Consider the following 123,780-nt stretch of genomic DNA (forward strand, 5'->3'; position numbering starts at 1 on the left):
CCTGTGCATCTATTGGAGTATTATACAATACACGGGTAAAGTGATCAAATCTGATTGGCAGGTTCACACACATTTCCTATTACAGGCATTGACTTATACGAATTGTTTCTGCCCACAATTTTTTACTAACCTGTGCATCTATTGGAGTATTATACAATACACGGGTAAAGTGATCAAATCTGATTGGCAGGTTCACACACATTTCCTATTACAGGCATTGACTTATACGAATTGTTTCTGCCCACAATTTTTTACTAACCTGTGCATCTATTGGAGTATTATACAATACACGGGTAAAGTGATCAAATCTGATTGGCAGGTTCACACACATTTCCTATTACAGGCATTGACTTATACGAATTGTTTCTGCCCACAATTTTTTACTAACCTGTGCATCTATTGGAGTATTATACAATACACGGGTAAAGTGATCAAATCTGATTGGCAGGTTCACACACATTTCCTATTACAGGCATTGACTTATACGAATTGTTTCTGCCCACAATTTTTTACTAACCTGTGCATCTATTGGAGTATTATACAATACACGGGTAAAGCGATCAAATCTGATTGGCAGTTTCACACACACTTCCTATTACAGGCATTGAGTTATATGAATTGTTTCTGCCCACAATTTTTTACTAACCTGTGCATCTATTGGAGTATTATACAATACACGGGTAAAGTGATCAAATCTGATTGGCAGGTTCACACACATTTCCTATTACAGGCATTGACTTATACGAATTGTTTCTGCCCACAATTTTTTACTAACCTGTGCATCTATTGGAGTATTATACAATACACGGGTAAAGTGATCAAATCTGATTGGCAGGTTCACACACATTTCCTATTACAGGCATTGACTTATACGAATTGTTTCTGCCCACAATTTTTTACTAACCTGTGCATCTATTGGAGTATTATACAATACACGGGTAAAGTGATCAAATCTGATTGGCAGGTTCACACACATTTCCTATTACAGGCATTGACTTATACGAATTGTTTCTGCCCACAATTTTTTACTAACCTGTGCATCTATTGGAGTATTATACAATACAGGGGTAAAGTGATCAAATCTGATTGGCAGGTTCACACACATTTCCTATTACAGGCATTGACTTACACGAATTGTTTCTGCCCACAATTTTTTACTAAACTCTCCATCAATTGGAGTATTATACAATACAGGGGTAAAATGATCAAATCTGATTGGCAGGATCACACACACTTCTTATTACAGGCATTGACTTATACGAATTGTTTCTGCCCACAATTTTTTACTAACCTGTGCATCTATTAAAGTATTATACAATACACGGGTAAAGTGATCAAATCTGATTGGCAGGTTCACACACATTTCCTATTACAGGCATTGACTTATACGAATTGTTTCTGCCCACAATTTTTTACTAACCTGTGCATCTATTGGAGTATTATACAATACACGTGTAAAGTGATCAAATCTGATTGGCAGGTTCACACACATTTCCTATTACAGGCATTGACTTATACGAATTGTTTCTGCCCACAATTTTTTACTAACCTGTGCATCTATTGGAGTATTATACAATACACGGGTAAAGTGATCAAATCTGATTGGCAGGTTCACACACATTTCCTATTACAGGCATTGACTTATACGAATTGTTTCTGCCCACAATTTTTTACTAACCTGTGCATCTATTGGAGTATTATACAATACACGGGTAAAGTGATCAAATCTGATTGGCAGGTTCACACACATTTCCTATTACAGGCATTGACTTATACGAATTGTTTCTGCCCACAATTTTTTACTAACCTGTGCATCTATTGGAGTATTATACAATACACGGGTAAAGTGATCAAATCTGATTGGCAGGTTCACACACATTTCCTATTACAGGCATTGACTTATACGAATTGTTTCTGCCCACAATTTTTTACTAACCTGTGCATCTATTGGAGTATTATACAATACAGGGGTAAAGTGATCAAATCTGATTGGCAGGTTCACACACATTTCCTATTACAGGCATTGACTTATACGAATTGTTTCTGCCCACAATTTTTTACTAACCTGTGCATCTATTGGAGTATTATACAATACACGGGTAAAGCGATCAAATCTGATTGGCAGTTTCACACACACTTCCTATTACAGGCATTGAGTTATATGAATTGTTTCTGCCCACAATTTTTTACTAACCTGTGCATCTATTGGAGTATTATACAATACACGGGTAAAGTGATCAAATCTGATTGGCAGGTTCACACACATTTCCTATTACAGGCATTGACTTATACGAATTGTTTCTGCCCACAATTTTTTACTAACCTGTGCATCTATTGGAGTATTATACAATACACGGGTAAAGTGATCAAATCTGATTGGCAGGTTCACACACATTTCCTATTACAGGCATTGACTTATACGAATTGTTTCTGCCCACAATTTTTTACTAACCTGTGCATCTATTGGAGTATTATACAATACACGGGTAAAGTGATCAAATCTGATTGGCAGGTTCACACACATTTCCTATTACAGGCATTGACTTATACGAATTGTTTCTGCCCACAATTTTTTACTAACCTGTGCATCTATTGGAGTATTATACAATACACGGGTAAAGTGATCAAATCTGATTGGCAGGTTCACACACATTTCCTATTACAGGCATTGACTTATACGAATTGTTTCTGCCCACAATTTTTTACTAACCTGTGCATCTATTGGAGTATTATACAATACACGGGTAAAGTGATCAAATCTGAGTGGCAGGTTCACACACATTTCCTATTACAGGCATTGACTTATACGAATTGTTTCTGGCCACAATTTTTTACTAACCTGTGCATCTATTGGAGTATTATACAATACACGGGTAAAGTGATCAAATCTGATTGGCAGGTTCACACACATTTCCTATTACAGGCATTGACTTATACGAATTGTGTCTGCCCACAATTTTTTACTAACCTGTGCATCTATTGGAGTATTATACAATACACGGGTAAAGTGATCAAATCTGATTGGCAGGTTCACACACACTTCCTATTACAGGCATTGACTTATACGAATTGTTTCTGCCCACAATTTTTTACTAACCTGTGCATCTATTGGAGTATTATACAATACACGGGTAAAGTGATCAAATCTGATTGGCAGGTTCACACACATTTCCTATTACAGGTATTGACTTATACGAATTGTTTCTGCCCACAATTTTTTACTAACCTGTGCATCTATTGGAGTATTATACAATACACGGGTAAAGTGATCAAATCTGATTGGCAGGTTCACACACATTTCCTATTACAGGCATTGACTTATACGAATTGTTTCTGCCCACAATTTTTTACTAACCTGTGCATCTATTGGAGTATTATACAATACAGGGGTAAAGTGATCAAATCTGATTGGCAGGTTCACACACATTTCCTATTACAGGCATTGACTTATACGAATTGTTTCTGCCCACAATTTTTTACTAACCTGTGCATCTATTGGAGTATTATACAATACACGGGTAAAGTGATCAAATCTGATTGGCAGGTTCACACACATTTCCTATTACAGGCATTGACTTATACGAATTGTTTCTGCCCACAATTTTTTACTAACCTGTGCATCTATTGGAGTATTATACAATACACGGGTAAAGTGATCAAATCTGATTGGCAGGTTCACACACATTTCCTATTACAGGCATTGACTTATGTGAAGTGTTTCCGCCCACAATTTTTTACTAACCTGTGCATCTATTGGAGTATTATACAATACACGGGTAAAGTGATCAAATCTGATTGGCAGGTTCACACACATTTCCTATTACAGGCATTGACTTATACGAATTGTTTCTGCCCACAATTTTTTACTAACCTGTGCATCTATTGGAGTATTATACAATACACGGGTAAAGTGATCAAATCTGATTGGCAGGTTCACACACATTTCCTATTACAGGCATTGACTTATACGAATTGTTTCTGCCCACAATTTTTTACTAACCTGTGCATCTATTGGAGTATTATACAATACACGGGTAAAGTGATCAAATCTGATTGGCAGGTTCACACACATTTCCTATTACAGGCATTGACTTATACGAATTGTTTCTGCCCACAATTTTTTACTAACCTGTGCATCTATTGGAGTATTATACAATACACGGGTAAAGTGATCAAATCTGATTGGCAGGTTCACACACATTTCCTATTACAGGCATTGACTTATACGAATTGTTTCTGCCCACAATTTTTTACTAACCTGTGCATCTATTGGAGTATTATACAATACACGGGTAAAGTGATCAAATCTGATTGGCAGGTTCACACACATTTCCTATTACAGGCATTGACTTATACGAATTGTTTCTGCCCACAATTTTTTACTAACCTGTGCATCTATTGGAGTATTATACAATACACGGGTAAAGTGATCAAATCTGATTGGCAGGTTCACACACATTTCCTATTACAGGCATTGACTTATACGAATTGTTTCTGCCCACAATTTTTTACTAACTTGTGCATCTATTGGAGTATTATACAATACAGGGGTAAAGTGATCAAATCTGATTGGCAGGTTCACACACACTTCCTATTCCAGGCATTGACTTATGTGCATTGTTTCCGCCCACAATTTTTTATTAAACTGTCCATCTATTGGAGTGTTATACAATACAGGGCACAATATCCTTTTTTTTTACCAGCACTTACAGTCTTCTACTAGTTCCACACCGAATTTAGTCGATGACATAAAAATGGACGTATTGTCAAACTACTTTAGTACAGCTAGTTTGTCGTCATTTCTCACCACTTGCTCGTAACTACCTCTATCTTTATTCTTGATATCAGTGTCACCTTTTAGTGAAGCGTATTATATTGTAAGTCCCGCGCCGTGGCGTCGCGGTCTAAGGCATCCCGCCTAGGACTCGCGTTACGGAATGCGCGCTGGTTCGAGTCCTCATGGGGGAAGAAATTTTCTCATGAAATTTTGGGCCAGTGTATGGGACCGGTGCTCACCCAGCATCGTGATGCACTTGGGGAGCTACGATAGGTAGCGAAATCCGGTTGCGAATACCAGCTATAACGGCTGGGGGGATCATCGTGCTAACCACACGATACCTCCATTCTGGTTGGATGATCGTCCACCTCTGCTTCGGCATGTGGGCGTGAGGCCAGCAGGCGGCTGGTCGGTCTAGGCCCTTCACGGGCTGTAGCGCCACGGATTATTATTATTATTATTATTATTATTATTATTATTATTATTATCATTATTATTATATTGTAAAGAATATTTTGAATTTATGAAAATGATGGGAGCATGAAATAACAGCTATCACGTTTATACAACATTATATATTCTACTTATTACAGAAAACTATAGTAATGTGATTTATGGAAAGTCATGCTAGTCACCAAAGTTATCGCCAATGATACCTCTTAAAAAGCAGTGTTGTACGCCTGTATGAGAATCCAAACAATGGTTCTATTATTATTACGTGAATAGGTAACGTGTAAGAATGTATCAACAGTTAATATTATTTCATTTAACATATAACAAATCGGCATATTTGCTTTTCTCATTCATGTTGCTGAATGGACGGAATGGTAAATTCAATCAACTGGAGCCATCTAGTGACAAGAAAATAGAAGAAACTGACTTCAACCTTTTTTTTCTTTAGTTAGTGATGAAAAGGTAACGAAATAAATCCTTAGGGTGAGAATTAACTTTGCTAACACTTTCACAGTTAATTCTAGAGAGCAACAACTTTCTCTATTAAGCTTTGTTAAAGAATCGTCAACACCTACTGTACACAAAATGCATAGAAAACCAAACAACGGAAGATAAGTTCTTACTGTTGTTGAGACCATACAGTTCACTTCAAACTATGAAGCATTGGGACGGTTGACTGCCTAATTTGGCATGTAAATATGTGTAGTTACGTCTGGGTTGAATTCGTCTTCTTGAAGCAGAGAAATCACTTAGGCCTAAGTTCTCTGTATTTCGTGTAATGGAAAAGAAAAGGCATTTATTATGATACTGTGGTATGTAGAGTTGGTGTTGACTTATCTTTACATTTTAATCGTCTCTGATATCGAAAATATTAGATTCCGACATATCGTCGTGTCTGTTACGAATAATAATCCTAAAACTCTCTTCTTATCCTATTTAATAACCAGAAGTCAATTCATTGGGTAAATACATGCATGAAATGTAACACATTTTAATTAATACATATGGTTTTCTCCGTAACGAAATCTTGGGCGATCTCAAGACGGAAACCACTGTCGAAGTTGTCACAATGAGACTGAATCTATTGCGCACGTCTTGGGGTTTTGCCCTTTAGTAAGACATTGACGAATACCCACCATCACAATATAATAAATCAATTGCTGACGCCTTAAGAGACAAACAATACCTTATACAGGGACATCACTTTATTTTTACCAACATTTTTAACATTAACCTGGCTATACTCGGAAACACTGTTGCCCCCTTCCATTACAGGAGTTTGATGTTACTACTGCAATATGTAAACAAATCATTTTACTAGGTATTGGAGGAGAGAAAAGTAGTGTATCCATTTATGTTGTAGGGAAATACGATATTACGATTTTCAGTTTGATCATCACTTTTACGAAATTTATCAAAATACAGTAGAGTAGTAACATTTTTTTTTCAAAAACTCAACTTTTCAGGCGGCTATGTTCGTTATGTAATGTCTACTTTATTTAGCATATTAATTATTGATGTTAACATACAATATAGAGAGTGCATTTAAATTGAGGGGCTCATAAGTAAAGGGCTGTAAGTGCACTTAAGTTACTTTTGAGAAAATGGGGTTTAAATATTTAAGCTTTCGTAAAACCGGTGAAATTTTTATTTAAATTTTAACGTGTGATGCGATTAAAATATCCCTTTGCCACTAAAATTTTAGATACTTTAGCTTACACTGGATGCACTTAACTCATGTTATTACAAATGTCACTAGCATTCCTTTGCTTCTAGCCACCTCAATTCAAAATAAGCTAATCTGAATTTTTAAACAAGTTGCTGAAAATGATTGTCGTTCATTACAATGCAGGCTTCAATTCTTTACGCATGTTATTAAAAACATTTTGAAGCATATTCTCTGAAATTTAATTTATCGTTTCTTCAATATAATTTTTTAGTACGATATTATTAATATAGGTTCTTTCTTCTATAGAAAACGCAACCATATTTCTGAAACACACTATACACTGCAGTGTTTACTTCACTGCTTGAAGACTTCGAATGCAACAGCTGCCGTAAGTCTGTGTGTCTGACGGGAGCAAGGACATTAGTGAAGGGGTGAGAGTGAAGTACATTCAGAAATGCAGGTACAATAAAAATGTAAGTAAAAATAAAATGATATCCCTGTATATGAAGAGGTACTATACATGGGATTGCACAAGATGGATCTTGTTAGATATGATCGCTATTTCACCTGACAAATCATCTACAGGATAAATAAATGATCCCACAATAAGAACAGAGACTACTGCCAATCAACCACTTCAAGTTCATAATGAGAAATGCGCTACCTATGAGCCATCAGTATGCACCTCAAGGAGAAATAGCATCTGTCGTCCTTTGAAGTTATAGGTATAATAATTCATGCGAAGCGAACAATACCTAGTACCTTTGTTATATTCTGCAGGAAATTTGACCTCTCAACAAACTTCATTAACTCTATAGCTATTTCAACCCTGAAATGTTCTCTAACCATCTTGAAGAATCACTTAAATTCGAAGTAAATCTTTGTTAACCTTATTCCACTTAATCATTACTATTCAATTTCTTTGGTAATTCATGTTCTTGCCTTCCGATTATAATATTTTATATTTACCATGTCTTGTTCATACATTTTTTTCCTTATATTGCACATTTTGTCTTTTGGCTGCCATTAGTTAGTGGAAGTCGAATAAAGGTTATTCTTAATAAAACAAAATGTGTCTCAAGTCGGGAGTAAATTGTTTTCTGAGGAGTCAGTGAACCAATAAGAACAGAGCTAAAGAAGAGAGTCATATGTTTTTTATTATGTCATATTCTAATAGTCGCCCTCTGTGATCTTCCAGCTAGTATGATTGTTCTGTGTTGGTAGTTTTCTTAAATAAGTTATTATAAAACATCCTGTTTCTGAATGAGAAGTTTTCAGGAACAAATTGTCTTCATATCTTGTTGTCGTCAAAATTAAGTTTTGCTAACCATCTAAGGCTTAAAAATATTCAAATTTAAAAGGCATGTTGTGACTGATAAGTTGATGTATTAATAATAACAATCAAGGTTTTATTTCATACTAGCCGTACCCGTGCGCTCCGCTGCACCCGTTAGAAATAAATATGAAGTAATTACATAATTAAAATAGGGCATTTGATCCAGGGAACATTCGTGTTTGATAGAAAGATAAATCGTTTAATATGTTACTTAATTTAAATTGTATTTAAAATATTAAAATGCGATCATTTTGATCCAGAGACACTCATTTGGTGCAATGACAATTCCTTTAACATGTTTCTTAATTGTTATTACCAATTATTTTTGGAAAAGAGAAAATTAACAGAAAAATTTTGGCTACAGATTTATTATTATGTTTATATTATATTATATTATGTAAAAAGTGTGTTGATAACGAATGTACTCGAATTAGAAAGTTTTTAATTTGTTGTGGGAGCTCTTGAATCTCAGGAGGAACAACATTTACAACAGCGCAACATAATCTGCTTGGCTCATTACCCAATTTTTTTGCATTGCATTTATTGCATATATATTTCATGTATTTTAACACGATTCAATTGTGCATAGTTAAAATTTAAATTATAAAATAATGGATTGCTAAGCTAACGTACTATTACTGCATACTAAATCAATACACTCTCGTTGTTCGTTAATTCTCGGAGATAAAAATGAATATGTTCATAAACATTATTTTAAGAAATACAGGAAATGAATATACAGAATAACCTATAAAGTTTTCTGTGCATAAGAAGCTATTTTAATCTTACCTGTCCTCAATTCACTCACAAGTTACTGTAATAACATTATAGCATTATGTCCATACAGAGAAACTACATTTTCCAATGATGAAATAATAATTAATTATACAAATCGGTTAATTTAGCTTCCTATATTACTTCATACAAACACAGAAACATTCTCTGTAGGCTATCTTTCATAGCTTTCGATTGTTGTGTCCAAGGCCCCTTATAGACGAAGTCATTTGTTTTTTATTTCAATACACCGCCTTAGATGGCAGTTATTTTAATTGTAAAACTCATTTATCTCATTAAATATCAGTCCTATCAAAATTTTTCAAAGAATAAAACTTATCAGAAATAATTTAAAGGAAACGTTTGTTATGTAACATTTTTCACAAAATCATTAATAAGCGAGATATTTCGATTTATTTAATTCAGACTCCCTTATAACCCCCCTTTAAAATAACGTATTTTGAATGCCATATAGCCTAAAATCTAAGTTACAACGAACTTAATTTATATTCTAATTTTCATCGAAATCCGTTCAACCATTATCACGTGAAAAGGTAACAAACATCCAGACAGACAGACAGATAGACAGACAGACAGACAGACATACAAACAAAAATAAAAAAAATGGATTTTCGGTTTCAGGAAGGTTAATTATACATGTTAACACCAATTAGTTTTGGAAAATCGAAAATTACCAGAAAAATTTTGGCTACAGATTTATTATTAGTATAGATACCGTCTACGCTTATCCTTTTAACAAATTTATTAGCATAAAATCATTGCAAATCATGCATATGGGCATAAATGGTTCTGATGATGGCTCAATAGAGCCGAAAACGTTCAATTCAAAATATATGTACCAAAGTATTGAAAAACCAATAAATTTGTTAAAAGGATAAGCATAGACGGTATATGAAATAAAACCTTGATTATTATTAATTAAAACTATTCGCTTTTTTATAGCTTTGAATGATATTAATTAGAAATTAATTCGTAGACTTTTTTATTAAATAAAAGTATTGAAATTTACTGTACATAAAATTCATTCTTGAAAGCCATTAATTACATTTTAAAATGAATAATTTATGTTCATTTTTGTTTAATTTATCACGTTTATCGTTTGCGGTGCCCGTTTTAGGGTAATGAATTTTGGGTTAAAGTTACTACCGCAGAGATATAGTTTTATTTACAAGGGCAGAAAGTTCTTCTTTGATCTATTTAAGAAGTATGAAGGATAAACCTAATTTCATTTACTTTAGAAGGAATTCTTACGGAAAGAATTTTTATAGCAGCTAATGAAATATGGACAGTACACAGGTCTTTTTGATGACGGATTATTTGAGGCATTCAGAAGTCAACATGATTAACTCCTTCTCCAAAGATTATGAGATATTCAAGTTTAAAGTTGAATACACATAATTAATTCTGTGATGTAGTCGAGAACAATACTGCTGTCTGTGGGTTTTTTACAGAACTATGGAGTAAATCACACTGACCACTGAAAATATGGTAAATTTAATATCACAGTCTACTATATACAGTTGCGAAGCTTGAGGTGTTTTTTTTTGCAAATCTCGTAATAAAGGGCTCCAATCGGTTAGCAACTAGAAACAATAGAATGTCCATGGTCGACTTTGGACTGTGTCGTATTTCTATCGAGTGCTAGCTCGTTGCGTATTTCACATTGATGCTTGTGAAATGTTCGTTATTGGTTATAATGAAAATGTTAATGGCTAAAATATAATAATTGGAATAATAATATGGGACAAGGAGGAGACGTTTTTAGTGCTATAAATTGTAGCAACAGTAAGAGAAAGAGGCCAGAGTTATCCTTTTTCCGGTTTCCGAAAGATTCAGAAAGGTTCCTGGGTTACCACAGGAATGCTGTGCAGAAACAAAACTGTTAATTTGAAGTTTCTTGTGACTGTTAGAATACATTATATCCTTAAATTTCACAATGAAATGTTTCAATCTAACCGAAAGGACATTAGATACCCGTTAAAGTTCTGTCACTTAGGCTGCTAAATTTCCAGAGAAATAAAAGTTAGGTCTACTTTTTTTTTCAGAGGATATATTTTTAATTGTAGCTATTAATTTTGTTATTATTTTTATGTGTTATTTTACTAAAGACGTAGAAAAATTAAGTTTGTTTTAATGAAATTTATTGATCACGTTTTATTTTCAATTCTGGTGGGATTATTATTGCTTAGGCCTACTTTTTTTTCAAAGGATATGTTTTTAATTATAGCTGTTAATTTTGTTGTTATTTTTATTTGTTGCTTTACTAGAGACGTAGAAAAAGTCTGTTACAATAAAATTTATTGATGACGTTTTATTTCCAATTCTGGTGTGATTATTATTGCTTAACCTCATCCCACTTTGTTAACTACGTAAGCCTACACTACAAGTACCGGTACACGTAAGTTACTCCATTAATTCAGATTTCCATTATTATTGTTGTAAAGGGAAATGCAAATTGATATTTATTGGTTTCATAGTTAATTATCGCTAATCTTGAATGAGTGAAGCTATTATAGTAAATTTCAGTTCGTTTTACACAAACAAAAATTATATTAACGGATTTCTTGCAGGTATCTTCCAGTTTATGGTGGAATTTAATATACTTCATTAAAATAATAAATTAACTTTATGCATTTAATATTTCAATAATGGAAGGAAGGTGTTAATGTTTCCAAAAGAACACGACAACGAAAGTGTAACATATTTTGTCGTCTGCTAGGAGAGAGATCTGCGATGATGAGGCGATAGTAGCGATCCTAGTGGTGGGCAACTACCCATGTTTGCATTTTTACTACATATTGAGCTTCTCGACTGTATATAGTAGACTGTGTTAATATATTGCCAACTTATAAACTCTGAAATAACCAAAAGTGGAGTTAATCATGTTGACTTCTGAACGCGTCATTTGTCAATGTGAAATTTACAATTCTACGTGTATTTCCCCGAATAATTTAAGCATTATGAATTTCGATGTAATGAAAGCAGACCGACAAAGTCTTGCTTGGTGTTCAGAGCACTCTATAGCATTGCAGACAAACTACTTTCATGTGGTGTAAATGGAAATCATTTGTCAGAAAGTGTCTCACGATCTGGACCACTATCTACCGACCCTGGCGGAGGCTTTCTTAACTAAGTGTGTTCTTGCTGCGCTTAGTGTCTAGATATGTTATGTGTGCATATTAGGCCTATGTCTGTGTCTATGTATCTTAGATACATCAATTTGGCTGTAGAAAAGAACATGAAAATCAGGTTTAGTCATTGGCTCTGATGTGGAATTGATATAACACATCGTAAATAAAATACAAATGTTGCTACATATACAATATTATTTAAACAAAATGATTAATACTCGTAAATATGCATTATTTCACTTACTTCGTATTCGAAATATATAAATAGTAATGCGATGCTATAGAAATCGATAAAAATAATGATTTCATCGCCTCCAATATCGAAAAGGTAGACACTGTAAGACGTTTTGGTTCTCTTGCATTCATTTCATAAAATTTATTGAACGAATTTCAGTTATACATAAATGAGTCAATTTGCCACGTAACCATGCACATAAAATACAACTTCTAGTGTCTTAAATGAACCTGTTAAAAATAAAATAGTGCAATACGAAAATTTCCTTAGATATTATTAAAGTTTTTCTTTACGATTTACTTATAAGAGAAGTTGCTTCAAGTCAAAAAATGTTGGCCAAATGTTCTCAAAATGTTTTGTGTAGAAAAACGACTTTGAAGGTCTGGGATAACCTAATTACCGCAATGATGAACCGAGGATCACTTACTCTATTACCACTAGATCCAGTGGCAGCCAAATATACAGAGTAGGTAATTCTTCAGGTCGTTCTAATTTACTCTGAAGATGGAACGTGTATATACGAGTAGTTTAGAAAGTTTGGAGATATTATACAGTTCAACACACGATGAATACCTAAAAGTCTGTTTTTAATACAACCACACTTCTCATAATTCTAGGATTGTGGTAAGAAAATACATCTTACATCCGAAGTTCAGTATGGCTTCTTCACTTCAAAATATCAGCAAACAAAAAATGTGTTACTAGATGATAGTTCCATACCACTTATAGGCTACACATAATATGGCAATTGAAATAATTATATTCGACACATGGTTATGAATAGCTTGTGGGTTGGTCGAAGAACTAACAACCCATCACCGTAAAAATAGCTTGTTACGAATCCCTACAATAAGAAATGGGAAATGCGTGTTATTATTCTTTTGAGAAGCTTTTGTCATCTACTGTCAAAAAATCTGAAAGTTAGAATTTATAAAACAGTTATATTACCGGTTGTTCTGTATGGTTGTGAAACTTGGACTCTCACTTTAAGAGAGGAACAGAGATTAAGGGTGTTTGAGAATAGCACGTATGGGCGAATCCAGAAATGCATATAGAGTGTTAATTGGGAGGCCGGAGGGAAAAATACCTTTGGGGAGGACGAGACGTAGATGGGAGAATAATAACAAAATGGATTTGAGGGAGATGGAATATGATAGAGACTGGATTAATCTTGCACAGGATAGGGACCGATGGCGGGCTTATGTGAGGGCGGCAATGAACCTTCGGGTTCCTTAAAAGCCAGTAAGTAAGTAAGTAACATGATTATGAATAAACTTCAAACTTATTTTTAACAGAGTCTATTGTGTTGTAAAATGCAATTTTCCTATTATCAAAAATCTTTTTAAGTTCTTTATTAAATTCCATGAACTTATAATACGAAAAGAGTGTTATTATCAACAGATAAGATGCTTTTGTGGCGTATCGTGCAGACGGGAGTTTCCCACGGTTCCGTTTTAGGACCGCTTATATATACGGCATATATACAGTATATATATATATATACATATACACACATACACATACATTACATGCATGCATAGGCTACATACATACATAAACGATATGTCTTAGAGACAATACCAACATGTATATATACGCTAGTTCAGATTCTGTGAATAACTGTATCACTAAATTAAAATCAGATTTAAAATTCCTGACTTCCTAGTTAAATAACTAGTAAAATGTAAAATATTGCCCTTTTTTCTCTTAGTAAAAAAGTAAAAATATGTTTCAATGTTTTGTCACATAAAATTACACGTTTAAACATGACACACCCATAGAAGTGCAACTTGTTAACTTCCTGCAAATGTATGTAGGGGTAATTAGTATCATTGTCAATTTTATTGATACGCTTATTGAATATGGTCTTTCACTTTTCTGTACCGAATAATTAAATGAAAGTTTCTTAGAACTGAAATTTAGATGATTAGTATCATGAAAGGGTACTAGGCTATAGCCTACTATCCCTTCCCGTTGCGTCACACAGCTACTGAAGTAAAAAGAGAGATATTCTGCTCTCTATGATTTTATTATTTACTTCTTTAATCTGTTAGTATTAAGGTCTAAGGACATAGGGTGTCCACCCTGAACATGGTATCTTTGTAAATTTTAAATTTCAAATATGTGCATACAACATGACCTAAAACTGGTTAGGTAACATTTATAGACTCAACTAAAGTGATTATTATATTATAAGATTAACTTTTAATTTTTAACATAGGCCACTACAAGTTTATTGTGGCGGCCAGGTAGCTCAATTGGTAGAGCAGCTGGCTACGAACTGGAAGGTCTAGAGTTCGATTCCGGGTGGTGATGGAATTTTTCTCGTTGCCAAACTTCCAGAACGGCCTTGAGGTTCACTCAGCCTCCTATAAAATTGAGTACCGGGTCTTTGCCGGAGGTAAAAGACGGTCAGAGCGTGGTGCCGACGACACCACATCATTCTAGTGCCGAGGTCACGGAAAGCATGGGGCTCTACTTCCATGCCCCCCCAGTGCCTTCATGGCATGTGAAGGGGATATCTTTACCATTTTTTACAAGGTTATTGTAGGTTAAAATGACTCAGAACTACTCTAGTATTTACATATAATTTTTATAATGTTTTATACATGTTCAATTTTATAATATGCACAAATGTTCTCTCACTGTACATCACCTGTGTTCAATGTGTCATTTATTGTGTTCTCCACCTGAAGATGTGTTTTTAAATAAGTCGAAAATATTTGTGGAAATATAACTTTATAATGTAATAAGACAGAAAGTTAATTCTGTATTAATATAGAATGATAAGTTGTAGATTGAAACCACATAACTATAATTTAATATAATTTTTCAACCTATCTAAAATCAACTCTCAAAATGACTTTCCTATTTCTGTTTGATTTGTGATTTCCAAAACTGAGGAAATTGGAATTTATATTTGTCTTACTGCAGAAAATAGACTCAGCCCTATGTTTTATTTATTTGTTATTCTGAAGTTGCCAGTTTCTTTTACTTTTTATCCTTCGATGTGTCTTGTAAAATCACGAACTAAATCGCATTGTAATACAGAATATTTTGTTGTGATAATCACTCAGAATAAATATTGCAGGTTTTGTTTCAGAACTGTCGTGAAAAGCGTTTATAAACAGTCATGTTGGTAGCACTGTTGCTCCATATTCTAGAGCTGTCTGTCTTGCTCTTGGGAGTGAAAGTGGAACTTGCTGGACCGCTCCCAGTCTATCAGATCAGCCGTAATAACAGACAATGAGAACAACGGTTCACGACCGACACGCCATCTTGGAGCCACACTCCACTACCGGCGTCTCGCACATTTATCCTTTACTTTATTATTAAGCTGTCTGTTTCATAGTTCCACGTAGACATTCTATGACCTAGTCCTGAAGCTATAAATGGTAGAGAATTCAATGTTAACCAGTAGAAAACTTACACAGTTCTTAACACAGTTAAGACGCTGAAAATCTACAGAATCACAATAAAATAACTTAAAAATGTTTATGGCATTCTATGTGACGCTACATATAACTACGGTCCTAGATCACAGTAGATATTTCTTGTCATATCAGTGCTCAGTATTACAACTCAAATAACTTTAACCTTTATGATGCGAGAGCCTAAAATTTAAGAAAATCGTAATCCCCCTTTTAAGCCCCTAAATACTACGACTTTGAAGGTCTATTACGTCCCAATTTGTTTCGTGCTTTGTCCGTCAGAGGCCTTCGCAGTCTCAATTTATACTCATTGTTTCCGCTAGTCTCAGTCGAGATCTTGGCCCGTAGACGCATATGGTCGCAACATGATGAACTAGGTGTGGCTACGAACAGCTGAGCGACAATTTTGCTGGTTCAAGGTTCTGTAAATGTCGTGAATCTCTAGTCTTGGTTCTCTTGCCAAGAATTTTACCGCCACTTAAAATTAAAATATACAAGAATTAATGTGTAATCGACCTCAGAAGGTGAAATAAATGGCATTTCATAAACTCAATGCTAGTTGCATAAAAAAGACAGAAATTTAGAATCTGAATCTATTCGGAAATATAACCTATTTTCCATGTTTAATGAACTTTTCAAACCAATTTTGTTCTAAGGGCCGAATTCATAGTCAACACTTATCGTAAGGAAACCCTTAAGTAGTTGCTTATAATAATTTCCAATTCATAAATCCCACTGAAGTGAACACTTATTCAAATAAGACAGCTTGTCAGCTTACTCAAGTGTTCTCTTATATGCATTGTAATCATCTGATTCGGTATACAATGGATGATGTTTATGATTTTACTGAATTTATTGAGTTCTGTAATTAAAATGAAAATGTGTTTCGGCAAAACAAAAGATATATCAAAGATATGGAAAACCCTTTAGAGGTGTATAATGATCAACAATTTAAGAGGAGATACCGTTTCGACAAGAACATTGTTGTGAATATTCTGGTGTCTCTCATTTCAATTCACAATACAACCATGAGGCTTACCGATTTCACCACTGCTGAAAGTACTGGCTGCTTTGAGATTTTATGTTACAGCATCATTTCAGGTAGGTTTAAGTGGTATTTCTTCGAAAAGTATTCACGTCTCAACAAAGTGTTATTTGCATTTTCGTTTGCATTCTACCCAAGGAATAAACTCTTAAAATTTGCGTAATTATACCACTTCCATTCTTATTATTATTATCTTTAATTTCTCTAAATAGATTTACAAAACCTCTAATGACAATTACATTAATATTCTCATTATAGAAATAGAAATATATATATTCTCCCTGTAACATAGTCCTAGTAAGCTTATATTAAATTAATTTTCATCATTTTACTAGCTATCTCAAATATTAAATTATAATTCATTGAATTAAATTAGCTAATAAATTAAGTTACTACTTTATCTTATAGATTTATCTAAATTTAAATAAATGTGTAGTGAAGATTATTGCTGGAGAACCTTTTAAGTGTAGTGAAAATATTTGTAATTTAAATTTATGTATTGTATTGATTAAGGCTGGTTGAGTGGAAGAGAAGGCCTTTTGGCCTTAACTCTGCCAGCGAAAATAAAACATTATTATTATTATTATTATTATTATTATTATTATTATTATTTCCACTTTGTTTACCACTAAAGTAACTGAAAAATGAATTAAAATGATTTACTTACAGGAATATTTCAAAAGTTTGCATTAAACTCAACTGAAATTTTGTTCCATGTCAATTTCTTCTTTTGCACAGAACAATTGCCAGATTTTTTTACTTTCAACATTATCTCTATATTTCATAAGTAGTTCTCTTAGCTCACTTCTTTCTTCTTCTGTAAAATGCTTTCTTGACATTTTGTATAATTTTGAGCTCTGTGTATTTACTTCTGTATTTATGTACGATAATAATGTCGATGTAACAATTTGAAGGCCCTGAAAAAGAATTACGTCTAGCCATGTTGTCATATTTCTTTCGATGTCAAGGGAATGCTCAGGGCATATGAATGAGTAGCGTCTCTGCAATACGATCTGAAATAAGTGTTAAGGAAACGTTCATTACTTAAGTGTTTCCTCATTTTATAAGTGACGACTATGAATTCGACCCTAAATCTCTCCTAAAATAACTCTCACTTCGTGATAGGTTTATATGCTACAGGTATGTACGAGAGTCTCGTATTTACACTAAAATATATACATTTACTATTCGAATGTAAGTTTGGCTTGTATTTCTGAATACAGTAGAGCATCGATTATCCGAAACAATGGGGGACGGGGGTGTTCGGATAACTGATTTTTCGGATAAATGATCATTTACGAAAGCAAAGAAGCAGTATGAAACAAAGAAACACTGATATTAAACACAAACTTGTACATATATATTTTGTATCACACGTCTTACAAATAACACAGAGAATTGACTAGCCTAGATAGCAAGTTCAAAATGGCCTACAGTTTAGAAAAACAAGTCCATTATTTATTTATTTTTTTTTGCTTCAGAGCTGAGACTCTTTTTTTTCGCTATATCTCGCAAACAGCGCTAGCGAACTTCTACATGGCGCGCGCACAAATTTGAATTTGCCGACTGAACGCTTTCGGTTAACCGATGTTTCGGTTGATCGATATTCGGATAATCGATGCTCTACTGTAATACAAAATAAATAATAAAATTAGAATAAAACAGCGTACATTTAAAAGAGAGAACTCCAATTAATATCAACCCATGGATATAGTACCAATTTCATAGCCTACTACTTCAGTTATTGCTAAAATTTCAATCAAATTCGATTAAAACGACAATAAAAACTACCTTCGCCCAGCGTGGGGCTCGAACCCACGAGCCTGAGATTAAGAGTCTCATGCTCTACCGACTGAGCTAGCCGGGCAATACGAAAGAACTTCCTAAACTTCTTCAATACTAAATTGTAATGAAGGTTGCATTGTGGTTCAATATTTGAAGCTCAATAAGGATTTGCTATACCAATCAATCAATCAATCAATCAATCAATCAATCAATCAATCAATCAATCAATCAATCAATCAATCAATCAATCAATCAATCAATCAATCAATCAATCAATCAATCAATCAATCAATCAATCAATCAATCAATCAATCGAACAAACAATCAGATTTATTGTCATAAGTACATAGTACTACAAACATGGTCAATAAAATATATTAAAACCTTTACTATACTATTATTAGAATTAAGAAATTCATTTTAATTATAAAATGGATTATCTATTAACCATTTTTTCACTCTAGTGGAAAATAAACTAAAACTAACAAAACGGGCCTCAGAAGGCAATAGATTAATTAAACACGTGAAATGCGAAAATCGAGTACCAATTTTTACATTTGGAAAATTTTGTATTGTGAACAAGAAGATGGTAATTAAATCTAATAGAATGATTATGAATATTGTTCTTAACATCGAAATATTCTAAGTTGCTTTTTACTTTCAATAACCATTGATATAAATACAAATTGTAAACAGTCAATGTGCCCTCAGAAATAAACAATCAAATGTAGCAGAAGTAAGAATGCGAATATCTTTTTTTTGGAGAATGAGTACCCTAGATACATACGAACTATTTCCCCAAAGATGTATGCCATAAGCAATAATATCACAAAAATGCATAATAAGCATTTATTAAGCAACATTGGTTTTAATTTCCTTAATAAAAAAATTACTCTCTATAATCTATTACAAATACTATAAATATGTACTTCCCAGGTAAGACTTGGTCCAAGTGAATACCAAGAAGTTTAACTTGTGACTTATCAATAAGAGTACTGTTTAAGAAAAGCAATATTCCTTGTGTTTTACTCAAATTCAAATTTAAACCATTTGATTGAAACCAACTGGTAGTCATTTCCAATGAGGTATTCATTGATGATTTAAGAGTTTCGAGATTATTACTAGAGTAAAGAAGTGTAGTATCATCTGCAAATAAGATACTAGTATCATTAATATTTGAAGGTAAATCATAACTAGAAACAATAAAGGACCCAATACTAAACCCTCAGGAACTCCACTTTAAAATGTTTCCCATTTATCAAAACCTGTTGTGAACGATGAGATAAATAGCTTGAAAATAAATTTAATTGAAGATTTGTAATAACATCATTGTATAGAGCACATCTAGGTTAGAAAGCATGGGTAGACATAACGGCTCGGTTAGAAAAGCCAACGTACTATGGTAGGAACGATCATGATTTTAAAATCAAATGTAGGAAACAGAAAACGGATGTAGGTAAATTCTCATTTTTAAATAGAACTATAAATGATTGGAATGACCTACCTGCAGCGGTCTTTGAGGGCTGCCCTTCCTTAAGGAGTTTCAAGATAATTAAAAAAGTTGTGTATCAAGTGCAAATTAAAATTAAGGTGATATTTAACATTTAATTTTTTAAGGTGACATGTATTTATTTAGCCTGACGAGTTACTTCCTTGGTTTGAATTGTAAATTATTTAAAAATAGCGTGTAAGAGGGCCTTAGACTAGAAATGTTTAGTTTAAATGTAGTTCTGCTTATAAGTACAGTATGCATAAGGGTGTAATTATTTGTCTTATTTGAACTGTTCTATCAGTGAAGCGAGGTGAGTCAGTGGAGTTATGGTTTTACAGTGCAGTGAATAGTTCCGATCAGTGACAATTTATAGCGTCAATGAAATGTGTCCTAAAGTGTCAGTGAAATGCGTCATAGTGCCACTACAGTGAGTGAGATGAGAATAAAGTGAAAGACTATTGAAACTTATGTAGGGCCTATACATAATTATGTAGGTTGTAATGTAAAATTAGGTATTTTATTTATGTTTTATTATTATTGTGTTAAATTATATTGTGTATTCTTATTGTATTGTGTATAAAATTGTATTGTGTATTGTATAATTGTATTGTGTATTGTAAATTTATTGTGCATTGCTTATCATTTTTTTTCTGTATTGTTTATATTGTGTATACCACTGCCACCGGGTGCTTGTCCACTTGCAGTGTAAATAAATACATACATACATACATTCATGTCACTTATCTATCCCTTCATTTAACCCATCTTGTCCATAACAAAACACAAATCTGAAGTCAACCCCGTGTGTGGTGTGGAGAGATATCGAAGACTGGTCATACTTTATATTTTGTATAGACCTACTGCGGTTCGTATTCTTATAATATAGAATTATGAATTATAGCCGATTTATCTTCCCCTCATCCTCCGCTTCTAAAGAAGAGAACCAATTGCGTCTACATTTCGTGGGTCTTTCCTTCAGTTTTATTTAATACAAAGTGTCCATACCTTGCTACCTCAACCTGCCCATCTTACTATGTGATTATGCTACATTGTAAAATCCCTTTGGAGAACGATAAAAGTTACATTTGTTCTGATCAAATTTCTGCACATTTTAAAGAAAAAAACTAAAATATTTCAATAATTTATTATCATAATAAACTGCTCTCTTAAATTGACTGAGTATATTGGGAATTCAATCAATTTTTTTTATTTTAGTAGGTTATTTTACGACGCTTTATCAACAGCTTAGGTTATTTAGCGTCTGAATGGGATGAAGGTGATAATTCCGGTGAAATGAGCCCGGGGACCAGCACCGAAAGTTACCCAGCATTTGCTCATGTTGGGTTGAGGGATAATCCCGGAAAAAACCTCAACCAGGTAACTTGCCCCGACCGAGAATCGAACCCGGACCACCTGGTTTCGCGGCCAGACGTGCTAACCGTTAATCCACAGGAGTGGACAATTCAATTAATGGCTTTCCCAAAATATGCTATGAAATGTTTCATATAAAACAATTTTTATCTGGAATAGGAAGCAAAAACGAGCAAATTTGTACGGAACTTTTTGTTTGAAATATCTCAAAGAATAACTCCCTGAAATTAATGACAGTACTTACTATTCACCCTGTACAGAATAAATAGAACAGAAAAAGAACTGAGGTAATTATTTTCATCCCCATATGGTTGCATGGAAGTCGTTCGTAAGAAGCACTACAGTACTCATAAAATAAATCTTTAAACTACAGAAGCCTCTACCTAGGTATATAGATCACTGAACCGATATACGGTAATGTAATGCCCTTCGTCCCACCGTTCATAATAAGACACACTTCTCAGTAATTAAAAAAATCGGTAGTACTGGTTTCACACGCTATGCTAAAAAACAAAAAGAAAAGAAATGATCTCGGCTGGACCGAGCATTGAAACCTCCACGCCCAGTCCGCAACCAAATGTCAGAGTACCGTTACCTACGAGACGACCTTCAGCTATCCCAATGGCTAGGCCGGTCATATAGCTGGTCCCAGTAGTCCTGAACATTACCTAGCTCACAGAGTTTGTCCAATATTCATGGCCGTCACAGGAGTTACATTTGATTTCAATATTAAGAAGTGACTGCTGTAGGGTAAAGAATGTCGATATTTCACTGCTTGTTAAAGTTGCTGTGAAGTTCGCGCGGTCATTGAAGTTAACTGTAGAGCTTACAATATGCATGAGCATCGATTTTCCAAGCTGGAGACTGGTTTAAATCCTGACAGACTCAGGGAGATGATGTTTGAGAACAGATTTATTAAAGATGAATTATTTCTGATTTACCTGCAATAATTCTATTGTTGTTTCATTGTATATATAATAATTATAGCTCCCCGAAAACACCAATTCTTGAACGCAGTTATAATGATGATGATGATGATGATGATGATAATGACAATGATAATGATGATAGGATTGGAGGGACAGATTAAATAAGAAAGGGTAGATTAAAGTAAGATGAGATAGGAGAACGATACGGAATATGGGCAACGAGTACAAATATGTATCGATGCAGGTGGAAGACATTTTCAGAATTTACTCAGAGGAAACTCCCATAGTTACTTTGTAAAAAAGAACAAATTCCACACATCTGTTATTACTGGTTCAGAAGTTGTAGTATAGTTCGAAGTTGAGAAACATTTACTCTGAAGTTAAGTACACACAGAATAATACAGTGTTTACAAAGCAGCTGGCAAGATAGTTCCTCCCCTCATACACACATCACGTCAGCTGGATGGAGCAATATAGGCCGAGTAAGAAAGAAATAAATGTTCTTCTGAGGGAAGAACGTAAATACGTTGGTCAAAATACGTTGTATTATCGTCAGTCAGATGTTATTAGAATATCGGAACATATAAAATGTTCGTCTGAGGAACGAACGTAAATACGTTGGTCAAAACACGTTGTATTATCGTCAGTCAGATGTTATTAGAATATCAGAATACATAAAATGTTCGTCTGAGGGACGAACGTAAATATGTTGGTCAAAATACGTTGTATTATCGTCAGTCAGATGTCATTAGAATATCAGAATATATAAAATGTTCGTCTGAGAGATGAACGTAAATACATTGGTCAAAACACGTTGTATTATCGTTAATCAGGTGTCATTAGAATATCGGAATATATAAAATGTTCGTCTGAGGGACGAACGTAAATACGTTGGTCAAAATACGTTATATTATCGTCAGTCAGATGTTATTAGAATATCAGAATACATAAAATGTTCGTCTGAGGGACGAACGTAAATATGTTGTACGATGAAAGAGTAATGGAACGGAGAAAAATTCTCTCCGGCGCCGGGAATTGAACCCGGGTTTTCAGCTCTACGTGCTGATGCTTTATCCACTAAGCCACACCGGATACAACTCCGACGCCGGTTAGAATCGTCTCAGATTAAGCTCCAACTCTTGGGTTCCCTCTAGTGGCCGCCCTCTGCACTACGTCATAGATGTCTATGAACGCAAGACCGAAGTCCACACATGTGCTGAGGTGCACTCGATATGAGTGACTAGTTGGCCGGGATCCGACGGAATAAGCGCCGTCTTAAATCACGAAGTGATTTACGCATATCATATATATTATTTTAATGTACCGAAGTACATATGATATTTCCATGCAGATATTCTGCGTTATCATACGATGAAAGAGTAACGGAACGGAGAAAAATTCTCTCCGGCGCCGGAGAGAATTTTTCTCCGTTCCATTACTCTTTCATCGTATGATGACGCAGAATATCTGCATGGAAATATCATGTGTACTTCGGTACATTAAAATAATATATATGTAAATATGTTGGCCAAAACACGTTGTATTATCGTCAGTCAGATGTCATTAGAATATCAGAATATATAAAATGTTCGTCTGAGGGACGAACGTAAATACGTTGGTCAAAACACGTTGTATTATCGTCAGTCAGATGTTATTAGAATATCAGAATACATAAAATGTTCGCCTGAGGGACGAACGTAAATATGTTGGTCAAAATACGTTGTATTATCGTCAGTCAGATGACATTAGAATATCAGAATATATAAAATGTTCGTCTGAGGGACAAACGTAAATACGTTGGTCAAAACACGTTGTATTATCGTTAATCAGGTGTCATTAGAATATCGGAATATATAAAATGTTCGTCTGAGGGACGAACGTAAATACGTTGGTCAAAATACGTTGCATTATCGTCTGTCAGGTGTCATTAGAATATCAGAATATATAAAATTTGTAACTATAGGGCTACATATGTAACAAAATAAGGAAAAGAAACAACATAAATACAGTCATTATAAAAAAATAAATCACAGAAATGGACTTGTATAGAAATAATAAGATTGTTATAAAAGAAACAATATTCAGATAAAACATTTAGAAAACAACATATTCTATTTAATATAAAACTAACCCCGATATGAGTGAAACTCATTACCAAGAAACGAAGAAAATATTGTACTTAAAATGAAAATAACGAAAGTATTTTATTTAGTATGAATTTAATGTTCGCAAGAAGTCAAAATGAAAGTTTTGTATGTTAACTTGATAAGAAAATAGAGTAATCTGGGTATCAAAACAATTAAAATGAATTACATGTAACTAGACCCATCTACATTTTGCTCTTACTATTATTATTATTATTATTATTATTATTATTATTATTATTATTATTATTATTATTATTATTATTATTGTTTTCTGAATTGATGTTATTTATATTTGATATGTATTTTTATGCTCGACCATGCCGAAATGTAGTAATTATACACCTGGTAGCAGACCTTTAATGCATGTCATTAAAGTACACCTACTCATTAAAGGTCAGGTCTTTCAGCCAATGACGACTCAGGTTACAACTGTTCAGCCAATGACAGGTCAGCTTTCTACCGTTATAAAACCGCAAGTATCGATTATTCTCGGATATGCAATCGAAAGAGAATTAGCGAAAAGTCACGGAGGCTGGAAATCCAATACTGTCGCAGAAGGTTATGTTCTGTTACTATAATAATTAGCGTTAATTATAAATAATATTCAAATAAATTCAATTTGTCATCTCGTTTTTCAATGTCTAATTTAATTTCAATGTTATCTCTGTAGGTTCTTATGGCCTAGCAAGGTCAATGTGAACATCTGTTCCTCGGAAAAAATCAATACTTTTGCGTCTGCGTACATCTCACAACATACGGGACATTGCTAAAAAATTAATAATATCAAGTTAGAAATGTGGTCGAGCATAAAAAGTCGTATGAAACTCGCCTATAATGGTAATTAAGAAGCTCGTATGAAAATTATGAAACGAGCGCAAGCGAGTTTCATAAATATCCATACTCACTTCGTAATTACCTTCATTATAGGCTCGTTGCATAATATACTATTATACTGGTTGAGTGGACGAGAAGGCCTTATGGCCTTAACTCTGCCAGTACTAGTAAGGATAAATCAAATAAATAAATGACCAAATAATTTAAATTGTAGAAAAGGTCCTTGTAGTATCAGTCTTTATTACTAGAATACATTTTCAACAAGTCTCCGAGGTCAAGTTTTGAAACATTAACAGAACGTCAACTGTAGGACAAACAATATTTAAGTGTTCCCTCTTAGTACCTGTGTCACGCGCCAACATGACGTCACGCCAATGTAGTCCACGAACAAGTAACGTTAACTCCGTTTCCCCTGGGACAGAATAAGGTCCCTAATTTTATTAGTATTAGTAGCAAAAGAGAATGATTTTCGATCCTACATCATGGAACATTTTCGCGAAGTTTTCGAAAACTTAAGCCTCAGTTTAAACATAAGTTACACATTAAACATTTATTATTACAATTATTACAACCAGGAAACTACAAAAATACACATTAAATACAGTGTGATTTATATAGAACAGACACATTTCTTTCTTTAATTATTCCGTTGGAAATTCATTCAATGACCCAATTTTAGCACCAAATTAAGCAGAATGTTCTGGAATTTCGATTCCTTGTCACTAGATGCGCAGATGTTTATGTTTTATTCCTATTGTTGGCAGCTGTTTTCGACATTTTGTGTCAACGTGAAAATGCAGTACACATTAAATCAACGGCTCTTCCTTGTGAAGCAATACTGGATTACGAATTCAATTACAGCTACTCAAAGGGCATACCAGAGAGAATTTGATGTTCGCAATCTTCCCAAAAGAAACACAATACTGGGACTGGTAAACAAATTGGAAACAACTGGATCTCTGGTGAGTGAAAAGGGCAAGCATCGTTCATCTAGGCTTCCCACGGTTGTTGTTGACGTAAGAGCAGGACTGGAGCAGTCACCCAAAAAATCATTAAGACGTTTGTCTTTGAGTTTGTTGAGCAACTGGACGACGTAGAGCTGAGTCAAGGATATTTTCAGCAAGATGGCGCTACATGCCATACATTAAATGAATCCATGGAACTAATTGCAAGTTTCTTTGACGACCGAATAATTTCCAGGAACCTGTGGCCACCGAGATCTCCGGATTTGACAACGCCGGACTTCTTTCTATGGGGTTACTTAAAAGACAGAGTTTACGCCACACGTCCCCAGACATTGGACGATCTGAAGCACAACATCACACAGGAGATTCAAGCTAACAACAGAGTCCTCCAACGAGTGGCCAGTAACATGGAACGACGTGTTGAGTTGTGCCTTATGCAGGATGGAGGACATTTTCAACATTTGCTATAGAGGTAAATAATCTCCCAAAATTCCTTTACATTTTAGGTGTAATAAGTTGTCGCTAGCACAATTCGTTTTGAAACAATTAATGAAAGAAATGTGGCAGTTCAATATAAATCACTCTGTATAATAGAAACAAAAGTGCATTAAAAACTATTGTAGGCCTATACATAAAACAAGAATGAATATGTCAAAATACTTACACAAAACAAATATAAATTAAAGAATTTACTCCTGTATGTGCGCACGCTCGTGGTCGGGAGTTCAAAACCGCACTCTAGATAAGAAGAAGAAGAAGAAGAAATTCGACGGCTCGCTGCCTAGCAGTGGTCTATGACTCTCCTAAGTTCGACAAAACAGAATTGAAAGTTCAGTCCAATAAGGGTAGTGAGTGTGGCAGGTGAAATGAATACAAATTCTTATTGGTTGTCCATCAACGAATATAGTACTGTACTTGCATTTCCTGTCCCTCACGAGACTTGTATATGCGCTACTAGTACCACAGTGGGTTTCGACAGTTCCGTCTCACAAACGGCACAATTCTCAAATAGAAAAAGAAGAGTTCACTAATTTAAAATCAGTGATCAATATGGATGTTCTAATCCAGTCATGTCAATTGATGCCCATAGGAGCAAGCGCGCCCGCTTTTGCTTATGATGTAACAGAAATTGCTTTGTTAATTCATTTTCTTACAAACAATTTCCATGCGAATATTTTCAAAATTTTCAATACACTATCTTCAGTAATACGTATTTACGGTATATTAGATTTATGAAAACATTCTGTAAGGCTACTAAATAAATAGGCATATATCTGAAAATTTCACTTTTCTCTAAAGGAAGTTGAGAAAGTATTTCTTTTTAACAAAAAAATCAAACTTGTAAAAAATGAACATTAAAATTAAAACTTACATTCTTATAATGCACTTATACTTCTCAAACAAATCTAAAAATTAACATGGATACAGTTTTAATAAGTTCTCTTCCCTTTATCTATTGAATCAGTGCTGGCCATCCCTGAACATAGCGGCATATACTACCTCTTTCGTCTGTCTCTTTCCTTTCCGCTGTAAAGCGTTCAGGCTCTCCTGGGCTCTAAAGAGCGCGCTTGCTCCTGTGGGCATCAATTTATATGCCTGGTCTAGGCCTACACCTGATTACTTTTATCCCAACTGCCTCAGAAACTGAAAGGCAGAAGCACTTTACTCGCTTTAAACATTCCTGATTTAACTAGGTGATATATTTCTCGGCTATAAGTTATGAAATAGTAATATGCGTTACAAGAGCGGTGTATTGACGTTTTCATGGTCGAGGAAAAGATTGAAAAAGCGAAACGTAGTTGAGCTTTTTTAATTTCCGAGAACATGAAAACAAACATACCGCTCGTGTATCGTACATTATTTTGTGCGAAGATCGTTTATTACATACCTGAAAGACGAATTTCTAATTAGTTGCAATGAAATCTCCATGTTGGTTTCTGTTTAATGACGCCAACTTCGGAACACCAAAATATCTTTCTTCAACATTGTTGCTGTAAAATGTTTTCTGTGTTTATTATACTCCAGCAGGCCGTGATATACGTCTGTCTTTCCCCCCCCCCTCCCCCAGTCTATAAATGCGAACTTAAAACAAACGGTAAGGTTATGTACTGATTTATTTTTCATTTTAATATTTTAACAATATTATTTATATAACATATTGCAGTAATAACATCGGCATCTGGAATCTCGTTGATTTTTTCACGGCTTCCTTAATGTTACTTGTATCAGGAATGCAATAAGTTTCGTGGAGTAGTAGACTTTACTTAATTGTTGCAAATATTTAAAAACAATAATTAACATTGCAATTTAGGTGAAATTGCAGTGGTAAGTTTCCAATTTATAATTATTACTATGTTAAACTTCTCTAAAAATAATATGTTAAAATCCTAAAGCAGTAAAATGAATGTCGCGCTTAAGCGGTAAGAAGAGGGAAATTGTTATGTGTGTTACGTTGGGAATACTGAATGTGGTATTTCACACTTACCGCGTATTGGTTCTGTACGGAAAACAAGCAAATACGCACGATCTCGCACAAATGTTATTAATTATACTAATATGCAATTAAAATTTACATATTTTATGTGTAATGTGGCTTACATTTTTAGGGATAAGAGACAAAAGTATTCCTACCTATAGCTATGCTTTGATAAAATCATATTACTTTACATTACTGGTATGTAACTTACAGTCATTATAGTAATAGAAGCGGTACGGGAAGGAGAAGAGAAAGGAGGTGTGACTCCTGGTGACTAGTACCGAGATACGAAGAGATCGGTAATAACGGCTTGAATGCGTTTGAGACAGTAGCAAGGAAGCACGAACAAAAATCATGTGTTCTTACGTCACAATGCATGTTATGGGCTTCCTTGTTGTGTAGAACACACCAGTTATTATGTTTCAAATATGAGTGAGCTTTCCCCACAATCACTTCCCTCTAAACATGTTCGAATGCTATTGTCCTATTAATAATATCATAATCAGACACTATGGACAAAAACAATACTGGACTCATTTGACAAGTCTAGACTGCGTTGCATTATATTTTACTTCCTAATATGTAAATTGAATATTATCAGTTAATTACTCCACTGCGAAATGTCCACTGCAAAAATGTGCATTAATACCAGATTTGTATGGCAGTTGTGAGCAAAGACCATGTTTTGTTCTTTATGGTCAAAGTTTCTTGCTGTATGTCCTTTTGCAACTTTAAGACACCGTGACAAAATATAAATATCAAAGTATTACCGAGAACTTAAAAAACACGTTTACACTAATTGTGACCTGCAGAACTGTAGCTCCTCAGAGCGACTGCCTTACTACCCCTTCTACTCCACCCAAATAAGTAAATAAATAAATAAATAAATAAATAAATAAATAAATAAATAAATAAATAAATAAATAAGTAAATAAGTAAGTAAGTAACTAAGTAAATAAGTAAATAAATAAATAAACAAACAAATAAAAAACAAACAAACAAACAAACAAACAAATAAATAAACAAATAAACAAACAAACAAATAAATAAACAAACAAACAAACAAACAAACAAACAAACAAATAAATAAATAAATAAATAAATAAATAAATAAATAAATAAATAAATAAATAAATAAATAAATAAATAAATAAATAAATAAATAAACAAATAAATAAACAAACAAAGAAATAAATAAACAAATAAATAAATAAACAAACAAATATATAAATAAATAAATAAACAAACAAATAAACAAATAAACAAATAAATAAATAAATAAACAAACAAATGAATAAATAATAAACAAACAAACAAACAAACAAACAAATAAATAAATAAATAAATAAACGAATAAATAAATAAATAAATAAATAAATAAATAAATAAATAAATAAATAAATAAGTGAGTGAGTAAATAAATAAATAAGTAAATAAATAAATAAGTAAATAAGTAAGTAAATAAATAAGTAAGTAAATAAATAACTAAGTAAATAAATAAGTAAATAAATAAATAAGTAAATAAATAACTAAGTAAATAAATAACTAAGTAAATAAATAAATAAATAAATAAGTGAGTAAGTGAGCAAGTGAGTAAGTAAATAAATAAATAAATAAGTAAATAAATAAATAAGTTAATAAGTAAGTAAATAAATAAGTAAATAAATAACTAAGTAAATAAATAAGTAAATAAATAACTAAGTAAATAAATAAATAAGTAAATAAATAAATAAGTAAATAAATAAGTAAATAAATAAATAAGTAAATAAATAACTAAGTAAATAAATAAATAAGTAAATAAATAACTAAGTAAATAAATAAAGAAATAAATACGCGTACTACTGTTTAAAGAGAACTGGAACATGGCAAAATCTAAACCCGTGAAGAAATACTACTTCCAAAGGAAATGGGAATATGATTATTTTGTTGTTGAAGACGAAAGAATTGCTTGTTTACTGTGTCCCATTCAATTTATTTCTACTCGTCATTTCAATATTAAACCACATTTCAACAAAGCCCATATTATTAAGAATTATGGACTGCATAAACTTTCGGGTAAGTTCATTATTACGAACTGTATATTGATTATTTATTTATATACTGTTAAATTAGGGACGTCACTCGTTCTGTTCATTACTTAAATGGTACAAATTTATGTTTCCGTAGGTGATGTTAGGAGGAAAGTTTTCGAAAATCCAAAGCAGGCTAAGTGCAAAGAAATCTCAAAGAAACTACCGACAGGAAATCAAGTATAAATGTAAACCTTGAAATGCGATAATGCATTATAAATATAATTAATTTATTACAATTCTTTTTGAAAATTATAGTGCCGCCACTGATGGACCTTGCACGGGCAAAGAATGTAAACAACTCTACGCAGAACTCGATCATCCGCAATAGAAGTGGAGTGAGGCTGACGTCATATTTCCCGTACTTACAGGTTCTGCAGTCCTGCACTAATTTATGTTCAAGAAATATTAATCATTTTCTCAGGTGCGGAGGATTCTCCGTCCTTCCCCTAATCAATCACATCCTTGAATTTCTGGTGTGCAACATTAGGTTGCAACCAAATTTTGCCATTGGGATAGATGCTGGGCTATAATTTGTAACTGTCCCTATCATTGACCAAGCTGGAGGTCCTCTTCTTCCACTTCTTTTTACGTCATCAGGATCTCCCTCTCCTCCTCAGTCCTTGCGGGTGTTTAAATTACAATAAGACCACATTATTTCAAAATTTTATAAAACCGATGTGTCATACAAAATCAGATGTAACAATTCTCTTCTTCAAACACTTTATCACATAATGAACAAAACTCGGAACTTGGGGACTTGTGTGTCGTGTGCATGAGTAAGGTCACAGGTACAACGTACACAAAGCTCACGGTGCAAGAGCTCAGGGACAGTCGTGTGTACTAAGAAAGTGGTCACATCGAATGACAAGAAGATGAACGAGGAAACTGTGTCATGTCGAATCCAATGACATTGAGAGAATTACAGGTAAACGGTCTGTTTGAGGAATTAGAAAAATACATATTATTCGAATGGGTATTATAGAAGTTTGAAAATACATTTTTTAAGTTTTAGGTACAGAATTTCGTGGAGGAATTCGGAGGAGATACGTTATTTTCTTCGAACAGAAAGTTTATATTTTGTAAGTTGTGCCACACACAAACTAGAGGCATTCATTGAAAGATAGTGCAGTCCCTTGAGTTTGTGGAAAATTTGTCCATAGGCATTGGATCAAGTAGTAGTGACACACAAATTGAAAACTATTTTCGAGAAAAATTGAGGATACACTTATTTTTCTCAGACACGAGATCAGCTAGCAACTGCTCAAAATCGAACGGAAAACAGTGACAGTGAAAATATTCAGTATGTTAAGTTTGCACTCAGTGGAATTAAAATTTTCTCGTTTGAAATTAGGTTTAACTAACAGGCGAAGAAGTTATGGGTTCGAAAATCTTCGAATGTACGTAGTCATACACTGTAATAAAATGTACAGAGGAGAACAGTAAAGTTAATATAATTCTCATGTTTATTTTTATTATATATTATATGCTAAAAATTACGTGTTTCAACCTACCATAATACTATCAATACGTTGCTCCATCAGACCTGACAGTACCTCCGTGCTGGAAGCGGAAGATTGTTGATATTGGAGTCCGGTCGCTTAACCACGTGCAAAGACACAAGTCCCCAAGTTCCGAGCTTTGTTAATGAATATTGAGTGCAAAAGAAAACGATATAGATCTCTTTCGATGAATATATTTGCTTCAGAGTAGTTCTACGTTGATTTATTAGCAACATTTCACACCGACTAATATAGATTTTTTATCTCTTAATTTGCCGACCTTAGACTGCCAGAAAGTTTAGTGTAGAGCATCGTTTCTCAAACTTTGGTCCGCGAACCACCTGTAGTCCTCGAAGTCTGCCCTTGTGGTCCTCCAAAAAAAGACAGAAGAAAAAATAAAATTCAAACGAATTGCGCATTACATTACAGCTGAAAATTTCAGAGATTGGAAATTATACATGACAATCGATTTCAATTTTTCTCCCAGTAGGCCTACTGACATTTTATGAAATTTGTTACCCTACCAGTCTGACTTCCCACTATGCTCTCAGCAACAAAAGAAGGATTTAAAGCACTATGGACGTGGTGTTTCTCGCCATTTTTTCCCTGTACTTCTGGTGCTGCACCTGTAACCCAGCCAGGGACCACCCGAATTCATTACAGAGGACCAAAGTACCGCACCTTTTCATGTATTTATGACTTTAAATCTTTTTTTTATGTGGTAGATGCTAGTAGTTGTCTTTGTCTCTGTTAAATAGTGCCCATTTTACATACTGAAAAACTGGCTTCGATCCGGATCTTTGAAAAGAAAGGAACGTGATGATACGCTTCATTTAGGCTCTGCTAATAGTTCAGAAGCTGTGTGTGAAGATATTAATATCAATGATTCTAGTGCCGTTAAAGAAATATCTAGTCATTCAAATATAGACCTAGAACAACTCTGTAAGAATCGACAGGCTCATTGATCTCATTGTGAGTACCAATATTTATTTTTATTTTTAGTTAATAAGTTAAAGATTATCCAAACTCTAATAGCCTTGAATTATTAAAAAAAAAAAAAAAGAAAATGTATTTTCTTCTATTAACATTAACTTAATTAGCTAATGAATGAATGAATGAATGAATGTTAGCCATGATGTCCCATGTTGGGCACAGGCCTCCTGTGATGGGGTTAGAACCCCCTCGACAGGGATGGCTCAAGTGTACTCGCTTGGTAAGCCAATGCAGGCGAGCTAATTAGCTAATACTAATATAAAATTAAACGAATTAAATTAATTTTAATTAATTAATTCTAATTAAAAATATAAGCATACTGGTATTAAAATATGGTACAAAAATTATAAATTTACTTTCGAAGGGAACAAGAGTAAGGTGGTCCGCGGAACTGTTCTGACTTAAAAAAGTGGTCCCCACGTCAAAAAAGTTTGAGAAACGCTGCTGTAGAGGATTAGTGAGAGAATCAGAAATGCGTGAACTGCTATTGGTATTATTTTTGTTATTGCTACATGATGTTCACGGGTACAGAAGTACAGAAGGCAGAGAAATCCGGTAGCGGAAATGTGACTTGGCGAGAAAAAGGGTTTTGCATAACTGCGATATTATATAGTTTTTTAATATCTGTTTTAAAACATTATGTACTTTAATTAATGTGTAATGTACATATATAATGGCAAAAATGATTAATTTAACCGACACCCATTTTTAACTATCAGGCTGTAGCTAATGGAGTAAAATCATTTCGAAATGACTTGAATATCTATAGCAATGAGAACGTACTTCAGTGTTTTGACGAATACAGTTCGTAAAACACATACCTTTCAGAATACCTTTCACCTGTTAGCGTATGACTTCCCACAATGCATTGAGCGTTCTAAGAACTTTTTTTTTCTTGGAAGCAATTTTAACTAACATTCCATTAACCACATCCTTGAGTTATAATTACCACACGAAGAAAAGCAATTTTACTACAATTCTTGACATAGTTTCCCCATCTTACATCAACATATCTTGTACTAGTGTAGTGAAATATTGTGTATTTTTACATTAACGTATTCGTGTTTTTCTTAAACGGACTACTTAGGAGGCTGTATCAATTGCACTATTACCTAGAGTCTGAACTTCGCATTCAATGATTGAGTAGTAAAAAAAATGTTCCATTGTAAATACTTGGTTAAAAGTAAAGGATATTTAAGAAAGATAAATATTTCACAACACCCAATTTGAGATGATTACAGTATAAAGTTGGAAAGTATGCCTACGTGCTATAGTAAAATAATTCCATTCTTGCATTAGACGCAGGTGGGAAAAATTTAGAGGGCTAATTCTTGTCCATGTCATAATTACTCTGTACAACAGTGATGTCAAAGCAAGCGCATTTTTCTGACCTTGACGTCGTGCGCGGGCATCAAGCGCCAAGTATGAAAAGAGGAAGGGTTGTGTATATGAATAAGCAGCCTGTTTGATTAAGAAAACAGTGGTGCACAAACTTCAAACGGAACGTGAAATTTGATGTCGTTATTTTTATATGGTTTCTTTCTGTTTGATATTATCTATATTGTCTGTAAAACAAAAGTACTAACGCTGATTTCTTAATATTGCACTTGTTTTTTTAAACTTTAATAACATAATAGAGAGTTAAGATGGAATATTCACTTAAATTCCATAGTAGTATAATTATACTGTATTAAGTGAATGAAAAACATCATTCATAAAGAAAAAAAAAAAGAGATTGAGTATGACATGATAAGTTGGAATTGATATTGATGGTACCTTTAGCCTTATAAAAGTAATCAATAAACTAATCAAAACAAAGTTACCTAGACGCTGTATATATTTTAAGTGTAGCTAATATTGCATAACAAAACTCTTATCGCATTACGCTTTTAAGGTTATATTGGTGAGCAACTTTCTATCCTCAGAATATTAAATTATTTTCTCGAAATCTGCTGAAGCTATAGAGCTGATATTTTTACAACACATGGGCACGTATCTTTTGCTTATGATGTAACAGTAGTTGCTTTGTTAATTCATTTTCTTACAAACAAATTCCATGCGAATATTTTAAAAATTTTCAATACGTTATCTTCAGTAATACGTATTTATTAGATTTACAAAAACATTCTGTAAGGCTACTAAATAAACAGGCCTATATCTGACAATTTTACTGTTCTATAAAAAAAATATTGAGAAAATATTTCTTTTGAACAAAAAAATCAAACTTGTAAAAAATGAGCATAAAAATTAAAACTTACATTCTTATAATGCACTTATACTTCTCAGCTAAATCTAAAAATTAACATGGATACAGTTTTAATAAGTTCTCTTCCCTTTATCTATTGAATCAGTGCTGGCCATCCCTGAATATAGCTCGACCAAGCGGTATATACTACCTCACTCGTCTGTCTTTTTCCTTTCCACTGTAAAGCGCTCAGGCTCTCCTGAGCTCTAAAGCGCGCGCTTGCTCCTATGGTCATCAATTGACATGACTGCTGTACATCATCATCTTCGACTATTAGGCCTTACTTTACATTATATCATCGAGTTTCAAGTAATTCCACTGGGACAGTGACCACGGAGTGAGACAAGTGGTCAACTGGTTTGGAGCTCGCACAATTTTTACACTCAACTTCAAGACCCTTGAGTAGGAGCATGTACTCGTGCACCTTTTAATTTAAAATTCCTCTCTCGTCCGTATATATTCTGATTCCGGCGAATGACCTCTGCTGTCGAAACCGTTCAAGAATTAAATGATCATAACAACATTTAAATAAGCGCCATCTAGTGAGTCAATGATAATGAACGCACACCTAGCACACTCGCTTCTTAGCCGCATTCTTACTGTAGGTAACAGCTGTTCGCCACCTTAACTATTCAGCAACTTTCCCTTCTTGACAGTATTGCACCGCCCGCGCCTTGTATCCACTTTGCTTAAGAAAAAGTACCTCAATATCAATTAACATATATGTCCTCTGCGAAACTGGATCGGAGCGCTTAGTGCTAGAATGATATATGAGGATCTTCAAGAAAAGAAGTGTCTTGTTTGCCAAGAATAATAAATTACAAGAACTAAGAAGATTCTTTTGTCGATCAGCCCAGAATTGCTCTTTTATTTTTTTTACTTGGTTATTTAACGAAGCTGTATCAACTACAAGGATATTTAACGTCGATGGGATTGGTGACAGTGAGATGATATTTGGCGAGATCAGGCCGAGGATTCGCCACAGATTACCTGACATTTGCCTTACGGTTGGGGAAAACCTAGGAAAAAACCCAACCAGGTAATCAGCCCAAGCGGGAATCGAACCCGCGCCCGAGAGCAACTCCGGATCGGCAGGCAAGCGCCTTAACCGACCGAGGTATGCCGGTGGCCAAGCCAGTATTGTAACTCAGATTGATCATGTTTTATATTTTTCATGCCCTTATAAATGAAATCTTATAGCCTAAGGCTAATAAAGTTTGTGTTTTTAAAGTATCTATAATCTTAAAACAATGAGGAAAAGAAACGAATTTCTTATATGTAAAAATCTAAAAATTGGAACCGAAAGGCAGTCTCTAATTTAAATATAATTTTGTAATCTAATTTACAAGAACTTTACGGGGAAATATTTTGGTTTAAATCGATGTTTTTACTTATGTTAAAAATTATGAATCAGAAAAATATCACCATTTAAATGTCTAGTAATTCAACTACATGAACTTTTGTATATAATTAATGGCTGACATTATCTTGCGGAATAGTGTAATGTTAATACAACTCTTTAAGATAAATCTTTTATCGCCTTCAAAATTCAACCAATAAACAATCTTTTTGTTGATTATTACACTTTTATTACGTCATACTACTTTTGACCAATAAAACGGTACGGAACGTCGTGTTTAAACCAATCATGGCTGGTTATCCTACAATTTTTATCACTTCCCATTTGCATTTGTTTCTTTGTTTTCCAACATCGTACTTTCAATAACTGGTATATTTTAAAAGATTCATGTTCATTTCATCATCCTTAGGCCCTAATTAAAACTTTTCTATCATTTATATTGTTTATATTAGTTAGGTTATGTTATAGCTTCTGCTGTATGAGATTATGGATAGTCACGTATCAGAGATTGTTTAATATATATTGATAACTGAAGTGGAATGCAACTGTTTTAATAAAAATGAAACTGAATCAACAAAGCCTTCTTGACTAGTAATCGTCCATAGAGTTCAATGAAGATTGTATAGTTGGCATAAGCAGTAACAAGAGAACAGCTGGACAGATTAGTATTTGGGTAAGCCAATTAATATTTTATTGTATCAGAGTACCTTATTTCTTGTAATCTTAATAGGGTAAACATTGGTAATTTCGTGATAATTTCATGAAAACTAATTTAAAATGCAAATGTGTAAATATATCCTTATTCCGATTTTTTCATCTAAAAAACGATAACTTGCTGTACAAATCTGGAGACATAAAAGATTGGATACGTTCTTGAATATGTGCCAAAAACCACTTTTACAAATTAAGCTGAAAGGTTGGTTATTTCGTGATAACCTTGGCAATTTCGCGATATTACATTGATAATTTCGTGAGAGGTAGAAGAATTGTGGAAAAAATCATTAAAGTCAAATGAAATTCTCATTTATTGTTACAAGACTTCAAACATAGTAATTCCGTCTAATATTCATAGCAAGAAAACATAGAAATATATATCAACACATAATAGGAATGAAATCAAGTAAAAATTGAAATTGAAAAGGGACCTTCTTTGCCCTGAAAGGGTGAACACTTTTATTACGGACTTTACTATAGCCTATATTACTAGGGTAACTCCGAAAGTAATGCATAACGTTTGTTTATAAATCATATTTTTATCCTACAGCTTTGCTATTTTCACAGAATGTAGATGCATCCTTAAGGAACAAAATGTCACTTTTCCACATAATCTCCGTCCCTTTCAACTGCCTTACGTAACCTAGGAACGAGGGCCTGTAGACCAGCGCGGTAAAAGTCTGGACCAACACGTCTGAGCCACTCTTTAGCAGCGTGCACAAGGGAGTCATCTTCTAACCTCGTTCCGCGAAGGGATCCTTCAGTTTACCAAAGAGATGGTAATCGCACGGTGCCAGTTCAGGACTATAAGGCGGATGTTTCAGTGTTGTCTATCCGAATTTTCTGATCTGGTCTGTGGTCTTGAGACTGACATATGGCTGTGCGTTGTCGTGCAATAGCAGAACATCCTGCTTCTCCCGATGTCGTCGAACACGACTCAGTCGAACTAGAAGTTTCTTGAGATTTCCAACATACCCGTCAGAATTAATGATGGTTCCGTGTGGCATGATGTCCACAAACAAGAGTCCTTCTGAATCGAAAACACAGTAGCCATAACGTTTCCTGCCGAAGGTGTACTTCTGAATTTCTATTTCTTTGGTGAATTTGCATGATGCCACTCCTTCAGATTTCTAAAATTCCTATTGTAATATATTTTATACTATTTTAAAAATTGTAACACTTAATGCTCAATAAAATTTCGCCTCAAAGAGCTAAGATTTCTATCAATAAAGCTAAGCATATATGGGGACACTACAGATGTATTTAAAATTCCAAAAACATCTCCTAAAATTTCATGAAGATACAATAAATCTTTGTACCAAATATCATATGCTTACCTTTAGTAATAAGCCTGTAATGTAATTACAAACATCCACAAAATTTGTATGCCTGAGAAGTCGACGCAAACTTGCTCTCTCCAAACATAAAAGCTCACTGAAGCAACTACAATAGTCACACAAAGCTTAGCTGTATGTTTCTGGAAACCGGATACCATTGGCAATCCCTTGGCGGAAATTTGGATCTCGTAACACCATTGGTTAGTTCACAAAAGAGCAAAGAAAAAGTATCACGAAATAACCACTGCCACGAAATTACCCATGTTTCTTCTATTCGTGTAATAGTAAATTAAATCCCATTGCAGTTTTGATTTTCTGTAGATAAATCAAAACCTCACTGAGATTACTATAGATTATAGATAAAAGAACTCCAACGTCAAGTAGTTTTAAGCTTATTTTTTCATTTAATGACAACTGAAATTATAGATGAACTTAATACTTCAAAGCCAAGAAAATATTACTGATAAAATCTTTAGGTGCAGCAATCAGAATATAGTTAAAAAAATATATATATAATTAAAGGGCAGATTAAAAATAAAATCGAACTGGAAAATATAAAATAACGTCGAAATAAACGCTATGAATATATGACAAAACACACCTAAGACGTCTGCCAAAACAAGCATACTCTGACCTACATGGAAAGATTTTTAACATCGGAACGAGTATCCAATTAACAGTCCTTGAAAGGCAGAGCAAAGCATGATAGACATACTACATAATCTAAAGATTGGAGTTTCATAATTTCTGTCATACCTTGTGGTACTCCAGTCGTGTACATAAGGGACGTATGCATTACCAAAAGTTGTCATGGAATAGTCGGAACAGAAGGAAAAAAACTTTTAAAGACATTATACAGTATATATTATAGAAAAGAGGAAAAATATTCGTGAAAAAGTAAACATTTTAAGACTGATAAGTAAAGTAACAACATTTATACGCACATGAAAGACGTGAATGATAACCGTACTTTAAAATTAAAAGGCTATACAAATCATAGACTTGTTGGAAGTAGATATATCGACAGTAAAAGGAAAATATGCTTTCAACTTTTTAACTCTCGGAATTTCATGAGGTCGAAACAGAATACCCAATTCTTTTATAGAATGAGTATAATGCTAATGATGACCATAATGATCATAGCGATGATGTTAAATTATGATGAATGTTTTTATCAATTAATGTTTTATATTTATTAAAGTATTTAAAATGAAAACTTGACATTTTTAAAAGGATTAATTTTCAAATTTTTAATTCAAAGTAAAAACTAAAATTTATTATGTTATTCGTTATTTACACTTACGAATTCAGTAAATTTGTTACTGACATAATTACAAGAAAACCCCTCTCACAATCAGAGGAGAAAGTAGGGTCAATTTTTTCATAAATCCTCAATTACCATACATAATCATTGATAATCATCTTCGTCATCTATTATTAACATACTTCTATGTGATTTGTTTCAGATCACACGGGAAAGAGAACTGAAATTTCATACAATATGTTATTTGTGCTAAATGTATCAGGACTACTCATTCATTCATTTATTTATTCATTCATGCATGGTTTTCTGCCCAAGAGCAGGTCTTTCACTGCAAACTCGCTATTCTCCAGTCTTTACTATTTTCCGCCTTCCTTTTAGTCTCCACATACGACCTATGTATCTTACTATTGTTTATCATCTTTATTTTCTTCTGCCCTAAACTGTTTTCCTCTTTATCATTAATTCCAGTACACTTTTCGGTAGGCAGTTATGTCATAAGTAGCTAGGTAGATAGACAGATAGACAAATAGACAGACAGGCAGATATATACAAATATGAATGGATGGATGGATAGATGGGTAGATAGATAGATGGACAGGCAGACAGACAGACAGAGAGACAGACAGACAGGTAGGTAGGTAGACAGATTAGGTAGATTAGGTAAATTAGATTAGATAGATTAGATTAGATTAGATAAGACAGATAAGAAAAATTAGATTAGATAAGATAGATTAGATTAGGATAGATTACATTAGGATAGATTAAATTATTTTAGGATGGATTAAATTAGATTAGAATAGATTAGATTAGGATAGATTAGGTTAGACAGACAGACAGAGAGACACAGATAGATAGATAGATAGATAGATAGATAGATAGATAGATAGATAGATAGATAGATAGATAGATAGATAGATAGATAGATAGATAGATAGATATAGATATAGATAGATAGATAGATAGATAGATAGATAGATAGATAGATAGATAGATAGATAGATAGATAGATAGATAGATAGATAGATAGATAGATAGATAGATAGATAGATAGATAGATAGATAGATAGAGATAGATATAGATAGATAGATAGATAGATAGATAGATAGATAGATAGATAGATAGATAGATAGATAGACAGACAGACAGACAGACAGACAGACAGACAGACAGACAGACAGACAGACAGACAGACAGACAGACAGACAGACAGACAGACAGACAGACAGACAGACAGACAGATAGATAGATAGATAGATAGATAGATAGATAGATAGATAGATAGATAGATAGATAGATAGATAGATAGATAGATAGATAGATAGATAGATAGATAGATAGATAGATAGATAGACAGACAGATAGATAGATAGATGTTATGGTTTCATTTAGAGAGCATACGGCACAAATTGTTATTAATAAGGCTTCGGAAGTCCTTGGTTGGAGTACGATACCACTGTTCGTGAGTTAACTTATATGGACTCCGTATCAGTTCAAGAAATTTTAATTTCCAGAAGAAACATTTCAAGCACACGTTCCCATTGTTACGTGGAACAGGAATTGGTCCTAATTAGTGCGTGTACGTAGGCTATATCTTGTAAGTCTATACGCTTTGCTCACGTCCATCAAGATAGTTCACTTCCCAGCCATCGTAACAGAATCGCTATGGTTATGTTTTTATCTCATTTTCACGCTGTTTCGAAGAGAATTTGACATCGAAGTGAAAGCGTGTTGATGAAATACGGCGGATTAGATTCGAACTCACGATATCAGACATGAACAGCGAGTACGTGTAGCTGTATCGCTTAATTATACAACCGGTTTCCACATACGATTTCTCAAGTTTTATACTTCACGACTGTTACAATTTGTTGAATTAATGAAGTGGCCGATTATGGCGATACGAAATTACATTTGCATCACAGAAGTCCGATATTTTTCATAAATAAAGCTCAGTGCAATATTTAATAATAATAATAATAATAATAATAATAATAATAATAATAATAATAATAATAATACGTTCTCATTGAATTCATTGACTCCTTTGGCATGTCTTCAGCGTGGGGCAGAATCATTGCGCAACAAAGTAGAAAATCTTATGAGAATATTCACACATGACTCCCTGCAAATAAGAAACATAATTTATTTTCTCACAGGAAATGAATCCTGGTTCTCTCTTTTTAATGCTGTTACAAGAAAGGATTTCCTTTCAATCAACAGGGTTATTTCACTTCCACCCTGTATATCCAAATATACACACCGACTTATCGGTAGAACTTTAGGCTCATGGATATGTTTGCTTTTAGGAAATTTGTGTTCTTTTCGGAAAACTGGATTGTGTGTACTTCACGTGACTGGTCTATGATGTATGAAGTAATGACCTATTAGTACATTATGCAACGAGCCTATAATGAAGGTAATTAAAAAGCGAGTATGGATATTTATGAAACGAGCGCAAGCGAGTTTCATAATTTTAATACGAGCTTCTTAATTACCATTATAGGCGAGTTTCATACGACTTTTTATGCTCGACCATATTTCTAACTTGATATTATTAATTTTCTTTGTATCTGACCTTGACCAATGTCCCGTTTGTTGTGAGATGTGTGCAGACGCGAAAGTATTGATTTTTTCCGAGGAACAGATGTGCACATTGACCTTGCTAGGCCATAAGAACCTACAGAGATAACATTCAAATTAAATTAGACATTGAAAAACGAGATGACAAATTGAATTTATTTGAATATTAATTATAATTAACGCTAATTATTATAGTGACAGAACATAACCTTCTGCGACAGTATTGGATTTCCAGCCTCCGTGACTTTTCGCTAATTCTCTTTCGATTGCATATCCGAGAATAATCGATACTTGCGGTTTTATAACGGTAAAAAGCTGACCTGTCATTGGCTGAACAGTTGTAACCTGAGTCGTCATTGGCTGAAAGATCTGACCTTTAATGAGTAGGTGTACTTTAATGACATGCATTAAAGGTCTGCTACATTTCGGCATGGTCGAGCATAAAATATAATCAAGTAGCTCAGCTAAATGCAAATTAAGAGAGATAAACGAATCAAAGGGTCCGATTCATGTATGATAGTTATTATGGTAATAATAATGATGTCTACAATACTACTTGTGTTTAGATTTATCCTCATTTTTTCCACAGTACCAGAACTCAAAATTTCAGTACATAATAATTGTACACACGTAAGACATCGTAAAATAAAGGAACACGATAATAATAAAAGTATCGAATTCTAATTTAAAAATCAGAATTTGAGGTAAATAGCCTATTATGGCAGAACATGTTGCTGGATTTGTTTAGTTTTTTTACCTATAGCTAGCTAGATTAAAAACGACTCGGAATTCTTAGTTAAGGGATTAGGCAGATATAGTAGGAAGCAGTTGTGAAGGTCATCCATATCAGAGCACTTAGACTGTTGTGACACCTCGAGTCTGAGAAGTGGGTTGGTTCAAGGATACGTTTCACCTTTTCTTGCGGCGGAACTGGCTCAAAAGACTGTGGCAATGCGTCTCTAGCCAAATGAGATTTAATCTGAAAGTTCACTTGATATTTACCTATACCTATGTGATATTGTACAGTCAAGACTATTTCTGGTTAAAGATTAAAGTCGCGAATGAAACGGTAGAAACCTATTATAATATTCAGAAATCTGGCGAGTTAGATTAGATGTGGATGTAGATAATATTGCAAGGATTAGCTTTGGGAGGACAGAAATATTTAAAATTACTGAAGGTGTAAGATAAGAATGTAATTATTTATTAAATCTTACAGGATTAAGGCCATAGGGCCTTCTCTTTCACCCTGTCGAATAGCAGAGACCCAGAAAAAGGGGGCGCCTAATTTTGCATTGCATATGTGCAGTAAACAAGAGCGCCTATATAATAATAATAATAATAATAATAATAATAATGATTTATTTAACCTGGCAGAGTTAAGGCCATATGGCCTTCTCTAACACTCAACCAGGAGTAAAAACTGCGTTATAGAAACACTACAAATTTACAAAGTACACACAAAACTGAATAAGATAATAATAATAAAATGTAAACAACAAGTAAGAAGAAATCAGACATAATATATAACATACAGAAAGAAAGAAAAAAGCATAATAAAATGTGAACAGCAGGTCAAAAATAAATGAGGCCTACAAAGTATAAAAAAATAAGACAATTATTGATAATAATAATAATAAGAATAATAATAATAATAACAATAAATAAGAAAAGTAATGATAATAATAATGATAATAATAATAAATAAAATAATAATAACAAGCCTAATAGTAATAATGATACTAATAGTAGTAATACAATAGTGCAGTACAAAGCATACAATGAATACAATATTTTTAACTATACACAGTAAGGAAAATTATGTTTATATATATAGCTCAACTTATCACATTAGAGATATACCATTATCGGAAAATATGAAAACAAAAATATAAAATAAGTTAAATATTACTAGAACATAAAAAAAAAATGTGAATACGTGGAAACATGCAATACAACACTTGTCATAATAGTAAGTTAATTTGGCAACTCGTCATAAGATAATTTTCTAACTTGGATTTGAAAGATTTCAATGTTCGGCAGCCCTTGACTTCAGGCGGCAGAGAGTTCCAGTGACGAGAGGTAGCAACAGTGAAAGATGAGGAATACAGAGATGATGTGTATGCTACTTGTGAATAGCTTTGCGAAGGTTGTTGCCTACATTCAGGAGGACTGCTACCAAGATTGGGCCCTCATTTTATTTTCGCATTTGTATGTAAAAATACAAAAAATACAAATAAACTTAATGACAAAAATAATACAAATTAAATCAAAGTCCTATAGAGAATCAACAGGGTTAAAGAACACTATAGAGCTCTTATTACGCTAATACAAGGAAAAAAAAGATAGTTGAAATAGCAGTAATAGCAATGATGATGATAATGATAATGATAATAATAATAACAATAACAGTAATAATAATACCAATAATAAATACATTATATTTTATGGTTAAATATGACAACAGTTACAATACACCGTGTCCCGCTTAGAGGGCTCGATAAATAAATGCTCACCACTTAAAAACAGATGAAGATATCGTTGAGATTTACGTCTGACAAAATAGAGAAACGTCCAAATTACGCAACAAAGTCTGAAAACAGCTGCACACGTAAATTATCATATATTCATACTCAAACATTGAGTTGAAGAAGAGTGAAGGAGAGGGAAAACGCATACAATAAATCAACTTATTTCAACAGAAAAAAGGGAAAAAATATCTATGAGATCAACTTATTTCAACAGAAAAGAGAGAAAAAATATTCACGAGATCAACTTAATTCTACAGAAAAGAGGAAAAAAAACACCCAAGCGATAAACTTATTTCAACAGAAAAGAGGGGAAAAAAAATCCAAGAGATCAACTTATTTCAAAAGAAAAGAGGGGAAAAACATCCAACAGAAAAGAGGGAAAAGATATCTAAGAGATCAACTTATTTCAACAGAAAAGAGGGAGAAAACATCCATGAGATTAACTTATTTCAACAGAAAAGAGGGAAAAGATATCCAAGAGATCAACTTATTTCAACAGAAAAGAGGGGAAAAACATCCAAGCGATTAACTTATTTCAACAGAAAAGAGGGAAAAGATATGCAAGAGATCAACTTATTTCAACAGAAAAGAGGGGAAATACATCCAAGCGATTAACTTATTTCAACAGAAAAGAGGAGAAAAACATCCAAGCGATTAACTTATTTCAACAGAAAAGAGGGAAAAGATATCCAAGAGATCAACTTATTTCAACAGAAAAGAGGGGAAAAACATCCAAGCGATTAACTTATTTCAACAGAAAAGAGGGAAAAGATATCCAAGAGATCAACTTATTTCAACAGAAAAGAGGGAAGAAACATCCAAGAGAAGAATTTATTTCAACAGAGAAGAGGGAAAAAATATCCAAGAATCAACTTCTTTCAACAGAAAAGAGGGGAAAAACATCCAAGCGATCAACTTAATTCAACAGAAAAGAGGAAAAAAACATCCAAGCGATTAACTTATTTCAACAGAAAAGAGGGAAAAGATATCCAAGATATCAACTTATTTCAACAGAAAAGAGGGGAAAAACATCCAAGCGATTAACTTATTTCAACAGAAAAGAGGGAAAAGATATCCAAGAGATCAATTTATTTCAACAGAAAAGAGGGAAAAAACATCCAAAAAATCAACTTATTTCAACAGAAAAGAAGGAAAAACCATCAAATAGAACAATTTATATCAACAGCAGCTAAATTGTCGTGAATTTCCGAATAGAAGGAAATAGAAAAGAATACGATAACAATTGTATAAATGTTATTTAACGACGTTGTCTCAACTGCGAGGATACTTTTAGCGTCGATGAAATTCGTAATAAAGAGATCGAACTTTGGCGAGATGAGTCCGAGAATTCACCATGTGATTGCCTGATTTTAGCCTTACAGTTGGTAACACGGGATTAGAATTCACGGCTAAGCGCGGTCTCGGAGAATGCCGGCGACCTTCATGTTACCTGAGTGGACTTGGAAACGTTTCTATAAGATCTACATGTAGAGAACTCCTTGAAGAAGCTGGGACACTCTTCCGCGACTTCAGCCGCTCTTGCATCGCGGCCGTGCACGCTAATGTCTTAGCCGTGTAGTAATAATCTTATTGAAAGTGCAACTGGTCCGCTATGAATATGCAGCGCAGACCCAGTTGAGTGGAATGCAGCAGCGAACTCTATGGAGCGCGGTGGACAATGATCGTACACTTTCACCATCAGCTGAGAAGTGGATTGCTCCGTTACTTGCGGTCGGATCTGATCCAATGACACGGCTAGTTAGGCGCCGTTTTAATTACGGGCAAAATCCTGATACGCAGTCGCCATGGAGAATTCCAGAGTGGAAAATAACAAAGCACACACGACACTATGGCCTTCTCATAAAATACTGATGTGAAATGTAGTGTAAATATTTAACATTCCTTTCGTCCACCGCTTGAACCTGGAGTAACGGTTAGTATGCCTGACCGTGGAAGGAGCGGACCCGGGTTGAAATCCTGATTGGAAGAAGTTACCTGGTTGAGGTTTTTTCCGGGGTTTTCCCTCAACCCATTAAGAGCAAATGCTGGGTAACTTTCGGTGCTGGACCCTGGACTCACTTCGCCGGTATTATCACCTTCATATCATTCAGACGCTAGATAATCACAGCAGTTGATACAGCCTCGTAAAATAACCCACTAAAAACATACAAGGAATAAATGAATGAAATAGAACATTGCTGCGACAATGAACTTAGGTTACAGGCCCAGAGTGGAAGAAATCGACAATTGAACGATCGATGTCAATTATGATATTTTTATTCTGGAGCCAGAATGCATGTTTGTGAGGTTTAATCTTTGCATTTGATATGGTTTTTACTTTGATCTACAGAAGTAATAATAATAATAATAATAATAATAATAATAATAATAATAATAATAATCCGTGGCGCTACAGCCCGAGAAGGGCCTAGACCGAACAGCCGGCTGCTGGCTTCACGTCCACATGCCGAAGCAGAGGTGGACGATCATCCAACCAGAATGGAGTTATCGTGTGGTTAGCGTGATGATCCCTCCAGACGTTATAGCTGGCATTCGCAACCGGATTTCGCTACCTATCATAGCTCTCCAAGTGCATCACGATGCTGGGTGGGCACCGGTCCCATACTGTACTCCAACCACGAGAAAGTCTCCAGGGAATGAGAGGGAGCGGGGTGGTGCTGTGAATGAATGTTGATATCCTAAGATGTCATAAGGTCACACACGTAGGTTCTGGTATCTCTATTGGCTAGCTATCAGAGCACAAACAATAACATTGATATACACATTTTTATACTACCCTAGTTACAAAATTAGATCACGGTTAATCTCCTAGTCTTTTAATCTCTACATATAGGAAATAACATATGCAGGAGAGCGCATGATTTTTAAACTGACGTTATAACTCTAATATTATCTATCTACTTCGCTCCAATAGATGACGCAATAGTAAGCACATTCCTTTCACGGTTTATCTCCTGGTTGGAGAACAGTACACTAGCCGAAATTTCATGAGAAAATTTCTTCCCCCATGAGGACTCGAACCAGCGCGCATTCCGTAACGCGAGTCCGAGGCAGGATGCCTTAGACCACGACGCCACGGCGCGGGACTGATCTACAGAAGTACATATGATATTTTCGTGGAGGAATTCTGCATTACCATATTACGGTGAAGAATAGGTAGAACGGAGAAAAAAATCTCTCCGGCACCGGGGTTCGTACCCGGGCTTTCAACTCTACGTGCTGCCGCTTTATCCACTAAGCCACACCGGAATCGAGTTCCGACGTAGGATTGAATCTTTCTCAATTTAGTGGATAAAACGTCAGCACGTAGAACTGAAAACCCGGGTTCGAATCCCGGTGCCGGAGAGAATTTTTCTCTGTTCTACCCATTCTTCACCATATCGCTCATTTGCGATAAGAGAGGCACAACTCGAAATTTTTCATTTTTGAGATTCTTACAAAAATGAACTCCAAAAGTAGTATATTTTTATCAGGAATAACGACAAATACATGATTACATTATTTTTCCTCCAGATGTCAGATGTGTCTTTATTAAATTGTTTTAATCTAACAAAATCATTACAACAAGAAAGACTTAATTTTAGTTGTTACGAAGCATTCAAACTGAAACGTTTAAATCTTTTCATGAAGAGTGACAGAATTTGTGTTGCGTCTTTTCATTGAATAATTTTTCTTCAGCGGCAAGGAATTATTCTGCGTTGTGTCATTATTTTAGATAAGTAACAAGTAACCGAGACTCCATAATTTCCACAAGTTTATAATGAAAAAATAGGTATAAGTGAGAGGTAAAAGGCAGATTTACTAGATCTGATTAAACCGAATCACATTCCAAGCTTCTATAAAGAATTGTATGAATCTCTGAAAGTGTAGAGAGGTGTTGTGAACTGTATTGAAAGTGTTGTGCTGGGCAATTTATTTCTAAAATAATTTTGTGTAAAGAATTTCAGATTTTGTATAATGCTTTCTCAATCTAGATTGTTGCTATTATATTATTTTTTCTAGCATACATCATAGTCATGTATTTAAAAATAGTCTCTAAATTATACGATTAATTATAAAGTATAATTTCCATAAAAAGTTATTACATTCGTTTGTCAATACAACATATTTGTTAAAATTTAAATTTATTAATGAATGTCACAGGGCATCCTTACAATATTATTATGTAATGACATGCCAATATATTATTCCATTGCATTAGTTTATTGAAAAATTACTTTTCTACAAACACAATAATTGTGCAGTTATTTTACAATTGCAATAATTGTACAATTATTGTACGTCAGGTAAATATTCTCACTGTCATAACTAAAAACAGACATATATTTATTTAAAAAAAGAACGACACAACTTAAAATAATTGTTGAAATTATTGAAAATGATTAATAATTATGGTACTATACGCTACAACACTAGAAATATAATACATGTGCAAAATTGCATTCCGTTTGGAAAAAGCATGTGCCTACAATTTGATTTTTAAGAATACGAAAATTTTAAAATCCTTCTCCTGTAAAATTAACACTTTTTAAGTTGTGTCACTCTTATCGCAAATAAGCGATATGGTAATGTAGAATTCATACACGGAAATATCATATATTCTTCGGTACATCATAGTAATATGATAAATGTAAGTAATCATTTCGTGATTCAAGATGGTGCCTTGTTCCGTCGGACCCGGGCCACTTAGTCACTCGTAATGAGTGCACCTCTGTACATAGTGTGTTGGACATTGTGCCAATGTCACATATTCTGTGACACAGTACATGGGGGTAGGCCACCAAATGGGAACAGAGAGGTGGAACTTAAAAATGCGGGAAAACTAAATAAGGGGCAAACGGACTTCCTGAAACGAATACTTGGAATTGGCAGAAGCACAGCTGACTGCGGGGTGCTAAAGGAGTTTGGGCTTCAAAACGAAGCAATTCATATGAAAGTCAGGGTGATAAAATACTGGTTAAAAATTATATTTGGGGATCAGTCGCTTCTACGGTCGATTTGCTACAAAGTTCAACAAAGAGAGGGTTGGGAAAAGGGGTGGGTTTATAAACTACAGAGAGGGCTGCATCATATAGGAATAGGAGGGTGTGGGAGAAAGGAGAGAATAACAGGAGGAATGTATGGCGTAATGTGAAGATGCGATTAATTGATATCGAGAGGCAAGAGATTGAGCTCCAATGTTCGGAAAAGTCCTGACTACATTTACAATCAGATCTCATGCTTAACTGGGGGAGGTGTGACTACATAAATTCTTGTAACAAAGGCAGTAGAGCAGGTTTAGCGTGGCTAAGATTGGGGGCATGGAAGGGTAATAAAATTGTCAACGAAGATGGAGAGCGTCTTTGTCCACTGTGCAGAAAAAAGGACTCGTATAGACATATTTTATTACAATGTGTCGAATTGGAACATGTACGGAGAAAATATCTACCACCCTCGATGCTGAGTCAGAATGGGAGTTCGCTTGCATGTCTTGACCTCATGGGGAATAGAGAATGGGAACAAAAGACTGGATTGTTCCTCTTGAAGGCGAGAAAGATTAGAACTTCAGCTGTTGAAGTTTGTGACACGAACTGAGGAAGGGATAATGGTAACTACCCAATTATACACTTTTATGTCTGGTTTAGGTTAGGATATTTATTATGTATTGTGTTTTGTTGTGCCATTTTCATTTTAATATGTGTATTCTTTTAGAGAGTGGTTGGATGTAATCATAGGTGAGTAGGACTTGTTATAGGAATAAAGCACGTACGGTCAGAAGACCCGTGCATTGGATTTTAGAGAAAATTATGATAATATAAAATCTGTATGTATAATATTATTCAATAAATCTATCTGTCTGTCTGTCTGTCTGTCTCTCTGTCTGTCTACCTACCTACCTACCTACCTACCTACCTACCTACCTATCTATACTATCTATCTATCTATCTATCTATCTATCTATCTATCTATCTATCTATCTATCTATCTATCTATCTATCTATCTATCTATCTATCTATCTATCTATCTATCTATCTATCTATCTATCTATCTATCTATCTATCTATCTATCTATCTATCTATCTATCTATCTATCTATCTATCTATCTATCTATCTATCTATCTATCTATCTATCTATCTATCTATCTATCTATCTATCTATCTATCTATCTATCTATCTATCTATCTATCTATCTATCTATCTATCTATCTATCTATCTATCTATCTATCTATCTATCTATCTATCTATCTATCTATCTATCTATCTATCTATCTATCTATCTATCTATCTATCTATCTATCTATCTATCTATCTATCTATCTATCTATCTATCTATCTATCTATCTATCTATCTATCTATCTATCTATCTATCTATCTATCTATCTATCTATCTATCTATCTATCTATCTATCTATCTATCTATCTATCTATCTATCTATCTATCTATCTATCTATCTATCTATCTATCTATCTATCTATCTATCTATCTATCTATCTATCTATCTATCTATCTATCTATCTATCTATCTATCTATCTATCTATCTATCTATCTATCTATCTATCTATCTATCTATCTATCTATCTATCTATCTATCTATCTATCTATCTATCTATCTATCTATCTATCTATCTATCTATCTATCTATCTATCTATCTATCTATCTATCTATCTATCTATCTATCTATCTATCTATCTATCTATCTATCTATCTATCTATCTATCTATCTATCTATCTATCTATCTATCTATCTATCTATCTATCTATCTATCTATCTATCTATCTATCTATCTATCTATCTATCTATCTATCTATCTATCTATCTATCTATCTATCTATCTATCTATCTATCTATCTATCTATCTATCTATCTATCTATCTATCTATCTATCTATCTATCTATCTATCTATCTATCTATCTATCTATCTATCTATCTATCTATCTATCTATCTATCTATCTATCTATCTATCTATCTATCTATCTATCTATCTATCTATCTATCTATCTATCTATCTATCTATCTATCTATCTAAAAAAAACTTAAACTGAGAAGAATTCAATCCGACATCGGAACTCGAATTCGGTGAGGCTTAGTTGATAAAGCGTAAGTACGTAGAGCTGAAAAACCGGGTTCAAATCCCAGTGCTGGAGAGAATTTTTTTCCGTACTACTCATTCTTCACCATAAGATATGGTGATTACGATGAGAAAAGAAGCAGAAACAAATGACACGAGAACTTAGAATAAGAAAATAATAGTACGATTACTACAATAAATAAGTTAATTATTGTACCATCCTCGAGAAAGAAGGACTCTCGGTTGACAGAAAAAGTGTAAAGAGTTCCGTAGACCATTGGAATCGCAACGGTTAAAAGGATATGCTTCAGATAGAACCCCGGTCCTTTGCTGATAACGTGCCACCGAACTTGACCACATCTGTTGTTCTATTGTGTCTGCCATATGATAATAATTATCACTTCATAAAAATAAGCAACCACATCGATAGAAAAGTAGAAAGAGTAGACCATTAAAACCGCAACTGTGGGAAGGATATGTTCGAGATCGATCCCCGGTCATTTGCTGAAAACATGCCACCGGTCTTCGCTACATCTGTGCCTCTCTTATCTCTGCCGTATGAATAAAGAATCACATCGATGCTTTAGTAAAGAAAATGTACAGGGACATCATTTTATTTCTACTAACATTTTTAATATTAACTTGCCTATACCTCTTGGTCAACGCCGTTTGCTAGCCCCTTCCACGACTGGAGTTCGATGATACTGGCGTAATATACAAACAAATCACTTTACTAGGTATAGGGGGGAAGAAAAGTAGTTCATCCATTTACGTAAACTAGGAAATATTGCGCTTTTGAGTTTGATCATTTTCATTAGGGTTTTGTTTAATCAAAATACAGTACAGTATTAACACTGAGTGTTTTTACTCACGAACTGAGCTGTCCATGTGGACGTATTCTTTATGCTGTGCATATCATACTGTCTACAGCACATTAGCGTACAATATAGAGAATGAAGTTAAATTGAAAAATAATCATAATATAGATATTTAAACACATTTTTTTTTAATGGTGGCCGTTCATTTTGATACAGGCTTCAGTTCTAATGTGCATATTATCGCACTATAGACTATTGCACCTAATACCAATTACCGGTACCAGTTTCGTTCTTCGTACTAGTAACTCTTGTTGAAATAATTCTGTACCTACTCTATAAAAGAGTACCTTACGTACTGTAAATTCAATCTTCACTTCTGCCCGATCCGAAAAGATAAAATTACTCAGACATACTATCTACTGTCCGTCCAAGTGGTTATGTCGTAGGGTCGTAGAAAGGGAGGAAATCACATGACAGTTAATTACTAACAAGGCCCTTTTACTTAAGTTATTTTAAACAGTTGTATAATATTACGTAGACGTCAAATTCCTAACAGAAATTAATGTTCTCAGAAAAGAGTTAGGACAGCCCAGCCACTAGCTGGCGAATAAAAGCAGGTGGGGAAAATCGGGATGCGACGTAGGCAAATGGACGACAGTACCTGTGCGAAAATGATTCAATATTGAAAGCTCTTTCGTCACTGGAAAACGCGAACATATTTTTGGAACGTACTGTTTACTATGACCGTAAGGCTACTGTGACTGTATATGCGGTCTTGGATCTGTGTGGAAGACGGTTGAACTTCATTAGTAGAAGGGGTGGGAGTGAAGTACATTCAAAAACTGAGGTACAATAAAAATTGAAGTAAAAATAAAATGATGTCCCTGTATAAGAGTTGATTTCAAATTGCTTTATTACCTAACAGGTATGACTCAGATATTGCAGCACGCCCCGTTCCGCCTACCGTGATTGTCCAACACGTGCAGCCCCCACTATCAAGTGCAGTCTGGCCAAATGCTCTTGAAATAAGATTTATAGTAAACAAATTACAATGTACAATTCTTACAATAAATTATGATTTGTTAAGTGATCAATAAATTGTAAGAAAATTTAAATAGGCCTACATTAAGTGCTGCATTGTAATACTGTACAACTGCAATAATTGTGTTTAAAATCCTTCACGGATAGAGCCCACCTCTTTTGGTTCACAAGGAAGTAGTGATGCAGACGCACTCGGAAAATACCCATAATGACGGTAGTACCACAAACAAGCACGTAGTGTTATATTATGTAACATTTCGATAGTGTTGAACAGCAACCTTAGTATGTCAAAAAAAATGAACACAATAAGGTGACACTTGATTCCCTTAAAAGAAATTTTCCCGAACCTTCTGAAAAGACATCTTAAGTCAAGGCATGGATACAAACTTCACAAGAAGAGATTTAAATTCCCTCTTATGTCGGTCATTTGTTCGTTATCAAGATATTAAAATGTTTCTTCGCTCTCCTAATAAATAAATAAGTAAATAACTAAATAATTAAATAAGTAAATAAGTAAGTAAATAAATAAATAAGTACTTAAATAAACAAACACATAAAAATAAGTAAGTAAATAAATAAATAAAAAATAAATACATAAATAAATACATAGATAGACAGATAGATAGATAGATAGATAGATAGATAGATAGATAGATAGATAGATAGATAGATAGATAGATAGATAGATAGATAGATAGATAGATAGATAGATAGATAGATAGATAGATAGATAGATAGATAGATAGATAGATAGATAGATAGATAGATAGATAGATAGATAGATAAACAAATAAATAAATGGTTGAATGAATAAATAAATGAATGAATAAATGAATAAATAAATAAATGAATAAATAAATAAAAATCACATCACATCACATCACATACCATACCATATAGGCTATCATATCATATCATATCATATCATATCATATCATATCATATCATATCATATCATATCATATCATATCATATCATACCATATATCATATCATACCATACCATATATCATATCATATATCATATCATATATCATATCATACCATACCGTATATCATATCATATCGTATCGTATCATATCATATCATATCATATCATATCATATCATATCATATCATATCATATCATATCATATCATATCATATCATATCATATCATATCATATCATATCATATCATATCATATCATATCATATCATATATCATATCATATCATATCATATCATATCATATCATATCATATCATATCATATCATATCATATCATATCATATCATATCATATCATTTCTATTAATATTCTGTACAGATACATTCTGTAGGACCAAAATAATAATCTTTAGTAAAAAAAAAATATCATTTCTAGTTTTAATGGTACTGGTCTAGTGATCTAAATAATTAGTTAATTCTGAACATATCATCGATATTAGAATTGAATTATTTACTGAGAAATAAATTAAATCTCTTCAAGAGAAAAATCGATGGCAGTAGTTTCTTTAAACACAACGGATGATAATGGCGGTGATGTTGATGATAGAAGCAATTTGCCCACTATAATTAATTGGACGCCTCGTGACTCAAATTGGAGTGGAGTACTATTTTAAACTAAAAATAAAACGATTCTGAGAGGACCTTGTTATGACTCTGGCCCCGCGGCTAGGTTGGACAACTAGGAAAGAGATGACAGGAATTCAGCGGTCCAACACATCAGCTTTTTTCATCGCACCTCTTCCTACAAGTGAATGAAATCTTCCACGAGCTCATCACCACTCACACGTAAATAAACGCTTGGCTGAACATATGTTCCTGCCATAAGCAGCTATATATAAGCTTGTAACATAGACACACATTCAGTTGTTTTTTGTCGGACTGTCTTTTGGTGTGAATAGCGTAAGGTAACGGTGAAAGGTAGTAAGCATAGTTATAGCCAACACCGCTTGAGTGCAGCAGTGTCGAATTCGAACTCCTTCCAGAATTTGAAATGCATGAGCGGGTTTAGTACGTGCAAGTGTTGAATCAGTTTGTCTCACAGTTATCAAACATGAAGCCGACGCTGGTAGCTCTGTTCGTCCTCTGCGCCATTGCTGCAGGTAAGAAAGTAGCCGACATTGTTGCGATTATTAATACACGCAGACAGGGCTTGTACGATTGCAATCTTTTCTTTATGTTCGACTGTGTTAATCCTGAGATGTTAAATTTATGATAATATTAATAAAATATAATGTAATAATATTAATGGTAAAATGAAACAGAATTTACACGGACAAGTTTGCCAGTTAAATTATACTATGCAGATTTATTCAGTGTGAAATTTTTTTGTGTGGTTTTAATTAATAAGTCGTTATCATGTTTTTGTCTAAAAATTGATACGGGATAATAAAATTGCATTAAAAGTGATATTAGTGTTTTATGAAGTAATCTAAAAAGAATTGATAGCGAATTGTAAAATTTTACGGAATCTAATTTATAATACAGACATTATTTTGTTTCACCAACTTAAATTTGGATGGAATCTATACTAATAATAAATCTGTAGCCAAAATTTTTCTGGTAATTTTCAATTTTCCAAAAATAATTGGTGTTAACATGTGTAATTAACCATCCTGAAACCGAAAAACATTTTTTTGAAATTTTTGCTTGTATGTCTGACTGTCTGTCTGGATGTTTGTTACCTTTTCACGCGATAATGGCTGAACCGATTTATATGAAAACTGAAATATAAATTAAGTTCGTTGTAACTTAGATTTTAGGCTATATGGCATTCAAAATACTTTATTTAAAAGGGAGGTTATAAGGGGGCTCGAATTAAATAAATCGAAATATCTCCCTTATTACTAAATTTCATGAAAAATGTTGCATAACAAAAGTTTCTTTAAAAATGATTTCCGATACGTTTCATTCCAAGCAAAATTTTGATGGGACTAAATTGCACCAAAACCGGATATTCTCTGAATCAAATGATCATATTTTAATTATTTACGTGTAATAATAATTAAGAAATATGTTAAAAGAATTATCATTGCACTAAATGAGTGGTGTCTGGACCAAAATGACCACATTTTAATTATTTAAATACATTTTAAATTAAGTGACATATTAAACGATTTATCCTTCTATCAAACACGAATGTTCCCTGGACCAGATGTCCTATTTTAATTATGTAATTACTTTATATTTATTTCTAATAAGTGCAGCGGAGCGCACGGGTACAGCTAGTAAATAATAAATTGCTAACGTAACTATGTACAGTGCGTGTGACGTAACAGTTAAGGCAGATTAATTATGGCTTACTTACTTACTTACTTACAAATGGCTTTTTAGGAACCCAGAGGTTCATTGCCGCCCTCACATAAACCCACCATCGATCTCTATCCTGTGCAAGATTAATTCAAGTTAATTATGGCTACAAGTATTAATTTATTCCTAAATAATACAAATTTTATTAGGTAATATTACAAGCATTTTTAATTTATTCTAATTGTTAAACATTTATATTTCAGCCATATCTTTACGATTCATTCCTCTTGACATATTTAATTGACATATGGATGATGTTGACAGCAACCTCGTAGGCTTATGTAAAAAAATGAACAAAATGAGATTTCACTTCCTCCCTCTCATAAAAGTTTTTCCGAATTTTATGAAAACACATCTTATGTCAATGCAAGGATAGAAACTTTACAATACGATATTTAAATATCCTTTGGTGTCAGGTATTTGTTCGTTATCGATATATTAATTGTTTTTCCCTCTACTGTAAAACTGAATATTTTGACATGTGAGTTTGCTGTTCAACACCATCGATATAATAGTTACAATTTATCTAAGATAAGAAATGTGTTTTCCTTTAAACAATAGTATAATGAAATTGTATGTAATTAAATTTATTGAAATTGCTTACATTTATTATAAGGATGGTGCTTAGGTAAATGGGCTTAACCCTCATTTTTTTAAATGTGATTTTTTTGCTTTAATTAATGTATTTATTTAAAATTTAATTACAAAATGTGAATATATGTTTCTTGACAATGTTTACATTTCTTCACATGAAGTAACTACTAATAATGTGTTAAAAATTAATTATAGTGTTTGTGAAAAATTTTTCTTTTGCGGGATAAACCCTTTTACCTGAACACCATCGATATGTAAGCAAATTTGAGCACAAATATTGTAAAATGACGACGAAATGTAGAATCAGTCTTACACAAAGAAACTTGCATAATCAATGCTACCGTTCTGGACATTCGAAAGTTACTGGAGTACTATATGTTACACAACGAGTTTTTTTAGGTTCTCATGTGTCAGCATAAAGTAAGAGCAAGTCGTGGCTAGCCGATAGCCGAACTGTTAAACTAGAAGAATCGGGTTCAAATCCCGGCAGGACTGAGTGGAATGTATATTCGACATAAAAGGAGTTGGGGCATCTCCTCGACTCTTATTTCTACTACCAATTCAAAAAATAAAATTATGTTTTATTTAACGACGCTCGCAACTGCCGAGTTTATATCAGCGTCGCCGGTGTGCCGAAATTTTGTCCCGCAGGTGTTTTTTTACATACCAGTAAATCTACTGACATGCGCCTGTCGCATTTAAGCACAATTAAATGCCATCGACCTGGGCCGGGATCGAACCCGCAGAGGTCAGCACTATACCGACTGCGTCATCCAGGCCGACATATTACTTTATCATGTGCCGTGACTCTATTACCAAACGGTATAGAGTGTGAAGATGGGTTTTAGTTTGAGATAAACTTCCATGTTGGTAGATTCGTATAATATTAACCATCATGGAACAAACTCCCTTTCTGATAGCTTATTCTTTCCCCTCTCACACAGTTTACATGCCAGGTCTCGCCTTCTCATCTGTAACATCATCTGTGTAAAACGCAGGGTTACATGGAGAATGTTTGAACCTTAATGTCAGACACAATTATAGTGGTGATTCTAGATTATAATTTTTGTAAACCTAACATATTCTGTTGAAATTAATGTGGAGGGGAGAGTTGGGTAGTATCGGACATCGGGTAATATCGGACAGTGCGTTTCTTTCATCTACCAGAGATGTTAGTACCTGAATGACGTGGTTACGTAACTGTATGCGACATCGCAGAAACGTAACCATGCCATTCAGGTACTATCATCTGGTTGTAGATGAAAGAAAGTCACTGTCCGATATTACCCGATGTCCGATACTACCCAACTCTCCCCTAAGTATGAACGTTACACTCTTACTGTTACTATTTTTTTTAATTTTAAAGTCTAATGCTTACTAGGCAGGTTAAAAATAAGCACAATAAGTAAAATTTGTGTAAAACAATTAGTACGAAAAATAAATATAAATAATTTTTAACGTAAAGACTAGTTCAAATGTGTCAGAAAAATTAAGGATTTCTAAATTTGTTATTTGTACATGGTTAATGATAAAATTGAGATTAACGTATCATTATACATCTTGAATACACAACTTTTAACACTATGTCACTTTGGAAAACGTATTATGTGTCTTTCACGTGTTAAATTTTATGTTACTTTGGTAACATGCTTCGGCCTGCTGTTGGCCATCTAACGTACCATTTTCTAACGTATCATATTCGTTGTTAATGCTATGGATCTATGAAATTTCTAACTTATACATTTTGAGACAGATTGATCTGAAACTTTTATCACAAATTTCTTACAATATGGACATGTAATACACAAATTGTCACTTCGATATTTTAATTAGTTTACTTATAATTAATTTTTAATGCTGAATTACAACTGTCCCAATTTTAAAAGTTACATGCTTTTCATATCTTTGCAATTATTTTTTTAGAAATAAATTACCAATTGTTAATTTTTCAATTTTTTAAACTTATCACGTCCTCAACACACGATGATTTGAATACTTTCAATAGCAGAAGAAAACACATGTCAGTTTACTTCACATGCTTTTATAGACTTCTGTGCAAAATTTCACTGAAGTTTGGAGAAAAACTGGATTCATTAGAGCATTTTGAATGTTACAAAAAAAAAAAAAAGCATATCAAAGTACAGCATGTATATGATAAATATATCGACATTCTTCTCTCCTATACAGGTTTACCACACACATTTTTCTCCTACATAACCGCGCGAAATATGAACTGAAGGAAATGTAAAATTAGTTAGAATAAAGAACAGTCTTCAGGAAGACAGCTGAGTGTCAGTTTAAAGGGCTGCAACTGCACGCACGCACTGGTACCTTTAAATTCGTCATGAGGGGCATTTATTATTTATTTATTTATTTTATTGCTAGTAAGTTTGAAATGAATACAAGTTAATAAATACAATGAAAGATAAACTAGCCCACTCCTGAATGAGTAAGACTCGTGCTCAGGAGGGGATTCCAATACAGACAAAAATAAAATTAAAATTGAGACTGAATACAGATTAAATAGTGTTTAATATGTTTAAACCCAAACTATAAATCCAATATAACTTTTTTTTTTACTTTTTTATTAATTTGGAGAGAACTCGTGGTTAAAATAATATTGGAATAAAATTTGTTTAATAATTTGGGACCTTGACTCATGCTATGATAAAAAGCTACATTGGTTATTTAGAAAACTGAAACATTATTTTATTTTTTGGAGTTAAAAACAAAATTTCCATTTTCTAATGGTTTTTTCGTTATTTTCACAAATCCATAGCCTTGAGATGTTTTACAAGCCTGCAGAACATTTCAATATTCTACACAGATTCCTGCTGAACGCAGGAAGAAGCGAAATGTTTACACCTTGATAATGATGATTAGGGCTAGGATTTTGATGACCTATAAATCATGAAAAAATGTCCTGAAAACAATGCATTTATGACCTAAAAATTTTTCAAAAATGCCCTAAAAATTGATCTTACATAATTGGCTTAGTACGAAAAGAATTTTTGTACTAAATATTTAGACTAGTAATTAAATTAAATCTTACATAATTTTTTCTAAGTAGTACACTTTAATTAATTATGTTACCTGATGTAGTTTCCATGTATGATCATTCACCTCTGAGTCGGTATATGGACGTGAGGTCAGTAGTCAGCTGGTCTGTCTTGGCCCTTCATGGGCTATAGCACCATGGATTTACTTTACTTTTAGTTTCCATGTAGTCTACCACAAGGCCACTCTTATCCGGAATTAGCCGGTATAGAGGAGTCTATATTGAAAGGGTAGTTGGACTGATCCATTATGTGGGGTGTAGTACATTAAAATGGCAATATTTTTTTGTAGGAAAACGATTAAAACATTATACAAAATAATGGATATTAATGGACAAAATATGTAAAGAAAATATCGAAGGAAATAAATATTATTTTACATTAATAATGGGGATTTATGGCCAAAATTAAATGAAAATGCCTAAAAAATGACCGAATAAAATAAAAGGTGCTCTTAAGAGTTGAAACATGCAAAAAATGCAAAAAAAAGTCCTGACAAATATGTAGACTATTAAAACACTCAGTTTATCATATAACATATAAATACTAAAACAGCTATGTTTCTGGCTGACTAGAAAAAAGATACAATTTCATCAAAATCCTACCTCTAATGATGATGATTATGCTTATAATTTTATGACAGAGAATGACGAAGAATAAAATATTTAAAGGACAAGAAGAGTCCGAGATAATGTAGCTCTTTCATATGTTGAACATACATCCTACATATGAGAAAGTATGCGCCCATTTTTACTGCAACGATCATGTAAATAAGGTTAAATTTGTAAAGAGGACGGGTAGCAGAAATGAAAACTAACTTGCAGTAAACTAACGTGATTTATGTTAATTCGATTCGTAGAAATACGTTAACCTACATCGCTGTAGTCAGAAGACGTGCATTGTCATATGGCCGACTTTCCTAAATAACCATTACATCACCGGTAGGTTTCCTTTTCTCTAGATGGAACAATGGCTCTCCTTAACAAGCTTTCTTGACTTCCTTCACTCTGCAGACAACAGTACGCGTGTCTGATATTGAATACATTGAGAAGTTCGCGATATCAGAGTATTACCGACAGGCTAGAATGAAGTGAAGGCACTTATTTCGAATTTTCCTATGAAAGTGTGTTATTCGAAAGGAAGAGGATCCGGATGCCGCCATAAAAGAGATATCTTCTATCGTGAGCAGTGAGAATCTTTCATTGCAAAGGTCGTTTCACTCATTCCTGTTTTAACTATATACGGAATATAGGGTACTTTTTGTTTAACGTAGCACAGTGGCATACAAACCCATGTAATGTTGGTTCAACCTGTTCTGGTTTTTAAGAATTCGCATCAAGTTATACACACACATGCACGCACACGTGGCAAAACAATCGAACGGTTATAATGTTGATTTTCCACTCGCAGAGTCCTTCGTTTAAATCTCTGTGGGAGTAAGTGGAAATCTTCATTTTCTTTCAGAAATCCGGGCACTCCAATAAACATTGTCGGTTCAGGAAAAAGAACTGAAAGAGTGCTTCAGCATTCTTTCTTAGTGGGTGGAATAAAATACAGTAGAACTTGGTTATAACGACATCCAATGGATCTTAAAAATTATGTTGTTATAAACGAGTGTCGTAGTAACCGAGATTCACATTATCAATCTCGTGAGGTAGAAAATGAAAAATAACAAAATTAATTACACTTATTTTAGAATTATGTATTGACTTTATGAACATAATAAAATACACGTAGGCCTACAACTATAATTACAGTATTCTGCATTAAAACATTTTGTTCAGTACTCACCAAACTACTTTACTTAGAAGTGAAGTAATCAGTCATTTTACTCTGTTGTCTTCTACTTGCCCAATACACACTTTCTAGGGCTAAATTACGTTCTATGTTCATAATTTCAGTTGCAATTTCACTGCTCCCTTCCCTAGCTTCATAGAACATGTTCATAACTCTAATGACTTCTAAAGCGTCATTCACTTCTTTTAGTGGCCATACTGCGTTAAAATGCGTGCACTTAGTGAAAACTTCCTGTCGAAACTGATCTAATACCGCATGAATTCGGGCAGGTTACAATGGGGTGGGGAATCCGCCTGCATTCCAGAGGTCTACGACAGAAGGAGACTGTAAAGAATTTGTCAGAGTCAGATTTCAACAAAATATTTCTCAAAATACTTTGGTTCTTAGAAAATCTTATTCCAAACCGAGGTTGAAAATGACGTTATATGCGAGGTAGACGCATATGCGTTTGTCGTATTAAGCAAGGTAGGAAAGCATATGTCTTATGGGGAATTAGTTGGGACCACAGAATATTTGACGTTATAGAGGAGGTGTCACACAAAACGAGGTCGCTATAACCAAGTTCTACTGTACAAGCAACGATAAAGCAGTCTTCATCAGAAAAGCATTTTGTAACAGTTGATATTCCCCTGGGTAGATTTTCCTGGATGGGTTACGTCAGAGGTTTTCACCAACCGTAATCTATAGATTCATCTCGTCAAATACCATCTCGCTATCACCAATTCCATCGACACTAAATAACTCAGTAATTGACACAGTAAGAAAAAAAACAGTGGATATTAACTGATCGAAATCAAAAAACCTCATTTTTGACGCAACAGGAATAGCAGGAACTTTTATAACAACATTTAGAATTTTTGGCCACGAAAAGGTTCATACGAAATGGTCAAGACTTCGCTACAACGCACCAAAGGCAATTTTTCTGTCGTTCGAATTACGAACACAAGCAACGTTGTACAGTATGACTATTTTTTCGTGGTCTCTTCCCGACTGGCGTAGTGTAAGGCTACGTACTGTATCGAAAGTATTATTTGTTCCTTCGCGGACACTATGGCTCTGACCTTGGTCGTAACAGCGCTAGCTTTTCCGAGATCGCAGATCAAGAAGAACGATTGCTCGCTGCGATGTAACGAAGCTCTATTCACCCTGAATTTTAATTTTATATGAATTTAGAATAATCACGGCTATAAATTTCCATTATAAAAAGATTTGGACACTGTTTACAAGATTTTAAAAATCAATGAGACGCAAATACAATTCAAACTAGGGAAAAATCTGTCAACTCCTTCGTTATAGACATATTTTAGTTTCGGAAAATATTGTTGTCTTAATCCTTAAATTCGCAAAGAATCCTATAGGATACGACATGTTAATAAAGATTTGGACACTTTTTACAAGATTTTAAAAATCAATGAGACGCAAATACAATTCAAACTAGGGAAAAATCTGTCAACTCCTTCGTTATAGACATATTTTAGTTTCGGAAAATATTGTTGTCTTAATCCTTAAATTCGCAAAGAATCCTATAGGATACAACAGGTTAATAAAGATTTGGACACTATTTACAAGATTTTAAAAATCAATGAGACGCAAATACAATTCAAACTAGGGAAAAATCTGTCAACTCCTTCGTTATAGACATATTTTAGTTTCGGAAAATATTGTTGTCTTAATCCTTAAATTCGCAAAGAATCCTATAGGATACAACTGGTTAATAAAGATTTGGACACTTTTTACAAGATTTAAAAAATCAATGAGACGCAAATACAATTCAAACTAGGGAAAATTCTGTCAACTCCTTCGTTATAGACATATTTTAGTTTCGGAAAATATTGTTGTCTTAATCCTTAAATTCGCAAAGAATCCTATAGGATACAACAGATTAATAAAGATTTGGACACTGTTTACAAGATTTTAAAAATAAATGAGACGCAAATACAATTCAAACTAGGGAAAAATCTGTCAACTCCTTCGTTATAGACATATTTTAGTTTCGGAAAATATTGTTGTCTTAATCCTTAAATTCGCAAAGAATCCTATAGGATACAACATGTTAATAAAGATTTGGACACTTTTTACAAGATTTTAAAAATCAATGAGACGCAAATACAATTCAAACTAGGGAAAAATCTGTCAACTCCTTCGTTATAGACATATTTTAGTTTCGGAAAATATTGTTGTCTTAATCCTTAAATTCGCAAAGAATCCTATAGGATACAACATGTTAATAAAGATTTGGACACTTTTTACAAGATTTTAAAAATCAATGAGACGCAAATACAATTCAAACTAGGGAAAAATCTGTCAACTCCTTCGTTATAGACATATTTTAGTTTCGGAAAATATTGTTGTCTTAATCCTTAAATTCGCAAAGAATCCTATAGGATACAACAGATTAATAAAGATTTGGACACTTTTTACAAGATTTAAAAAATCAATGAGACGCAAATACAATTCAAACTAGGGAAAAATCTGTCAACTCCTTCGTTATAGACATATTTTAGTTTCGGAAAATATTGTTGTCTTAATCCTTAAATTCGCAAAGAATCCTATAGGATACAACAGATTAATAAAGATTTGGACACTTTTTACAAGATTTTAAAAATCAATGAGACGCAAATACAATTCAAACTAGGGAAAAATCTGTCAACTCCTTCGTTATAGACATATTTTAGTTTCGGAAAATATTGTTGTCTTAATCCTTAAATTCGCAAATAATCCTATAGGATACAACAGGTTAATAAAGATTTGGACACTTTTTACAAGATTTTGAAAATCAATGAGACGCAAATACAATTCAAACTAGGGAAAAATCTGTCAACTCCTTCGTTATAGACATATTTTAGTTTCGGAAAATATTGTTGTCTTAATCCTTAAATTCGCAAAGAATCCTATAGGATACAACTGGTTAATAAAGATTTGGACACTTTTTACAAGATTTAAAAAATCAATGAGACGCAAATACAATTCAAACTAGGGAAAATTCTGTCAACTCCTTCGTTATAGACATATTTTAGTTTCGGAAAATATTGTTGTCTTAATCCTTAAATTCGCAAAGAATCCTATAGGATACAACAGGTTAATAAAGATTTGGACACTTTTTACAAGATTTTAAAAATCTATGAGACGCAAATACAATTCAAACTAGGGAAAAATCTGTCAACTCCTTCGTTATAGACATATTTTAGTTTCGGAAAATATTGTTGTCTTAATCCTTAAATTCGCAAAGAATCCTATAGGATACAACAGATTAATAAAGATTTGGACACTTTTTACAAGATTTTAAAAATCAACGAGACGCAAATACAATTTAAACTAGGGAAAAATCTGTCAACTCCTTCGTTATAGACATATTTTAGTTTCGGAAAATATTGTTGTCTTAATCCTTAAATTCGCAAAGAATCCTATAGGATACAAAAGGTTAATAAAGATTTGGACACTTTTTACAAGATTTTAAAAATCAATGAGACGCAAATACAATTCAAACTAGGGAAAAATATGTCAACTCCTTCGTTATAGACATATTTTAGTTTCGGAAAATATTGTTGTTTTAATCCTTAAATTCGCAAAGTATCCTATAGGATACAACAGGTTAATAAGCTATATGCTATAATTTTAGTAGTACAATAGAAAAACAATTCGTAGGAAAATTAAAATTTCACAATACTTTTAAAAAAAGCCGCCCTAAATAAGGGTTCGATAGATCGGCCTATTAATCAATTCACAATGAACAATCATTAAAACAATTGTGTGACAATTTGAAAGAAAGAAAAAACATTAAGATAAATGATACGAAAACATAGGAAATCATTTACAATAAAAGTTTCTTGGGCAGAAATGATTATTAATTATAGCTAAGGATGATTTTAACACATGAGATCCTATGGCATCAATCATTGCAATAGAAATTTTAAATTGTTTAAGTTGATTTAAAGTTTCACGTGGGATCGTGCCACGGGCACCGAACATGAGCCCAAAAACTGTCCAATGTGTGATGTGGTATTGTGCTCCGAGATGCTGACAACAAGGCTCATAGATGACTTGTTTTTCACGACACACCTCTTGTGGCTGTTGCTCATGCATCTCGAAACGGATTGTGGGATCAAGAATGACACCCTTATCCTTCTGCCGATCAATTTGCTGTCGTCTGCGATACAATTAACTTTTCTGTTGATTTTCGAGTTTGGCATTTTTTCCGGTTATTAGGCTATATGCTTATTTAAGTTGTGTTAACTCTCGCTAGTGGTTTTATATTTTATTTTATCCGTCTTAGTATTTATTTTATTATTGTAAATAGTTTTGTTTTATCATTATTATTATTACTATTAATGAATTATTTTGTATTACAATCTTTGTATCATTTCTGTCACGATTATTCTATTATTATTATTATTATTATTATTATTATTATTATTATTATTATTAATGAATTATTTTGTATTACAATCTTTGTATCATCTCTGTCATGACTATTCTATTATTATTATTATTATTATTATTATTATTATTATTATTATTATTATTATTATTATTATTATTGTTATTATTATTATTATTATTATTATTGTTACTATTATTTTATATCATCAGCACTATTATTTGAACCCTGTAAAATTTATGTAGACTACTGGACTGTACCCGAGCACGAGCATATGTTCATTTCGGGTATCTATCCAAATGTAAATTCAAATGTAAATTGTAAATAAATTTGAATTTGAATTTGAATTTTGAAATTATGATGATATCAGCACGTCTAGTAGAGCCATCAGAAGAGACGCAACCAACCTCCTCATAAACCTCATAGGAAGCATTCTGACGGATTGAAGCTGCGATGAGAGAACGAACCGTATTATGTCTGTTGATTCGGAGCAATTCTCCATGATGGCAGAAACCCAAGACAACAACATATAAAATACGGACATTGCGATAGTTGTTTTCTTTACAGTCCGACACGGTTTAATAAACTAGTGTAAGAAATGAAGTTTTGCCAATTTAAGGGTTAATGTAATACATAAATGAACCAGCATTTACTGTGAATATTGAAAATTAAAGTCTCTTTACTTTCACCTGAAAATAACAAGATGCATCAGCGTAACATTCTATGACGTAAACCACAGCTTTATTCTATACGTCGTGATCGTGATTCATTAGTTATAATGCAGATTCGAATGATCTAAAGATTCGTGCGTTAGATTATTTCTTCCGAAGGGAGAGATCCGTGTTAACTTTCCCTGACAGAATATTTCAGGTGAAATTTTTGGACTAAAACTAAACTTTACTAATCATCATTTTCGCCTATCAATACTTCCTCTGGGGTAATAAATTGCAATTTCACATGTACCTTCACATCAGAAACGAAGTTCCTCACAGTTCCAAACAGCGGAGTTCAGAAAGACCTAATTAGGCCATATCTGGATTATTTTGAAGCAATTAACTAACTTCTATTTGCGCAAAACGCAATAGCAGTAACATCAACTAAAGAAAAGTAAAATGCAACCTCTGCCACATGTCTAACAAGCCAGTCTGCCGTGTACACGCAATGATGTCAAGGCTAGAGATTTACTATGGCTACAATTTCCACCATTCAAGAAACACACAAGCCTGTATAATATACAGGAATTAGATGAGAAATAATGCGTGTAACCTTATATTTGTATGACCTCTAGTTATGCAAATAAGTAGATGCTAGTTAGCAGAGTAGAAACTGTAACGACAGTTAAGTTAAACTTCCTTTCTCTATCACCTTGTTTCACGACTTCTCACCTTAATTACTTGAAATATATACTGCAATAGTATATTACTATGCAAGTTTGGGAAATTCTCTTTACAAAATCGAGGAAAAGTTTGAAAAACGAGCAGGGCGAGTTTTTCAATTTTCAAGATTTAATAATGCACTTCACAAACGTGTACTTTACAACATTTTTTTGCAGGATCAAATTTTTATAATTGCAAATACAATATATTTTTCATTGAAAATTTAGAGCAATATTATTCCAAAGCCTTCGCAAAACTGATCTGTAATGGTAACTAAGCAACAATAAGTGCGCTGTAATGGGTCTATTTCAGTATATTTTTATGTTATGAAGAATTGCTTCCCTAGCAACAAGTTTCTGTGTGGGAATTCTAACTTTCAAGGCCTAACAATCTATGACAAAATATTTCAATATTCAGTAATTTCATCACTATACAATTTTGTTATTCTAGATTTAATTTGTAATTCAGTAAATATAAAATATTCTTTGTTTCTCTATGATAAATTATCTAGCTTTAATTATTCAGGTAATCTTTTCGTACTTTGATTTTATTGTAATTGTAAATTTAATACTAACTGTAATATTATTTGTAATTGTAATTGTAAATTTAATACTAATTGTAATTTTATTGTTGATATTGTAGTTGGAATCTCCTGGTAGAGGGGCAGAGAAGGCCTGACGGCCTTATCTCTACCAGGCTAAATAAATAAATACTAATACTAATACTAATACTAATACTAACAACAATAGCTGTGAATACAAGAAAAACCACGATCGCGCAAAAAATGTTATTTTCAGTTATTTTAATTTTATCTCATGATTTTATAAATATACTGTGAGTATAAGGTTATGTTTAATCATGCAAGTTACTTACTTACAAATGGCTTTTAAGGAACCCGGAGGTTCATTGCCGCCCTCACATAAGCCCGCCATTGTGCAAGATTAATCCAGTCTCTATCATTATAGCCCATGTCCCTCAAATCCGTTTTAATATTATCCTCCCATCTACGTCTCAGCCTCCAAAAGGTCTTTTTCCCTCAGATCTTCCAACTCTAAATGCATTTCTGGATTTGCCCATACGTGCTACATGCCCTGCCCATCTCAAACGTCGGGAAACATGTAAGTTAGTAAACAACAACAACAATAATAATAATAATAATAATAATAATAATAATAATAATAATAATAATAATAATAATCCATCAAGGATTGATCCGATTCCTGTTTCGGGTTAAAATTTACTGTACACAGACACAGAATCCAGAACATTGCACGAAATGGAAATATAAAAATAGGAAATTTAGCCTTTGAAAATGTGGAACAATTTAAATACCTTGGCGCAACAGTACTTACTTACTTACTTACTGGCTTTTAAGGAACCCGAAGGTTCATTGCCGCCCTCACATAAGCCCGCCGTTGATCCCTATCCTAAGCAAGATTAATCCAGTCTGTACCATCATATCCCACCTCCCTCAAATCCATTTGAAGGATTCGTAACAAGCTGTTTTTTTTACGGTGATGGGTTGTTAGCACTTTGCCTAACCCCCAAGCTGGAGGACCACCCCTTATCGGCTGTCCACGACTGCTTATTCAATATATTCACAACAGTAACAAATATAAATGACACTCGAGAGCGGATTAAACACAGAATAAATATGGGAAATGCCTGTTATTATTCGCTTGAGGACGTTTTGTCATCCAATCTGTTCTCTCAAAAAATCTGAAAGTTAGAATTTATAAAACAGTTATATTACCGGTTGTTCTTTATGGTTGTGAAACTTGGACTCTCAATTTGATAGAGGAACAGAGGTGTTCGAGAATAAGATTCTTAGGAAAATATTTGGGGCTAAGAGGGATGAAATAACAGGAGTATTCTTCACCTGACATAATTAGGAACATTAAATGCAGATGTTTAAGATAGGCAGGTCATGTAGCACGTATGGGTGAATCCAGAAATGCATATAGAGTTGGAAGACCTGAGAGAAAAAGACCTTTTGGAGGCCGAGATATATATGGGAAGATAATATTAAAATGGATTTGATGGAGTGGGATATGATGGTAGGGACTGGATTAATTTTGCTCAGAATAGGGACCGATAGCGGGCTTATGTGAGGGCGGCAATGAATCTCCGGGTTTCTTAAAGACCATATGTAAGTAAGTAAGTACATATACAAAATAATAATTATTGTGTCTATAGTTTAAGGCTTTATATAATGTTATAGGACTTACAAATATCTGTATCAATAATTATGAATAATTACAGAAAACATAGTCTTAGGGATGCAGACTAAAGGTTGTACAATCTATTCTCCTGTGCTGTATTTTATTGTGAGCGAAATTTTGTGACTTCGGAAAATAAAATGGTCCTTAAGAATGCGATCGTAGAAAAACTGATAAACGGTGACTCAATAGGCTATAGGCCTAGTTATTTAATTGATACGTTATAATATGAAAAATTATGTTTCATAGGCTATGTTGTTGTTTAGTCAAGTGTCCGAAGACAGGTCTGAAACCCACTTATGAGGCAACTAGGCCAGGAGATAACGGGGTGGCCACCGGCATGGCTCAGTCGGTTAAGGCGCTTGCCTACCAGTCTGAAGTTGCGTTCGGGCGCGGGTTCGATCCCCGCTTGGGCTAATTACCTAGTTGGGTTTTTTCCGAGGTTTTCCTCAACCGTAATGTGAATGCCAGGTAATCTATGACGAATCCTCGGCCTCATCTCGCTATCACCAATCTCATCGACGCTAAATACCCTAGTAGTTGATACAGCGTCATTAAATAACCAACTAAAATAAAAAAAACGGGGTAGAGTGGCCAGTTCATTTTCGCCTCCATTGCAGACATAGCCGATTAACTACATACTACACTAATCAGACATCAGAAGCATAGAATCAATTGAGAGGTTCAGACCCATAATGGGCCAAGCGCCATTTGCTAAAACCGTAGAAAACAAGGGTTAAAATTATTACCATAATTCAATGGAAACATATAACAAGTAATATAAAGTATACACTTACTTACTTACTGGCTTTTAAGAAACCCAGAGGTTCATTGCCGCCCTCACATAAGTCCGCCATTGGTCCCTATCCTGAGCAAGATTAATCCATTTGCTAAAACCGTAGAAAACAAGGGTTAAAATTATTACCATAATTCAATGGAAACATATAACAAGTAATATAAAGTATACACTTACTTACTTACTTACTGGCTTTTAAGAAACCCAGAGGTTCATTGCCGCCCTCACATAAGCCCGCCATTGGTCCCTATCCTGAGCAAGATTAATCCAGTCTCTACCATCATATCCCACCTCCCTCAAATCCATTGTAATATTATCCTCCCATCTACGTCTCAGCCTCCCCAAAGGTCTTTTCCCCTCTGGCCTCCCAACTAACACTCTATATGCATTTCTGGATTCGCCCATACGTGCTACATGCCCTGCCCATCTCAAACGTTTGGATTTTATGTTCCTAATTATGTCAGGTGAAGGATGCAATGCGTGCAGCTCTGCATTGTGTAACTTAATTCATTCTCCTGTAATTTCATCCCTCTTAGCCCCAAATATTTTGCTAAGAACCTTATTCTCAAAAACCCTCAATCTCTGTTCCTCTCTCAAAGTGAGAGTCCAAGTTTCACAACCATACAGAACAACCGGTAATATAACTGTTTTATAAATTCTAACTTTCAGATTTTTTGACAGCAGACTAGATGACAATAGCTTCTCAACCGAATAATAACAGGCATTTCCCATATTCATTCTGCGTTTAATTTCCTCCCGAGTGTCATTTATATTTGTTACTGTTGCTCCAAGATATTTGAATTTTTCCACCTCTTCGAAGGATAAATCTCCAACTTTTATAGTTCCATTTCGTACAATATTCTGGTCACGCGACATAATCATATAGGCCTACTTAGTCTTTTCGGGATTTACTTCCAACCCTATCTCTTTACTTGCTTCAAGCAGAATTTCCGCGTTTTCCCTAATTGTTTGTGGATTTTGTCCTAACATATTCACGTCATCCGCATAGACAAGAAGCTGATGTATCCCGTTCAATTTCAAAGCATCAGTGTTATCCTGAACTTTCTTACATTAATACATTAATACACATTAAAACTAAATGATATGTCAATATTCATTAAAGTATGGTATTCATTTAACTTTAACTCTTGCTTTCTCCGTTTTTAATAAATGGCGCTTAGCCCATTATTGTTCTTCCTCTGGCACATATCAAGTGAGATGTACTGCCTGGTAGTAGATGTACATATCAGCCAGAACCTCAATCAGAAGCAATGTTTCATATAATATTGCAAATTTTAGTTCAACAGAAGCCAGGATCAGAAGGCTCTGATTTCTGTGCTTTGATCTCTGTGACAGGAAGCAACGTAATTTTCAGAATCGAAGCCTACCTCACGTCCGTCTCTTGTATAATTAATTACAGTGACTCACTGGACATGAGAAGAAAGGCGATCTGATCGAATTACCGGAGTTCAACGTGGGAGTGAGCGCAAACGCTGTGAGATGAATAGCAAACCTACATAATGAATGTTTGCTCCTGGCGCTCTTTGAACGTATAATTGAACAGGCTTCGTTGAAGGCGCTCATTAAAGCCGCTTTAACTGCCGTTTATGTAATATCGCTCAGCTCATTAAAACCTTCACGAGTTTCATTTAATTTATATGGAGAAGCGGCGTCCTTCCTCATTTAAAAATTCAACCTCTTCTCGGGGGATACTGAATGTTTACTTACATCAGTCTTTTAGAGTTTATCCAGTTATGCAAATATATTCAGTCAGATGCTTGTCCAAATAGACATCATGTTAGAAGTGACTTGGAATGGCTTTCTTAAACCACAAAAATACGAAGCTGACAACTGTAGCTAAAAAAAAAGAGAGGCGGTTGTTCACAAATGCAGAATAGCGTTATGACAAGGGGGCGGAGTCATATGCAGTAAAAAACGACAAAATAGCCTATGTATGCTCGTATGCACTTAAAAACCAGAATATATGTACTAAAAACGGCAAAATATGCATACACATATGCACTTAAAAACCAGAATATATGCACTGAAGAACGGCAAAATATGCATACACATATGCACTAAAAAAAACAGAATATATGCACTGAAGAACGGCAAAATATGCATACACGTATGCACTTAAAAACCAGAATATATGCACTGAAGAACGGCAAAATATGCATACACATATGCACTTAAAAACCAGAATATATGCACTGAAGAACGGCAAAATATGCATGCACGTATGCACTTAAAAACCAGAATATATGGACTAAAAAACGGCAAAATGTGCATGCACATATGCACTTAAAAACCAGAATATATGCACTGAAAAACGGCAAAATATGCATGCACGTATGCACTTAAAAACCAGAATATATGGACTAAAAAACGGCAAAATATGCATGCACGTATGCACTTAAAAACCAGAATATATAGACTAAAAAACGGCAAAATGTGCATGCACATATGCACTTAAAAACCAGAATATATGCACTAAAAACGGCAAAATATGCATGCACGTATGCACTTAAAAACCAGAATATATGCACTAAAAACGGCCAAATATGCATGCACGTATGCACTTAAAAACCAGAATATATGCACTAAAAACGACAAAATATGCATGCACGTATGCACTTAAAAACCAGAATATATGCACTAAAAACGGCAAAATATGCATGCACGTATTCACTTAAAAACCAGAATATATGCACTAAAAACGGTAAAATATGCATGCACTTAAAAACCAGAATATATGAACTAAAAACGGCAAAATATGCATGCACGTATGCACTTAAAAACCAGAATATATGTACTAAAAACGGCAAAATATGCATGCACGTATGCACTTAAAAACCAGAATATATGCACTAAAAACGACAAAATATGCATGCACGTATGCACTTAAAAACCAGAATATATGCACTAAAACGGCCAAATATGCATGCACGTATGCACTTAAAAACCAGAATATATGCACTACAAAAAGGCAAAATATGCATATACGTGTACGTGCACTTTAAAATCTTGACCTTTCTTTACAAATAACTTGAAATGCATTTATGCAATGGTACCATATAACTTGTAACTAAGGAATAAAATATGCAGATATGCTGAAACCCACAGAATATATTGTTCAAATCATAATCAGTACTCGGACATTAGAAGGTGAGATGAAGCGCCAGATTTAGTATGTTTATCCTATTGATACGAAATAAAATTCTTTAAGTTATGTTGAATTTATAACACCTAACGTTTTGTAACAAAAGAACGGGGCTTTGACTCACGGAGTGACAAAATGCATTTCGATTTCATTTCATGTTCAGATTCTGCTATTCTTTATGATCATGCTATTACCATCACTTCAGTATCTGAAAAATCTGTTTCTTAAAAGAACTGCCAAAACAGGAAGCTTTGTATAAAGGATTTTAATATCAGAAGTGCAGTTTAATCTGGACGTATATTTTGTCTTAGATACAATTTTTGGTCTTCTGTGTCTTGTGGGTGAACACGACGCTGAGATCTCCCTAAAATAATATGGGACAAAGATTCACATCCTAGGCGGTATTTGAACCTACGACAATGCCTTTCATGCATCGTTGAAATAAAAGACAAGTGATATTTTATTTCAGGTCACATTTATGTTTATTCGTGATCGGATATGCAAACTTCAAGTTTCGATTTAACGGGTAGTATCCTTTCGCTGATCTGCAGAGCCTGTGTATTTGTTCTAAGTAGATCTGCCGACACAAGCAGATGTTTTTGGAAGAGACTGTAGTTACAGCACGCCACTGATGTAGGCCTTTCACTGTTAGCTAACACGTGAATAGGTCAGTCGGCGTGTTGCACTTCGAACGCTAGCGGAGCTGAACCTGATTCCAGCAAGAGGCTAACTACCAGGTTTCACTCTTCATGTTCGCAATGCAATGGTGACAATAATGACTTCACTTTTCCTTTTAACACGTTTACGCCAAAATTATGGTAATCACGATGGCGGTGATCATGTATCGTCATAATCACAATCTACTTTCAAGAATTTTGCTAGTGGCTTCTCATCAATGACACCGGAGTTCCTTGTGATTGTTACAGATACAAAGCGCCAATGAGACAGGTTTTCTTTGGATAATTATACTTCTACTGATATTCACATTCCAACATTGCTCCGTTGCTATGACTTAATGCTATTGTTTCTGGAAACATACTCCGTAGTTTGGTGCCATGCATAGACATTTCGCTAGCCCGCGCTACGAGCGTGCTAAACTAGCCCCGGCTATCGACTGATTACTTGTACAGGATTCATATCATAGCATATCGCTAACACTGGTTTATGAATACGAAAAACGTTAGTTCGCTGATCATCCACCGGAAGCCCGCGCTAAGAATGTCTATGAATATGGCCCCGAATAAAACCTGTCTAACATTTCAAGTTTTGGACTATCTTCGCTCTTATGTGTATCGGACATAAATTATTTTTTTTATTTAATAAATTTTATTTGACAGGCGAATTTTACATTACACTGTATAAAACCAGGATATATATATATATATATATATATATATATATATATATATATATATATATATATATATATATATATATATATATATATATGGAGATTACCTTACCAAATATAATTATGTGTAATAACTTATTTAGACATTGCCTCATATAAGCACATTAACCACACAAATTGACATATTACAGTGTGTACATTACAGTAGAGCAACATTTATATAATTCACAATACGTATAGTGGAATTAAAAGTTGGAAACATAATCTTCTTTGTTACATTTCTACTATTATTTCAGTTGACAAATTGACGCTTCAATCTTTTACTACATGAAACTAATAATTAAAATTGTATTGCTTAGAAACACACGGAGCTACGATATGATGTAAAAAAAAATAAGGAAATATTATCACTGTACTGTTCTGTATATAAATTAGAGCATATTGTCTTTTCATGATCTCATGTAAATTTTCCTCATACGGTAAACTAGGGTCTGTTGGACAGTCGGGCATGTTGGACACTTTGTACTTTAACGTGTTACCTCGCCACTTGTGGGCACCACATTCTGCTAGAAGTCAATGACGGAAGTAGCCACGAGTGGGGCTATTTCCGTCATTGACTTCTAGCAGAATGTGGTGCCCACAAGTGGCGAGGTAACACGTTAAAGTACAAAGTGTCCAACATGCCCGACTGTCCAACAGACCCTCTTTTACCCTATTTCAGAAATTGAAATGTTGTACGTTTAGCTATACAAGATTTGAAATTGCATGTTGTTTTTAATGTTACATTCTACAGTACAGATTATTATTATTATTATTATTATTATTATTATTATTATTATTATTATTATTATTATTATTATTATTCGACTAGGTAATTCTCTCTCGGTTCCATTTAATAGTTTATGCGGTGTTCCTCAAGGGTCTACATTGGGACCTCTCTTATTTTTATTATTTATAAATGATATAAGAAAAAGAATAAGTTCTAGCTGCCTTTTATTTGCGGATGATCTCAAAATCTTTCGCAAAATTAATAGTTTGGTTGATTGTCAAATTCTTCAAAATGACATTAATTCAATTTCACAATGGTCTGTTGAAAATGGAATGAAAATTAATCAATCCAAAACTTCTGTTATTTCCTTTTCACGGAAAACTATCTCCCTAAAATTTAACTATTCTCTCAGTAATGTCGTAATTACTAGGACAGATTGTATTAGAGATCTTGGTGTCCTACTTGATTCAAAATTATATTTCCATGATCATGTGCAATATATTTATACCCATTCGTTAAGAATGCTTGGTCTAATTAGGTCTATAACTTATTCTTTTTCCACTCCTATGTGTTTATTAATTTTATACTATACGTTGGTTAGATCCAAGCTTGAATATGAATCTGTTGTATGGAACTCCATTACTTCCACTGACTCGGCTAAATTGGAGAATATTAAAAAAAAATTTATTTCCTTGTGTTCTTATAGATTTTTACCAAATTCCGATTATAACTATGAAATTAAATGCAATTATTTCAATTGCGGTTGTCTGTTCACCAGACGTCAGGATCTTGATTATTTATTTTTTTGCAAAGTCATTAAGGGTGATATTGATTGTGAATCTTTCATAAGCAATATCAGTCTTCGTATTCCTGCTAATGGTTTAAGATTTCATAAATTGTTTTATAATAAGAATTCTAAATCTCTCTCTCCGGTCTGCAGATGCATTAAATATGCTAATTTGCATGGATTCAACTTGGATCCATTTAATGTGTAGTATATCTTTGAGTTTTTAACTCACTGATCTTATTTTAATAATTATTTGTCCATTTTATTTCTTGCATTTGGTCAATTGATTAATGTAGACTAATCCATTATTTCAATTATCTCATTGTACTAATTTTGTAATTTTATAATTATTATTTGATCATTGATATTTAGATCATTATATTGTTTGTATTTCATCTCATTGCCATTTTCTATCATTCATTCTCATCATCATTTGTTGTTTTGTTCTGTTTTGTATCGTGCAAAACTGTAATTGGCCTTGTGCTGTTGTTTTTGCACGTTAATATTCTAAATAAATAAATAAATAATTATTATTATTATTAATTCATTCTCAAATTTATTGCACATACAAACAATGTATATAATAATGTATTTTGTTTGATGTTCATGAACAAAAATTGTGCACCTCTGCAGCACTGGAATCCAGAATTATATAAAATAATGGTTGAAAAACAAGAAGTGCTGCAAATACACACTCCAAGATTCATCGAGACAAGTGTGCATCTACGGTGGGGCTACTTGGTGTATTCTTTAAATAAAACTTGTTGTACAATTAAAATGTAAAGCAAAACAATTTCTTTACTTCTTCAATATTTAAAAAAAAAAATCATTAAATGACAGTCGGAGAGATAGAGAGAGGAGAGTAAAATATATTTCAAAGGAGTAAACAAGGAGTGGGGCGTATGGTGAAGAGAAAAATTACCATTACAGTACCGCCAGGAATTAAACGCGAGACCTTATAGCTCGCAGCCAATTGCTCTAGCAACTGAGCTACCCTGCTGCCCTTACTGTTATAAAATAAAATAAAATTAATAATTAAAATTAATTGTGACCATTACATAATTCGCTATCGGCCATAATTCAATCTATTAGAACTGTACCGAAAATTACATCCATATCTTTACAGCATTAAATTATTATTCTGTCTAGTATACTTAAACTTTTTTTTTTTCATTTTCTTACCTTGAAACGGAAGAACATAACTTCAAGCGTAATGTAACGCTCCTTGTGGTTAAGGACTTTTTTTCGTCTGTAATATTAGTAAGTAGATGTAATGATAGATTTGAGTTAGATGAAACAAGTTTTCACAGTTGGTAAAAGTAAGACATGAAAAAGCATGACTGGTACTGTGCGAACTGCTCGCTTTCTAAGGATTTTAACTGCATCGCCGCGATTTGTACGGTGACAGTGTAAGAAGTGATCGTACTGCGTTTTTGTGGTACGCCTTAATTCAAACACAAATTTCATCGTGCAGAGCTAGGTCAGTCAGTGGTGAAGAATTTAAACTATCAAGGCGGAAATTCTACAGCCGTACTCCAATGCAAAGTTCTCAGTTCAGCTCTAGGCTACTCATAATATAAATTCATCCGGGTTCACGTCACTTTCTGACACTAGCTTTTAGAGCAAATTGAATATCACACTTTGCACTTTACTTCTTGACATAGCCTGTTAAAGCTGAGCACTGGAATATGTAAGGAGATTCTCACCTATTTCTAAGAAAATTGAAGCACTTCCTCAATTCAGTTAGATTATTATTGAAAACTTACTTTTACTTACTGGCTTTTAAGGAACCCGGAGGTTCATTGCCGCCCTCACATAAGCCCGCCATTCGTCCCTATTCTGAGCAAGATTAATCCAGTCTCTATCATCATATCGCACCTCCCTCAAATCCATTTTAATATTATCCTCCTATCTACGTCTTGTCCTCCCTAAAGGTCTCTTTCCCTCCGGCCTCCCAACTAACACTCTATATGCATTTCTGGATTCGCCCATACCTGCTACATGCCCTGCCAATCTCAAACGTCTGGATTTAATGTTCCTAATTATGTCAGGTGAAGAATACAATGCGTGCAGTTCTGTGTTGTGTAACTTTCTCCATTCTCCTGTAACTTCATCCCTCTTAGCCCCAAATATTTTCCTAAGCACTTTATTCTCAAACACCCTTAACCTATGTTACTCTCTCGAAGTGAGAGTCCAAGTTTCACAACCATAAACAACAACCGGTAATGTAACTGTTTTATAAATTCTAAATTTCAGATTTTTTTACAGCAGACTGGATGATAAAAGCTTCTCAACCGAATAATAACAGGCATTTCCCATATTTATTCTGTTTTTAATTTCCTCCCCAGTATCATTTATATTTGTTACTGTTGCTCCCAGGTATTTGAATTTTTCCACCTTATCAAAAGATAAATTTCAAATTTTTATATTTCCATTTCGTACAATATTCACGTCACGAGACATAATCATATACTTTGTCTTTTCGGGATTTAATTCCAAACCTATCTCTTTACTTGCTTCAAGTAAAATTCCCGTGTTTTTCCTAATCGTGTGTGGAATTACTGAAAACATCGGACCAAAAATGTTGGTAGACCTCAAAATCCTGAATTTTGAAGAACAGAATATTCTGAATAAGAAATATAATACAATATTATAATAGAAAGAATAAAATGGAAGATCAGCATTTTAAATCACCATAATAAAATATTTAGTAAATATCTAAAAATCTGGAGAGATATTTTTAATAATGTACACGTATATAAAACAAGACGAATATAAAATTGACTTTAAAACAAGAGTTACAATTATTTTAGTTACATATTACATAATTTTATCATTACTTCTTCAGAATATATTGGCATATCGTTTATTATACTCTCAAATATTATACAGTCCTTTGCACGATGAATTAATATACTTGTACGTCTCATATTACTAACATGGTACAGTACATCAAATAGAAGTCATGAGAGAAAGGAAAATATACGTAAATTGGAACACATTTTTGTATGCAAGTTGAAATAATTATTAAAATAGACAAAAATGGTAATAAGAGCTTAAAATTTCTGTCACGTTGTTCAGCACCTACTTTCATACTTCAAGGATAGAACAATATACGCTCACTTTTTGTGAAAGGAAATACAATAGCTTCCTGCACTCTATAAAGCATGGGAAAAGATTAGATTTAAAGAATAGGAATTCCATTAAAATTACGATAATTACCACAAGTCGGTCTGAAACACACTAAATATAATTTATTATTTCTTTACTCAATTGTACAGTATTCAGAAAAAAATGTTATCTAATGTCCTCTAACGTTTCTTAATACGAGTACGCGTAAACTTTAACGCGTAGAGAATAAGTAATTTTTATGGTATTGATTGAGACATACCAAAGAATTCACCGTTACCAAATATAACACCACATGTTACTCAGACTTATCAAGTCCTCATTCTCGTGAGGAATACATAGGCCTACCATTGCCTTAAGGTCCAAGCTTGAGACACTACAGAACAAACGTAAAAAAAGGGACACAAATTCAGTTAAAATTGTCGGGAATGAAATATTTGGGTCCACTAGACTTGTGGCTAGAGATGATATAAAGTTATACGGGAGCTCATCACTTATGAATGAGTGACAAATAAAGTACAAAGAAGAAATGAATATATGTAAATATAAATAACATATTAACCAATATAGAGCCATGGCAATTGATTTCTAAATTTATATTTATCAACACACTTGGAGTTCAATAATTATGTGGAAAAATGCTCGAGAAAATGAGGAATATATTAAAAGTTGGAGACCTCAACGCTGGTAAAAGAAAGTAACACAGACTGATAGTTCGCATGTGTGTCAAGTCGTTAAAGAAATAAATAGAAGATGTAATCAAATATCATGGTATTTTCGATACGGAACGAAGGTACATTGCCGAGAATTAAATATTTGGCCCCACTAAACTTGTGGCTAGAGACAACATAGCTTAACTTACAGGTGAGCTCATCATTTATGAATGAATTACAAATGATATACAAATTATAAAAATGATAAATGAATACATATATAAAGAAATAAAATGTTAAACACTCGAGAAAATGAGAAACATTACACCTGTATGTCTTAGTAACAGTTGGAGATCTCAACGCTGGTGAAAGAAAGTAACACCGACTGGTAGTATGCATGTCTATGAAGTCGTTAAAGAAATAAATGAGATGTAGTCATGTATCATGTTATTGTGGTGATGGAACGACAGATGGTAAATTGACAAACTTCAATTCACGTTGCTCCAATATGCAGCTCATAAAACGTCAAAATTATTAAAATCAGTAGTTTCTTTTGAATGAGTTCATATCTACTCGTACATAAAAATAAAAAAAAATGAAGCAGTTTAAAATGAAATACGATAGACAGGAAATAACCAACGTATCTAAAATATTTCACGTTTATAAAACTTGCGTTAAACAAGAATTCAGACAATTTTTCAATATTATGTACTATGAAGTAATAACACTAACACAACGGGTTTAATTCCTTAAATTAGAAAGTGAATTACCGCGTACGTAAGGAACCTTCATAAAAATGAAGTAGCATATAAAGAGAATGTCAAGCTTGATTAATAGTCACTTGCTTTTATTTTCCGTTCACTTGCAAACCAAGATAAAGATCTAGGATAACTGTTTAATAGGCAAAATGTTCGACTCTAAACCGCGTATTAGAAAGGATATGATTATTCTATAATTATTAGCTACAGCCCGGATGTTTAGACATTTATTTGAGTTAAAATAGACGGGAAAATAGGCACTAAACAGTAAAAATAGGCAGTGAAATAGGCATTTATTATTCATGGAAACAGACAAAAATAGACAAATACTTAATAAACTATCCCATACGGTACTCACTTTCCTTGGTTACATGTCACAACAAGATGCTTTTTTAAGTTGTCAACTGTCATAGTGAGCCGTCTGTCAGAGAGAACGTTTTTCATGGTGGAAAAAGATCTTTCTACTTCTACTGAAGTGATTGGAGCAAACTTAAAACAACTTATTTCAGAAGGACTGTCTCTACTTTCTTTCAGAGATCGGGAAAAACCGACTGTGTATTGTCTCAAAAAGAGGGGTGTGAGAAGGGATTAGAGACTTCAAAGTACGCGTGACTTGTGCGTGTAAGCGACAACTGTAATGGGACCTGGAGACTTGCTTCTAATACTTCCCTCATCCCCTTTCTTGCGCTGGTAAACCCCAAAAATCTTTGTTAAGTGACATAAAAGATGAAATCGATAGGGGAGAAAAGTTTACGACTTCTTAGAAACATATATATTGCTGTAGAATAAGATGCTCAGGAAATATTTGTGTGAAGTGAATTTATATTTTTAATTTGTATAACCGTTCTTTTTTGTTTTTTTTTTATATAATTTATGTGCGATTTATTTTAAATGCATTAAAATATAGGAAATGTACAATAAGTACGTAAAAAGGCTAAAAAAAGTAAAAAGCTAAAATAGGCAAAAAAGGCAAAATAAAAATTGGGCCTGTAGTCCCCAAATGTGTGGAAACGTGTTTATCTCTAATAGGTCTTTCAAACAAACACTCAGTTTAAAAAAGGCATTTTGCCTAACATTCCGGCTCTAATTATTACCAATTCCTCCGAAAATTAGCCTAAGTTACTCATTATTTACTGTTGCGTTATTTCATACATTTACTATGATTTTATGAAAAGTAATTTTAGCTGCATTTCTTTCTTATAAATATTTCTCGTATATCTTATTTCCAACACTTACAAAACTAAAAGTTCCAAATGCTTGGGATTACATTATGTGGTATTACATATGTCATTTATGGTATAAGCAACGATTATTTGCTTATGTTAATATTGCATAAAGCCATGGTCGTCGGTGCAATTTCCGTCACGTGTGTGGATGTTTGTCGTTTGTCATTATGACGTCCGGTGTTGAGGATCGGCATCGTGCTGATCAAACGTTGTCTGTTAGTCTAGTACTAATGTGTGGTGCTGAATTTTCTAATGAGAGAGAGTCAGATCCTAACAAGAGTACAATATCTAGAACTAATTATTGTTAATAGCAGCCGAGTATAAAAAATTAGGAGGTTGGAATATATTGTATTAATGGTTTGGATTAATGTTGTTCAGTTTTAAACTATTCAGATTACATAACTATATAGGGTAGTAGTGATATTAATGTGCAGATTGAAGGGGGCAATACATTAAAGAAATGAAAAAAAAAAACATTATGCGTTTTGTAATTAAGTGCATGGTAAACTAGAAAATTAAGCTTAGTTTGGCAACAGCGCATCAATGGCTGAATAGCAGCGTTCCGTCCCTTAAACTGCAGTAGCGTTGCCAGACTTTCCAATGGTAGGACATAACGACACGTGTTAATCTTTTTATTTAATTTGCAAGAAAGCTGCCTATTTTGTTTAAAACTGTAAAGCGATAAATAATTATTTACTAGCTTCTCTAATAAAAAAGGTAAAATTCAGATCCGTACTGATAGCACTTATCGAGTAAAATAATTTTAATATTTATGGGAGAATTATTTATTCCTGGGAAAACTATTCAATTTGAACTAATACCACAGTCTATAGTCCCGTCGCTCTAATTTCCGGCAGCCAATCGCGTTGCAGGTCGGCTACATTTAAACGTGTGCGTCTTGTGATTCGCTTATGAAGACGTTATTCATTTCTTAAGTCTCGATAAATACTTAATATAATCTCCCACCATTTTGGCTCTTTCGTTGGCGTTCGCAGAAAGCACACGAGGGCGTTATTTGCCGCTCAATTATTTGCTGAATTACATTGCGTTTGATTTATTGTCATAGGAGCTACGACATGATAATGTTTAACGGTGTGGCAAATAGATTCCTCGTATGGTAGCTCGGGAACGAAAGAACAAAAATGGCGAACGATACTACCTACCTACACTTTATAGAGCCTTCACTTCTTAAGACGTAAGCAAAGAGGCGGAGTCACGCCGGAAATAACAGCGTCGCGACTATAGTACATACAGTCACGAAGCTCAATATGTAGGGAATATGCATTCAAAGACAGTTGAACTTTAGTTGCTAGCCATTAGGATCGCTACTATCGCCTCATCACAGACAATGCGGAATAATACCGGCACAGTCTATTGTTCCTAGTACTCTCAGTTGCTAACCGCTTGGAACGCTGTATCACCAGAACTGCAAAAATCACCTCAAGCGTCGTAACTGTATGATATTAGACTGTGCTAATACGGTATTAGAATTTCTGTTGTACTCTATCCAAAGAATAAGCTGTTACAGTTGTACTACTTGCAACCTGTAAACTAATATTTCAGTAAACCTGAATAATGTGTAGTTAGACTCACTCCTTTCAGTCAGTGATAATGAAAGTGGCAAAATAAATTGTGGAAGAAGGGGAAAAGTTTAAAGATGTGCGCGATCTAGTGTGTATTCAAGAAATATTGGGACTAATGGCATATGTGAACTATTAAATCTTATCGGCCATTTCTCACATCCCAGAATTCCCCATACCACTGAGAAAATGGAGTTTTGAAGGCTAACTTGTTCAAGTTTATGCTTTTAATTTTATATACAATCATGTATCTACTTATCTTGTTTCCATATAAATAAATTTGTTTTTTTTTTTTATTTTCTTGTATTTGTCCTTACGGCATGTCGCAACAAGTAGAGGGCTGTTAGTTATTAATGTAAATTTTTGGTTAAAATATCGAAGGAAAAAGGAAGAAACGTGACAAAATAGAAATACTCAATTCTTAAGTGTGAATTTGTAAAATAAAACTTCTCTAATAGGCTACATCTAATTTCATCCAAGCAAAAATATTGTTCCTTCTAAATAAGATTTTGTATGGCAAGTTTATAAGGAAACTGCAAAAGAACAGTCATCGTTCTTCATTAAGATGAACGCTGAAGGTGACCTCTTAATGGAACCATTGCGTCGTGTCGGTCAGTATGAAAGAGAACGCATTATCCCTGCGGCAACCATGAGCATAGCCATGTCTCATCCTTCCAAGGCCATATTCATAAACAGTTCCTGTGTTGATTTTCATTACACATCTTCGCAGTATTCAACAAATTTCGAATCAAGCATTTTTACTCCGTTTTAGAATCCTTAAAAATTCATGTGAATTTAAAAGGGTCTTATTGACAGGGCAAGAATACTTTATTCAGACTAATGCGGTAGAATTTTCATTATTATTTCAAGCTATAAATTTGGTTTCATTTTGGTGAAAAAATTAAACTATATACACATACATCTTCTGTGTATAGAGGAGAGAGAGAGAGAGGGGTAGGAGTGTGAGAGACTTGGTTTTTGTTAGTAAGTTATTTTAGAACGCTGTATTAATATCTCAGGTTATTTAGCGTCTGAATGAAATGAAGGTGATAATGCCGGTGAAATGAGTCCGGGGTCCAACACCGAAAGTTACCCAGAATTTACTCATATTGGGTTGAGGGAAAACCCCGGAAAAAACTCAACCAGGTAACTTGCGGTAACTTGCCCCGACCGGGAATCGAATCCGGACCACCTGGTTTCGCGACCAGACGCACTAGCCGTTACTCCACAGGTGTGGACTAGAAAGACTTGATACAATTATTGGAATGTACTTACCAAAGTTTAATTTTTTTCACAAAAGTGAAAGCAACTTCATAGCAGAATTATGTGGTTCTAAGCCAAAGGTGATATGTCAATTTTTGGGGAAAATGAGACTTTGCGATAAGTTCTGCATCCAGATAGTCTTTACTGTGGCAAAAGATGACATGCATATCTCTATTATTTTTCTCTCTAACCCGTTGCTATGAAACATTGATTGCTATGATTTTTATACTGGTCGTTCAAATTTTAAATGATCGCTCCTGAAAAATAGCAAGAAATGACGTCACATTTTGCCTCTTTTATATTTTATTGGTTATTTTACGACTCTTCATGAACTACTATAGTTATCTAGCGTCTGAATGATATGAAGGTGATAGTGCCAGAGAAATGAATGCAGGGTCCAGAGCCGAAAAATACCCAGCAATTGCTCTTAATCGGTTGAAGGAAAACGCTCTTCGACAAGTACTTCCGGTTGGACACAAAAACATCTTCCTGCAATGAGACAAACTCAAGTAATAACGTGTCTCACATACGTACATTAGCCAGTGTCGCCGAGCTTTTCTTAGATAAGTACGTACAAATCGTATAACGTACATTATGTTCTTAAAACTTCTCAAGACTTTTGTAATTTTGTATAATAATTTGTCCAACTTTGAAAATAAATTCGGTACCATGTGATTTCCGCTTTGAACAACAACTCTTCTACAGGATGTTTGCGGGCTAGTGTTAAAACTTTCGGGGATGATAGGGAAGGGCACATATGTCAATTTGAGATAAGGGACCCTGGTCCGGAAATGAGTGAGTCGAAAGTTACAAGCCAAAATAGTTGTGTAGAAATGAAATAATTTTATTCCCCTGTACACCTTATTTATGTGTATTTATCTGTACATCTCACACATACTGTATTCATCTGACGTTGTTTACGTTGTCTACTTACAGTATTCCATTCAGTGCGCTGTCTGAGGGGTGGGGACAGGAAACTACACTAAAGCAATGCAGATAGCGTAATGTGTAACGGACATGGTCGGTCCTGATATGCATATCTGTAGACAGCAGTGTATGTGTACAAGTTGCAGTGTCCAGTCGATCAGTCATAGTGAAATGGAGGAGTACACGAGAGCGGAATAAGCAGATCTGATTTTCGAATACGGATGAGCCAATGGGAACAGTAGACAAGCTCACAGATTGTATCGGGCCAGTACCCACGTAGGAGACATCCGGCCCATACCATCTTTCCACGACTGTTCCAAAGGTTAAGGGAAGCAGGGCACGTGGTGCGAAATTACAATTCCATTTCCACACAACTATTTTTGCTTATAACTTTCGACTCAGTCATTTCCGGACCAGGGTTCCTTATCTCATATTGATACATGTGCATTTCCCCATCATCCCTGAAAGTTTGTAACACCAGCCCGGAAACACCCTGTATATGGAAGTGAGTACTCGGTAACAAATCAAGAAGATGGGAATAATACACTCTTTCCAGATATGAAATTCATGTGTGCTATGAAGATATGTTCACGATAAAATAACATTAAACATGAAATAATTAGGAGTAAAAGCTTAATTTCACGAGCGAATACATAGGACTCTAAACTGGCTACGGCTTAACGAAAGTAGAAATTTTCATTCTCTTGTTCTCCTTTTCCAAGTCCTTCACACTTCTACATCTACCTACCCTGCCTCCCGTTTCAGTTACCTGTCTTAATCTCTTGACACGCACGCAAAATAGCCGCATACTAGCCATACCAACACATAAGACATCATCGTATTCATCATCATACACAATCTCGCTCTCGCGCTTGTGGAATACCCTACCCAGTGACATCAGAGACTGTCGGAATTTAGTAGCGTTCAAAAGCAAACTTATTAAGTATTTTCTTACTGCGTACAGTAGGTTTAATTTTTACTTAATCAATGAAAGAAATGCTTCTCTCTTCTTAACTTTTACAATAAACTGTCTAGCTTTTATTAATCAGTTAATCTTTCAGTACTTTTATTTTTATTGTATGTGTAAATTTAATATTAATTGTAATTGTATTCTTAATATTGTAGTTGTAATCCCCTGGTAGAGGGGAAGAGAAGGCCTGATGGCCTTATCTCTATCAGGTTAAATAAATAAATAAATAAATAGATAAATAAATAAATAGGAAGGAAAAAATAAATCGAACATCTTTTAATAACAAAGGAAAATTGATTTTTCATGCGGCTTGTAGTTGGCAATCAGTGAAAAAGAAAATCGCAATTCGGCCAAGAAAACAATGAAATATGAAACCGAAACGGATAAGAGAGCCTAATTCATGAAGATATAAAGCAGATGATCATTACAAAGATGAATTATCACGATGAATATTATGTAATTCGCAAATGCTCGAAATTTCCTGGGTCATTCCTTTCAAAGCTATTTTATCCTTTTATGACATAAGCACTCGCCATTGTAGCGGAGGTGCTGGTTAGCTGGAATGAAAGCAAGAGTATAAAGCAGCGGCAGACAATGGACTCAACCTTGTGGCTGAATAGGAAAACGTCACGGATATTAACTTCACTTCTTTTGCTTTCGTTCGCGGGTAACACAAGACACTGACATAATTAAAGCTTACTGCTTCATACAACAGTTATCAGAGTGGCACGTATGGAAAACACATAATAATGACCAGCAACCAGTAATTCTAGCAACGTAGAACCACGCCCTGCAATGTAAGGCGAGGCGGTATCCAGAGACACGCTCATTGCCTTGAAAAGCATAAACGGTGGCTTATTGGCTGCTGCATGTTTAAGGAAAGGAACCTTCGCCGTTCGGTGGCTAAGTGATCTTTACATTATCAGATTTATGTATGTGCAAGATTTCGGACAGAGATATTTGGAATTAACTTTGCCTTCAAGTAGCAAAACAACTAAGATATATAGCTTTTAAAGTAACCGGAGTCTAGCTGTTTTTTTAAAGAAACATTGTTAAAATTACAGAATTATACAGGGTGATTCAGACCACCCGTAACAATAATTTATTTCGGAAACTAGTGCATGAAAATTTAGATAATTACACTGCACCTATATTACTATTAAATCTGAGCCTAATCTTTTCAAGTGTAAAGCTAAGTAAACTGAAAAGCTATTATCACAGTATAGTATATACAGTCACGAAGCTCAATACGTAGTAAATATGCATCCATAAATAGTTGCTAACCACTAGGATCGCTGCTATCGCCTCATTACAGACAATGCGAAATAGTGTCTGCACAGTCTATTGTTCCTAGTTCCCTCACAACTCAAGCTTAGTGACTGTACTAGACTGTGCTATTACCTTATCCAAGAAGAAGAAAAAGAAGAAGAAGAGTTTAATTACATGATAAAGATAGAAAATGCTGCTGATTTCTTTGTTATATAAAACTTAAAGACTTGGACACTCCATTAAGGACATCCTGCAATTATGGTTTCTCAGCGAAGAAATGTGGATTCCTGAAATGTTTGGAAGATAGGATGGACGAATTCCTTTGCGTTTTCAAGCGTTTCAGGGCTTCCTTTTGGCGAGCGGAAGTAGGAAGGAAACGCTCGAGCAGATGTTTCTCATGACGACACGATAGTCTATACCCGCAAATAGAATATCATTCTGGAGAAATTTCACATCACGCAATTAACAAGACAATCGTGATGACTGAAAGTGCTGCAAAAACATTCTGCTTGAAATGACAACGATTTCTTAAAATGCAGTTTCTTCAAACTACTGAGATTAATGGATTATTGCTGTATAGGGAAAGCGGTTGTATCTTAGGACATATTGACATATTTTAATTACTCATTGGTGAAAGTAATCGTAATTAAAATTTTATAAACTCATCATGTTAAATTAAACAAGTAATAGCCTACATACACAACAATAATACATTGTATATATTAGTCAGTTTACAATGTCTTTTGACATTTTCTGACAGCCAAATATTAATTTACAGTCACTGATAAATGTATCGCACTGCAAGATACCACTCCCCTCTATCTCTCCTTAGTCCTTCTCCTAATTGTCTTCTTTCCATAGCTTCCAGAATGCCATTTTTCCATGTTGTCATAGGTATTCCACTTTTTCTTCTTCTTGATGGGGTCCAATCACATGCCAACCTTGGTAATCTTTCCGTATTCATTCGCATCATATGCCCATACCATATTAGTTTTTTTGTGGAAATATCCTCTACAATATCATTCTTAACTTGCATTTTATTTTTGATTATATCGTTTCTAATTCTATCTCTTCTTGAAATGCCTGCTGATCGTCTCCAATAATCCATTTCTAAGGCCAAACATTTATTTTTGAATGCGTTTTGCAATTGCATTGCATACATTGTTATATTTTATATTAAGAAAACCAGGAACTTTAAAAGATGAAACCTATTCTAGGCTGCAATAATGGATGAGACGAAACAACAATAAGATATATGGATCATATTGGACATTACGACGAAGTGAAGAGAAGCGACTAGAAGCATTTGAAATGTGGATATGGAGAAGAATGGAGTGTGTGAAATGGACAGACAGAATAAGAAACGAAGCTGTGTTGGAAAGAGTGGGTGAAGAAAGAATGATGCTGAAACTGATCAAAAAGAGGCAAAGGAATTGGTTGGGCAACTGGTTGAGAAGAAACTGCTTTCTGAAGGATGCACTGGAAGGAATGGTGAACGGGAGAATTTCTGGGCAGAAGAAGATATCAAATGATACATGACATTAAGGTATATGGATCATATGAAGAGACAAAAAGGCAGAAAATAGGAAAGACTGGAAAATGCTGGGTTTGCAGTGAGAGACCTGCCCTTGGCAGAACACTGAATGAATGCATGAATGAATGGATCAGATACGGAGGCGAAGAGGAAGGCTGAAAAAAGGGAAGACTGGAGAATGCTGGGTTTGCAGTTTGAGATTTTTATGTGCATCATCGGGAGTATAAGGGTACAGTACATCAGTTATTCATAGATTTCAAAAAGGCATATGACGCGGTTAAGAGAAAAGTTTTATATGATATTCTTATTGAATTTGGTATTCCCAAGAAACTAGTTCGATTAATTAAAATGTGTCTCACTAAAACGTACAGCAGAGTTCGTATAGGTCAGTTTCTGTCAGATGCGTTTCCAATTCACTGTGGGCTAAAGCAAGGAGATGCACTATCACCTTTACTTTTTAACTTTGCTCTAGAGTATGCCATTAGGAAAGTCCAGGATAACAGAGAGGGTTTGGAATTGAACGGGTTACATCAGCTGCTTGTCTATGCGGATGACGTGAATATGTTAGGAGAAAATCCACAAACGATTAGGGAAAATACGGAAATTCTACTTGAAGCAAGTAAAGAGATAGGTTTGGAAGTAAATCCCGAAAAGACAAAGTATATGATTATGTCTCGTGACGAGAATGTTGTACGAAATGGAAATATAAAAATTCGAAATTATCTTTTGAAGAGGTGGAGAAGTTCAAATATCTTGGAGCAACAGTAACAGATATAAATAAAACTCGGGAGGAAATTAAACACAGAATAAATATGGGAAATGCCTGTTATTATTCGGTTGAGAAGCTTTTATCATCCACTCTGCTGTCAAAAAATCTGGAAGTTAGAATTTATAAAACAGTTATATTACCGGTTGTTCTTTATGGTTGTGAAACTTGGACTCTCATTTAGAGAGAGGAACATAGGTTAAGGGTGTTTGAGAATAAGGTGCTTAGGAAAATATTTGGGGCTAAGAGGGATGAAGTTACAGGAAAATGGAGAAAGTTGCACAACGCAGAACTACACGCATTGTATTCTTCACCTATCATAATTAGAAACATTAAATCCAGACGTTTGAGATGGGCAGGGCATGTAGCACGTATGGGTGAATCCAGAAATGCATGTCGAGTGTTGGTTGGAAGGCTGGAGGGAAGAAGACCTTTGAGGAGGCCGAGACGTAGATGGAAGGATAATATTAAAATGGATTTGAGGGAGGTGGGATATGATGATAGAGACTGGATTAATCTTGCTGAGGATAGGGACCGATGGCGGGCTTATGTGAGGGCGGCAATGAACCTCCGGGTTCCCTAAAAGCCATAAGTAAGTAAGTATGGTATACGAATGTCATGATCGTTAATATCAATCAAATTATCCCTTTTATGGAACTTAAGCAAGAAGAAATTGCTTCCAATGAGTTGTTGACCGACATCGCTAGCAAGTCTAGTGATAGGGCTGCTACCTTTAGATCTCCAGACTTGCGCAAAGAACGGCATTTCTTCTGTTCTATATATTATAGTTATCCTGCTGACATCGGTCGTCAGAGCTTAGTTAGTGTAAACAGGATGTGCCATGGGAAGGCGAACTTTACATTTATATAGGAGATATCATGCGTGCCATATTACTACCATTTAATCCTCCTATTCGTTACATCCACGTTTAAATCCTGCATTATATGCCTAGAAGGAGATCCATAGGATGTCCGGCTAAGAGATTGAATACGGCATTAGCAAACCATAAAATAAAATCATGGTTGATGATTATGATACGGTGACGATGATGTTGATGATCATAACTAGGTTTTACATGTAATATAATAACGTAGCCGAAATGCATGAGACTTTGTAAAAGCACTAATCTATGTCGATTATAAAGCTGATCTTTGCGGATGAGGAATATAATACCAATTTCCGGTGTTCTAATTAATGTTCATTTTAATTTCGAAAGACAGGATATATAAAGAAAAAGTAATACAATACCTCAGGCAAAATTGTGACCTTAAAGTTTAAAGATTCTTTAGGAAATCCTGTTTCAGTGTAACAAATCCGAGTGAATGTCTACCTGCGGAGCAATTACGAAATCTATCCACTGAATTAGAACAGTACAGGCACCTCGCATGACAACGAAGAATTCAGTCTGTGCGTCCGACTGCCGAATTTCTAGAGCTTTGTCTTTCTCAGGAACTTGAGTTCAAACCTCGAAACGTCAACATATAAATTTCGGCGGACAGAGTAGTTGACGACAAAAGTTGCTTCAGAATACCCCATTTTATTTGTAAGCTTTTCAACAAATTAATTTTCATTATCATCTAATTATTGCAGCTTTTTGAGGAAATGTTTCAATTTGCAAGTTATTAAAATCGTACAGACCTATCTGTGGGACTGAAGCCAGACTAAATCAAGGACGTCTGTGTCATTTTTATGTCAACGTATACGTAGATGACGACTGCAACACTTCCAACTTCATAAAATATCGAGTAGAAAGTGGCATAATGATATGGCTTAGCTTTGTGATTCAGTTTCTCTACAGACATCGTTCTGCTATATTTTTCTACCAACGTATTCATAAAACGTATTATTTAATTAATTCCAGACATATATGAATAAACCTGTTCTTAAGCTAAAAAAAATATACGTTGAAAATTTATAAAATTCTAACTGAACCAATCGTAGCCTATGGAGTGAAGCATTGGCTCTCAGGAAAAAAAGATGACTCACAACATCCGAAATGAGTTTTAAGCAATATCAGCAGAATATACACTACTGAACCACCGCATAAATGAAGACTAAAGGCTGGTTCACATTAAACCGGGAACGGAAACGACAACGAGAACGAGAACGGAAATAATGTTAAAATAAATAGTTAATTGTGAATGCTCACATTTAAATACATTTATTTTAACAATATTTCCGTTCTCGTTCTCGTTTCCGTTCCCGGTTTATTGTGAACCAGCCTATACTAGGTCACTACAAGCTCTGAATTTTGTGGTATTCATTCATTCATAGTTTTCTGCCCAAGGGCAGGTCTTTCACTGCAAACTCAGCATTCTCCAAACTTTTAATATTTCCGTCTTCCTCTTACCGTAGTCTCCGGATACAACCCATATACGAGTATGAGTACCACGTTTTTCCCGTTCACCATTCCTTCCAGTTCATCCTTCAGTTGGCAGTTTCTTTTTAAGAAGTCAGTAACCCAGTCCATTTCTTTTTCTATTCCTGGTCAGTTTCAGCATTATTCTTTCTTCAACCACTCTTTCCAACACAGCTTCATTTCTTATTCTGTCTGTCCATTTCACACGCTCCATTCTTCTCCATATCCATATTTCAAATTCTTCTAGTCTTTCCTCTTAACTTCGTCGTAATATCCATGTCTCTGCTCTATACAATGACATACACAACATGACTGGTCACTTTCTTAGTTCTTTTTCTAGAAGTCCAAAGAAGATGCTCCTTATCTATTAAACGCTTCCTTTTTCAATTCTATCCTCTTCTTCGCTTTCTGGCAGCAACTCATGTTGTTACTTATAGTACACCCCAAGTATTTGAAACTGTTCACTTGTTCTATTGTCTCATTTCGAATTCGCGAATTTATCTTAGGCCTACTTATTATTCTTCCGATAACATGGTTTTCGTCTTGTTTGCATTCATATCCATCCCATGCTGCTCACAATTGTCATTTAGCTCCAGTAATATATCCCTTAGTATCATCTCTTCTTCTGGTAACAACGTCATATCATCAGGAAATCTTATGCACTTTATGTTTTTTCCTCCTACTGTCACCCCTCCCATGTTCTGAAAACAGTTCTTCAGTAAATCCTCCAAGTATAGTAGATGTTGAATAGGGTAGGCGATAAACAAAATTTTGTAATACATCCACAATTACAGAAGCCAATGGAAACAGATGTAGAAAGAACGAACCCCACAAGATGCCAATTCAGGCAGAATCGCCCCCCTCCCAAAAAAAAAGAGGCTAGAATCCGTAACAGACCCAGAGGCCCAATACTTGTCGGTTGAGGATTATGATGGTATATTCTTTCTAATGAATCACCATCTACAGGATATTATGTAATTTGCTTTCAAGGTTTTAGTCTTTCAGTCTTTTTGCTCATTGCTTCTTCAAGTGACAAAGTATGTCAACCTACACCAACGAGCCTATTAATCAGCTAACAGACAGCAAGATCATTTTAAAATACAAATTAAGGAATAGATATGTTATGTTTTCGGAAGGAAGATAAATGTTACGTTCCAGTCGAGAATTAAACACAAGTTCGTAATAAATTCAGGGAAGAGTGGTAGATAAAGTTTAAATAAATAACAGATGGATCGAAATAAGGAAACTGTATTAATATGAACTGTATCTAAACAGTGGGAAGTTTAGGTTTACATGCGTTGCCATAGCGATATCAAATGACAAGCGCAAAACAACAAGAATTGAATAGGACATTGAATGCACGGAACTGACATTCAATTAGTGCAAATTGTAATCTGTAACGAATTTCGACTATGCCGTGGACGGGTGAAGAACGTGCTTACTCTGTGGTATCGTTTCTGGTTAAGTGGTAATTCCGTTGTCGGTGTTCAGATGTTTCCCGGACGCTTAATTTCTTCACGTGGCGACGTCCCCTGGCCAGCACGATCACCAGACCTTGCACCCTGCGATTTTTTTCTATGGGGGCAAATTAAGGCTGAGGTGTTCAAACATCGGCCGAGGACTTTGCCAGATCTAAGAAATGCAATACAGGAAGAAACTGGTCTTATTCCTCACGAAATGCTAGTTAGAGTGATTCAGAATTTCCGAAGTCGCATTCAACACTGCATTGATAGTGAAGGACACCACTTGAGAGACACGTTATTCAAAAAATGAAAAATTCCCATTGTTAAGATACCATTCATATTAATAACGTTTCCTTATTTTGATCCATCTGTCTTTTATTTAAACTTTAATATAGGGAGGATATTTTGCCGCACCCTTTACATGTGATTTCAGGTAAACTCCAAGCGCCTGTGAACCACCCAGAGCAAAGTTTTGTAAAAAAATATATATGAAGTTTATATTATCCACATAATAGCACATTCACGGGCGACAAAGTATTAACAACATAGACTTAAACCAAATATGTAATAAACTATCATATTAATCTATTTATATTATTTACGAGTTTATTATTAAATTTTAGATACACTCAAGCCTGAACAGAAAATTAGGCTTTCGTTTACTTTCGAATAAAACAGCTTGCTCCCGATTGTACAGAATTTAGTAAAATTTGACATTCATTAATGAGAAGTATGTACATATATACACGGTTTTAGTTACATATATCCCCTGTTAAAACACACTAATTTAATTCTTTCCATATAACAATACAAAATAACAACGTTCGTTACTATGGTAACCTAGTAGAATGACAAATGACTAGTACTTTAATATTCACTTCCCTTCAGTTTTGTAACGTGGTCAATTTTCTTAATCTTTCTAATTTTTTAGTTGTTCCTTAGACAATTTTGAAGTATGTACTTTGTACAAAAGTAGTGACATCAAAAACCATCGAATTATCCCATCTGTCGAAAATTTCGCTGCTGCTCTCTGTTTATTCCAGTATTAATGGACCGTTGTAGCATGTCGTGACGTAAGAATGTTTCGTGTATTTTCCTGTTCGTATAGATATACAAACAGAACACAGTCAATGGTAATCGTTGTTACTCTTGAAACTTTCCCTATGCACGATACAGCAATTTCTCTTTTTTATATACTCGAGGCAATGTCTTAAAACAAGGAAACATCGTTACACGTCTTTAATTCTGAAATGGGAAGGAATGTTTTAATGTACATTCCTTCTTTCTTTCTCTATTCTTTCTTATTCCGACTATAGATGGTCTTCCCCTGTTATCATGTTTAATACTCTACGCATGGCAATCCATAATGCTAAACTTAAGGAGTGTAATAAAGATCTAAAAAAAAAAAAGAGGTTATGTTGTGCGAAAAATCTTTGTGTTATTCTTTTTTTTTATTGACGTGTGATGTAAGACAAGAAATTAACAGCTTCTATAACAGAATGTCATTACTTCGATTGGAACGCTCATACTTTCTATAGGCTAAACAAGATTTTAGTTGCGTCAAATTAGATGGTGTCTTTTGTAAAAAATTAAAGAAAGTAAGATTTCTTACACCATTTCGTTATTCCGTTCATTATATCTAAGGATATGGATTATTTTTCAGTAATAAACTTTTGACCGGTGTACAAAAAATGTTGATAGTGGAAGTGATAGCGGAAAGAGAAGGTGACAGAATAAAAGAAGAAAATGTGGAAAATTGGTTTACACTAATATTTCTTTCTATTTTAGAATCTAAGAGTAAGTTGTAACGGTGGTTCTTCATTTAAGATAATGCTAAGGAATATAAAAAGAGGTTATGTTATTTCGCGTAATTGTCTCACAGTCGAAACTAATCAATTTAAAGGTCTAACCAAATTGGTTGCTACTGATATTGACAACTAAATATTATGGCGACTACGATATTAAGGGGAGAGGATGGTATTTTTTAAAGCATTTTTCCTATTTGGTGTAAAATATTAATTTTTTGTATGTAGAGAGCTCATAGCTGTGGCAACTCAACCAAATAAAAATATTTTGAAAAAAATATATTTGGGGGCCCAAATTTGAAAAAAAAAACCCAATGCAGGATTGTACTAAAACCGATATATCTAAACTGTTTTTAAAGATAGATTAAAACAGTTTTCGCAATGTATTTGCAAAAGCATGTTCTACAAACTGTCTGTAACAGAATTTTGATATTAGTCCTTACGTTTGTAAAATAAACAATTAAAATTTAATAACAATTTTCTGAGTTCCTTTCTTGCAAACAAACGGACGTATTTTAAAAATGAAATCAATTAACAAAATTATGTTACAGAGAAAAGTTTCTAAAGAAAAGTCTCAAGAATGTGTGTTCTAAATTTCATGCATGTATCTTTAATAGTTCAGAAATTATATTCATTTTGTCTGGCAATGCAGCAAAAAAAAAAAAAAAATGAAGTTACTGGAAACCGATAAAAGCGGGCGTGTGATTTAAAAATCCATAACGCAGGAAGTTTAAAAATGGCGACTCAACATCCGATAAGGGCACAAATACCCACAAAATTTTATGCTATGCATTCCACACATATCACAGAGTATTTTAAACATTTTTTTTAATCTACTCATTTTTCACAAAAAAAAAAAAATACCATCCTCTCCCCGTAAATTACATACCTTGTCAAATTTCACATTCATTTCAAAACTTCCCAGTCTAAATAACTAATTATTTAAATTGAATTCAATTTAAACAAAAAACACGTTAATTTAGATATTGAGGGGAAAGCCTGAAACCAGGCTTAATTGCGTTTTAGATTTCACCCCCACCACCAGCCACCCAACTTTGAAATTTCAAATGGCACCCCTATAAATATGAAAAAGCATTCAATTGTTTATACACCTTTGAGAGGATAAAAAGAAAGGAGGGAGCACTCCAAGCAAATATGCAATTATATCGGTGCGAAGGATATGACGACAAACTACACCTTCTATGCCCCATAATCCTCCGCGAAATACCGCCAATCGCCAAATAATCAATTGCTACTATCGGTTTCGGTCATATGTAAACGGATTAGAATGGATCTGGAGGTGACAGGAGTATTAGCAGATTATTATATCAATGTATGTTTCACTGTATATTTATTAAAAGTGTTACGATTGTGACATGGATTGAACACTTCATTTCCACATTCTTTCTTTTATCAAGAAGGATGTTGGCACTCCTTCATATGTTAAAGCATAGGGGGACATATCAACGGATATAGGTCTATTCTACAGTTGAGCCGAGCAGAATATTAGCTTATTTAAAAAAAATAACACTTGCTGAACTTGACTACACTTTTGAAATATTCACAATAACACGAAACAATTTGTAATCGTAATAATATGAACAAAACAGCTGATGAACACACCGGAAAAAGAGATGAACTATGGGTAATTTGACGGCCATACTAGTACACCTTTTTGGTTCCACCGTTTCAAGCTTATGGCCCAGGATTGATACACCTCATTCATTTATTTCACATTTTTGTTTCATATCGTTGCCTGGCAACCTCGATGTTGTTACAAGAAACGTGCAAAAGTATTTGTAGCTTCAGCTCTAATCAACAGTAACAATACTTCCAGGTTAAGACGTTGGATATTTTGTTGCAGCCCGAGCTGGGGTGCTCCTGCACGTGCCGGCATGCCCCGAGCCCCACGGCATCCAGACGTACGCGCACCCGGACTACTGTGACCACTACTTCAAGTGCACCAACGGCACCGTGACGCTGGAGCAGTGCGAGAACGGCCTGCTGTACGACGGCAAGGGTAACGTGCACAACCACTGCAACTACAACTGGGCCGTGGACTGCGGCAACAGGAAGGCAGATCGTACGTACAGCCACCATTAAACAAGAATTGCTATTTATCTCAAGTTGTAATATAGGTAATACATGGCAAACGTACAGACCTCGGGAAGGTGTCCCTCAAGTTGCATTGATAACAATAGTTTCTACGTAAAGATTAATCTTTTGGTTCTACAGAGTTTAACTGTTGTGGTATAGAGCGCTTGGTACGTAGAACCAAGGACCCTGGTTCGATACCGGCGCCGGACCGAATTTTCTCCTCTAATAACAATAAGTTACTAAACAGATAATTCTGTAGGACCAAAAAATTAATCTTTACGTAGATTCTTCGCCCAACAGTGCATAAACTGTGAAATTCCGGCCACCAAGTCACTCAATTGAGTGCGCTCCTTGTATAATGGCAGTTGATTTAATGGCAAAACTCGCCTTATCAAAAATTAAAAAAAAAAAATAAATAAAAAATAAATGAGTTACGTATGGGATGTTATACTTCTTGCACCTCTCTATCTACTGATACAGTCGGTTTGTGCAAATCTTGTCTAATTCCTCTTCCATAGAGCTCAGAAAACTACTATCAAATGCAAAACTGATCATATCCATAACGGTTTTTCCTGTTTTCTGACAAATCACTTTACCTGGATAAGGCGAGTTTTTGCATTTGATAGCCATTGTCAACATATATATCGAACATGGAGTCAGGCCACAAAGAGAAAAACACTAGAGGAGGAGGAGGATTCGATCCGGTGCTGTGGATTGAACTTCGGTGTAGCTCAGTGGTTAGAGCGCTTGTTACGTAGAACCAAGGACCCGGGTTCGATACCTGGCTCCTCTAATAACAACTGTTACCATAACAGATAAATTCTGTAGGACCAAGAAATTAATCTTTACATAGGTTCTTGGCCCAACAGTGCATGTACTGTGGAACCCTGGCCACCAAGTCACTCAATTGAATGCGCTCCTTGTATAATGGCAGTTGACTTAATATATGTCAACATATATGTCGAACATGGAGTCAGGCCACAAAGGGAAAAACACTAGAGGAGGAGAAGGATTCGATCCGGTGCTGTGGATTGAACTTCGGTGTAGCTCAGTTGTTAGAGCGCTTGTTACGTAGAACCAAGGACCCGGGTTCGATACCTGGCTCCTCTAATAACAACTGTTACCATAACAGATAAATTCTGTAGGACCAATAAATTAATCTTTACATAGGTTCTTGGCCCAACAGTGCATATACTGTGGAATCCTGGCCACCAAGTCACTCAATTGAATGCGCTCCTTGTATAATGGCAGTTGACTTAATATATGTCAACATATATGTCGAACATGGAGTAAGACCACAAAGGGAAAAACACTAGAGGAGGAGATTCGATCCGGTGCTGTGGATTGAACTTCGGCGTAGCTCAATGGTTGCAGCGCTTGGTACGTAGAACCAAGGACCCGGGTTCGATCCCCGGCGCCGGAGCGAATTTTTCTCCCCTAATAACAACTGTTACCATAATTCTGTAGGACAAAGCATTAATCTTTACGTAGATTCTTCGCATAAACTGTGAAATCCCGGGCACCAAGTCACTCAATTGAGTGCGCTCCTTCTATAATGGCAGTTGACTTAATATAGCCTATGTCAGCACATATGTCGAATATGGAGTAAAGTTACAAAGGGAAAAACACTAGAGGAGGGGGATTCGATCCAGTGCTGTAAATTGAACTTCGGCGTAGCTCAGTGATTAGAGCGCTTGGTACGTATAACCAAGGACGGGTTCGATCCCCAACGCCGGAGCGAATTTTTCTCCTCTAATAACAATTGTTACAATAACGATAAATTCTATAGGACAAAGCATTAATCTTTACGTAGATTCTTCACCCAACAGTGCATAAACTGTGGCATCCTGGCCACCAAGTCACTCAACTGAGTGCGCTCCTTGTATGACAGTTGACTTAATATAATATCAACATATATGTCGAACATGGAGTAAGGGCACAAATGGAAAAAAAAAACACTAAAGGGGGAGGATTCGATCCGGTGCTGTGGATTAAACTTCGGCATAGCTCAGTGATTAGAGCGTTTGGTACGTAGACCCAAGGGCCCGGGTTCGATCCCCGGCGCCAGAGCGAATTTTTTTCCTCTAAAAACAAGAATAGTTTCTGTGAAGATGGGTCTATTTTCAAAAGTAGCAGAGTTATCAAAGTTTAATTCTGAAAACTCCAATTCTATGAACGACGCTTCACCTTTCGAGAGTATCTGGAGTTGCTCTCGTGAGTGGGTTCGATTCCCGCTTGAGCTGATTACAGGGTCGGTTTTTTCCGAGGAGAAATATGAAAATAAATCCGAAAATTGGAAAGCTGCTGTAGCATTGTTATTGTCTCATAAAGTTTAAATAATCATACAAATTGATTCAGCTGAATATAATCTATAGTACGGTATTATATAATTTTTATAATGGTATATTAATTCTTACCTCAAATATAAAATGTTTCTTCAGGAGTCGTCATAAGAGAAAGAAAAATTTACTGGTCAACCACCTTTCACTGAACAAAAGTTTCTGCAGTCGACTGCTTCTTTTCAAAAGGCGGGTAGTCTGAATCGGTTATTGTTGAAAGGAACTAAGTCCACTTTTTAAAGTTTTGAGATAATCGAAAAAAACTGTTTTGTGGATAATCTATCGAAGATTAGACCAAAATATATTGTACACATTAAATATATGTGTACAATATATTTCGGTCTAATCTTCGATAGATTATCCACAAAACAGTTTTTTTTTTCGATTATCTCAAAACTTTAAAAAGTTGACTTAGTTCCTTTCAACAATAACCGATTCAATTGAAAAGAAGACATTTCCTGCAATCTGTTAGATATTTCAAAAACTTAAAAGTCAGAGACCACAACTCCCTGGCAGTCAATTGAAATTTTACCAAGGAATTAGGAGTATCACGAAATTAGGCATCTTTACCCTACAAAGTAAAAGAAAACAAAAGTTATAAAAATTAGTCTCTGCAAGAGTTGCATTTCTTGTCGCATTTTAAAAAGTCTATGTATTGCAGTGACCCCGATCAGCTCGCCCGGTTGTCTGTACCAGTTCGGCATCTATCCTGAGGGCCCACATTGCAGCACCAATTATCTCAAGTGCGCGCACGGAGTCCCGCACCCCACACCTTGTGAACCGGGCTTGGCTTACGACGACAAGACCCACAGCTGCAACTGGCCAGACCTGCTGCTCGACATCTGCAATCCTGAAGGTGAGCCGGCCGTTGCTACGTGTTGCGCAACGTGGACGTGGTTTTGTACTTTACTAGCGCTTTTAATTGACGGAATGAATTGCCTCATCCACAACCATACCGGTCAATGTCCACGAAACACAGTAATATCGAAACAGTAAAGCGATGTGTGCGGTGACAGAAAATCGAAAAAATATTCTAGCAAGAAAAACAACAACAACAACAATAATAATAATAATAATAATAATAATAATAATAATAATAATAATAATACTTACTTACTGGCTTTTAAGTAACCCGGAGGTTCACTGCCGCCCTCACATAAGACCGCCATTGGTCCCTATCCTGAGCAAGACCAATCCAGTCTCTATCATCATATTCCACCTCCCTCAAATCCATTTTAACATTATTTTTCCATCTACGTCTCAGCCTCCCTAAAGGTCTTTTTCCCTCCGGCCTCCCAACTAACACTCTATATGCATTTCTGGATTCGCCCATACGTGCTACATGCCCTGCCCATCTCAATAGTCTAGATTTAATGTTCCTAATTATGTCAGGTGAAGAATAAAATGCGTGTAGTTCTGAGTCGTGTAACTTTCTCCATTCTCCTGAAATTTCATCCCTCTTAGCCCCAAATATTTTCCTAAGCACCTTATTCTCGAACACCATTAACCTCTGTTCCTCTCTCAAAGTGAGTGTCCAAGGTTCACAACCATAAAGAACAACCGGTAATATAACTGTTTTATAAATTCTAACTTTCAGATTTTTTGACAGCAGAGTGGGTGATAAAAGCTTCTCAACCGAATAATAACAGGTATTTCTCATATTTATTCTATGTTTAATTTCCTCCCGAGTGTCATTTATAATAATAATAATAATAATAATAATAATAATAATAATAATAATAATAAATTTATTGCTAGAATAATACAGAAGGAATTGTAAATACACAAAAATTCTAGGAATCTTATGTAACATGATATTATGAATATTTTATTTTTTTGCACTTACTTTTGTTGCAGTTATTCGTTATTGTTGTTCAGTCAACTGTCCGGACATAGACTGGAACCTCATAAATAACACAATAAGTATTTAGGTTTAGCAAATGTATTATTGAAAACTGATAATTAAATTATTGTTATCGAGCAAACCGTCAGTAAATTTAAAAATCACATCGCGTGATTGTGATTGATTATATTTTCTTTCACTGAAAAGCATTATCGAGTTCTGAGAAGTACGAGAATTATTCAGAAAATGTTTTTGTATTTATATTCTATTCACATTTATTGCAAAAAATATTCTAGCAACAAAAACAACAACAACAATAATAATAATAATAATAATAATAATAATAATAATAATAATAATAATAATACTTACTTACTGGCTTTTAAGTAACCCGGAGGTTCATTGCCGCCCTCACATAAGTCCGCCATTGGTCCCTATCCTGAGCAAGATTAATCCAGTATCTACCATCATATCCCATATCCCTCAAATCCATTTTAATATTATCTTCCCATCTATGTCTCGGCCTTCGAACTAACAATCTATATGCATTTCTGGATTCGCCCATACGTGCTACATGCCCTGCCCATCTCAAAAGTCTGGATTTAATGTTCCTAATTATGTCAGGTGAAGAATACAATGCGTGCAGTTCTGTGTTGTGTAACTTTCTCCATTCTCCTGTAACTTCATCCAGCTTAGCCCCAAATATTTTCCTAAGCACCTTATTCTCAAACACCCTTAACCTATGTTCCTCTCTCAGAGTGAGAGTCCAAGTTTCACAACCATACAGAAGGACCGGTAATATAATTGTTTTATGAATTCTAACTTTCAGATTTTTCGACAGCAGACTGGATGATAAGAGCTTCTCAACCGAATAATAATAGGCATTTCCCATATTTATTCTATGTTTAATTTCCTCCCGAGTATCATTTATATTTGTTACTGTTGCTCCAGGTATTTGAATTTTTCCACCTCTTCAAAGGATAAATTTCCAATTTTTATATTTCCAATTCGTACAATATTCACGTCACGAGACATAATCATATACTTTGTCTTTTAAAAAAAATATTTTATATGAAATATTTCATGACGTGTTTAGGGAAAGCCATTGATTTAATTCTCAATATGATCAGTCAATTTAAGAGAGTAGTGTATTATGTTAATAAATGATTGAAATAATTTTAGTTTTGTCTTTTAAATATGCAGAAATTCGATCCGAACAAATGTAACATTCTAAAATTCCTTTTCAGAACGAAAAGTTATATTTGTTCTGGTCAAATTTCCGGACATTTAAAGGGGAAAACTAAAATTCCTTCAATAATTTATTATCACAATACATTGTTCTCTTATACTGACTGAGCATATTAGGAATTACATCAACAACTTCCCCTAAATACGCTATGAAATGTTTCATATAAAGACAATTTTTATCTCGAAAACGAAACAAAAACGAGCAAAATTGAATTAAACTTTTTTGTTTGAAATATCTCAAAGAATATCCCCCTGAAATTAATGGCATTACTTACGGTTTACTATGTATAGAAATAATTACTGATTATCCTTTTTAAATCTTTCTTTTGTGCGTTGATTTGAGTCCACTGTATTCAGTCTAATATCAATTCTACAGGGACATCAGTTTATTTTTACCAACATTTTTAACATTAACCTGGCTATACTCGGAAACACTGTTGCCCCCTTCCATTACAGGAGTTTGATGTTACTAGTGCAATATGTAAACAAATCATTTTACTAGGTATAGGAGGAGAGAAAAGTAGTGTATCCATTTATGTTGTAGGGAAATACGATATTACGATTTTCAGTTTGATCATCACTTTTATGGAATTTATCAAAATACAGTAGAGTAGTAACATTTTTTTTCAAAAACTCAACTTTTCAGGCGGCTATGTTCGTTATGTAATGTCTACTTTATTTAGCATATTAATTATTGTTGTTAACATACAATATAGAGAGTGCATTTAAATTGAGGGGCTCATAAGTAAAGGGCTGTAAGTGCACTTAAGTTACTTTTGAGAAAATGGGGTTTAAATATTTAAGCTTTCGTAAAATCGGTGAAATTTTTATTTAAATTTTAATGTGTGATGAGATTAAAATATCCCTTTGCCACTAAAATTTTAGATACTTTAGCTTGCACTAGATGCACTTAAGTCATGTTATTACAAATGTCACTAGCATTCCTTTGCTTCTAGCCACCTCAATTCAAAAAAAGCTAATCTGAATTTTTAAACAAGTTGCTCAAAATGGTTGCCGTTCATTACAATACTGGCTTCAATTCTTTACGCATATTATTAAAAACATTTTGAAGCATATTCTCTGAAATTGAATTTATCGTTTCTTGAATATAATTGTTTAGTACGATATTATTAATATAGGCTCTTTGTTCTATAGAAAACGCAACCATATTTCTGAAACACACTATACACTGCAGTGTTTACTCCACTGCTTGAAGATTTCGAATGCAACAGCGGCCGTAAGTTTGTGTGTCTGACGGGAGCAAGGACATTAGTGAAGGGGTGAGAGTGAAGTACATTCAGAAATGCAGGTACAATAAAAATGCAAGTAAAAATAAAATGATGTCCCTGTAGAACAATTGGTTAGGGTTAAATTTTGTCTGACACGAAAACTGTTGCCAAAAGAATCCTGTTTGTTAATAAGAGAGCAAAATATAAATTTTATCGTCCTTATCACCCAATGTTAGAATTTAATCTATGGGTCGTTATTCTCACTATCTTCTCATAGAGATTATAATTCCCTTATACAAATGCTCCCATCACAGAAATGCAATTCTTAATTACTATCAGTCTAGGGAAACCAGGAAGATCTTAGTCGACCACATCTCTGCAGGCATTAGAAACCAACCAACCGTATGATGACGACAACCGATCTCATCCTCAAAGGAAATTCTTATTTCGCTCTCTTGGTTGGAGCGTCACAGAACAGTGAACAGGGCAACTGGGTGAAAGGGGTAAAAATGCATTGGGAGTGAAAGTTCACTTTGAAACACGAGATGGAGAGAGCATCATAAAAAGTGTCCTGTCTTTTGCCCTAAGAGGACCTCGAAGGCAGCATCTAAAATAAGTGCGAAAATGTCATATCCCATATGACAATCAAGCCACAAACTTACTTACAATTTTGACATATAACTTAACTAAGCATGTCTGTTCACTGTGAGTTATTTCATGAAAATCACTATGCCACGTTGTCTCCTCGACTCGGGAGTCCAAAGCTGTGGACAGTACTTCAAGTTAATTGATGTCTTCGGAATATGTATAATAAGAACTTTCTTGTGTTGAATATTATTAACGTACCTTGTTAACATGTTTCGACCTATTTTCGGTCATCTTCGGAACTGGTCGTTGTTGGTCTTGGCGCCTCTTATTTCCTGTGTGGGTGTGTTCGAAGTGTAGAGTCAAAGAGTGTATGTGTTCTGAAATTGAGTTGTGTGTTGAGAATATCGTTGGGGTGTGTTTTCGTGGTCTCTCAACACACAACTCAATTTCAAAACACACACACCCTTTGACTCTACACTTCGAACACGCCCACACAGGAAACAAGAGGCGCCAAGACCAACAACGACCAGTTCCGAAGATGACCGAAAATAGGTCGAAACATGTTAACAAGGTACGTTAATATTATTTAACACAAGAAAGTTCTTATCATATATATTCCGAAATGATACAGTGTTAAAAGTTTGTGTAATCAAGATGTATTAATTGATGAACTAAGTAAATACAGAATACAATGAAAAAAATGTATGTCAAGCGATAGATTGATAAATAACATTTGCGAAGGAGTTTTTAATAATAATAATAATAATAATAATAATAATAATAATAATAATAATAATTTATTTTAACTGGCAGAGTTAAGGCCATTCGGCCTTCTCTTCCACTCAACCAGTATGATAGAAAATTAATACATTGCTATGAATATAACATAATTAATACAATACAATACAAAGCAATACAATACTACAATACAATACAATATAATACATAATTAATATAATACAATGACAATTCTTTTTATCTTCATAACAATAAAATAATTATGTAATAATAATAATAATAATAATAATAATAGTCATATATAAATTAAATTATTAATCTTGATCACAATTATAACTTCAATTTGACTGCGCCCGTAAGAAATCGTTTAGCCTTTTCTTGAAAGTGGTTATTGTCTGGCAGCCCCTAATCTTCTGAGGTAGAGAATTCCATTCACGGGGGACTGAGACAGTGAAAGAGGATGAATAGTGGGATGTTCTATGGGCAGGAATTGCTAGGATTTGGCTCTCCTATGACCTGGTGTTTAGATTGTGATTGGATGATAAGTAGTTAAACCGGGAACGAAGATAATTTGGAGTAGAAGTGTGGAGAACTCGAAACAGAAGAGAGAGCGAATGAAGTGTTCTACGGTTACTAAGTTGCAGCCAGGATAAAGATTTGAACGAGGGTGTAATGTGGTCAAATTTGTGAGCATTACTGATGAATCTGACACTCATATTGTGCACACGCTGCAGCTTGTTCGAAAGGTCAGTTGTCAAGTCTGTAAGTATTACGTCGCAATAGTCAAACAGTGGTAGTACGAGGGTCTGCACTAAAGTCTGTTTTAATTCTGGCGGGTGGAAGTTTCTGAATGGGTTAAGAGAATGCATGGTATAGCACACTCTCTTGGATATTTCCTTTATTTGGCATTCCCAATTTAAATTTTCGTCCAAGAAATTGCCGAGGTTTGTGACGACGGAATGGTACGGAATAGTGGCATTATTTACAGTAATAATTGGGATATGTCTGTCGTTCATTGTGTTCAGTAGTCTCTTATGTCCAATTATTATAGCTTGTGACTTACTAGCATTTAACCGAAGTCTGAACTTTTTCGCCCATGAAGAAACTTGATTCAAGTCATGATTAAGTTTGCCAATAGTTGCATCAATTTTATCTGGTGTATATAGAGTTGTAAGTCATCTGCGTAAATGTGATACTTGCAGTAATGTAAGTTTGTAGTTACGTCATTAATATAAATGGAGAAAAGCAGTGGTCCAAGCACGGTACCTTGAGGTACTCCTACTTTCGTGTATCACCAAAGGGAAAATCGATTTTGTACAGAGACACATTGTTGACGATCACGAAGATAAGGGTCCATCCAATTAATGCAATTTTTGATGCTAATTAAATAGCTGGATCCTTACAAAACTTTATTTTGGACATTTCATTCACAGTGGCGATATGACATTGTTTTCTGTTGCAGCTATCATTGGATTCAAGTGTCCTGAGAAGGTTCCCTCTCACTCGGTGTCCGCCAAGTTCCTGCCCTACCCGCGATACCCCATTCCCGGTGACTGCGGCCGCCTCATCACCTGCGTCAACGGCTTCCCTCGACTCATCTCATGTGAGCATGGAAAGGTCCTGGACGAGAGCTCCCTCACGTGCGAGGACCAGGAGCTCGTGCCCAAGTGGTAAGATAACGCTAATCAATAACGAAAAGGCTAATGGCCCATTCACAATGAAAACTAAACATAAACGTAAAATAAACACAGAAGTTTGCGGCCAGGTTACCAAATGGGATCATTCACAATGATTCACATAAACACTGACATTAACATTGCCGTTAGACGATATCATGAAAGTTTGCAAACTACAAATTTTCATGTTTATGCTTACTCGTAGAACGCTGAAGTATACGACAGAATATGACCACAGTCTAGTACAGTGATGTCAAAGCAAGCGCATTTTCCTGACCTTGACGTCGTGCGCGGGCATTAAGCGCTAGGTATGCCAGAAGGAATAAGCAGCCTGTTGGATTAAGAAAATAGTGGTGCACAAACTTCAAACGGAACGTGAAATTTTATGTCGCTATTTTTATATGGCTTCTTTCTGTTTGTTATTTTCTATATTGTCTGTAAAACAAAAGTACTAACACCTATTTCTTAGCCTAATATTGCAGTTGTGTTTTAAACGTTAATAACATAATAAAAAGTAAAGAAGGAATATTCACACAAATTCCATAATAACTACAACTATACTGTACTAAGTGAATTAAACACATCATTCATAAAGAAAGTGTTATCCCAAAGAAAGACACTGAATATGATATGGTAAGTTGAAATTAATATATTGATGGTATCTTTAGCCTTATAAAAGTAATCAAAACAATATTACAGTACAAAGCAAACTTGTCTAGGTATATGTTTTAACTGTAACTAATATTACATGATAAAACTTTTATCGCATTATGCTATTAGGTGATATTGGTGCGCAACTTTCTGTTATCAGAATATTAAATTATCTCGAAATCTGCTGAAGCTATAGAGCTGACGTTTTACCAAAACATAGGCACATATTTTTTGTTTGTGATGTAACAGTATTTGCTTTGTTAATTCATTTCCTTACAAACATTTTTTATGCGAATATTTTCAAAAATTTTACTACACTATCTTCAGTAATACGTATTTACGATATATTAGATTTACGAAAACATTGTTTTATTACCTGTAAGGCTTACTAAACAAACATATCTGAAAATTTCACTTTTCTGTAAAAAAGTTGAGAAAATATTCCTTTAGAATAAAAAAGCAAACTCACGAGAAATGAACATTAAAATTAAAACTTACATTCTTATATTCCACTTATACTTCTCAGACAAATCTAAAAATTACCATGGATACAGTTTTAATAAGTTCTCTTCCCTTTATCCATTGAATCAGTGCTGGCCATTCTTGAATATAGCTGGACCAAGCGACGTATACTACCTCTTTCGTCTGTCTCTTTCCTTTCCGCTGCAAAGCGCTCAGGCTCTCCTGGGCTCTAAAGCGCGCGCTTGCTCGTATGGGCATCAGTTGACATCACTGGTGTAGTATATACAGTCACGAAGCTCAATACGTAGTAAATATGCATCCATAGATAGTTGCTAACCACTAGGATCGCTACTATCGCCTCATCACAGACAATGCGAATTAGTACCGGCACAGTCTGTTGTTCCTAGTACCCTCAACAACTCATGCTTCGTGACTGTATGTACTAGACTGTGATATGACGAAATAACGTCGTTGTTATGTTTCCATGGTTACCAAGTATCTTCGAGGTTATGTTTATGTTCCCATCGTGAATGACTTTTTGATTTTACGGTAACGTTTACATTTTTAAGTTAACGCTTAAGTTATGTTTAATTTTCATTGTAAATGGGTCTTAATATTCGTGAGCAAAGTTACTGTCATAGAAATTGTCATACATCTTGTTCACAGAGCGAGTCTCTAAAGCACAAATGTTGTTCAGTAAATAATAATTAAGACGTAGATATCGTTACATCGTTTCCAAGTAATGGGTAGGCTTCGTATTCCAGCTACCTAAAGGCTGAAGTTAAAGACACATAAGTATTAGTACGCCGAAAACAGGTGATGCAACGGATAAGGATAGAAACAAACAGGCCGTGTCGTCGCTGCGTGTTCGTAGAGTACAGTCAACTGCCCACATTCTAAAGCTATACTATACTGTTTTCGCTGTAAGAAAAATCCTAATGTAAACATAAGCACGTTGCTGTCATACCCGTGATTGGCTCCCAGTCGAAACACTTACATGACGCAGGAAAATATAGTTCGTATTTGGAAACCATAATCTTGTATTATTTGGAAATAAAAAATTGAATTCTAGTTGTTAAATATGATGAAACATTTAACTTCACTCATGTGTAAAACGCTGTGTAAAAGAAAAGCTACTTTTATATTTTGTTATGTACTATGAACGCGGATGAATACCAACAGTAATACCGAGGTAGTCTGTTCTTGTAACAAGCTGGCGTCACTTGAGCTCGTAGATTCTGACGTAAGCACGTAGTACCGAAGTATGGCTTCTGTATCCTCAACTGTCCATTGTGAAGACATAAGACTTGAAAATAATTTAATTGTAGTAATTATAAAGTAAATGTTTCCTCAGCAAACGAATGCATAGTAGTGAGGTTAGGCCTCTTGATGAGTAACGGGAAATGTTTAACATGAAACAGAATGTACAGCTGTAGGCGGGAACACGTACTGAGAATCTATGGCGCCAAACGGTGGCCAATGAAGCCTCACTTCAATCACGTGCTATTGTTTAGATTAGGATTTTCTTACAGCGAAAAGATTATAGTAAACACATGCTTGAGCCGTGATGTTCATTTTCGTCGTGATCTTTGCAGTGAATAATAACGTGCATTCGTAAGTTACGGAACTTGAAGATATGCGGATGTCACTTGAAATGATTTTATATTGCAAGAAATTCTTTCAATAGCACACGACGTTATTGGTGCATGATGTAGTACAAGATATTCCTATTGTCTGATATTTTTTCGTGTTTCATTAGGATATGTCGCTTATCACTTATAACCCACTAATTTTCTATGTACTTTTCTAGAAATTCCCTAAAATGTATGTATACTTTTTGCTGGTTGAGTGGAAGAGAAGGCCTTACGGCCTTAACTCTGCCAGATTAAATAAATTAGTATTATAATTATTATTATTACTGTTATTATTATTACTATTATTATTATTATTATTATTATTATTATTAAAATGTAGATTATTCAATTTATTAATTGGGATACTGGCACTGAACATCATGGGTAGACTACACAAATCCATGCTAAACGTTGAGTTAATATCTTCATAATTTTCAGATTGTGATGGTACTGGTCCTTTGGATTACTTTCAACACACTTTCTGCGCCTTTTAGTATTGCAGTGTCTTTCAGTGCATTGTTTTTGTCACTTTTACGTTTATTTTACACAATTTATACGTAATGTCTATATTGACAATGAAAATATTAGTTCAAATATTACACGCTTGAGCGTCTTACCTAAGGCATTTCACCTCTGCAATGAACTTTCAATCAGCCACAAAGATGTAGTTGTTTAAATAATACGACTAGTAAGAGCAGTGATCGATAAGACTACTCACTATGACTGCGTCCCGGTTTTGACTTTCTAGAGGAAGAGGACAGAAGATGCGTAACTACTGGGTGTTCATTTCAAAGTGTGTCATGACGTCACTGTTTTTTTATTTTAGTATGTTATTTTACGACGCTTTATCAACAGCTTAGGTTATTTAGCGTCTGAATGAGATGAAGGTGATAATGCCGGTGAAAGTCCGGGGTCCAGCACCGAAAGTTACCCAGCATTTGCTCATCTTGGGTTGAGGGAAAACCCTGGAAAAAACCTCAACCAGGTAACTTCCCCCGACCGGGAATCGAACCCGGGCCACCTGGTTTCGCGGCCAGACGAGCTGACCGTTACTCCACAGGTGTGGACTACGTCACTGTTGTTGGGTCACCGATTTGAAGCGAGTTTCAGCTTATATGTTAGAGAAGTTGCCTATTATTTAAGGCGTTCTTCAATCTGAACTTGAGAATGTGTACGGTATAACTTGAACGTCGTAGCAACAGATGGCGGTCTGTACGGTCTGTGTGCTACCATAACCTCTTTCCAACTGTGTTTTGCGCCGGCAAGTCGTACGCAGGGTATTTGTTATCATCGGTTGCGTACGGTAACATTCCACAACACAAATCAAATGCTCCGTGTCCATGTTGACCGTCGAAGTTAATGTCAACAAATACGTAAGTAATCGTCTTAACCCTCTCCCCAGATCCCGACAGTACGTATTTCCAAACAGTTCACATTCCTGCCACTACCGGCGTTACCGTACGTATCGGCACGTACTCTTCAGAATGAACGCCGTACTTGCTAGCCAACTTCTCTGCCTCTTAGATTATACACCTGAGCTGCGGAAGTGTAGGAAGATTGAATTCTCTAGGCTCATCAGCTAGCCACATGATGGCATACAGCGAGCCAAGACAGATTTTGAACTGAACATCCACTATTTTGTATACGAATGTACCTGTACCAGCGCTGTGACGTCACATATACTTCGGCTCAGACAACCTCGTTCAAGTTTATAGGTAGCTGGAATACTGTCTAGTAACGGGTTACTACCACCGATGCCTTATACCACTTCAGCGTGGTTGAGTCGCTATTGGTACTAGTATTGGTGTTTACCGGGAGATAGGGATCATCTTTAAATACTGCAGCTCAACTAGGCCTTGTGTGCACCCATTGTTTAATGGTAATGAGTTGAATGCGGATTGTGTTGTCCGATTAAACCGGCTTCACCATCTGCTCTGTTTTCTGTCTGTAGATTTCCGAGTCGTCTAGAACTCAATTCCAATGTTTCTCATCATGAGCCGTCAGATGTTTATGTACATCGTTCTACTGCAAATTGAGTTTATATACCGGTACCATGTTTTATATCAACTATAGATATTACCATGACGACTATACTGAAAACAAAACACGCTCTGACCTCTGAGCTGAGCCTTCGCTGTAAGTCACATATTGGGCACATATGTCTGAACCAGTGACAAAATCACAGATTTTCAAATCACACTCCACTACTACAAACCATAAGTAACGCCCGTTACGGTAAACGGCCAATCCGACGCTGAGCAAACACAAGTAATGTCCTGTTTTTCGAAACGGAGATGATGAAAGGGAATTGTGGCGAGTGTTGGTGGTAAAAATGAGAGAATACCATGATAACTTTTCGCAACACTGATTTTGTGCACCACAAATACAACTTCTTCATCACCGGGATTTGAATTTTGATTCATGGTCGTCGTAAGCCAAAGCTCTGCCAATTATTAAGTTCCAAGGCGGTTTGGTGATTCGATAAAATGCTCCACGTTCTCAGTTACTGCATTGTTACATCGTGTCTATGTAGTGAGTCACTATTACATACCGTACTGTACATGGCAATGTGGTGAGTCACCAACACGGCTACTCAGCACACCACTGAGTAGGTACAACTTTCGCGTTTAGAATAGTAATTATGTATATTTATGAGTTTTGACTACAGCATAAAACCTCACTGTGTTTATATGCGAGTTTTGGTATACATTGAACAGAAGCTCTTTATAAAATTTCTACGTATAACCCGAGTCACACGGGGATAGTTTACAGGAGTCAAGTGCTCGAAGCCTCTAAACTTGATGCTACATTTGTGATCACACGGAGACATTAAACTTGAAACCATACTTGAAAAAAGGCGCGCCCTGAATGTTGTATTCGCACTGGTGTTTGAATTCTTGTATTCTGTTACAGTTAATAAAAATCAATAGTGAACTGGCATTTTTAGTTTGGTGAAACTCAAGAAGCCACCAGCACATATTCAAGCATGTGTGCAGCTAATTGGCGCCTTGTTATTGTATGAATTACAAAATATTCTTGAAAAAAAAAAAAAGGGAAAGAGAACATGGGTTAAGAAATGGATTCGTAGAAGAATTATGCACGGTGCATCTAATACCTTGTTGAAAGAATCAGCTGAAGAAGATTCTGCAGAATACAGGAAGCATCTCAGAATGAGTCCTGTTTTAAGGGTTTTTAACTTTTTTCGAACCACTTCTACGTCTATGTCTTCGAAACCTTGTTCCATGAGTTCACTCACTAGTTTCTGGAATAATAATTCCCGCTTGTTTTTATTGAGGTATTCTTTGTCACGTATATTCCATGCAAGTTCATACTTCTCATACACTTCCAAAAACTTTATGATGTCGTTGGAATTCCACTTAGGGGCGCTCATTATTAATAATTATTAATTTACTTCGACAATAGGCCTAAAACTACAAACTTTCTACTTGCCAAGTTGCTACAAGTTCGCATTCACACGTGGGAAGTGGTGGAGTCAAGTTGGCCACGTGACGGGAAAGTGGACACAAAAGTTGACGGGTCGTCAACTCGAATTCTGCTTGACCGCCAAGTCACAACTTGACTGTCTCGACCATATCACACGGGGAAAGTTGAAGTAAAGTCGACTTGCTTCAAGCACTTGACTCCTGTAAACTATCCCCGTGTGAATTAGCCTTATAAATTAAGTCTGACTTCCAAATTATCTTTCATTAATGATCTTAAGAAACTGAGCTGACAAATCTCTCGATACACAATCGATATGTGAGGGCCTATGCTATACTGTTAGTATTACATGGTTCTCACGGTCAACGAGACATTCTGATAGTTGCATGTCCTTGATGATCAAGACTGAAATATGAACTACTGTACCTCTGCACCAGTCGAACTGGTTATCAGTCAGGAAATCTCTTTAAATGACATACTGTGAGCATTGCTAGCAACAATCACTATACCAACCCAGGGTACAAAGGGGAAGTTAAAGGGAACTCAGAAACCCCCGCCCATGTCCTTTTCGCTTACACCGCCTTATAAACAAACAGTAAGGCTCTGTGCGTCAGTGATGGATTTCAGGCGACCAGCGAAAGGCGAAAGTTCTTAAAAGCTATGATGTCTATACCTTATACAGGGAGATCATTTCATTTTTACTAACATTTCTAATATTAGCCTGGCTATATCTTTGGATTAACTTACCCCCTTCCACGACTGGAGTTCGATGATACTGGCGTAAAATACAAACAAATCACTTTACTAGGTATAGGAGGGAAGAAAAGTAGTTCATACGTTTATGTAAACTAGGAAATATCGCGATTTTGTGTTTGATAAATTTCACTAAGTTTTTGTTTAATCAAAATACAGTACAGTATTACCAATAAGTGTTTTTACTCACGAATTGAGCTATCCATTCGGACGTATTCATTTTGCAGTGTCTATTATACTGTCTACAGCACATTAGCGTACAATATAGAGAATGAAGTTAAATTGAAAAATAATCATGATATGGATATTTAAACACAATTTTGAAAATGGTGGTCATTCATTTTGATACAGGCTTCAGTTCTTTTGTGCATGTTATCGCACTATAGACTATTGTATCTAAATCCAATTACCAGTTTCGTCCTTCGTACGAGTAACTCATATTGAAATAATTCTGTACCTATTCTATAAAAAAAGTACGTACCTTACGTACTGTAAATTCAATCTTCACTTCTACTCGATCCGAAAAGATAAAATTACTCAGACATGCTATCTAATGTCCGCCCAAGTGGTTTTGTCTCAGGGTCGTAGAAAGGGGGAAATCACGTGAGAGTTAATTACTTAGCGAGGTCCTTTTATTTAAGTTATATTATACAGTTGTATAATATTACGTAGACGTCCAATTACTAACAGAAATTAATGTTTTCAGAAAAGAGCTAAGACAGCCCAGCCACTAGCCTTTACAGAGGGGCGAGCAGAAGCGGCTCGGGAAACGGGGATGCGACGTAAGCAAACGGACGACAGTACCTGTGCGAAAATATGATTCAATATTGAAAGCTCTTTCGTCACTTGAAAACGCGAACATATTTCTGGAACGTACTATATTCAGTATCTCATATGCGGCCTTGGTTCTGTGTGGAGAACGATTGGAAGTTTACTAGGAGGGGGTGATAGTGAAGTACATTAAAAAATTCAGGTACAATAAAAATTGAAGTAAAAATAAAATGATATCCCTGTACAATCCGTCACTGAGCAATGTTTACCTTCCTGTCTACTCGTATAGAGGCAAAACATTACTGTCTCAGCCGGGGAAGGTGGAGTAGGGAGTTAAGGGGTAGTGTGCAGTGATTGTAATTTGTTTTACTGATGTCGTGATTGTACTTCCTTTCCAGTGCGAATTACGTGAGGAAGTAAGGCATCAGTTGGTCGTCGATGTTGCCAGCGTCAAGAACAACGAAACAAGAAACAGACGTCAAATTCGAATCGTGCCTTACAAGATCTGGTGAAATTAAATTGTACAATTTTTTGTTGTTCTTTAAGAAGAAATTTAGTTTACGAAAATTCGAAATATGTTTTAAATAAAAATATCAAACATTGTTATTTGTTTAATATAAAAGTATGTTTAAGAATTCAATGAAAATTTCACATTTGTTTATTTTATATAAAATTTCGTTAACCATTACACCATATAAAATACAATTCAGGAGATAAATGCATGTTTCATTATGTGATAAATTTATTGTAATTGAATAAATAAATTTATTATTTTCGTGTACAGTAGCAAAGCACCTATAACTGTCTTTAATTTTTACAGGAACCCTAATGGTACCATATAATACTTCATTGTATAAATGCACTTAACGAAAATCTAAACAAACAAGTTTCGGTATATTTATATAGAGTGCATCTAACACTTTTGTAATTGTGTACACATTCTGACCGTCCGGGAAAAATATCTTAATTTTATGACTAAGTATTTATTATGAAGACAATAAAGAGATAAATATTAAATACAATATATCTTGAGCCTGAAATATTATACGTATAGAATTTTGTAAATAACAAGAAATGTAAATATATTAATATCAGAAATTTATATAAATATTTATTTTACTGTGTAAGTTACTTTTTTTTAATTTTCTATTTAATATCTGAAAACTAATGTAAAAATATCTGGATTGTGAAATTGAATAAAATTTAATTTAAACTAATTAATTTACCAATATTGTCAAAGTATTTCCTCCAAAACGACGCAATTTGCGTAAAAATAAAATTATATACAATGAACATAATGTTAGTGAACGGTACGCAGAATCACGAATTACTGTTATTGAATTCATGAAACAAATTTGAATTGCTGTTTGATTCATGGATGCAATTAAGTATGATTAGAAAACTGACTTGCAGTAAGTACCAATGCAATACAAACAGGATATTAATGAAACAACATTTTAAGGAAAATAAAGAGAAGATTCAAAATATTAAATGCAAAGAATACATTCCGTTAATTCGAATATAACAAATACTAGTGTATTCAAGCCCAAGTTTATAGCAATAACATAAGTATCTCTGAATATTTTTTATCCTTTCAGATGTTTTCATTCTTTGCATTTCCCCCGCCCCTTTTGGAGTTTGTCTTATGCTTCCATAGCAACCGATCGTCACAGTTTCCTATTTGTAAATTTCGTTCTTCCAATTCCTTATGGATAAATAGATAGGATTTAGCGACTGGAATTTATTTAAAAACATTTTAAGAAATGTAAACTCTAAGCGGTAGTTTTCATTGTTTGTGTTTTATGAAACGATTTACGTAAACGGAAGATGATAATCAATTTGTAATCGTGTATTATGTTTATATTTCAATAATGTTTATAATGCATTCTTGGTTCCACTCCTATGGCTCATAGTTATATGCAATATTTTATTAGATTTTATTTTTTTGGCATTATAAATCAGTAATCCAAATAGCACTTATATTTATGTAACATTTCATTAATTTATAAGATATTTCAAAGCGTTTGTAGTTGGTGTACTTAATGCAGTTTGTTAAGTATAACTAAAGCAACGAAAGCAATATTTTCTATCCAAAGAAAAATAAATATGAAAATAACAGCAGCATGTTCAATTTTCAAACTGCTATTGTAGTTATGGGAATGTATTTATTTTATTTCTGGCGAAACTATTTATAGATATAATTTTTTCACTTCAGCCTTAAGCATTTGAGGCTATTTTTTTGTAAGTATATCCACATAATAATATAAAACATGTCATTACTTCGAAATGAAAAATGTATAATGTTGTATATATAACGTTATCAAGAGGGGATGTTCATGTTTGCTACTAATAGGTATTCGACCTAAACATACATGTCATCTTACATGTACAAGTAATATTACAAGCATATACTGATTTATATGTGCAACTTATTTATCAGTTTCGTACATATAGATGTTTACAGGAAAAGGAAATCTGTCACCATTTTATATTTCGTCAATTGTAAATGGATTCAATAAATTAAAAGACATACATAAATACTCCTGACAATGTAATTTTCTCCCGAAGAATTTACTTTACACACAAGGACTACTATTTATTACGAGTACTGTATCTATTTTCGCGTGGTGGATGTAATATACAGGGTGTTTCCGAGGTGGTGTTACAAACTTTCAGGGATGATGGAGAAGGGCACATGTATCAATTTGAGATAAGGAACCCTGGTCCGGAAATGACCGAGTCGAAAGTTACAAGGAAAAATAGTTGTGTGAAAATGAAATAATTTTATTCCTCTGTACACCTTATTTATGTGTATTTATCTGCACATCTTACACATACTGTATTCATCTGACGTTGTTTACGTTGTCTACTTACAGTATTCCATTCAGTGCGCTGTCTGAGGGGTGGGGACAGGAAACTACACTAAAGCAATGCAGATAGCGTAATGTGTAACGGACATGGTCGGTCCTGATATGCACGTCTGTAGACAGCAGTGTATGTGTACAAGTTGCAGTGTCCAGTCGATCAGTCCTAGTGAAATGGAGGAGTACACGAGAGCGGAATAAGCAGACCTGATTTTCGAATACGGATGAGCCAATGGGAACAGTAGACAAGCTCACAAATTGTATTGGGCCTAGTACCCACGTAGGAGACATCCGGCCCATATCATCTTTCCACGACTGTTCCAAAAGTTAAGGGAAGGAGGGCACGTGGTGCCAAATTACAATTCCATTTCCACCCAACTATTTTTGCTTGTAACTTTCGACTGAGTCATTTCCGGACCAGGGTTCCTTATCTCAAATTGATACAAGTGTCCTTCGCCATCATCCCTGAAAGTTTGTAACACCACCTCGGAAACACCCTGTATGTATATCTGTATTGTAAGTAGGCCTACTTTAATTTCAACAGTAAACTTACTAGAAAGGGACATTATAATATGTGAGGTAAGTATAACTTAACTTTTTATGAGCTGTCACTTATGTTACATCCTCTCAACATATTGTAACAATATAGATTTTATTAACGTTTATACAAATTGCATTTTCGTCGCCTGAAACGATCGTATGTATGTATTTATTCACACTGCAAATGGATAAATATCCGGTGGCAGTGGTAACTAATTACACTCAATAATGACAATTAATAATAAACAGAATTAATAATACATTAATAATAGTACTAATAATAATTAATACTAATAATAAATAATAATTAATACTAATAATAAATAACAATTACTAATATATAATAATAATAATAATAATAATAATAATAATAATAATAATAATAATAATATAAAATTAACAAGCAGCATCCTAAATTAAATGAAGCACGATCACTTAAAATAACATCCGAAATCTAATTTGTATTTTAACCCTAAGTTCGAACTAAAACCCACGAGTATGATATGTTCATACATGTACAAGTACCTTTCAGTATTACACTCATTTCGCTGCCAACTCACTCACTGCACTGGAACTACGACACATTTCATGGAAATTCTACATCTCCAATCGAAAAACCAGGAACTAAACACACAAGAACAATACGAAATATACAGACACACAAAAACACACCCGGATCAAATCCTCAACATACAACCCAATTTCAGAACACACATACACTTCTTGACTCCACATTATACTACACAAACACACCCTCACAGGAAACGTAATCAGAACACGCGAAAACCATCCAGTTCTGAGGATAGCCTACAACTGGCTGAAAGTGTTCAACACGGTAATCTAGTAATTAACACGTGAAAGCATACATAAACTCTATATTTCGAACTATAAAAATGAGTATGACAACAAGGTAAAATCCCATGAAAAACTTATTTTGTCTTTTTCCGTAAATTATGTTTTATGGACATGCAACCTTTGTATTCTTACCAATTGATATATTACTTACTTACTGGCTTTTAAGGAACCCGGAGGTTCACTGCCGCCCTCACATATGCCCACCATCGGTTCCAGTCCTGAGCAAGATTAATCCAGTTCCTACCATCGTATCCCAACTCACTCAAATCCATTTTAATATTACACTCACATCTACGTCTCGGCCTCCTCAAAGGTCTTTTTCCCTCAGGTCTCCCAACTAACACTCTATACGCATTTCTGGATTCATCCATACGAGATAGCCTATATGTCCCGCCATTTAAAATATCTGGATTTAATGCTCCTAATTATGTCAGGTGAAGAATAAAATGCGTGTAGTTCTGAGTCGTGTAACTTTCTCCATTCTCCTGAAATTTCATCCCTCTTAGCCCCAAATATTTTCCTAAGCACCTTATTCTCGAACACCATTAACCTCTGTTCCTCTCTCAAAGTAAGAGTCCAAGTTTCACAACCATAAAGAACAACCGGTAATATAACTGTTTTATAAATTCTAACTTTCAGATTTTTTGACAGCAGACTGGATGATAAAAGCTTCTCAACCGAATAATAACAGGCATTTCCCATAGTTATTCTGCGTTTAATTTCCTCTCGGCTGTCATTTATATTTGTTACTGTTACTCCAAGGTATTTGAATTTTGCTACCTCTTCAAAGGATAAATTTCCATTTTTCATATTTCCATTTCGTAGGGTATGTTCTAATCACGAGGAACAATCATATAGGCTACTTTATCTTTTCGGGATTTTTTTTCCAAACCTACCTCATTCCTTGCTTCAAGTAAAATTCCCGTGTTTTCCCTAATAGTTTGTGGATCTTCTCCTAACTCATTCACGTCATCCGCATAGACAAGCAGCTGATGTAACCCGTTCAATTCCAAACCCTCTCTCGTATCCTGAACTTTCCTAATGGCATATTCTAGAGCAAAGTTAAAAAGTAAAAGTGACCCATCGATATGCTTCCTCAAAATTTTTCGTATAGCTTTTGAGGTTCACATCTATGGTTGAAGCACTAACGCATCTTGTCCATCCAGATGTCCCGGGTTCGATCCCCTGTCAGGTTCGGGAGGAATTTGTATTGGACAAAACAAACGTTGCAGAGAGTTTTTCTTCGGTTCTCCGTTTACTTTTTCCATTCCACCAACTATTTCCACCTTCCTCTCATTTTATATATGATCTGTAATTGTTAAAAAAAAGAATAGAGTGTAGTATTCCGGTAGTATAGACTTCAAACTCTGATATAAGAAGGGCTTGGAGTTTCCGGCCATAGGGCTTATCAGGTACTCGTCTGAGATAGGATCTGGTTCTGTCCGGACGGAGGCAGGATGGCCCACATGTCAGCTTCGGATTCACGAGTGTCACTCAGGCCATCACCTCATATATAGAGTGCACAATGGCCCAATGTAAGCCAAGTGCAAGGATCTGTCCCATGTCCATCCTTCGAAAAATCATGCTGGCCTAGCCATCGAGGTGCTTTATTTTCATATGCACTATATTAAGATAAGAGATTCTATAAAACAGATTAAGTTACTAATTATTTAGAGACACTTTCTCTTCCTTATGGATCAGTAATTTATCGAATAATCATCTTGTCGAAAATAGTAGTTTTAAAAATAAAAACTGAAAATATATCAGTCTCTTTCAAAAACACCTTACGATCGCTTATGGAACCAAATCAAGTGAAAAACAAAATTTGTTTTCGTTTCGAAAACATTTCTAGGAAACTTTCAAAAACATGTACTAAGACACTTATCCGTTACAACAGGGTGCGTTCATAAACTGTTACTCCCTTCCTCCGACTTAATTCTATCCGTTCATAAAACGAAATTTCAATAACAGAGTATTCTGTCAGTAGTTCACACGTCAGAGACTTTACTCTTTGAGTTAACTCTTTCTATACCGCGTAAAGAGGTGGGTAGATTTGACTCGTGCACAGATTTATATTGCACTTTTATGAAGCAATAATTTTCAGTTTTGATTACTGAAATACAAATTGCAACGGGGCAGTATCTAGCCTGAAAATGATAGCAAATTTAGCAGCTGTTCGTTCCGTTCCCGGCAGATCTCTCGACGGTACCCGGTGAAGACATCGCTGCCAGGAGATTGAAACTTTAGCACACGTCTTGGGATTCTGTGAACAGGGATTGCTTTTGAGGAACTCTAGACATCATCTTGTAAGATCCAAAATTGCCGCCGCATTAAGAAATAAGGGCTGGATAGTAGAAGAAGAA

At 34.5% G+C, this 123,780-nt stretch overlaps 1 protein-coding gene and 1 non-coding gene across 2 annotated transcripts; one reads left to right on the plus strand and one right to left on the minus strand.

Annotated features, from left to right (window-relative positions):
- Positions 1-18,666: 18,666 nt before the first annotated feature.
- On the minus strand, positions 18,667-18,739 carry TRNAK-CUU (transfer RNA lysine (anticodon CUU)). Its single transcript has one exon. It is a non-coding gene; the product is annotated as a tRNA-Lys (tRNA).
- Positions 18,740-56,109: 37,370 nt separating this feature from the next.
- Peritrophin-A (Peritrophin A) lies at positions 56,110-117,760 on the plus strand. Its single transcript, XM_069840333.1, has 5 exons — positions 56,110-56,493; positions 99,553-99,771; positions 102,786-102,980; positions 109,233-109,440; positions 117,557-117,760. Exons 1-5 carry the CDS (start codon positions 56,445-56,447, stop codon positions 117,576-117,578), a joined length of 693 nt encoding a protein of 230 aa, XP_069696434.1. The 5' UTR covers positions 56,110-56,444; the 3' UTR covers positions 117,579-117,760.
- Positions 117,761-123,780: the final 6,020 nt, after the last annotated feature.

The sequence above is a fragment of the Periplaneta americana genome, chromosome 11, assembly GCF_040183065.1.
Source record: "Periplaneta americana isolate PAMFEO1 chromosome 11, P.americana_PAMFEO1_priV1, whole genome shotgun sequence".
In the NCBI taxonomy this organism is placed as follows: Eukaryota; Metazoa; Arthropoda; class Insecta; order Blattodea; family Blattidae; genus Periplaneta; species Periplaneta americana.

Excerpts from the sequence above, each read along its gene's own strand:
- Peritrophin-A (XM_069840333.1), top strand. The coding sequence starts at position 56,445 with ATGAAGCCGACGCTGGTAGCTCTGTTCGTCCTCTGCGCCATTGCTGCA. Across the intron at positions 56,494-99,552 it reads CCTCTGCGCCATTGCTGCAG|CCCGAGCTGGGGTGCTCCTG; the intron begins GTAAGAAAGTAG and ends ATTTTGTTGCAG. Across the intron at positions 99,772-102,785 it reads CGGCAACAGGAAGGCAGATC|TGACCCCGATCAGCTCGCCC; the intron begins GTACGTACAGCC and ends TATGTATTGCAG.